This window comes from Pseudophryne corroboree, chromosome 8, assembly GCF_028390025.1.
Source record: "Pseudophryne corroboree isolate aPseCor3 chromosome 8, aPseCor3.hap2, whole genome shotgun sequence".
Classification (NCBI taxonomy): domain Eukaryota; kingdom Metazoa; phylum Chordata; class Amphibia; order Anura; family Myobatrachidae; genus Pseudophryne; species Pseudophryne corroboree.
Window position 1 is genome coordinate 488,262,723 of NC_086451.1, and position 144,179 is coordinate 488,406,901.

General features: G+C 54.1%; 1 protein-coding gene across 2 annotated transcripts; it reads left to right on the forward strand.

Annotated features, from left to right (window-relative positions):
* The first annotated feature begins 30,014 nt into the window (after positions 1–30,014).
* On the forward strand, positions 30,015–113,575 carry GPR4 (G protein-coupled receptor 4). 2 transcript variants are annotated; one of them, XM_063935769.1, is made up of 2 exons: positions 30,015–30,213; positions 112,376–113,575. In XM_063935769.1, exons 1-2 carry the CDS (start codon positions 30,139–30,141, stop codon positions 113,573–113,575), a joined length of 1,275 nt encoding a protein of 424 aa, XP_063791839.1. In that variant the 5' UTR covers positions 30,015–30,138. The 2 variants fall into 2 exon arrangements, with proteins under 2 accessions (XP_063791839.1, XP_063791840.1); XM_063935770.1 differs by lacking the exon at positions 30,015–30,213 and adding an exon at positions 32,909–32,976.
* Positions 113,576–144,179: the final 30,604 nt, after the last annotated feature.

Below are 144,179 nucleotides of genomic sequence, written 5' to 3' on the forward strand. Positions count from 1 at the left end.
TTTCACCGGGAGCAGTACCTACGAAGCTTCTTGGTGAGGTGAGAGGCCATCATGTCTACCTGAGGTACGCCCCATCAGCTTGTCACCACTGCGAACACCTCCGGGTGAAGGCCCCATTCTCCTGGATGGAGATTGTGTCTGCTGAGGAAGTCCGCTTCCCAGTTGTCCAATCCCGGCTGACAGCGCCACCGCGTGCTTTTCTGCCCGGAGGAGGATTCTTGTTACCTCTGTCATTGCCGCTCTGCTCTTCATTCTGTCCTGTCGGTTTATGTAGGACACTGCCGTCACATTGTCCGACTGAACCTGAATGGCCTGATCTTGCAGAAGATGTACCGCTTGTAGAAGGCCGTTGTATACAGCCCTTAGTTCCAGAATGTTTATCGGAAGGATGGATTCCAGACTTGACCACTTTCCTTGGAAAGTTTCCGCTTGGGTGACCACTCCCCAACCTCTGAGACTTGCATCCATGGTTAGAAGAATCCAATTCTGAATCCCGAACCTTCGGTCCTCGAGTAGGTGAGAAGTTTGCAGCCACCAGAGGAGTGAAACTCTGGCTTTCGGCGACAGGCGTATCCGCTGGTGCATGTGAAGATGTGATCCCGACCACTTGTCTAGGAGATCCAGTTGGAAGGACCTCGCATGGAATCTTCCGTACTGAAGAGCCTCATAGGAGGCTACCATCTTCCCCAGAAGGCGAATGCACTGATGAACCGATACCCGAGCTAGCTTCAGGACATCCCGTACCATTGATTGGATCACCAACGCTTTCTCTACCGGTAGAAACACCCTCTATCAATCCGTGTCGAGTATCATCCCCAGGAAGGGCAGTCTCCTTGACGGTTCCAAATGTGACTTTGGGAGGTTCAGGATCCACCCATGATCCTAGAGTAGTCGAGTTGAGAGAGCAATACTCTGCAACAACCTCTCCCTGGAAGACGCTTTTATCAGGAGATCGTCCAGATATGGAATTATGTTCACTCCTTGCCTGCGGAGGAGTAGCATCATCTCTGCCATGACCTTGGTGAACACTCTCGGTGCTGTGGAGAGGCCAAATGGCAGCCCTTGGAACTGATAGTGACAATCCAGCAGCGCAAATCTGAGATAAGCCTGGTGAGGCGGCCAGATCGGAATGTGAAGGTACGCATCTTTGATATCCAGGGATACCAGGAATTCCCCTTCCTCCAGACCTGAGATCACCGCTCTCAGAGATTCCATCTTGACTTTGAATTCCCTTAAGTAGGGGTTCAATGACTTTAGGTTTAAAATCGGCCTTACCGAACCATCCGGTTTCGGCACCACGAACAGGTTGGAATAATAACCCCTGTGGTATAGGTGAGGTGGAACTGGGACAATAACATCTGTTTTGACCAATTTTTGAATGGCTTCCTGTAGGATAGCACTTTCTGTCAACGAAACTGGTAAGCCTGATTTGAAGATTCTGTGAGGTGGGAGTTCCGGAAACTCCAGTCTGTAGCCCTGGGTAACATTGTCTGTCACCCATGGGTCCAGGCCTGATGACGGCCAGATGTGACTGAAATTTTTTAGTCTCGCTCCCACTTGCTCGATCACTAGGCTGGGAGGTCCACCGTCATGCTGAAGATTTTGAGGAAACAGAACTTGGTTTCTGTTCCTGAGAACCTGTTGATGCAGGTTTTTTGGACTTCCCCCGAGAAAGTGGAAGGGGACTTGGATTTTTTAAATTTTGCTGTCCGAAAGGACTGCAGTGTGGACGTAGGATAAGACTTCCTAGTCGGTGGAACTGCTGAGGGAAGAAAGGTTGACTTACCCGCAGTTGCCGTGGAAATCCATGCATCCAATGCGTCCCCAAATAGAGCCTGACCTGTGAAGGGTAGGTTCTCCACACTTTTCTTAGATTCTGCATCCGCAGTCCATTGGTGTAGCCAGAATCCTCTGCGTGCCGAGACCACCATTTAAGTAGCCCTTGCATTCAACATTCCAAAGTCTTTCATGGCCTCTACCATGAACCCAGCAGAATCCTGTATGTGACGGAAAAACAAATCAATGTCACACCTATCCATAGAATCTGAGTCCTCTAGTAATGTGTCTGACCAATTTACTATGGCTTTAGAAATCCACGCACAAGCAATAGTGGGCCATGCCTGTAGCAGTGTAAAGAGATTTGAGCGTAGTCTCAATCTTGCAGTCAGCCGGCTCCTTTAAGGCGGTTGAACCAGGGACAGGTAAAACCACCTTTTCTCTAACGTCCTAGTGGATGCTGGGGACTCCGTATGGACCATGGGGAATAGACGGGCTCCGCAGGAGACATGGGCACTTTAAGAAAGAATTTAGATTCTGGTGTGCTATGGCTCCTCCCTCTATGTCCCTCCTCCAGACCTCAGTTTGAATCTGTGCCCGGACGAGCTGGGTGCTGTTCAGTGAGATCTCCTGAGCTTGCTGTAAGAAAGTATTTTGTTAGGTTTTTTATTTTCAGGGAGCTCTGCTGGCAACAGACTCCCTGCATCGTGGGACAGAGGGGAGAGAAGCAGCCCTACTCTCTGAAGATAGGTCCTGCTTATTAGGCTACTGGACACCATTAGCTCCAGAGGGATCGTACACAGGATCTCACCCTCGTAGTCCGATCCCAGAGCCGCGGCGCTGTCCCCCTCGCAGAGCCGGAAGACAGAAGCCGGGTGAGCATAAGAAGCAAGAAGACTTCGAAATCGGCGGCAGAAGACTCCAGTCTTCACTGAGGTAGCGCACAGCACTGCAGCTGTGCGCCATTGCTCCCACACACACCTCACATACTCCGGTCACTGTAAGGGTGCAGGGCGCAGGGGGGGGCGCCCTGGGAAGAAATTGGGACCTCTTTGGCAAAAGTTTAGCATATATACAGTTGGGCACTGTATATATGTATGAGCCCCCGCCAAGAAAATGTATATTTAAGCGGGACAGAAGACCGCCGTCAAGGGGGCGGGGCTTCTTCCTCAGCACTCACCAGCGCCATGTTTTTCTCCACAGCACCGCTGAGAGGAAGCTCCCCAGCCTCTCCCCTGCAGATACACGGTAGAAGAGGGTAAAAAGAGAGGGGGGGGCACATAATTAGGCGCAAAAATCATTATAAACAGCAGCTACTGGGTTAACATTAAGTTACTGTGTTATTCCTGGGTTAATAGCGCTGGGGTGTGTGCTGGCACACTCTCTCTCTGTCTCTCCAAGGGGCCTTGTGGGGGAATTGTCTTCAGATGAGCATTCCCTGAGTGTGTGGTGTGTCGGTACGTGTGTGTCGACATGTCTGAGGTAAAAGGCTCCCCTAAGGAGGAGATGGAGCAAATATGTGTGTGAGGGGTGTCTCCGTCGACAACGCCGACACCTGTTTGGATATGTGTAATTAAGTGCTAAGGTGAATTTATTGCACAAAAGATTAGAGAACAGACGGGGAAACTACCCATGTCTGTCCCTATGTCGCAGAGACCTTCAGAGTCTCTCAAGGCTCACTATCCAAAATAATAAACACTGATATCGACACGGAGGTTGACTCCACTGTCGACTACGATAATGCAAAGTTACAGCAAAAATGGCAGGAAAGTATTCAATATATGATTATTGTAATAATAGATGATTTGCATATCACTGATGACTCATCTGTCCCTGACACAAGGGTACACATGTTTAAGGGGAAGAAAGCTGAGGTAAATTTCCCTCCGCTCATGATGATAAAGAGCGGGAATCTCCAGACAAGAAGCTGCAGCTTCCCACAAAGAATTCTCAGGGAGTATCCTTTCCCTAATGGGGCCAGGATACGATGGGAATCTTCCCCTAGGGTGTCACGTTTGCCCAGAGCCGGCCCTAACCAATATGATGCCCTAGGCAAGATTTTGGCTGGTGCCCCCCTAGCACCGCCGCTAGTTCCGCCTCTGACCCTATACCCCTTTCCCAGCACCATCACCCCCCACCCATAGCAGTTCTTTTTTTTTTTTCCTACCTACCCCCTGCAATTTAAATAAGAACAGTGTGCACATTCGGTGCACAGCCCAAAAAGGTATGTGTTTTTTCTGGCAAGGGGCATGGCCACACAATAGTACCCCCAATTCAAATTATGCCTCACAGTAGTGCAACTTTATTCACAATTTATCATGCGATAGTGTCCCTTATTCACATTACATCACACAGTAGTACCACTTTACCTTATATACGTTACTCCTCACAGTAGTGCCCCTCATTCACATAACATCATACTAAATTGTTCCTTATTCACATTACACCACACCATATTGCTCTTTATTCTCATTACACCACACCATATAGCTCCTTATTCACATTACACCACCCCATATTGTTCTTTATTCACATTAGACCACACAGTAGTGCCCTTTCTATACGTTACGCTACACAGTAGAGCACCTTATGCACATAATGCCACACATTGGCAATGCATTTATACACAATATCACACAGTAATGCCCCTTACACATATGACACCCATTATTAATGTCCTTATAAACATAATGCACCTTACACATTATGCCAACCTTTATTAATGCCCTTATACACATAATTTCCCTTACACATATGCCGCACATTGTTAATGCCCTTATAAACATAATGACACACATAATATCCCTTACACATATGCCGCACATTATTAGTGCCCTTCTACACATAATGACACACATAATGCCCCTTACACATATGTTACACATTATTAATGCCCTTATACACATAATGACACATATAGTTCCTGGCGTGAGTCAACTGGCAGTTCTGCTAATGTCGGATGCCTATTTTTTATGAAAATGCATCGTATTTGCATTGCTATGTGGCTAGGGTGCACAAGCAGCTTATGCTGATTAAAATGATATGTGGCATGCCTATATACTGTGTGCGACTGGCTGTATCTGCATACGAAATGGTACACACAGAATATAGGCATGCCGCATATCATTTTAATCAGCAGAAGCTGCTTGTGCCCCTAGGCATACCAGATGCCCTAGGCAATTGCCTAGTTTGCCTATACCTAGGGCCGGCTCTGCGTTTGCCCAAAAGGTAGCCCTGACGTAACAGCTATTCTCAGGGATCCTGCAGATAGCGTGCACATTCTGGTACACTACTCAGACCGGCGATTGTGTCGGCATGGGTTTATAGCGCTGTAGCAGCGTGGACAGGTACCTTATCAGCAGAGATTGAGACCCTAGTATGTATATATATATATATGTATATATATATAGATATATATATTAAAGATGCTGTCTTAAGATATATATATATAAAACATGCCCAAAAAGGCATTAGTCTACTGGGTTCTAGAGTCAACGCTATGTCGATTTCTGCTTGACGTGTCCTGTAGAATATGCATTGGACAGGTGATGCCGACTTAAGAGGCATATGGAAGGCTGAGGATTGTGTGGAGAAGGGTTCTCGGGCCTGGTCTCCACAGCTATAGCTGGTAATTCTGATCTTTTGCCTTATATTCCTGCACAGCCTAGGAAAGCACGACATTATCAAATGCAGCCTTTCGAATAAAGAAACAAGAAAGTCCGAGGTACGTCCTTTCTTGCCAAAGGCAGGGGCAGAGGAAAGAAGCTGCACAACACAGCTAGTTCCCAGGAACAGAAGTCCTCCCCGGCCTCTACAAAATCCACTGCATGTCGCTGGGGCTCCACAGGCGGAGCTAGGCCCGGTGGGGGCACGTCTTCGTCATTTCAGCCACAAGTGGGTTCACTCCCTGGGATCCCTGGGCAATAAATATTGTGTCTCAGGGATACAAGCTGGACTTTGAGGAGATGCCCCCTCACCGACGGCCCTGCCGGCTTCCCCCCCCCACGAGAGGGAAATAGTGTTAACTGCAATTCACAAATTGTATCTTCAACAGGTGGTGGTCAAGGTTCCCCTCCTTCAACAAGGAGGGGGTTATTATTCGACCATGTTGTAGTCCCGAAACCGGACCGTTCGGTCAGACCCATATTGAAATTAAGATCCCTGAACATATACCTGAAAGGGTTCAAGTTCAAGATGGAATCGCTAAGAGCGGTCATAGCAAGCCTGAAAGGGGGAGATTTTATGGTGTCTCTGGACATAAAGGATGCATACCTTCATGTCCCCGTTTATCCACCTCATCAGGCATACCTCAGATTTGCGGTACAGGATTGTCATTACCAATTTCAGACGTTGCCGTTTGGTCTCTCCACGGCCCCGAGAATCTTCACCAAGGTAATGGCGGAAATGATGGTGCTCCTGCGGAAGCAGGGTGTCACAATTATCCCGTACTGGGACGATCTCCTCATAAAAGCGAGATCAAGAGAGCAGTTGCTGAACAGCGTATCACTTTCTTTGGAAGTGTAACGGCAACACGGCTGGATTCTAAATATTCCAAAGTCGCAGTTGGTCGCAGTCCTAGGCATGATTCTAGACAAAAGGGTTTATCGCCCGATAGAGAGAGCTCAGGAGCTCATGACACTGGTCAGGAACCTATTAAAACCAAAACAGGTGTCAGTGCATCACTGCACTCAAGTCCTGGGAAGGATGGTGGCTTCATACGAGGCCATTCCCTTCGGCAGGTTCCATGCGAGGACCTTTCAATGGGACTTACTGGACAAGTGGTCCGGATCACATCTTCAGATGCATCAGTTAATCACCCTATCCCCCAGGGCCAGGGTGTCTCTTCTGTGGTGGCCGCAGAGTGCTCATCTTCTCGAGGGCTGCAGATTCGGCATTCAGGACTGGATCCTGGTGACCACGGATGCAAGCCTCCGAGGGTAGGGAGCAGTCACACAGGGAAAAAAGTTCCAAGCTCTGTGGGTAAGTCAGGAGACTTGCCTTCACATCAACATCCTGGAACTAAGGGTCGTATACAATGCCCTACGTCAAGCGGAGACCCTGCTTCGCGACCAACCGGTTCTGATTCAGTCAGAAGCCACCAGAATTCTTCGCTGGGCGGAGAATCACATAGGCGCACTGTCAGCAGTGTTCATCCCGGGAGTGGACAACTGGAAAGCAGACTTCCTCAGCAGGCACGACCTCCACCCGGGAGAGTGGGGACTTCATCAAGAAGTCTTCACGCAGACTGCAAGTCGGTGGGAACTGCCACAGGTGGATATGATGGCATCCCGCCTCAACAAAAAGCTACAGAGGTATTGCGCCAGGTCATGAGACCCTCAGGCGATAGCTGTGGACGCACTGGTGACACCGTGGGTGTTCCAGTCGGTCTATTTATTTCCTCCTCTTCCTCTCATACCCAAGGTGCTGAGGATAATAAGAAAAAGAGGAGTGAGAACAATCCTCATTGTTCCAGATTGGCCACGAAGGACCTGGTATCCAGATCTGCAATAAATGCTCACAGAGGACCTGTGGCCTCTTCCTCTAAGACAGGAACTGTTGCAACAGGGGCCCTGTCTGTTCCAAGACTTACCGCGGCTGCGTTTGACGGCATGGCAGTTGAACGCCGGATCCTAGCAGAAAAGGGCATTCTGGACGAGGTCATTCCTACGCGGATAAAGGCTAGGAAGGACGTGACAGCTAAACATTATCACCGTATATGGCGAAAATATGTTTCTTGGTGTGAGGCCAGGAATGCTCCTACAGAGGAATTCCAGCTGGGCCGTTTCCTTCACTTCCTACAGTCAGGAGTGAATTTGGGCCTAATATTGGGTTCCATTAAGGTCCAGATTTCGGCCCTATCCATTTTCTTTCGAAAAGAGTTGGCTTGTCTACCAGAAGTTCAGACGTTTGTAAGGGAGTGCTGCATATTCAGCCTCCTTTTGTGCCTCCAGTGGCACCTTGGGATCTTAACGTGGTGTTAAGTTTCCTGAAATCACACTGGTTTGAACCACTTAAAACGGTGGAGTTAAAATATCTCACGTGGAAAGTGGTCATGCTATTAGCCTTGGCTTTGGATAGGCGTGTCTCAGAATTAGCGGCTTTGTCACATAAAAGCCCCGATCTGGTTTTCCATATGGATAGAGCAGAATTGCGGACCCGTCCACAATTTCTGTCAAAAGTGGTGTCATCTTTTCATATGAACCAACCTATTGTGGTGCCTGTGGCTACTCGTGACTTGGAGGATTCCGAGTTACTGGATGTGGTCAGGGCTTTGAAGGTTTATGTAGCCAGAACGGCTAGAGTCAGGAAAACGGAGTCACTGTTTATCCTGTATGCATCCAACAAGCTGGGTGCTCCTGCTTCAAAGCAAACTATTGCTCGCTGGATCTGTAACACGATTCAGCAGGCTCATTCTGCGGCTGGATTGCCGCTGCCAAAATCAGTTAAAGCCCATTCCACTAGGAAGGTGGGCTCTTCTTGGGCGGCTGCCCGAGGGGTCTCGGCATTACAACTATGCCGAGCTGCTACTTGGTCAGGTTCAAACACTTTTGCAAAGTTCTACAAGTTTGATACCCTGGCTGAGGAGGACCTATTGTTTGCTCAATCGGTGCTGCAGAGTCATCCGCACTCTCCCGCCCGTTTGGGAGCTTTGGTATAATCCCCATGGTCCTTACGGAGTCCCCAGCATCCACTAGGACGTTAGAGAAAATAAGATTTTACTTACTGGTAAATCTATTTCTCGTAGTCCGTAGTGGATGCTGGGCGCCCGTCCCAAGTGCGGACTTTTTCTGCAATACTTATGTATAGTTATTGCTGCAATAAGGGCTATGTTATTGTTGCATCAGGGTTGAACTGATGCTCTGTTGTTGTTCATACTGTTGACTGGGTAAGTTTATCACAAGTTATACGGTGTGATTGGTGTGACTGGTATGAGTCTTGCCCTGGATTTCCAAAATCCTTTCCTTGTATTGTCAGCTCTTCCGGGCACAGTTTCTCTAACTGAGGTCTGGAGGAGGGACATAGAGGGAGGAGCCAGAGCACACCAGAATCTAAATTCTTTCTTAAAGTGCCCATGTCTCCTGCGGAGCCCGTCTATTCCCCATGGTCCTTACGGAGTCCCCAGCATCCACTACGGACTACGAGAAATAGATTTACCGGTAAGTAAAATCTTATTTTTAGACAACCTAGATACAGAAGCGTCTACTATAGGTAGGTTTTCCCATTTCTTCCTATCCTCTTCAGGGAAAGGAAAAGCAATGAGAATTCTTTTAGGGATCTGGATTTTTTCTCTGGGTTTTCCCAGGATTTTTCAAATTAAGAGTTCAGCTCTTTAGAAGCAGGGAAGGTGAGGGAGGACTTCTTATTTACTGTAAAATAAGATTCCTCATCCGGCTCAGATACCTTCTCAGTAATATGCAAAACATCCCTAATGGCTTCAGTCATCAACTGCACCCCCTTAGCAAGGGATGCCTCCCCCCCTGCATATCCCCATCACCGTCCCCTGTATCAGAGTCGGTATCAGTGTCAGCTTGCATTATTTGGGCAAGTGAACGTTTTTTAGGATATGTATGTGGGCTATTGGAGGAAGTGGTGGGAGCTGAATGCTGCAAACCCCCCACAGAGCTCCTCAAAAGCTGCGTCTCTTTCTCATTATATGTGACATCCTAGATGAAATCTGGGATATCATTCCCCTTAAAGAATCCACCCATGGGGGCTCGGATTCAGAAGGCTGAGAAAGTATATTGCAGCCCTGAGTACATAGAATAGACTCCTCAGGAGAAGATACACACTCTGCAGCAGAGGATACAGAGCCCTCAGACATGGTAATGTGGGATATACACACACACACACACACACACACACACACACACACACACACACACACACACAAATATCAGACACAGTTTCCCCCAGAGTACCATCAGAGAGTCACAGAGTACATACCTCCCAACTGTCCCGCTATTCGGACCCTGTCCCGCTGTCCCACCCGCGGGCAGCAGTGTCCAGCGGGTGGGGGGGCAGTTAGGGGAGGCTTTGATCACCCGCTGCTCTGCTCTGCAAAGCAGCCGGTGATCAATGAATACATGCTGTGCGCACGGCATGTATTCAGAGCTAGGAGGGGAGCGGGGGCTGCCCAGCTGCTGGGAGAGCGCTGGGCACGCCCCCAAAAGGAAAAAAAAACCGGGCCGTTTGGTGAGGCCACGCCCACTCGAGTGAGGCCGCACCCCTTTTTGGATCGCCGCGCGACTTCGACGCGCAAGAGTCCTGCTATCGACAAGCCAAAAGTTGGGAGGTATGAGAGTATAAGGAGCAGCCACACAGCCCCTGTACGCAGTTATTATGATAAAAGCCCGGCACTGACTGAATAACCTCAATAGATTACACAGTGAAATATAACACTCTCCGCCCCCCTGTCTATATAACACCCTGGTACCACAGTAACTGGAATCATGTGGAGGGACAGTGCTCTCTATCAGCGTGCTTCAGTGTTCTGCAGGGAGAAAATGGTGCTGTTGAGTGCTGGATCCGATCTGAGGAGAAGCCCCGCCCCCTAACATGGCGCGCAGCTTCCCGCACATTATATTTATACTGGCCTGAGGTTTTAATGCTAACAGCCCCTGTTAGCTACATTACCAGTGTTAGGGTGATCACGCTGGCCCAGGGTGCCCCTCAGCTGCAACTATAGTAAACTGTTGCTGAGCCTTCCTGGAGCGCAGTCTAACCGGGCCGCCGGCGTTGAACTCACCACTCTTCTTTCTTCTGGCTCTGTTATGGGGTGGCGACATGCTGCAGGAGTGAACGGTCGCCTCGTGGGCTTGCGATAATCACCCTCAGGAGCTCAGTGTCCTGTCAGCGGAGATAGAGAACCATTAACTTCTAGAGTTGGGTCCTACTCCCCCCCCTAAGTCCCACGAAGCAAAGAGGCTGTTACCTAGAGATGTGCACTTGAAATTTTTCGGGTTTTGTGTTTTGGTTTTGGGTTCGGTTCCGCGGCCGTGTTTTGGGTTCGACCGCGTTTTGGCAAAACCTCACCGAATTTTTTTTGTCGGATTCGGGTGTGTTTTGGATTCGGGTGTTTTTTTCAAAAAACACTCAAAAACAGCTTAAATCATAGAATTTGGGGGTCATTTTGATCCCAAAGTATTATTAACCTCAAAAACCATAATTTCCACTCATTTTCAGTCTATTCTGAATACCTCACACCTCACAATATTATTTTTAGTCCTAAAATTTGCACCGAGGTCGCTGGATGACTAAGCTAAGCGACCCTAGTGGCCGACACAAACACCTGGCCCATCTAGGAGTGGCACTGCAGTGTCACGCAGGATGGCCCTTCCAAAAAACACTCCCCAAACAGCACATGACGCAAAGAAAAAAAGAGGCGCAATGAGGTAGCTGTGTGAGTAAGATAAGCGACCCTAGTGGCCGACACAAACACCTGGCCCATCTAGGAGTGGCACTGCAGTGTCACGCAGGATGGCCCTTCCAAAAAACACTCCCCAAACAGCACATGACGCAAAGAAAAATGAAAGAAAAAAGAGGTGCAAGATGGACTTGTCCTTGGGCCCTCCCACCCACCCTTATGTTGTATAAACAGGACATGCACACTTTAACCAACCCATCATTTCAGTGACAGGGTCTGCCACACGACTGTGACTGAAATGACGGGTTGGTTTGGACCCCCACCGAAAAAGAAGCAATTAATCTCTCCTTGCACAAACTGGCTCTACAGAGGCAAGATGTCCACCTCATCATCATCCTCCGATATATCACCGTGTACATCCCGCTCCTCACAGATTATCAATTTGTCCCCACTGGAATCCACCATCTCAGCTCCCTGTGTACTTTGTGGAGGCAATTGCTGCTGGTCAATGTCTCCACGGAGGAATTGATTATAATTCATTTTAATGAACATCATCTTCTCCACATTTTCTGGAAGTAACCTCGTACGCCGATTGCTGACAAGGTGAGCGGCGGCACTAAACACTCTTTCGGAGTACACACTTGTGGGAGGGCAACTTAGGTAGAATAAAGCCAGTTTGTGCAAGGGCCTCCAAATTGCCTCTTTTTCCTGCCAGTATAAGTACGGACTGTCTGACGTGCCTACTTGGATGCGGTCACTCATATAATCCTCCACCATTCTTTCAATGGGGAGAGAATCATATGCAGTGACAGTAGACGACATGTCCGTAATCGTTGTCAGGTCCTTCAGTCCGGACCAGATGTCAGCATCAGCAGTCGCTCCAGACTGCCCTGCATCACCGCCAGCGGGTGGGCTCGGAATTCTGAGCCTTTTCCTCGCACCCCCAGTTGCGGGAGAATGTGAAGGAGGAGATGTTGACAGGTCGCGTTCCGCTTGACTTGACAATTTTGTCACCAGCAGGTCTTTGAACCCCAGCAGACTTGTGTCTGCCGGAAAGAGAGATCCAAGGTAGGTTTTAAATCTAGGATCGAGCACGGTGGCCAAAATGTAGTGCTCTGATTTCAACAGATTGACCACCCGTGAATCCTTGTTAAGCGAATTAAGGGCTCCATCCACAAGTCCCACATGCCTAGCGGAATCGCTCCCTTTTAGCTCCTCCTTCAATGCCTCCAGCTTCTTCTGCAAAAGCCTGATGAGGGGAATGACCTGACTCAGGCTGGCAGTGTCTGAACTGACTTCACGTGTGGCAAGTTCAAAAGGTTGCAGAACCTTGCACAACGTTGAAATCATTCTCCACTGCGCTTGAGACAGGTACATTCCACCTCCTATATCGTGCTCAATTGTATAGGCTTGAATGGCCTTTTGCTGCTCCTCCAACCTCTGAAGCATATATAGGGTTGAATTCCACCTCGTTACCACTTCTTGCTTCAGATGATGGCAGGGCAGGTTCAGTTGTTTTTGGTGGTGCTCCAGTCTTCTGTACGTGGTGCCTGTACGCCGAAAGTGTCCCGCAATTCTTCTGGCCACCGACAGCATCTCTTGCACGCCCCTGTCGTTTTTAAAAAAATTCTGCACCACCAAATTCAAGGTATGTGCAAAACATGGGACGTGCTGGAATTTGCCCATATTTAATGCACACACAATATTGCTGGCGTTGTCCGATGCCACAAATCCACAGGAGAGTCCAATTGGGGTAAGCCATTCCGCGATGATCTTCCTCAGTTGCCGTAAGAGGTTTTCAGCTGTGTGCGTATTCTGGAAACCGGTGATACAAAGCGTAGCCTGCCTAGGAAAGAGTTGGCGTTTGCGAGATGCTGCTACTGGTGCCGCCGCTGCTGTTCTTGCGGCGGGAGTCCATACATCTACCCAGTGGGCTGTCACAGTCATATAGTCCTGACCCTGCCCTGCTCCACTTGTCCACATGTCCGTGGTTAAGTGGACATTGGGTACAACTGCATTTTTTTAGGACACTGGTGAGTCTTTTTCTCACGTCCGTGTACATTCTCGGTATCGCCTGCCTAGAGAAGTGGAACCTAGATGGTATTTGGTAACGGGGGCACACTACCTCAAGAAATTGTCTAGTTCCCTGTGAACTAACGGCGGATACCGGACGCACGTCTAACACCAACATAGTTGTCAAGGCCTCAGTTATCCGCTTTGCAACAGGATGACTGCTGTGATATTTCATCTTCCTCGCAAAGGACCGTTGGACAGTCAATTGCTTGGTGGAAGTAGTAAAAGTGGGCTTACGACTTCCCCTCTGGGATGACCATCGACTCCCAGCAGCAGCGCCAGCAGCGCCAGCAGCAGTAGGCGTTACACGCAAGGATGCATCGGAGGAATCCCAGGCAGGAGAGGACTCGTCAGAATTGCCAGTGACATGGCCTGCAGGACTATTGGCATTCCTGGGGAAGGAGGAAATTGACACTGAGGGAGTTGGTGGGGTGGTTTGCGTGAGCTTGGTTACAAGAGGAAGGGATTTACTGGTCAGTGGACTGCTTCCGCTGTCGCCCAAAGTTTTTGAACTTGTCACTGACTTATTATGAATGCGCTGCAGGTGACGTATAAGGGAGGATGTTCCGAGGTGGTTAACGTCCTTACCCCTACTTATTACAGCTTGACAAAGGCAACACACGGCTTGACAAATGTTGTCCGCATTTCTGGTGAAATACTTCCACACCGAAGAGCTGATTTTTTTGGTATTTTCACCAGGCATGTCAATGGCCATATTCCTCCCACGGACAACAGGTGTCTCCCCGGGTGCCTGACTTAAACAAACCACCTCACCATCAGAATCCTCCTTGTGGATTTCCTCCCCAGCGCCAGCAACACCCATATCCTCCTCATCCTGGTGTACTTCAACACTGACATCTTCAATCTGACTATCAGGAACTGGACTGCGGGTGCTCCTTCCAGCACTTGCAGGGGGCGTGCAAATGGTGGAAGGCGCATGCTCTTCACTTCCAGTGTTGGTAAGGTCAGGCATCGCAACCGACACAATTGGACTCTCCTTGTGGATTTGGGATTTCGAAGAACGCACAGTTCTTTGCGGTGCTTTTGCCAGCTTGAGTCTTTTCATTTTTCTAGCGAGAGGCTGAGTGCTTCCATCCTCATGTGAAGCTGAACCACTAGCCATGAACATAGGCCAGGGTCTCAGCCGTTCCTTGCCACTCCGTGTGGTAAATGGCATATTGGCAAGTTTACGCTTCTCCTCCGACAATTTTATTTTAGATTTTGGAGTCCTTTTTTTACTGATATTTGGTGTTTTGGATTTTACATGCTCTGTACTATGACATTGGGCATCGGCCTTGGCAGACGACGTTGCTGGCATTTCATCGTCTCGGCCATGACTAGTGGCAGCAGCTTCAGCACGAGGTGGAAGTGGATCTTGATCTTTCCCTAATTTTGGAACCTCAACATTTTTGTTCTCCATATTTTAATAGGCACAACTAAAAGGCACCTCAGGTAAACAATGGAGATGGATGGATACTAGTATACTTATGGATGGACCAGCGACTGCCGACACAGAGGTAGCTACAGCCGTGGACTACCGTACTGTGTCTGCTGCTAATATAGACTGGATGATAATGAGATGAAATTAATATATATATATATATATATATATAATATCACTAGTACTGCAGCCGGACAGGTATATATATTTATTATGTAATGACTGATGACGGACCTGCTGGACACTGTCAGCTCAGCAGCACCGCAGACTGCTACAGTAAGCTACTATAGTAGTATGTATCAAGAAGAAAGAAAAAAAAAAAAAACACGGGTAGGTGGTATACAATTATGGATGGACCAGCGACTGCCGACACAGAGGTAGCTACAGCCGTGGACTACCGTACTGTGTCTGCTGCTAATATAGACTGGATGATAATGAGATGAAATTAATATATATATATATATAATATCACTAGTACTGCAGCCGGACAGGTAGATATATTTATTATGTAATGACTGATGACGGACCTGCTGGACACTGTCAGCTCAGCAGCACCGCAGACTGCTACAGTAAGCTACTATAGTAGTATGTATAAAGAAGAAAGAAAAAAAAAACCACGGGTAGGTGGTATACAATTATGGATGGACGAGCGACTGCCGACACAGAGGTAGCTACAGCCGTGGACTACCGTACTGTGTCTGCTGCTAATATAGACTGGATGATAATGAGATGAAATCAATATATATTATATCACACTAGTACTGCAGCCGGACAGGTAGATATATTTATTATGTAATGACTGATGACGGACCTGCTGGACACTGTCAGCTCAGCAGCACCGCAGACTGCTACAGTAAGCTACTATAGTAGTATGTATAAAGAAGAAAGAAAAAAAAAAAACCACGGGTAGGTGGTATACAATTATGGATGGACGAGCGACTGCCGACACAGAGGTAGCTACAGCCGTGGACTACCGTACTGTGTCTGCTGCTAATATAGACTGGATGATAATGAGATGAAATCAATATATATTATATCACACTAGTACTGCAGCCGGACAGGTAGATATATTTATTATGTAATGACTGATGACGGACCTGCTGGACACTGTCAGCTCAGCAGCACCGCAGACTGCTACAGTAAGCTACTATAGTAGTATGTATAAAGAAGAAAGAAAAAAAAAACCACGGGTAGGTGGTATACAATATTATATATATATTATATACAATTATATATATATATATATATATATATATATATTAAACTGGTGGTGATTATTAAACTGGTGGTCAGGTCACTGGTCACACTATCAGCAACTTGCAAGTAGTACTCCTAAGCAGACAATCACAATATATATTATACTGGTGGTCAGTGTGGTCACAATGGCAGTGTGGCACTCTGGCAGCAAAAGTGTGCACTGTACGTTATATGTACTCCTGAGTCCTGCTCTCAGACTCTAACTGCTCCCCACTGTCAGTGTCTCCCCCACAAGTCAGATAATATACAGTCACACTATCTATCACTTCAGCAAGTAACTAGTCTAGTACTCCTCCTAATGCTCCCCAAAATTACTACTGTGTCTCTCTCTACTGTCTCACTCTCTTCTCTATAAACGGAGAGGACGCCAGCCACGTCCTCTCCCTATGAATCTCAATGCACGTGTGAAAATGGCGGCGACGCGCGGCTCCTTATATAGAATCCGAGTCTCGCGATAGAATCCGAGCCTCGCGAGAATCCGACAGCGGGATGATGACGTTCGGGCGCGCTCGGGTTAACCGAGCAAGGCGGGAAGATCCGAGTCGCTCGGACCCGTGTAAAAAAACATGAAGTTCGGGCGGGTTCGGATTCCGAGGAACCGAACCCGCTCATCTCTACTGTTACCAGCACTCTTAGAAAAACAATAAAACTAGAAAAACTCCTAGGAGCTCCCCTAGCTGTGACCGGCTCCTCTGGGAACATTTTCTAAACTGAGTCAGCAGGGAGAAAATGGCGCTGGAAGCCGCTGGGTCCGCTCTGAGGAGAAGCTCCGCCCTTTGAACATGGCGCGTCTTCCTGCACGTTCAATTCTTTATACTGGCCTGAGGTATGGCTGGCAGCGTTAGCGGGGTCCCTGACAGCCTTGAGTGACCAGTGTAGGGTGTCTGCGCTGGCTCAGGGCGCCCCTCATAGCGCCGCACTGTGTACCGCTGAGCTCTCTGGGGCGCAGTTAGTACTGCACTCCTACCCTGTTGCAGCCATTCACACTGGCTTCCCGCTTGTCGGGTCGCCGGTGACTCACTCGCCACCGGAATCTTCTGGCTCTGTTAGGGGGTGGCGGCATGCTGCGGGAGGGAGCGGTCGCCTCGTGGGCTTGCGATCATCACCCTCAGGAGCTCAGTGTCCTGTCAGCGGAGATAGTGGCCATTAATCTCTCTGTTACCAGCAGCCTCCATGTGCCTAACTCTAATAAAAAACAACAAAAGTAGAAAACTCCTAGGAGCTCCCCTAGCTGTGACTGGCTGCTCCAGGCACATTTTCTAAACTGAGTCTGGTAGGAGGGGCATAGAGGGAGGAGCCAGCCCACACTATTAATCTCTTAAAGTGCCAATGGCTCCTAGTAAACCCGTCTATACCCCATGGTACTAATGTGGACCCCCCGGCGTCCTCTAGGACGTAAGAGAAATATCATTTCTTTGTGCACTGTGACCCCAGGGTGTATATAACATCATCACTGCATGTTCCTGTGACCCCAGGTTGTATATAAGATAATTACTTTGTGCACTGTGACCCCAGGGTGTATATAATATATAATTACTGTGTGCACTGTGACCCCAGGGTGTATATAATAAGAATTTACTCACCGGTAATTCTATTTCTCGTAGTCCGTAGTGGATGCTGGGTACTCCGTAAGGACCATGGGGAATAGACGGGCTCCGCAGGAGACTGGGCACTCTTTAAAGAAAGATTAGGCACTACATCTGGTGTGCACTGGCTCCTCCCTCTATGCCCCTCCTCCAGACCTCAGTTAGGGAAACTGTGCCCGGAAGAGCTGACATTACTAGGAAAGGATTTGGAATCCAGGGTAAGACTCATACCAGCCACACCAATCACACCGTACAACTTGTGATAACTATACCCAGTTAACAGTATGAACAACAGCTGAGCCTCATTCAACAGATGGCTCAGAACCATAACCCTATAGTTAAGCAATAACTATATACAAGTATTGCAGAAGTCAGCACTTGGGACGGGCTCCCAGCATCCACTACGGACTACGAGAAATAGAATTACCGGTGAGTAAAATCTTATTTTCTCTGACGTCATAGTGGATGCTGGGTACTCCGTAAGGACCATGGGGATTATACCAAAGCTCCCAAACGGGCGGGATAGTGCGGATGACTCTGCAGCACCGAATGAGCAAACTCCAGGTCCTCCTCAGCCAGGGTATCAAACTTGTAGAATTTTGCAAACGTGTTTGATTCCGACCAGGTAGCAGCTCTGCAAAGTTGTAAAGCCGAGACCCCTCGGGCAGCCGCCCAAGAAGAGCCCACCTTCCTCGTGGAATGGGCTTTTACTGATTTAGGATGCGGCAGTCCAGCCGCAGAATGTGCAAGTTGAATCGTGCTACAGATCCAGCGAGCAATAGACTGCTTAGAAGCAGGAGCACCCAGCTTGATGGGTGCATGCAGGATAAATAGCGAGTTAGTTTTTCTGACTCTAGCCGTCCTGGAAACATAGATTTTCAGGGCCGGACTACGTCCAGCAACTTGGAAGCCTCCAAGTCCCGAGTAGCCGCAGGCACCACAATAGGTTGGTTCAAATGAAACGATGATACCACCTTAGGGAGAAATTGGGGACGAGTCCTCAATTCTGCCCTGTCCATATGGAAGATCAGATAGGGGCTTTTACATGACAAAGCCGCCAATTCTGACCCCCGACTAGCCGAAGCCAAGGCCAAAAGCATGACCACTTTCCACGTGAGATATTTAAACTCCACGGTCTGAAGTGGCTCAAACCAATGTGATTTTAGGAAATCCAACACTACGTTGAGATCCCAAGGTGCCACTGGAGGCACAAAAGGGGGCTGAATATGCAGCACTCCCTTAACAAACGTCTGAACTTCAGGCAGTGAAGCCAGTTCTTTTTGAAAGAAAATAGACAGGGCCGAAATCTGGACTTTTATGGATCCCAATTTTAGGCCCATAGTCACTCCTGACTGTAGGAAGTGCAGAAATCGACCCAGCTGAAATTCCTCTGTTGGGGCCTTCATAGCCTCACACCAAGCAACATATTTTCGCCATATGCGGTGATAATGTTTTGCTGTCACATCCTTCCTAGCTTTTATCAGCGTAGGAATGACTTCAATCGGAATGCCCTTTTCCATCAGGATCCGGCGTTCAACCGCCATGCCGTCAAACGCAGCCGCGGTAAGTCTTGGAACAGACAGGGCCCCTGCTATAGCAGGTCCTGTCGGAGCGGCAGAGGCCAAGGGTCCTCTGAGATCATTTCTTGTAGTTCCGGGTACCAAGTTCTTCTTGGCCAATCCGGAACGATGAGTATAGTTCTTACTCCTCTCTTTCTTATTATCCTCAGTACCTTTGGTATGAGAGGAAGAGGAGGGAACACATAAACCGACTGGTACACCCACGGTGTCACTAGAGCGTCCACAGCTATCGCCTGAGGGTCCCTTGACCTGGCGCAATATCTTTTTAGCTTTTTGTTGAGGCGGGACGCCATCATGTCCACCTGTGGCCTTTCCCAACGATTTACAATCAGCTGGAAGACTTCTGGATGAAGTCCCCACTCTCCCGGGTGGAGGTCGTGCCTGCTGAGGAAGTCTGCTTCCCAGTTGTCCACTCCCGGAATGAACACTGCTGACAGTGCTATCACGTGATTCTCCGCCCATCGGAGAATCCTTGTGGCTTCTGCCATTGCCATCCTGCTTCTTGTGCCGCCCTGTCGGTTTACATGGGCGACCGCCGTGATGTTGTCTGACTGAATCAACACCGGCTGGTTTTGAAGCAGGGGTTTTGCTTGACTTAGGGCATTGTAAATGGCCCTTAGTTCCAGAATATTTATGTGTAGGGAAGTCTCCTGACTCGACCATTGTCCTTGGAAGTTTCTTCCCTGAGTGACTGCCCCCCAACCTCGGAGGCTTGCATCCGTGGTCACCAGGACCCAGTCCTGAATGCCGAATCTGCGGCCCTCGAGAAGATGAGCACTCTGCAGCCACCACAGCAGAGACACCCTGGCCCTCGGGGACAGGGTGATCAACCGATGCATCTGAAGATGCGATCCGGACCACTTGTCTAACAGATCCCACTGAAAGATCCTTGCATGGAACCTGCCGAAGGGAATTGCTTCGTAAGAAGCTACCATCTTTCCCAGGACTCGCGTGCAGTGATGCACCGACACCTGGTTTGGTTTCAGGAGGTCTCTGACCAGAGATGACAACTCCTTGGCCTTCTCCTCCGGGAGAAACACCTTCTTCTGTTCTGTGTCCAGAATCATACCCAAGAACAGCAGACGCGTCGTAGGAACCAGCTGCGACTTTGGGATATTCAGAATCCAGCCGTGCTGTTGTAGCACTTCCTGAGATAGTGCTACTCCGACCAACAACTGCTCCTTGGACCTCGCCTTTATAAGGAGATCGTCCAAGTACGGGATAATTATAACTCCCTTCTTTCGAAGGAGTATCAACATTTCGGCCATTACCTTGGTAAATACCCTCGGTGCCTTGGACAGACCAAACGGCAACGTCTGGAATTGGTAATGGCAGTCCTGTACCACAAATCGGAGGTACTCCTGGTGAGGTGGGTAAATGGGGACATGTAGGTAAGCATCCTTGATGTCCAGTGATACCATATAATCCCCCTCTTCCAGGCTTGCAATAACCGCCCTGAGCGATTCCATTTTGAACTTGAACTTCCTTATATAAGTGTTCAAGGATTTCAAATTTAGAATGGGTCTCACCGAACCGTCTGGTTTCGGTACCACAAACATTGTGGAATAGTAACCCCGTCCTGTTGAAGGAGGGGAACTTTGATTACCACCTGCTGGAGGTACAGCTTGTGAATTGCCGCCAGTACTACCTCCCTTTCCTTGGGAGTAGCTGGCAAGGCTGATTTGAGGTAACGGCGAGGGGGAGACGCCTCGAACTCCAGCTTGTATCCCTGAGATACCACTTGTAGAACCCAGAGATCCACCTGTGAGCGAACCCACTGGTCGCTGAAGTTCCGGAGACGGGCCCCCACCGCACCTGGCTCCACCTGTGGAGCCCCAGCGTCATGCGGTGAACTTAGTGGAAGCAGGGGAGGATTTTTGTTCCTGGGAACTGGCTGTCTGGTGCAGCTTTTTCCCTCTCCCCCTGCCTCTGGGCAGAAAGGACGCGCCTCTGACCCGCTTGCCTTTCTGAGGCCGGAAGGACTGTACTTGATAATACGGTGCTTTCTTAGGCTGTGAGGGAACCTGAGGTAAAAAAGTCGACTTCCCAGCTGTTGCTGTGGATACGAGGTCCGAGAGACCGTCCCCAAACAATTTCTCACCCTTATAAGGCAAAACCTCCATGTGCCTTTTAGAATCAGCATCACCTGTCCACTGCCGAGTCCATAACACTCTCCTGGCAGAAATGGACATTGCATTAATTCTAGATGCCAGCCGGCAAATGTCCCTCTGTGCATCCCTCATATATAAGACTACGTCTTTAATATGCTCTATGGTTAGCAATATAGTGTCCCTGTCAAGGGAATCAATGTTATCAGACAGGGAATCAGACCACGCTGCTGCAGCACTGCACATCCATGCTGAAGCAATAGCAGGTCTCAGTATAGTACCTGAGTGTGTATACACAGACTTCAGGATGGCCTCCTGCTTTCTATCTGCAGGCTCCTTTAAGGCGGCCGTATCCTGAGACGGCAGTGCCACCTTCTTTGATAAGCGTGTGAGCGCCTTGTCCACCCTAGGGGATGTCTCCCAGCATAACCTATCCGTTGGCGGGAAAGGGTACGCCATCAGTAACTTCTTAGGAATTACAAGTTTTTTATCAGGGGAACACCACGCTTCTTCACACAATTCATTTAACTCATCAGATGGGGGAAAAGTCACTGGCTGCTTTTTCTCCCCAAACATAATACCCTTTTTTGTGGTAACCGGGTTATTGTCAGAAATGTGCAACACATTTTTCATTGCCGTAATCATGCATCGGATGGCCCTTGTGGACTGTACATTTGTCTCATCCTCGTCGACACTGGAGTCAGACTCCGTGTCGACATCTGTGTCTGCCATCTGAGGTAGCGGGCGTTTTTGAGCCCCTGATGGCCTCTGAGATGCCTGGGCAGGCGCGGGCTGAGATGCCGGCTGTCCCAAAGCTGCGTCATCGAACCTTTTATGCAAGGAAGAAAGGTGGGTGGGCGCTAGTTTAATGGCTATATGACACCTAGAATATAAATACTGTTTTACTGGTTGCAGCTTCCCAAAGTTGAGGTGCTGATCCTCAACCAAAAAGGTTACAGAACAAAGAAATACTCAGAGAAGCGCCACCATTAAACAGCATTAGTAAAATGTATTATTAAAAAATATATAGGAACTATCACAATTCAGTGAATAAACCGAATATCCTGTTATGTAGTTAACTCATATATTATGTATCAAACTATAGTTACAAAGATGGTAACAATGTATAAGCACATAGTAGAGACTCCCTGGGAGAAATATAACCACCTGTATCCTAGTGGAAACTGCAGCATTTATAATTGACTGATGATTTTTCTATTAAGCTCCATGCATGGGCTAATAAGTCATATTTCTTTCAGGGTCCATCCACGTTTTGACGATGTAAATGTGGTATAATTATAAATTGACCACCATTTAGTGGAAAGCTTAAATGCTCACAGTTGTATTTTTGTGTCCTCCTTCACCCTTTCTGCAGGCTGCACCCCATTTCTCCCATATAATATATATATATTTTTTTCATCTAGTATCTTTTTGTCTAGATTTTTTCATCAAGTTTTTTAAAAAACATTGTAGGTAGGAGCTATATGCTTCTCATGAATGGTTATATATATTATTCAATTACTTTGGGTATTGTTATGATTTCAGAGAAATATGTTATATCAATATCCCGTGAGTGTTATTTGAAATGTTAGGATATGATCCAATACATGTATGACATGTTTTATATGTCGGTGTGTGTATATACATATAATGTTAAGGATAGATATAATAATATCTCTCTCACTCTGCTATGTCTTCTCTTTAATTATATGGTGATCATAAGATCTTTTTAGGATTAATTACTTCAAAAGCATGGTAATGATATGGCTATTAGACACCTATTACTATTTTAATTGTTGGTATATATAACTCTTAATTATTATATATATATATATATATATATATATATATATTTATTTATTTATTTTTAAATAGATATTTATTAATTATTTGTAGAGTCTCTCTGATTTCTTAAAATAGAATGAAAGGTAAATTAACAAGTGATTAGATATAGATGGATATTTATTTGCCTTCCAATATAAGCAAAAGTTTGTTGGTCGTATCCAGCAGACACAGTTTCCAACTAATTAGTTGATTGACATCTGATATCTGCTGCAGCAATCAGAGAACTCTGGGGTATAAAAATGCCCAACACTATGGAGGCGGTACTTCTGATGAAACAGCCCCTGTTTTGAGGCTGAGAAACGCGTCAAGCATCCGCCCGACGTCTTTATCCGGTATCCTGTTATTATCAAACATTCAACACACAAGGAGTGTGTCCAGCGGCTCCCGCAAACGGAAACACGAGCGCACGGCTTTTGAAGTGAATACTGCAGGGGAGAGCCTGGGGAGCGTCCTTCCAGCGGAGCTGTGAAGAGAAAATGGCGCTGGCTGTGCTGAGGAAGATAGCCCCGCCCCTTCAGCGGCGGGCTTCTCCCGCTTTTTTAATAATAATTATGGCGGGGGATTAGGCACATAGAGTTTAGAACTGTATTATGTGCATTTTGCCACTTAAGGTATACTAATTGCAGCCCAGGCCCCCCCCCCCCCCCCCAGCGCCCTGCACCCACCAGTGACCGGAGTGTGTGGTGTGCTGTGGGAGCAATGGCGCACAGCTGCAGTGCTGTGCGCTACCTTATTGAAGACCGGAGTCTTCAGCCGCCGATTTTCTCCGGAATCTTCCGTCTTCTGGCTCTGCAAGGGGGACGGCGGCGCGGCTCCGGGAACGGACGACCGAGGACTGGGCCTGTGTTCGATCCCTGTGGAGCTAATGGTGTCCAGTAACCTTAGAAGCACAAGCTAGCTGCAAGCAGGTAGGTTCGCTTCTCTCCCCTCAGTCCCACGTAGCAGTGAGTCTGTTGCCAGCAGATCTCACTGAAAATAAAAAACCTAACAAACACTTTCTTTTCTAGAAGCTCAGGTGTCAGATTGTGTTTTGACTGTGTCCCCGGAGGGGGCGCTAGTGGGTCAGTGGAGGTGGATGGGAGAAAACGAGGAGGCTGGATAACGTTTCTGCGCATGAGCGCAATGATATTTATTTAGCAGATGATTCACAGAACGGCAGCAGAAATAATAATAACAAATGCAAATGTCAATCACACAGCGTAATAGCTGAAAGTCTATGGCAACAGAATGAATGATGACTGGAGAAATGATAACCGGTAAGATGATAAACAGATGAAATGATAACTTTGTAAAGATGATTCTGGTATGGAAACCAGTGCAGGTTAAAACATGAAACTTGGCAGTGATGATGTTAAATGGCAAACCTGGTAGCAGAGGCAGGAGTCTGACTAAGTCCACAGTGCAGGTGGTGAAGCACTGACAGCAAGCAAGCTGTATCACAGGTGGAAGAATGGAACACACCTGGAGTCAGTCTCTACTGCAAGGCTGAAGCACACAAGATGATGATGGGTGTGAAGCCTGTTGGTGAATGCAGGTATTGCTGGGACTTGAAGTTCCACGGAGCTGTGTAAATAACCAGGAGTACAAGTCTTAGGTAGAGAGCCAGGAACACGGAGGAAACAGGAACAGATCCTTTCACATGGGTCGCAGGAGTGACACAAAGTCCAGGATGCCTGCAGACTGATCCTGCAGTCTCTTATATACCCCTTGGTTCACAGACATTGGTGGAGTGAGGGAAAGTGGGTGCGGCCAAGCACCGGATTGGCCGCTGTATGCTGACTGTTGGAAACTGTCATGGCGGCGCCCATGCCGCGGCCTAGCGGGAACGCGGCGTGCTACACGCCCGCTGTCACAGGAGCGCTCCCAGGCCCATGATGGCGTCCGATGGCAGGGACGTGGACGACAGCTGACCGCAGGGACCCAGGACGGAGTCCGCAGCGGCGGACAGATGTCAGCTTGGTGAGTCGATTCCTGACAGTACCCCCCCCTTTAAGGGTGGGCACCGAACACCCACGTGGCTTGGAAGGATGAGTGTTATGGAAGACACGGACCAACCTTGGAGCATGGACATCCATCGAATTTACCCAACTTCTCTCCTCTGGGCCATAACCGGACCAATCGACCAGGTACTGGAGACGTCCATACCGGCAACGGGAGTCCAGAATTTTGCCAATCTCGAATTCCACGCCCCGCTGAGTTCAAATTTTGGGGCCAACTGGAAGAGCACTCTGAAAACGGTTCAGGACTAAAGGTCTGAGGAGAGAAACATGAAAAGCATTAGGTATTCGAAGAGAAGGTGGTAACTTCAGTTTGTAGGCCACAGGGTTAATGACTTTTTCGACAGGAAAGGGACCAATGAAACGTGGTGCAAATTTCATAGACGGGACCCTAAGACGGAGGTTACGGGTCGACAGCCAAACCTTGTCCCCAGGTTTCAGGCTAGGAACCGCGCGTCTTTTGCGGTCAGCAAAGTATTTATACCGGCTGGAGGCCTTCTTGAGAGAAATGTGAATCTTCTTCCAGATTGAAGAAAACTGAGTCAATGCAGTAGTGGCAGCAGGAACGTCCATATGAGGGAGTTCTTGGAAGTCTGGAACACGAGGATGCTGCCCATATACCGCAAAGAATGGTGTTGTCCCAGTGGCAGTGTGGTAGCGGAAGTTGTGGGCAAACTCGGCCCATGGGAGCAGATCGAACCAGTCATCCTGAGAAGATGAAACATACAATCTTAAAAACGTCTCTAGTTCTTGATTTACCCTCTCTGTCTGCCCATTCGTCTGAGGATGGTAAGATGACGAAAACTTCAGCTTGACTTGCATGGCAGAACAGAGAGCCCTCCAAAACCTTGCTACAAACTGTACACCTCGGTCGGATATTATTTCTGAGGGTAGACCGTGTAAGCGGAAAATCTCCCGTAGGAAGATTTGGGCAAGTTTTGGGGCAGAAGGGAGACCCTGGAGAGGAACAAAATGGGCCATCTTGGTAAATCTGTCCACTACGACCCAGATGGTATTGTATCCTTGGGAAGGAGGAAGGTCGGTGATAAAATCCATGGACAGGTGTGACCAGGGACGACTAGGAACAGATAATGGTTGTAACTGACCTGCTGGAGACTGACGAGGAGTCTTGTGCTGCACACACTTAGGACAGGATGCCACGAAATCCTTGATGTCAGCCTTCATCTTTGGCCACCAGTATGTCTCAGAGAGAAACTTGAAGGTCTTCAGGACACCAGGATGACCGGTGAACTTGGATTGATGGGCCCAAGATAGCAACTTAGGGCGGAGTTCTGGGGAAACAAAAGTCTTACCAGGAGGAGGAGCTGGGGAGACTTGAGATGCAGCGAATACCACTGGACTCAGGATGGAATGTGGAACTGAGTCAGGCGTTTCCTCTTCGGATTCCATAGATCGGGATAAAGCGTCAGCTTTAACATTCTGCGAACCTGGGCGGAAATGAAGCTTAAAGTTAAAACGTGAGAAAAACATAGCCCACCTGGACTGGCGAGGATTAAGGCACTGGGCTGCCTTTAAATATAGCAGGTTTTTATGATCCGTATAGATGTTGAACGGATGTTTGGCCCCTTCTAGGAGATACCTCCATTCCTCGAGGGCCAGCTTGATCGCCAGTAGTTCTTGATCTCCAACGGAGTAGTTAGCTTCTGCAGGAAGGAATTTACGAGAATAAAATCCACAGGGGTGGATTTTCCCATCGGTTCCCTTCTGGGAGAGAACAGCTCCAACTCCAACTGTGGAGGCATCCACCTCTAACTCGAACGGTCTGTTTACATCTGGCTGAGACAGAACTGGAGCAGACATAAAGGCCAGCTTGATCTTCTGGAAAGCTGCTAAAGCTTCTTCTGACCAGTTGGAATGATTTGCCCCTTTCCGAGTCAGGTTGGTAATAGGAGCGATGAGAGTGGAGAATCCCCGAATAAATTTCCTATAGTAGTTGGCAAATCCCAGGAACCGCTGAATAGACTTGAGAGAATTTGGGATGGACCAATTGGCAATGGCTTCCAACTTTGTCGGGTCCATCTGGAGATCCGATCCGGAAATTATATAACCCAGGAAGGGTATAGAGGGAACTTCAAAGGTGCATTTGGATAGTTTACCGTAGAGCCGGTTCTCACGAAGACGTCGGAGGACTTCACGGACTTGTAGACGATGAGATGGAAGGTCTTGGGAGAAGATGAGGATATCATCCAGATAAACAACGAGGTACTTATACAGAACGTCACGGAAGATTTCGTTCACAAAGTGTTGGAACACTGCTGGAGCATTACTCAACCCGAATGGCATTACCAGGTACTCGTAATGGCCATCTCGAGTGTTAAAGGCTGTCTTCCATTCGTCACCACTCCGGATTCTGATGAGATTGTAGGCACCGCGGAGATCTAACTTGGTGAAGATGCGGGCTCCTTTAACTCTGTCGAATAATTCGGTAATGAGTGGTAATGGATAACTATTTTTAATGGTAATGTCATTGAGACCTCGGTAGTCAATGCATGGACGCAGTCCTCCATCCTTCTTTTTGACAAAGAAGAAGCCTGCACCAGCGGGTGATGATGAAGGACGGATAAATCCCTTCTGTAGGTTCTCCCTGATATAATCGCTCATCGCCTCAGTTTCAGGAACAGACAACGGGTAGGTGCGCCCCCTAGGTGGCTTCTTGCCAGGAAGGAGATCGATGGGACAATCCCATTCCCTATGGGGCGGCAGGACATCTGCGGCCTTCTCACTAAAGACATCAGAGAAATCTTGATAAGCCGCAGGTAGACTTGACTGTGTCTTTACTTCAGTAGACTTTATGGGACAGATTTGGGCTAAACAGGACTGATGGCAATGTGAACCCCATGAGGTAAGCTGTAACGTTGACCAGTCAAACTGTGGATTATGTAGCTGGAGCCAGGGCATGCCCAAGACGATCTCCTGGGTGGCTTGAGGAATGACTAAGAACTTAATCAGTTCAGAGTGTAGGAATCCAACTCCCAAGACCACTGGTACAGTTTGATGAGAAATATTCCCCTTGGAGATTCGACTACCATCCACGGCGGTAATATAAACTGGACAGGAAAGTTCACAAATAGGCAAGCAAAATTTATTTACCGCAGCTTGGGTGATGAAGTTTCCTGCAGCTCCACAGTCCACTAATGCTGATGCGGACTGGAGCCCAACTGAAGTCTCTAATGTCACAGGAAGGATAAGGTCTTGATTAGAAGGAGCTTGTCTAGAAGATCCCAACTTGACTCCTCCTTTACAAGTCAGGATCTGGCGTTTCCCGAACGCACTGTGCAGGAGTTAATCTGGTGGCCTGCAGCCGCACAATACAGACAAAGTCTCTCACGAATTCTTCTTGCCCGCTCTTCAGGAGTTAGGCGGGACCTATTTACTTGCATAGGCTCGTCAGAAGAGGGAGACTGGAACTGTACGGAGGGTATCATCCTTGATCTGCGTGGCTCACTCCGAGCGCGTTCATTATTGCGTTCGCGGATGCGAGAGTCCAACTTGATGCACAAGGAAATTAATTCAGACAATTGTACAGGAAGGTCGCGGGTCGCCAGTTCGTCTTTGATCCGGTCAGAAAGTCCATGCCAGAAAGCTGCTACCAGGGCCTGATTGTTCCACTGAATCTCTGCGGCCAACGTCTGGAACTGAATGACATATTGTCCCATACTACGGGTACCTTGACGAAGTTGGATCAGGTCAGCAGAAGCTGATGTTGCACGACCAGGCTCGTCAAAGATCCGTCTGAAGGTTGACACGAATTCTGTGTAGTTGTTAATCAGAGGGTCAGCACGTTCCCACAGAGGAGACACCCAGCTCAGAGCAGATCCAGAAAGTAAGGAGATGATGTAGGCAACCTTGGATCTTGGCGTGGGGAAATTATGTGACAACAACTCAAACTGGATTTCACATTGGTTGAGAAACCCGCGACATAACTTTGGACTGCCATCATACTTGCTTGGCACGGGCAGGTGCAGACGTGACACTGGAGCTGATGCAGCCGGCGTAGAGGAACTCACAGTACTGGCAGGTGCTGGAGTAACAGGAACTGCAGAAGTGTGTACACTAGGCAGGGATTGCTGTAGTGTATCTATCCGGGAGGACATCCCTTGCAGGAACTGGAACATCTGCTGCTGCGCAGCCTCTTGACCATCCAGACGGGAGACCAGATTTTGCAAGGCCTCTGACCCCACACTCCGTCCACCATCCGAGTCCATCGATCCTGGACTTACTGTCAGATTGTGTTTTGACTGTGTCCCCGGAGGGGGCGCTAGTGGGTCAGTGGAGGTGGATGGGAGAAAACGAGGAGGCTGGATAACGTTTCTGCGCATGAGCGCAATGATATTTATTTAGCAGATGATTCACAGAACGGCAGCAGAAATAATAATAATAATAAATGCAAATGTCAATCACACAGCGTAATAGCTGAAAGTCTTATGGCAACGGAATGAATGATGACTGAGAAATGATAACCGGTAAGATGATAAACAGATGAAATGATAACTTTGTAAAGATGATTCTGGTATGGAAACCAGTGCAGGTTAAAACATGAAACTTGGCAGTGATGATGTTAAATGGCAAACCTGGTAGCAGAGGCAGGAGTCTGACTAAGTCCACAGTGCAGGTGGTGAAGCACTGACAGCAGCAAGCTGTATCACAGGTGGAGGAATGGAACACACCTGGAGTCAGTCTCTACTGCAAGGCTGAAGCACACAAGATGATGATGGGTGTGAAGCCTGTTGATGAATGCAGGTATTGCTGGGACTTGAAGTTCCACGGAGCTGTGTAAATAACCAGGAGTACAAGTCTTAGGTAGAGAGCCAGGAACACGGAGGAAACAGGAACAGATCCTTTCACATGGGTCGCAGGAGTGACACAAAGTCCAGGATGCCTGCAGACTGATCCTGCAGTCTCTTATATACCCCTTGGTGCACAGGCATTGGTGGAGTGAGGGAAAGTGGGTGCGGCCAAGCACCGGATTGGCCGCTGTATGCTGACTGTTGGAAACTGTCATGGCGGCGCCCATGCCGCGGCCTAGCGGGAACGCGGCGTGCTACACGCCCGCTGTCACAGGAGCGCTCCCAGGCCCATGATGGCGTCCGATGGCAGGGACGTGGACGACAGCTGACCGCAGGGACCCAGGACGGAGTCCGCAGCGGCGGACAGATGTCAGCTTGGTGAGTCGATTCCTGACATCAGGAGAGCCCCTAGTGTGCAACCAGCTCGAGCCGGGCACAGATTCTAACTGAGGTCTGGAGGAGGGGCATAGAGGGAGGAGCCAGTGCACACCAGATGTAGTACCTAATCTTTCTTTAAAGAGTGCCCAGTCTCCTGCGGAGCTCGTCTATTCCCCATGGTCCTTACGGAGTACCCAGCATCCACTAGGACGTCAGAGAAAATATAATTACTGTGTGCAGTGTGTGACCCCAGGGTGTATATAATATAATTACTTTGTGCACTGTGACCCCAGGGTGTATATAATACAATTACTGTGTGCAGTGTGTGACCCCAGGGTGTATATAATATAATTACTGTGTGCAGTGTGTGACCCCAGGGTATATATACTATAATTACTGTGTGCAGTGTGTGACCCCAGGGTGTATATAATATAAGTACTTTGTGGACTGTGACCCCAGGGTGTATATAACATCATCACTGCATGTTCCTGTGACCCCAGGTTGTATATAAGATAATTACTTTGTGCACTGTGACCCCAGGGTGTATATAATATAATTACTTTGTACACTGTGACCCCAGGGTGTATATAATATAATTACTGTGTGCACTGTGACCCCAGGGTGTATATAATATAATTACTGTGTGCAGTGTGTGTCCCCAGGGTGTATATAATATAATTACTGTGTGCACTGTGACCCCAGGATGTATATAATATAATTACTGTGTGCAGTGTGTGACCCCAGGGTGTATATAATATAATTACTTTGTGCACTGTGACCCCAGGGTGTATATAACATCATCACTGCATGTTCCTGTGACCCCAGGTTGTATATAAGATAATTACTTTGTGCACTGTGACCCCAGGGTGTATATAATATAATTACTTTGTACACTGTGACCCCAGGGTGTATATAATATAATTACTGTGTGCACTGTGACCCCAGGGTGTATATAATATAATTACTGTGTGCAGTGTGTGACCCCAGGGTGTATATAATAGAATTACTGTGTGCAGTGTGTGACCCCAGGGTGTATATAATATAATTACTTTGTGCACTGTGACCCCAGGGTGTATATAATATAATTACTGTGTGCAGTGTGTGACCCCAGGGTGTATATAATATAATTACTGTGTGCAGTGTGTGACCCCAGGGTATATATAATATAATTACTGTGTGCAGTGTGTGACCCCAGGGTGTATATAATATAAGTACTTTGTGGACTGTGACCCCAGGGTGTATATAACATCATCACTGCATGTTCCTGTGACCCCAGGTTGTATATAAGATAATTGCTTTGTGCACTGTGACCCCAGGGTGTATATAATATAATTACTTTGTACACTGTGACCCCAGGTTGTATATAATATAATTACTGTGTGCACTGTGACCCCAGGGTGTATATAATATAATTACTGTGTGCAGTGTGTGTCCCCAGGGTGTATATAATATAATTACTGTGTGCACTGTGACCCCAGGATGTATATAATATAATTACTGTGTGCAGTGTGTGACCCCAGGGTGTATATAATATAATTACTTTGTGCACTGTGACCCCAGGGTGTATATAATATATGTACTTTGTGCACTGTGACCCCAGGGTGTATATAATATAATTACTGTGTGCAGTGTGTGACCCCAGGGTGTATATAATATAATTATTTTGTGCACTGTGACCCCAGGGTGTATATAAGTACTTTGTGCACTATGACCCCAGGTTGTATATAATTTAATTACTGTGTGCAGTGTGTGACCCCAGGGTGTATATAATATAATTACTGTGTGCAGTGTGTGACCCCAGGGTGTATATAATATAATTACTGTGTGCAGTGTGTGACCCCAGGGTGTATTTAATATAATTACTGTGTGCACTGTGACCCCAGGATGTATATAATATAATTACTGTGTGCAGTGTGTGACCCCAGGGTGTATATAATAGAATTACTGTGTGCAGTGTGTGACCCCACGGTGTATATAATATAAGTACTTTGTGCACTGTGACCCCAGGGTGTATATAATATAATGACTTTGTGCACTGTGACCCCAGGGTGTATATAATATAATGACTTTGTGCAATGTGACCCCAGGGTGTATATAATATAATTACTGTGTGCAGTGTGTGTCCCCAGGGTGTATATAATATAATTACTATGTGCACTGTGACCCCAGGGTGTATATAATATAATTACTGTGTGCAGTGTGTGACCCCAGGGTGTATATAATATAATTACTTTGTGCACTGTGACCCCAGGGTGTATATAATATAAGTACTTTGTGCACTATGACCCCAGGGTGTATAAAATATAATTACTGTGTGCAGTGTGTGACCCCAGGGTGTATATGATATAATTACTGTGTGCAGTGTGTGACCCCAGGGTGTATATAATATAATTACTTTGTGCACTGTGACCCCAGGGTGTATACAATATAATTACTGTGTGCAGTGTTTGACCCCAGGGTGTATATAACATTATTGCTCTGCAGCATGTGAGACTACAGAACGTCTTTGTGCTGTGCAGACCCCAGGCTGTGGGTAAGTAACTTTCTCTGTAGTAACACCTGAAACACTCTGCGCTGCTGTGTATTGCTCTGCAGCCTGTGCTCTGCTCTGCAGACAGTTAATGTGTAGCCCAGCCCCCGGGTCTCTGTGTCAGAGTGCTGCCTTCAGCACCGTGCACAGTCCTCTCCCAGCACCTCCTGCACACAGCTGCCCTTGCTCCTGCTGACCGGGGGACCCCTCTACTGCAGCTGCTGCTAACACAGGTGGGTCTGACCTCCAGCCCTGTCCTTATCACTGTGTTCTATGGCGCCAGCAGAGTCTGAGGCGCAGCACAGTGTGCAACTACAGTACTGATACTCTGCTGGCACTGCACTCTCATCCCTTACCCTGCACTCTCATCTCTTACCCTGCACTCTCATCCCTTACCCTGCACTCTCATCCCTTACCCTGCACTCTCTCATCTCTTACCCTGCACTCTCATCCCTTACCCTGCACTCTCTCATCTCTTACCCTGCACTCTCTCATCCCTTACCCTGCACTCTCATCTCTTACCCTGCACTCTCATCCCTTACCCTGCACTCTCTCATCTCTTACCCTGCACTCTCTCATCCCTTACCCTGCACTCTCATCCCTTACCCTGCACTCTCTCATCCCTTACCCTGCACTCTCTCATCCCTTACCCTGCACTCTCATCTCTTACCCTGCACTCTCATCCCTTACCCTGCACTCTCATCCCTTACCCTGCACTCTCATCTCTTACCCTGCACTCTCTCATCCCTTACCCTGCACTCTCATCTCTTACCCTGCACTCTCTCATCTCTTACCCTGCACTCTCATCTCTTACCCTGCACTCTCTCATCCCTTACCCTGCACTCTCATCTCTTACCCTGCACTCTCATCTCTTACCCTGCACTCTCATCCCTTACCCTGCACTCTCATCCCTTACCCTGCACTCTCTCATCTCTTACCCTGCACTCTCTCATCCCTTACCCTGCACTCTCATCTCTTACCCTGCACTCTCTCATCTCTTACCCTGCACTCTCTCATCCCTTACCCTGCACTCTCATCTCTTACCCTGCACTCTCATCCCTTACCCTGCACTCTCTCATCTCTTACCCTGCACTCTCTCATCCCTTACCCTGCACTCTCATCCCTTACCCTGCACTCTCATCCCTTACCCTGCACTCTCTCATCCCTTACCCTGCACTCTCATCCCTTACCCTGCACTCTCTCATCTCTTACCCTGCACTCTCTCATCCCTTACCCTGCACTCTCATCTCTTACCCTGCACTCTCATCCCTTACCCTGCACACTCTCATCTCTTACCCTGCACTCTCTCATCACTTACCCTGCACTCTCATCCCTTACCCTGCACTCTCATCCCTTACCCTGCACTCTCTCATCCCTTACCCTGCACTCTCTCATCTCTTACCCTGCACTCTCTCATCCCTTACCCTGCACTCTCATCCCTTACCCTGCACTCTCATCTCTTACCCTGCACTCTCTCATCTCTTACCCTGCACTTTCATCCCATACCCTGCACTCTCTCATACCTTACCCTGCACTCTCTCATCCCTTACCCTGCACTCTCATCCCATACCCTGCACTCTCATCTCTTACCCTGCACTCTCATCTCTTACCCTGCACTCTCTCATCCCTTACCCTGCACTCTCATCCCATACCCTGCACTCTCATCTCTTACCCTGCACTCTCTCATCCCTTACCCTGCACTCTCATCCCTTACCCTGCACTCTCTCATCCCTTACCCTGCACTCTCATCTCTTACCCTGCACTCTCTCATCTCTTACCCTGCACTCTCTCATCCCTTACCCTGCACTCTCATCCCTTACCCTGCACTCTCATCCCTTACCCTGCACTCTCATCTCTTACCCTGCACTCTCTCATCTCTTACCCTGCACTCTCTCATCCCTTACCCTGCACTCTCATCCCTTACCCTGCACTCTCATCTCTTACCCTGCACTCTCTCATCTCTTACCCTGCACTCTCTCATCCCTTACCCTGCACTTTCATCCCATACCCTGCACTCTCTCATACCTTACCCTGCACTCTCTCATCCCTTACCCTGCACTCTCATCCCATACCCTGCACTCTCATCTCTTACCCTGCACTCTCTCATCCCTTACCCTGCACTCTCATCCCTTACCCTGCACTCTCATCTCTTACCCTGCACTCTCTCATCTCTTACCCTGCACTCTCTCATCCCTTACCCTGCACTCTCATCCCTTACCCTGCACTCTCATCCCTTACCCTGCACTCTCATCTCTTACCCTGCACTCTCTCATCCCTTACCCTGCACTCTCATCCCTTACCCTGCACTCTCATCTCTTACTCTGCTCTCTCTCATCTCTTACCCTGCACTCTCTCATCTCTTACCCTGCACTCTCTCATCTCTTACCCTGCACTCTCATCTATTACCCTGCACTCTCTCATCCCTTACCCTGCACTCTCTCATCCCTTACCCTGCACTCTCCTCTCTTACCCTGCTCTCTCTCATCCCTTACCCTGCACACTCTCATCTCTTACCCTGCACACTCTCATCTCTTACCCTGCACACTCTCATCTCTTACCCTGCACACTCTCATCTCTTACCCTGCACTCTCATCTATTACCCTGCACTCTAATTGTTACTCTGCTCTCTCTCATCTCTTACCCTGCACTCTCTCGTCCCTTACCCTGCACTCTCATCCCATACCCTGCACTCTCATCCCATACCCTGCACTCTCATCTCTTACCCTGCTCTCTCTCATCTCTTACCCTGCACTCTCTCATCCCTTACCCTGCACTCTCTCATCTCTTACCCTGCACTCTCTCATCTCTTAACCTGCACTCTCTCCTCTTACCCTGCACTCTCTCCTCTTACCCTGCACTCTCTCATCCCTTACCCTGCACTCTCATCTCTTACCCTGCACTCTCTCATCTCTTACCCTGCACTCTCTCATCTCTTACCCTGCACTCTCATCTCTTACCCTGCACTCTCTCATCCCTTACCCTGCACTCTCTCATCCCTTACCCTGCACTCTCATCTCTTACCCTGAACTCTCTCATCCCTTACCCTGCACTCTCTCATCCCTTACCCTGCACTCTCATCTCTTACCCTGAACTCTCTCATCCCTTACCATGCACTCTCATCCCTTACCCTGCACTCTCTCATCTCTTACTCTGCACTCTCTCATCTCTTACTCTGCACTCTCTCATCTCTTACTCTGAACTCTCTCATCCCTTACCATGCACTCTCATCTCTTACCCTGCACTCTCTCATCTCTTACCCTGCACTCTCAGCTCTTACCCTGCACTCTCTCATCTCTGAGTCTGTACTGTCTTCTACCCTGCACTCTCATCTCTGACCCTGCACTCTCATCCCTTACCCTGCACTCTCTCATCCCTTACCCTGCACTCTCTCATCTCTTACTCTGCACTCTCTCATCTCTTACCCTGAACTCTCTCATCCCTTACCATGCACTCTCATCTCTTACCCTGCACTCTCTCATCTCTTACCCTGCACTCTCAGCTCTTACCCCGCACTCTCTCATCTCTGAGTCTGTACTGTCTTCTACCCTGCACTCTCATCTCTGAGTCTGCACTCTCATCCCTTACCCTGCACTCTCTCATCCCTTACCCTGCACTCTCTCATCTCTTACTCTGCACTCCCTCATCTCTTACCCTGAACTCTCTCATCCCTTACCATGCACTCTCATCTCTTACCCTGCACTCTCTCATCTCTTACCCTGCACTCTCAGCTCTTACCCCGCACTCTCTCATCTCTGAGTCTGTACTGTCTTCTACCCTGCACTCTCATCTCTGACCCTGCACTCTCATCTCTGACCCTGCACTCTCATCTCTGACCCTGCACTCTCATCTCTGACCCTGCGCTCTCCCAGCCTCCGCAGTCTTCCTCTCGCTGCCACATCTGATCCTGTACAAAGATAACATTTAAATAATGAATGAGATCTATTTCCTGGGATTGATACTCTATGAGCTCTGTCTATTGTTTCCTATTCCTCATGCCGGGTGTACGCCGTACAGTGATCTGACCGATCCTGATACCAGGGTACGCCGTACAGTGATCTGGTCGATCTTGATACCGGTGTACGCCGTACAGTGATCTGGCCGGTCCTGATACCGATGTACGCCGTACAGTGATCTGGCCGCCGTACAGTGATCTGGCCGATCCTGATACCAGTGTACGCCGTACAGTGATCTGGCCGATCCTGATACCGGTGTACGCCGTACAGTGATCTGCCCGATCCTGATACCGGTGTACGCCGTACAGTGATCTGGCCGATCCTGATACCGGTGTACGCCGTACAGTGATCTGGCCGATCCTGATACCGGTGTACGCCGTACAGTGATCTGGCCGATCCTGATACCGGTGTACGCCGTACAGTGATCTAGCCGATGCTGATACCGGTGTACGCCGTACAGTGATCTAGCCGATGCTGATACCAGTGTACGCCGTACAGTGATCTAGCAGATCCTGATACCAGTGTACGCCGTACAGTGATCTAGCCGATCCTGATACCAGTGTATGTGTGCGACTGATCCCAACCTATCGACTGCTCATACATGGTGAATTGTCCACCATAAGTGTTTACAAGTAGGAACGCCCAGAGCAGATATTCACCTTCTCCCCGCGCGGTAACCCTCTGATTCTGTGTGATACGTAGAACCTAATGATAAGCCCCAGAGGGCACAGTCTACACCCTGAGTCTGCGAGGAGAAATCCGCCCTCTGGGGCTCAGCGCGTGGGGTTCCTAACTCAGTCCTGATCGCTGGTGTGCGAATTGACAAGGCGGCTGATTATCGATTGACTGCGTATGTGTACGGATCGTAATGCGCAGGCGCGAGGCCAATCCTGCGTCTTTTTTTATCGCTAGGTGAACGCAGGTTGATTGCAGGAAGAGGGCGTTTGGGGGTGGTAACTGGGCGTTTTCTGGGAGTGTCAGGAATAACGCAGGAGTGCCCAAGCGTTGTCAGGGCGTGTGTGTGACGTCAGCGCCGGCCCCGATCAGCCTGTTCTATCGCGTTGTAAGTCCTGGGCTGCACACCCACTGCGCACACTGGAAACATCATTCGCTGGTGAGTGAGATGTGAACGGATTTGCAATGCTTTTTGCACGGCGTACACAGACTTGCGCGGGGCGGATTTCACTGTCTGGGCGGCGACTATCTGATCGCAGATCTCTGCAGAGTCACAGAGGAGCGATCAGGTGTGGATCAGGCCCTGAAGCGGGCGGCGCTGACGATGAGGCTGCGCAGTGTCTGGGGCTTAGCGTGCGGGGATGCTGCGCTAATTGGGTAAGTCCAGGCAGACAGCGCGTCACTGCGCACTCTTCATGTCTGAGCCTGCACCATTGTAAGCCCTGATCCTGCACTGTCTCATCTGTGTCCCTCATTCCTCTAATCCCGCACTCTGTCATGTCAGACACTACATTCTTATCTCTGATCCTGCACTGTCTCTGCATTCTTCTATACCGCACTCTGTCACCTCGGGTCATGCACTCTCTCATCCCCAGTCTGTCACTGTATGCAGTCTTTCATTTTACAGAAATTCACTGTCCCTGCACTCTTATCTCTGACCCGGCACTCTCTCATCTCTGACCCAGCACTCTCTCATCTCTGACCCTGATCTCTCTCATCTCTGACCCTGATCTCTCTCATCTCTGACCCGGCACTCTCTCATCTCTGACCCTGATCTCTCTCATCTCTGACCCGGAACTCTCTCATCTCTGACCCTGATCTCTCATCTCTGACCCTGATCTCTCATCTCTAACCCAGCACTCTCATCTCTGACCCAGCACTCTCTCATCTCATCTTTCTCATCTCTGACCCAGCACTCTCTCATCTCTGATCCAGCACTCTCTCATCTCTAACCTGGCACTCTCTCATCTCATCTTTCTCATCTCTGATCCTGCACTGTCTCTGCATTCTTCTATACCGCACTCTGTCACCTCGGGTCATGCACTCTCTCATCCCCAGTCTGTCACTGTATGCAGTCTTTCATTTTACAGAAATTCACTGTCCCTGCACTCTTATCTCTGACCCGGCACTCTCTCATCTCTGACCCAGCACTCTCTCATCTCTGACCCTGATCTCTCTCATCTCTGACCCGGCACTCTCTCATCTCTGACCCGGCACTCTCATCTCTGACCCTGATCTCTCTCATCTCTGACCCGGCACTCACTCATCTCTGACCCGGCACTCTCTCATCTCTAACCCAGCACTCTCTCATCTCTAACCCTGATCTCTCTCATCTCTAACCCAGCACTCTCATCTCTGACCCTGATCTCTCTCATCTCTGACCCAGCACTCCCTCATCTCTGACCCGGCACTCTCTCATCTCATCTCTCTCATCTCTAACCCAGCACTCTCTCATCTCTGACCCTGATCTCTCTCATCTCTAACCCAGCACTCTCTCATCCAGCACTCTCTCATCTCTGAACCAGCACTCTCTCATCTCTAACCTAGCACTCTCTCATCTCTGACCCAGCACTCTCTCATCTCTGAACCGGCACTCTCTCATCTCTGAACCGGCACTCTCTCATCTCTGACCCAGCACTCTCTTATCTCTGATCCAGCACTCTCTCATCTCTGATCCAGCACTCTCATCTCTGAACCAGCACTCTCTCATCTCTGACCCGGCACTCTCTCATCTCATCTTTCTCATCTCTGACCCAGCACTCTCTCATCTCTGATCCAGCACTCTCTCATCTCTAACCTGGCACTCTCTCATCTCTGACCCGACACTCTCTCATCTCATCTTTCTCATCTCTGATCCTGCACTGTCTCTGCATTCTTCTATACCGCACTCTGTCACCTCGGGTCATGCACTCTCTCATCCCCAGTCTGTCACTGTATGCAGTCTTTCATTTTACAGAAATTCACTGTCCCTGCACTCTCTCATCTCTGACCCAGCACTCTCTCATCTCTGACCCTGATCTCTCTCATCTCTGACCCGGCACTCTCTCATCTCTGACCCGGCACTCTCATCTCTGACCCTGATCTCTCTCATCTCTAACCCAGCACTCTCATCTCTGACCCTGATCTCTCTCATCTCTGACCCGGCACTCTCTCATCTCTGACCCGGCACTCTCTCATCTCTGACCCGGCACTCTCTCATCTCTAACCCAGCACTCTCTCATCTCTAACCCTGATCTCTCTCATCTCTAACCCAGCACTCTCATCTCTGACCCTGATCTCTCTCATCTCTGACCCAGCACTCCCTCATCTCTGACCCGGCACTCTATCATCTCATCTCTCTCATCTCTAACCCAGCACTCTCTCATCTCTGACCCTGATCTCTCTCATCTCTAACCCAGTACTCTCTCATCCAGCACTCTCTCATCTCTGAACCAGCACTCTCTCATCTCTAACCTAGCACTCTCTCATCTCTGACCCAGCACTCTCTCATCTCTGACCCAGCACTCTCTCATCTCTGAACCGGCACTCTCTCATCTCTGAACCGGCACTCTCTCATCTCTGACCCAGCACTCTCTCATCTCTGATCCAGCACTCTCTCATCTCTGATCCAGCACTCTCTCATCTCTGAACCAGCACTCTCTCATCTCTGACCCGGCACTCTCTCATCTCATCTTTCTCATCTCTGACCCAGCACTCTCTCATCTCTGATCCAGCACTCTCTCATCTCTGAACCAGCACTCTCTCATCTCTGACCCGGCACTCTCTCTTCTCATCTTTCTCATCTCTGACCCAGCACTCTCTCATCTCTGATCCAGCACTCTCTCATCTCTAACCTGGCACTCTCTCATCTCTGACCCGGCACTCTCTCATCTCATCTTTCTCATCTCTGATCCTGCACTGTCTCTGCATTCTTCTATACCGCACTCTGTCACCTCGGGTCATGCACTCTCTCATCCCCAGTCTGTCACTGTATGCAGTCTTTCATTTTACAGAAATTCACTGTCCCTGCACTCTTATCTCTGACCCGGCACTCTCTCATCTCTGACCCAGCACTCTCTCATCTCTGACCCTGATCTCTCTCATCTCTGACCCGGCACTCTCTCATCTCTGACCCGGCACTCTCTCATCTCTGACCCGGCACTCTCATCTCTGACCCTGATCTCTCTCATCTCTAACCCAGCACTCTCATCTCTGACCCTGATCTCTCTCATCTCTGACCCGGCACTCTCTCATCTCTAACCCAGCACTCTCTCATCTCTAACCCTGATCTCTCTCATCTCTAACCCTGATCTCTCTCATCTCTGACCCAGCACTCTCATCTCTGACCCTGATCTCTCTCATCTCTGACCCGGCACTCTCTCATCTCTGACCCGGCACTCTCTCATCTCTAACCCAGCACTCTCTCATCTCTAACCCTGATCTCTCTCATCTCTAACCCAGCACTCTCATCTCTGACCCTGATCTCTCTCATCTCTGACCCAGCACTCCCTCATCTCTGACCCGGCACTCTCTCATCTCATCTCTCTCATCTCTAACCCAGCACTCTCTCATCTCTGACCCTGATCTCTCATCTCTAACCCAGCACTCTCTCATCCAGCACTCTCTCATCTCTGAACCAGCACTCTCTCATCTCTAACCTAGCACTCTCTCATCTCTGACCCAGCACTCTCTCATCTCTGACCCAGCACTCTCTCATCTCTGAACCGGCACTCTCTCATCTCTGAACCGGCACTCTCTCATCTCTGATCCAGCACTCTCTCATCTCTGATCCAGCACTCTCTCATCTCTGAACCAGCACTCTCTCATCTCTGACCCGGCACTCTCTCATCTCATCTTTCTCATCTCTGACCCAGCACTCTCTAATCTCTGATCCAGCACTCTCTCATCTCTAACCTGGCACTCTCTCATCTCTGACCCGGCACTCTCTCATCTCATCTTTCTCATCTCTGATCCTGCACTGTCTCTGCATTCTTCTATACTGCACTCTGTCACCTCGGGTCATGCACTCTCTCATCCCCAGTCTGTCACTGTATGCAGTCTTTCATTTTACAGAAATTCACTGTCCCTGCACTCTTATCTCTGACCCGGCACTCTCTCATCTCTGACCCAGCACTCTCTCATCTCTGACCCTGATCTCTCTCATCTCTGACCCGGCACTCTCTCATCTCTGACCCGGCACTCTCATCTCTGACCCTGATCTCTCTCATCTCTAACCCAGCACTCTCATCTCTGACCCTGATCTCTCTCATCTCTGACCCGGCACTCTCTCATCTCTGACCCGGCACTCTCTCATCTCTGACCCGGCACTCTCTCATCTCTAACCCAGCACTCTCTCATCTCTGACCCGGCACGCTCATCTCTGACCCTGATCTCTCTCATCTCTGACCCGGCACTCTCTCATCTCTGACCCGGCACTCTCATCTCTGACCCTGATCTCTCTCATCTCTAACCCAGCACTCTCATCTCTGACCCTGATCTCTCTCATCTCTGACCCGGCACTCTCTCATCTCTGACCCGGCACTCTCTCATCTCTAACCCAGCACTCTCTCATCTCTAACCCAGCACTCTCTCATCTCTAACCCTGATCTCTCTCATCTCTAACCCTGATCTCTCTCATCTCTGACCCAGCACTCTCTCATCTCTGACCCTGATCTCTCTCATCTCTGACCCGGCACTCTCTCATCTCTAACCCAGCACTCTCTCATCTCTAACCCTGATCTCTCTCATCTCTAACCCAGCACTCTCTCATCTCTAACCCTGATCTCTCTCATCTCTAACCCAGCACTCTCATCTCTGACCCTGATCTCTCTCATCTCTGACCCAGCACTCCCTCATCTCTGACCCGGCACTCTCTCATCTCATCTCTCTCATCTCTAACCCAGCACTCTCTCATCTCTGACCCTGAGCTCTCTCATCTCTAACCCAGCACTCTCTCATCCAGCACTCTCTCATCTCTGAACCAGCACTCTCTCATCTCTAACCTAGCACTCTCTCATCTCTGACCCAGCACTCTCTCATCTCTGACCCAGCACTCTCTCATCTCTGAACCGGCACTCTCTCATCTCTGACCCGGCACTCTCTCATCTCTGATCCAGCACTCTCTCATCTCTGATCCAGCACTCTCTCATCTCTGATCCAGCACTCTCTCATCTCTGACCCTGATCTCTCTCATCTCTAACCCAGCACTCTCTCATCCAGCACTCTCTCATCTCTAACCTAGCACTCTCTCATCTCTGACCCAGCACTCTCTCATCTCTGACCCAACACTCTCTCATCTCTGAACCGGCACTCTCTCATCTCTGAACCGGCACTCTCTCATCTCTGACCCAGCACTCTCTCATCTCTGATCCAGCACTCTCTCATCTCTAATCCAGCACTCTCTCATCTCTGAACCAGCACTCTCTCATCTCTGACCCGGCACTCTCTCTTCTCATCTTTCTCATCTCTGACCCAGCACTCTCTCATCTCTGATCCAGCACTCTCTCATCTCTAACCTGGCACTCTCTCATCTCTGACCCGGCACTCTCTCATCTCATCTTTCTCATCTCTGATCCTGCACTGTCTCTGCATTCTTCTATACCGCACTCTGTCACCTCGGGTCATGCACTCTCTCATCCCCAGTCTGTCACTGTATGCAGTCTTTCATTTTACAGAAATTCACTGTCCCTGCACTCTTATCTCTGACCCGGCACTCTCTCATCTCTGACCCAGCACTCTCTCATCTCTGACCCTGATCTCTCTCATCTCTGACCCGGCACTCTCTCATCTCTGACCCGGCACTCTCATCTCTGACCCTGATCTCTCTCATCTCTAACCCAGCACTCTCATCTCTGACCCTGATCTCTCTCATCTCTGACCCGGCACTCTCTCATCTCTGACCCGGCACTCTCTCATCTCTGACCCGGCACTCTCTCATCTCTAACCCAGTACTCTCTCATCTCTAACCCTGATCTCTCTCATCTCTAACCCAGCACTCTCATCTCTGACCCTGATCTCTCTCATCTCTGACCCAGCACTCCCTCATCTCTGACCCGGCACTCTCTCATCTCATCTCTCTCATCTCTAACCCAGCACTCTCTCATCTCTGACCCTGATCTCTCTCATCTCTAACCCAGCACTCTCTCATCCAGCACTCTCTCATCTCTGAACCAGCACTCTCTCATCTCTAACCTAGCACTCTCTCATCTCTGACCAAGCACTCTCTCATCTCTGACCCAGCACTCTCTCATCTCTGATCCAGCACTCTCTCATCTCTGAACCAGCACTCTCTCATCTCTGACCCGGCACTCTCTCATCTCATCTTTCTCATCTCTGACCCAGCACTCTCTCATCTCTGATCCAGCACTCTCTCATCTCTAACCTGGCACTCTCTCATCTCATCTTTCTCATCTCTGATCCAGCACTCTCTCATCTGTAACCTGGCACTCTCTCATCTCTGACCTGGCACTCTCTCATCTCTGACCCAGCACTCTCATCTCTGACCCAGCACTCTCATCTCTGAGCCTGATCTCTCTCATCTCTGGCCCGGCACTCTCTCATCTCTGAACCGGCACTCTCTCATCTCTAACCCTCTCTCATCTCTGACCCAGCAGTCTCTCATCTCTGACCAGGCACTCTCTCATCTCTGACCCTGATCTCTCTCATCTCTGACCCTGATCTCTCTCATCTCTGACCCTGATCTCTCTCATCTCTGACCCGGCACTCTCTCATCTCTGACCCGGCACTCTCTCATCTCTGACCCTGATCTCTCTCATCTCTGATCCAGCACTCTCTCATCTCTGAACCAGCACTCTCTCATCTCTGACCCGGCACTCTCTCCTCTCATCTCTGAACCTGGCACTCTCTTATCTCTGACCCGGCACTCTCTCATCTCTGACCCTGATCTCTCTCATCTGTAACCCAGCACTCTCATCTCTGATCCGGCACTCTCTCATCTCTGACCTGGCACTCTCTCATCTCTGACCCGGCACTCTCTCATCTCTGACCCGGCACTCTCTCATCTCTGACCCAGCACTCTCATCTCTGACCCTGATCTCTCTCATCTCTGATCCAGCACTCTCTCATCTCTGAACCAGCACTCTCTCATCTCTAACCCAGCACTCTCTCATCTCTAACCCAGCACTCTCTCATCTCTAACCCAGCACTCTCATCTCTGACCCAGCACTCTCTCATCTCTAACCCAGCACTTTCTCATATCTGAACCTCTCAGCACTCTCTCATCTCTAACCTAGCACTCTTTCATCTCTGACCCAGCACTCTCTCATCTCTAACCTAGCACTCTTTCATCTTTGACCCAGCACTCTCTCATCTCTAACCTAGCACTCTCTCATCTCTGACCCAGCACTCTCTCATCTCATCTCTCTCATCTCTGACCCGGCACTCTCTCATCTCTGACCAGGCACTCTCTCATCTCTGTCCCAGCACTCTCTCATCTAATCTCTCTCATCTCTGACCCAGCACTCTCTCATCTCTGACCAGGCACTCTCATCTCTGACCCGGCACTCTCTCATCTCTGACCCTGATCTCTCTCATCTCTTACCCAGCACTCCCTCATCTCTGACCAGGCACTCTCTCATCTCTAACCCTGATCTCTCTCATCTCTAACCCAGCACTCTCATCTCTGACCCTGATCTCTCTCATCTCTGACCCAGCACTCCCTCATCTCTGACCCGGCACTCTCTCATCTCATCTCTCTCATCTCTAACCCAGCACTCTCTCATCTCTGACCCTGATCTCTCTCATCTCTAACCCAGCACTCTCTCATCCAGCACTCTCTCATCTCTGAACCAGCACTCTCTCATCTCTAACCTAGCACTCTCTCATCTCTGACCCAGCACTCTCTCATCTCTGAACCGGCACTCTCTCATCTCTGAACCGGCACTCTCTCATCTCTGACCCAGCACTCTCTTATCTCTGATCCAGCACTCTCTCATCTCTGATCCAGCACTCTCATCTCTGAACCAGCACTCTCTCATCTCTGACCCGGCACTCTCTCATCTCATCTTTCTCATCTCTGACCCAGCACTCTCTCATCTCTGATCCAGCACTCTCTCATCTCTAACCTGGCACTCTCTCATCTCTGACCCGACACTCTCTCATCTCATCTTTCTCATCTCTGATCCTGCACTGTCTCTGCATTCTTCTATACCGCACTCTGTCACCTCGGGTCATGCACTCTCTCATCCCCAGTCTGTCACTGTATGCAGTCTTTCATTTTACAGAAATTCACTGTCCCTGCACTCTTATCTCTGACCCGGCACTCTCTCATCTCTGACCCAGCACTCTCTCATCTCTGACCCTGATCTCTCTCATCTCTGACCCGGCACTCTCTCATCTCTGACCCGGCACTCTCATCTCTGACCCTGATCTCTCTCATCTCTAACCCAGCACTCTCATCTCTGACCCTGATCTCTCTCATCTCTGACCCGGCACTCTCTCATCTCTGACCCGGCACTCTCTCATCTCTGACCCGGCACTCTCTCATCTCTAACCCAGCACTCTCTCATCTCTAACCCTGATCTCTCTCATCTCTAACCCAGCACTCTCATCTCTGACCCTGATCTCTCTCATCTCTGACCCAGCACTCCCTCATCTCTGACCCGGCACTCTATCATCTCATCTCTCTCATCTCTAACCCAGCACTCTCTCATCTCTGACCCTGATCTCTCTCATCTCTAACCCAGTACTCTCTCATCCAGCACTCTCTCATCTCTGAACCAGCACGCTCTCATCTCTAACCTAGCACTCTCTCATCTCTGACCCAGCACTCTCTCATCTCTGACCCAGCACTCTCTCATCTCTCAGAACCGGCACTCTCTCATCTCTGAACCGGCACTCTCTCATCTCTGACCCAGCACTCTCTCATCTCTGATCCAGCACTCTCTCATCTCTGATCCAGCACTCTCTCATCTCTGAACCAGCACTCTCTCATCTCTGACCCGGCACTCTCTCATCTCATCTTTCTCATCTCTGACCCAGCACTCTCTCATCTCTGATCCAGCACTCTCTCATCTCTAACCTGGCACTCTCTCATCTCTGACCCGGCACTCTCTCATCTCATCTTTCTCATCTCTGATCCTGCACTGTCTCTGCATTCTTCTATACCGCACTCTGTCACCTCGGGTCATGCACTCTCTCATCCCCAGTCTGTCACTGTATGCAGTCTTTCATTTTACAGAAATTCACTGTCCCTGCACTCTTATCTCTGACCCGGCACTCTCTCATCTCTGACCCAGCACTCTCTCATCTCTGACCCTGATCTCTCTCATCTCTGACCCGGCACTCTCTCATCTCTGACCCGGCACTCTCATCTCTGACCCTGATCTCTCTCATCTCTAACCCAGCACTCTCATCTCTGACCCTGATCTCTCTCATCTCTGACCCGGCACTCTCTCATCTCTGACCCTGATCTCTCTCATCTCTGACCCAGCACTCTCTCATCTCTGACCCTGATCTCTCTCATCTCTGACCCGGCACTCTCTCATCTCTGACCCGGCACTCTCTCATCTCTGACCCGGCACTCTCTCATCTCTAACCCAGCACTCTCTCATCTCTAACCCTGATCTCTCTCATCTCTAACCCAGCACTCTCTCATCTCTAACCCTGATCTCTCTCATCTCTAACCCAGCACTCTCATCTCTGACCCTGATCTCTCTCATCTCTGACCCAGCACTCCCTCATCTCTGACCCGGCACTCTCTCATCTCATCTCTCTCATCTCTAACCCAGCACTCTCTCATCTCTGACCCTGAGCTCTCTCATCTCTAACCCAGCACTCTCTCATCCAGCACTCTCTCATCTCTGAACCAGCACTCTCTCATCTCTAACCTAGCACTCTCTCATCTCTGACCCAGCACTCTCTCATCTCTGAACCCGCACTCTCTCATCTCTGACCCGGCACTCTCTCATCTCTGATCCAGCACTCTCTCATCTCTGATCCAGCACTCTCTCATCTCTGATCCAGCACTCTCTCATCTCTGACCCTGATCTCTCTCATCTCTAACCCAGCACTCTCTCATCCAGCACTCTCTCATCTCTAACCTAGCACTCTCTCATCTCTGACCCAGCACTCTCTCATCTCTGACCCAACACTCTCTCATCTCTGAACCGGCACTCTCTCATCTCTGAACCGGCACTCTCTCATCTCTGACCCAGCACTCTCTCATCTTTGATCCAGCACTCTCTCATCTCTAATCCAGCACTCTCTCATCTCTGAACCAGCACTCTCTCATCTCTGACCCGGCACTCTCTCTTCTCATCTTTCTCATCTCTGACCCAGCACTCTCTCATCTCTGATCCAGCACTCTCTCATCTCTAACCTGGCACTCTCTCATCTCTGACCCGGCACTCTCTCATCTCATCTTTCTCATCTCTGATCCTGCACTGTCTCTGCATTCTTCTATACCGCACTCTGTCACCTCGGGTCATGCACTCTCTCATCCCCAGTCTGTCACTGTATGCAGTCTTTCATTTTACAGAAATTCACTGTCCCTGCACTCTTATCTCTGACCCGGCACTCTCTCATCTCTGACCCAGCACTCTCTCATCTCTGACCCTGATCTCTCTCATCTCTGACCCGGCACTCTCTCATCTCTGACCCGGCACTCTCATCTCTGACCCTGATCTCTCTCATCTCTAACCCAGCACTCTCATCTCTGACCCTGATCTCTCTCATCTCTGACCCGGCACTCTCTCATCTCTGACCCGGCACTCTCTCATCTCTGACCCGGCACTCTCTCATCTCTAACCCAGTACTCTCTCATCTCTAACCCTGATCTCTCTCATCTCTAACCCAGCACTCTCATCTCTGACCCTGATCTCTCTCATCTCTGACCCAGCACTCCCTCATCTCTGACCCGGCACTCTCTCATCTCATCTCTCTCATCTCTAACCCAGCACTCTCTCATCTCTGACCCTGATCTCTCTCATCTCTAACCCAGCACTCTCTCATCCAGCACTCTCTCATCTCTGAACCAGCACTCTCTCATCTCTAACCTAGCACTCTCTCATCTCTGACCAAGCACTCTCTCATCTCTGACCCAGCACTCTCTCATCTCTGATCCAGCACTCTCTCATCTCTGAACCAGCACTCTCTCATCTCTGACCCGGCACTCTCTCATCTCATCTTTCTCATCTCTGACCCAGCACTCTCTCATCTCTGATCCAGCACTCTCTCATCTCTGACCCTGATCTCTCTCATCTCTGACCCGGCACTCTCTCATCTCTGACCCGGCACTCTCATCTCTGACCCTGATCTCTCTCATCTCTAACCCAGCACTCTCATCTCTGACCCTGATCTCTCTCATCTCTGACCCGGCACTCTCTCATCTCTGACCCTGATCTCTCTCATCTCTGACCCAGCACTCTCTCATCTCTGACCCTGATCTCTCTCATCTCTGACCCGGCACTCTCTCATCTCTGACCCGGCACTCTCTCATCTCTGACCCGGCACTCTCTCATCTCTAACCCAGCACTCTCTCATCTCTAACCCTGATCTCTCTCATCTCTAACCCAGCACTCTCTCATCTCTAACCCTGATCTCTCTCATCTCTAACCTAGCATTCTCATCTCTGACCCTGATCTCTCTCATCTCTGACCCAGCACTCCCTCATCTCTGACCCGGCACTCTCTCATCTCATCTCTCTCATCTCTAACCCAGCACTCTCTCATCTCTGACCCTGAGCTCTCTCATCTCTAACCCAGCACTCTCTCATCCAGCACTCTCTCATCTCTGAACCAGCACTCTCTCATCTCTGACCCAGCACTCTCTCATCTCTGACCCAGCACTCTCTCATCTCTGAACCGGCACTCTCTCATCTCTGACCCGGCACTCTCTCATCTCTGATCCAGCACTCTCTCATCTCTGACCCAGCACTCTCTCATCTCTGATCCAGCACTCTCTCATCTCTGACCCTGATCTCTCTCATCTCTAACCCAGCACTCTCTCATCCAGCACTCTCTCATCTCTAACCTAGCACTCTCTCATCTCTGACCCAGCACTCTCTCATCTCTGACCCAACACTCTCTCATCTCTGAACCGGCACTCTCTCATCTCTGAACCGGCACTCTCTCATCTCTAACCTAGCACTCTCTCATCTCTGACCCAGCACTCTCTCATCTCTGACCCAGCACTCTCTCATCTCTGAACCCGCACTCTCTCATCTCTGACCCGGCACTCTCTCATCTCTGATCCAGCACTCTCTCATCTCTGATCCAGCACTCTCTCATCTCTGATCCAGCACTCTCTCATCTCTGATCCAGCACTCTCTCATCTCTGACCCTGATCTCTCTCATCTCTAACCCAGCACTCTCTCATCCAGCACTCTCTCATCTCTAACCTAGCACTCTCTCATCTCTGACCCAGCACTCTCTCATCTCTGACCCAACACTCTCTCATCTCTGAACCGGCACTCTCTCATCTCTGAACCGGCACTCTCTCATCTCTGACCCAGCACTCTCTCATCTCTGATCCAGCACTCTCTCATCTCTAATCCAGCACTCTCTCATCTCTGAACCAGCACTCTCTCATCTCTGACCCGGCACTCTCTCTTCTCATCTTTCTCATCTCTGACCCAGCACTCTCTCATCTCTGATCCAGCACTCTCTCATCTCTAACCTGGCACTCTCTCATCTCTGACCCGGCACTCTCTCATCTCATCTTTCTCATCTCTGATCCTGCACTGTCTCTGCATTCTTCTATACCGCACTCTGTCACCTCGGGTCATGCACTCTCTCATCCCCAGTCTGTCACTGTATGCAGTCTTTCATTTTACAGAAATTCACTGTCCCTGCACTCTTATCTCTGACCCGGCACTCTCTCATCTCTGACCCAGCACTCTCTCATCTCTGACCCTGATCTCTCTCATCTCTGACCCGGCACTCTCTCATCTCTGACCCGGCACTCTCATCTCTGACCCTGATCTCTCTCATCTCTAACCCAGCACTCTCATCTCTGACCTGATCTCTCTCATCTCTGACCCGGCACTCTCTCATCTCTGACCCGGCACTCTCTCATCTCTGACCCGGCACTCTCTCATCTCTAACCCAGTACTCTCTCATCTCTAACCCTGATCTCTCTCATCTCTAACCCAGCACTCTCATCTCTGACCCTGATCTCTCTCATCTCTGACCCAGCACTCCCTCATCTCTGACCCGGCACTCTCTCATCTCATCTCTCTCATCTCTAACCCAGCACTCTCTCATCTCTGACCCTGATCTCTCTCATCTCTAACCCAGCACTCTCTCATCCAGCACTCTCTCATCTCTGAACCAGCACTCTCTCATCTCTAACCTAGCACTCTCTCATCTCTGACCAAGCACTCTCTCATCTCTGACCCAGCACTCTCTCATCTCTGATCCAGCACTCTCTCATCTCTGAACCAGCACTCTCTCATCTCTGACCCGGCACTCTCTCATCTCATCTTTCTCATCTCTGACCCAGCACTCTCTCATCTCTGATCCAGCACTCTCTCATCTCTAACCTGGCACTCTCTCATCTCATCTTTCTCATCTCTGATCCAGCACTCTCTCATCTGTAACCTGGCACTCTCTCATCTCTGACCTGGCACTCTCTCATCTCTGACCCGGCACTCTCTCATCTCTGACCCGGCACTCTCTCATCTCTAACCCAGCACTCTCTCATCTCTAACCCTGATCTCTCTCATCTCTAACCCAGCACTCTCATCTCTGACCCTGATCTCTCTCATCTCTGACCCAGCACTCCCTCATCTCTGACCCGGCACTCTATCATCTCATCTCTCTCATCTCTAACCCAGCACTCTCTCATCTCTGACCCTGATCTCTCTCATCTCTAACCCAGTACTCTCTCATCCAGCACTCTCTCATCTCTGAACCAGCACTCTCTCATCTCTAACCTAGCACTCTCTCATCTCTGACCCAGCACTCTCTCATCTCTGACCCAGCACTCTCTCATCTCTGAACCGGCACTCTCTCATCTCTGAACCGGCACTCTCTCATCTCTGAACCGGCACTCTCTCATCTCTGACCCAGCACTCTCTCATCTCTGATCCAGCACTCTCTCATCTCTGATCCAGCACTCTCTCATCTCTGAACCAGCACTCTCTCATCTCTGACTCGGCACTCTCTCATCTCATCTTTCTCATCTCTGACCCAGCACTCTCTCATCTCTGATCCAGCACTCTCTCATCTCTAACCTGGCACTCTCTCATCTCTGACCCGGCACTCTCTCATCTCATCTTTCTCATCTCTGATCCTGCACTGTCTCTGCATTCTTCTATACTGCACTCTGTCACCTCGGGTCATGCACTCTCTCATCCCCAGTCTGTCACTGTATGCAGTCTTTCATTTTACAGAAATTCACTGTCCCTGCACTCTTATCTCTGACCCGGCACTCTCTCATCTCTGACCCAGCACTCTCTCATCTCTGACCCTGATCTCTCTCATCTCTGACCCGGCACTCTCTCATCTCTGACCCGGCACTCTCATCTCTGACCCTGATCTCTCTCATCTCTAACCCAGCACTCTCATCTCTGACCCTGATCTCTCTCATCTCTGACCCGGCACTCTCTCATCTCTGACCCTGATCTCTCTCATCTCTGACCCAGCACTCTCTCATCTCTGACCCTGATCTCTCTCATCTCTGACCCGGCACTCTCTCATCTCTGACCCTGATCTCTCTCATCTCTGACCCGGCACTCTCTCATCTCTGACCCGGCACTCTCTCATCTCTGACCCGGCACTCTCTCATCTCTAACCCAGCACTCTCTCATCTCTAACCCTGATCTCTCTCATCTCTAACCCAGCACTCTCTCATCTCTAACCCTGATCTCTCTCATCTCTAACCCAGCATTCTCATCTCTGACCCTGATCTCTCTCATCTCTGACCCAGCACTCCCTCATCTCTGACCCGGCACTCTCTCATCTCTGACCCTGAGCTCTCTCATCTCTAACCCAGCACTCTCTCATCCAGCACTCTCTCATCTCTGAACCAGCACTCTCTCATCTCTAACCCAGCACTCTCTCATCTCTGACCCTGAGCTCTCTCATCTCTAACCCAGCACTCTCTCATCCAGCACTCTCTCATCTCTGAACCAGCACTCTCTCATCTCTGACCCAGCACTCTCTCATCTCTGACCCAGCACTCTCTCATCTCTGACCCAGCACTCTCTCATCTCTGAACCGGCACTCTCTCATCTCTGACCCGGCACTCTCTAATCTCTGATCCAGCACTCTCTCATCTCTGATCCAGCACTCTCTCATCTCTGATCCCACACTCTCTCATCTCTGACCCTGATCTCTCTCATCTCTAACCCAGCACTCTCTCATCCAGCACTCTCTCATCTCTAACCTAGCACTCTCTCATCTCTGACCCAGCACTCTCTCATCTCTGACCCAACACTCTCTCATCTCTGAACCGGCACTCTCTCATCTCTGAACCGGCACTCTCTCATCTCTGACCCAGCACTCTCTCATCTCTGATCCAGCACTCTCTCATCTCTAATCCAGCACTCTCTCATCTCTGAACCAGCACTCTCTCATCTCTGACCCGGCACTCTCTCTTCTCATCTTTCTCATCTCTGACCCAGCACTCTCTCATCTCTGATCCAGCACTCTCTCATCTCTAACCTGGCACTCTCTCATCTCTGACCCGGCACTCTCTCATCTCATCTTTCTCATCTCTGATCCTGCACTGTCTCTGCATTCTTCTATACCGCACTCTGTCACCTCGGGTCATGCACTCTCTCATCCCCAGTCTGTCACTGTATGCAGTCTTTCATTTTACAGAAATTCACTGTCCCTGCACTCTTATCTCTGACCCGGCACTCTCTCATCTCTGACCCAGCACTCTCTCATCTCTGACGCTGATCTCTCTCATCTCTGACCCAGCACTCTCTCATCTCTGACCCTGATCTCTCTCATCTCTGACCCGGCACTCTCTCATCTCTGACCCGGCACTCTCATCTCTGACCCTGATCTCTCTCATCTCTAACCCAGCACTCTCATCTCTGACCCTGATCTCTCTCATCTCTGACCCGGCACTCTCTCATCTCTGACCCGGCACTCTCTCATCTCTGACCCGGCACTCTCTCATCTCTAACCCAGTACTCTCTCATCTCTAACCCTGATCTCTCTCATCTCTAACCCAGCACTCTCATCTCTGACCCTGATCTCTCTCATCTCTGACCCAGCACTCCCTCATCTCTGACCCGGCACTCTCTCATCTCATCTCTCTCATCTCTAACCCAGCACTCTCTCATCTCTGACCCTGATCTCTCTCATCTCTAACCCAGCACTCTCTCATCCAGCACTCTCTCATCTCTGAACCAGCACTCTCTCATCTCTAACCTAGCACTCTCTCATCTCTGACCAAGCACTCTCTCATCTCTGACCCAGCACTCTCTCATCTCTGATCCAGCACTCTCTCATCTCTGAACCAGCACTCTCTCATCTCTGACCCGGCACTCTCTCATCTCATCTTTCTCATCTCTGACCCAGCACTCTCTCATCTCTGATCCAGCACTCTCTCATCTCTAACCTGGCACTCTCTCATCTCATCTTTCTCATCTCTGATCCAGCACTCTCTCATCTGTAACCTGGCACTCTCTCATCTCTGACCTGGCACTCTCTCATCTCTGACCCAGCACTCTCATCTCTGACCCAGCACTCTCATCTCTGAGCCTGATCTCTCTCATCTCTGACCCGGCACTCTTTCATCTCTGAACCGGCACTCTCTCATCTCTAACCCAGCACTCTCTCATCTCTGACCCAGCAGTCTCTCATCTCTGACCAGGCACTCTCTCATCTCTGACCCTGATCACTCACATCTCTGACCCTGATCTCTCTCATCTCTGACCCGGCACTCTCTCATCTCTGACCCGGCACTCTCTCATCTCTGACCCTGATCTCTCTCATCTCTGATCCAGCACTCTCTCATCTCTGAACCAGCACTCTCTCATCTCTGACCCGGCACTCTCTCATCTCTAACCCAGCACTCTCTCATCTCTGACCCAGCACTCTCTCATCTCTGACCCTGATCTCTCTCATCTCTGAACCAGCACTCTCTCATCTCTGAACCGGCACTCTCTCATCTCTGAACCGGCACTCTCTCATCTCTGAACCGGCACTCTCTCATCTCTGACCCGGCATTCTCTCATCTCTGACCCGGCACTCTCTCATCTCTGACCCAGCACTCTCTCATCTCTGACCCAGCACTCTCTCATCTCTGACCCTGATCTCTCTCATCTCTGATCCAGCACTCTCTCATCTCTGAACCAGCACTCTCTCATCTCTGAACCGGCACTCTCTCATCTCTGACCCGGCACTCTCTCCTCTCATCTCTGAACCTGGCACTCTCTTATCTCTGACCCGGCACTCTCTCCTCTCATCTCTGAACCTGGCACTCTCTTATCTCTGACCCGGCACTCTCTCATCTCTGACCCTGATCTCTCTCATCTGTAACCCAGCACTCTCATCTCTGATCCGGCACTCTCTCATCTCTGACCTGGCACTCTCTCATCTCTGACCCGGCACTCTCTCATTTCTGACCCGGCACTCTCTCATCTCTGACCCAGCACTCTCATCTCTGACCCTGATCTCTCTCATCTCTGATCCAGCACTCTCTCATCTCTGAACCAGCACTCTCTCATCTCTAACCCAGCACTCTCTCATCTCTAACCCAGCACTCTCTCATCTCTAACCCAGCACTCTCATCTCTGACCCAGCACTCTCTCATCTCTAACCCAGCACTCTCTCATATCTGAACCTCTCAGCACTCTCTCATCTCTAACCTAGCACTCTTTCATCTCTGACCCAGCACTCTCTCATCTCTAACCTAGCACTCTTTCATCTCTGACCCAGCACTCTCTCATCTCTAACCTAGCACTCTCTCATCTCTGACCCGGCACTCTCTCATCTCTTACCAGGCACTCTCTCATCTCTGACCAGGCACTCTCATCTCTAACCTAGCACTCTCTCATCTCTGACCCAGCACTCTCTCATCTAATCTCTCTCATCTCTGACCCAGCACTCTCTCATCTCTGACCAGGCACTCTCATCTCTGATCCGGCAGTCTCTCATCTCTGACCCAGCACTCTCTCATCTCTGACCCAGCACTCTCTCATCTCTGACCCTGATCTCTCTCATCTCTGACCCTGATCTCTCATCTCTGACCCAGCACTCTCTCATCTCTGACCCAGCACTCTCTCATCTCTGACCAGGCTCTCTGACCCAGCACTCTCTCATCTCTGACCAGGCACTCTCTCATCTCTGACCCGGCACTCTCTCATCTCTGACCCAGCACTCTCTCATCTCTGACCCAGCACTCTCTCATCTCTGACCCTGATCTCTCATCTCTGACCCAGCACTCTCTCATCTCTGACCCAGCACTCTCTCATCTCTGACTCAGCACTCCCTCATCTCTGACCCAGCACTCTCTCATCTCTGACCAGGCACTCTCTCATCTCTGACCCAGCACTCTCTCATCTCTGACCCTGATCTCTCTCATCTCTGACCCTGATCTCTCTCATCTCTGACCCTGATCTCTCATCTCTGACCCAGCACTGTCTCATCTCTGACCCAGCACTCTCTCATCTCTGACCCAGCACTCCCTCATCTCTGACCCAGCACTCTCTCATCTCTGACACTGATCTCTCTCATCTCTGACCCTGATCTCTCTCATCTCTGACCCAGCACTCTCTCATCTCTGACCCGGCACTCTCTCATCTCTAACCCTGATCTCTCTCATCTCTGACCCGGCACTCTCTCATCTCTGACCCGGCACTCTCTCATCTCTAACCCTGATCTCTCTCATCTCTGACCCGGCACTCTCTCATCTCTGACCCGGCACTCTCTCATCTCTGACCCTGATCTCTCTCATCTCTGACCCAGCACTCTCTCATCTCTGACCCTGATCTCTCTCATCTCTGACCCTGATCTCTCTCATCTCTGACCCTGATCTCTCTCATCTCTGACCCAGCACTCTCTCATCTCTGACCCAGCACTCTCTCATCTCTGAACCGGCACTCTCTCATCTCTAACCCTGATCTCTCTCATCTCTGACCCGGCACTCTCTCATCTCTGACCCAGCACTCTCTCATCTCTGACCCAGCACTCTCTCTTCTCTGACCCAGCACTCCCTCATCTCTGACCCAGCACTCTCTCATCTCTAACCCAGCACTCTCTCTTCTCTGACCCTGATCTCTCTCATTTCTGACCCAGCACTCTCTCATTTCTGACCCAGCACTCTCTCTTCTCTGACCCTGATCTCTCTCATTTCTGACCCAGCACTCTCTCATTTCTGACCCAGCACCCTCTCATTCTGTCCTCCCTGATCTCTCTCATCATCACACCACACTGCTCTGTCTCTTTCATATCAGACCTTCCTCTCACTATCCGTCGCTCTCGCACAGCGTCTCGCTTCCTAATCGCTCCTAGTATGTAAATATTTATATGCAAAGTAGACAGCGCATTAATCACTTACACTGACCCCCCCCCCCCTCCCCCCCCCCCGTAACCTGCCTCTGTCTCTCTCCCATGACCAATCTTAATGATCTGTCACAGCGAGAGACACTAAGGGCAACAGTCTCATTTACTGAAGTGTCTAGACAACGTAACCGAGACCACAAGTGAGCTGACACCAGCAGTCTAACAGCCTGTCTCATCCAGCTTACTCTCTCCCAGGACTGTCACATGCCGCCCTCTCTCTACCCCCACCCAGGACTGTCACATGCTGCCCTCTCTCTACCCCCACCCAGGACTGTCACATGCAGCCCTCTCTCTACTCTTCTCTACCCCCACCCAGGACTGTCACATGCCGCCCTCTCTCTACCCCCACCCAGGACTGTCACATGCTGCCCTCTCTCTACCCCCACCCAGGACTGTCACATGCAGCCCTCTCTCTACTCTTCTCTACCCCCACCCAGGACTGTCACATGCCGCCCTCTCTCTACCCCCACCCAGGACTGTCACATGCCGCCCTCTCTCTACCTCCACCCAGGACTGTCACATGCAGCCCTCTCTCTACCCCCACCCAGGACTGTCACATGCCGCCCTCTCTCTACCCCCACCCAGGACTGTCACATGCCGCCCTCTCTCTACCCCAACCCAGGACTGTCACATGCCGCCCTCTCTCTACCCCAACCCAGGACTGTCACATGCAGCCCTCTCTCTACCCCAACCCAGGACTGTCACATGCAGCCCTCTCTCTACCCCCACCCAGGACTGTCACATGCAGCCCTCTCTCTACCCCCACCCAGGACTGTCACATGCCGCCCTCTCTCTACCTCCACCCAGGACTGTCACATGCAGCCCTCTCTCTACCCCCACCCAGGACTGTCAAATGGCGCCCTCTCTCTACCTCCACCCAGGACTGTCACATGCAGCCCTCTCTCTACCCCCACCCAGGACTGTCACATGCCGCCCTCTCTCTACCCCCACCCAGGACTGTCACATGCAGCCCTCTCTCTACCCCCACCCAGGACTGTCACATGCCGCCCTCTCTCTACCTCCACCCAGGACTGTCACATGCCGCCCTCTCTCTACCCCAACCCAGGACTGTCACATGCCGCCCTCTCTCTACCCCAACCCAGGACTGTCACATGCAGCCCTCTCTCTACCCCAACCCAGGACTGTCACATGCAGCCCTCGCTCTACCCCCACCCAGGACTGTCACATGCAGCCCTCTCTCTACCCGCACCCAGGACTGTCACATGCCGCCCTCTCTCTACCTCCACCCAGGACTGTCACATGCAGCCCTCTCTCTACCCCCACCCAGGACTGTCACATGCCGCCCTCTCTCTACCTCCACCCAGGACTGTCACATGCAGCCCTCTCTCTACCCCCACCCAGGACTGTCACATGCCGCCCTCTCTCTACCCCCACCCAGGACTGTCACATGCAGCCCTCTCTCTACCCCCACCCAGGACTGTCACATGCCGCCCTCTCTCTACCTCCACCCAGGACTGTCACATGCAGCCCTCTCTCTACCCCCACCCAGGACTGTCACATGCCGCCCTCTCTCTAGCCCCACCCAGGACTGTCACATGCCGCCCTCTCTCTACCCCAACCCAGGACTGTCACATGCCGCCCTCTCTCTACCCCAACCCAGGACTGTCACATGCAGCCCTCTCTCTACCCCCACCCAGGACTGTCACATGCAGCCCTCTCTCTACCCCCACCCAGGACTGTCACATGCAGCCCTCTCTCTACCCGCACCCAGGACTGTCACATGCTGCCCTCTCTCTACCCCCACCCAGGACTGTCACATGCAGCCCTCTCTCTACCCCCACCCAGGACTGTCACATGCAGCCCTCTCTCTACCCCCACCCAGGACTGTCACATGCAGCCCTCTCTCTACCCCCACCCAGGACTGTCACATGCAGCCCTCTCTCTACCCGCACCCAGGACTGTCACATGCTGCCCTCTCTCTACCCCCACCCAGGACTGTCACATGCCGCCCTCTCTCTACCCCCACCCAGGACTGTCACATGCCGCCCTCTCTCTACCCCAACCCAGGACTGTCACATGCAGCCCTCTCTCTACCCCAACCCAGGACTGTCACATGCAGCCCTCTCTCTACCCCCACCCAGGACTGTCACATGCAGCCCTCTCTCTACCCCCACCCAGGACTGTCACATGCCGCCCTCTCTCTACCCCCACCCAGGACTGTCACATGCAGCCCTCTCTCTACCCCAACCCAGGACTATCACATGCAGCCCTCTCTCTACCCCCACCCAGGACTGTCACATGCAGCCCTCTCTCTACCCCCCACCCAGGACTGTCACATGCCGCACTCTCTCTACCCCCACCCAGGACTGTCACATGCAGCCCTCTCTCTACCCCAACCCAGGACTGTCACATGCAGCCCTCTCTCTACCCCAACCCAGGACTGTCACATGCCGCACTCTCTCTACCCCCACCCAGGACTGTCACATGCAGCCCTCTCTACCCCAACCCAGGACTGTCACATGCCGCCCTCTTTCTACTCTTCTGTACCCCCACCCAGGACTGTCACATGCCGCCCTCTCTCTACTCTTCTGTACCCCCACCCAGGACAGTCACATGCCACCCTCTCTCTACTCTTCTGTACCCCCTCCCAGGACTGTCACATGCCGCCCTCTCTCTACTTTTCTCTACCCCCACCCAGGACTGTCACATGCAGCCCTCTCTCTACCCCCACCCAGGACTGTCACATGCAGCCCTCTCTCTACCCGCACCCAGGACTGTCACATGCCGCCCTCTCTCTACCCCCTCCCAGGACTGTCACATGCAGCCCTCTCTCTACCCCCACCCAGGACTGTCACATGCCGCCCTCTCTCTACCCCCACCCAGGACTGTCACATGCAGCCCTCTCTCTACCCCAACCCAGGACTGTCACATGCAGCCCTGTCTCTACCCCCACCCAGGACTGTCACATGCCGCCCTCTCTCTACCCCCACCCAGGACTGTCACATGCAGCCCTCTCTCTACCCCCACCCAGGACTGTCACATGCAGCCCTCTCTCTACCCCCACCCAGGACTGTCACATGCAGCCCTCTCTCTACCCCCACCCAGGACTGTCACATGCAGCCCTCTCTCTACCCCCACCCAGGACTGTCACATGCCGACCTCTCTCTACCCCCACCCAGGACTGTCACATGCAGCCCTCTCTCTACCCCCACCCAGGACTGTCACATGCCGCCCTCTCTCTACCCCCACCCAGGACTGTCACATGCAGCCCTCTCCCTACCCCAACCCAGGACTGTCACATGCAGCCCTCTCTCTACCCCCACCCAGGACTGTCACATGCCGCCCTCTCTCTACCCCCACCCAGGACTGTCACATGCAGCCCTCTCTCTACCCCCACCCAGGACTGTCACATGCAGCCCTCTCTCTACCCCCACCCAGGACTGTCACATGCAGCCCTCTCTACCCTTACCCAGGACTGTCACATGCAGCCCTCTCTCTACCCCCACCCAGGACTGTCACATGCCGCCCTCTCTCTACCCCCAGCCAGGACTGTCACATGCCGCCCTCTCTCTACTCTTCTGTACCCCCACCCAGGACTGTCACATGCCGCCCTCTCTCTACTCTTCTGTACCCCCACCCAGGACTGTTACATGCCACCCTCTCTATACTCTTCTGTACCCCCACCCAGGACTGTCACATGCCGCCCTCTCTCTACTCTTCTGTACCCCCACCCAGGACTGTCACAAGCCACCCTCTCTCTACTTTTCTGTACCCCCACCCAGGACTGTCACATGCCGCCCTCTCTCTACTCTTCTGTACCCCCACCCAGGACTGTCACATGCCACCCTCTCTCTACTCTTCTGTACCCCCACCCAGGACTGTCACATGCCGCCCTCTCTCTACTCTTCTGTACCCCCACCCAGGACTGTCACATGCCGCCCTCTTTCTACTCTTCTGTACCCCCACCCAGGACTGTCACATGCCGCCCTTTCTCTACTCTTCTGTACCCCCACCCAGGACAGTCACATGCCACCCTCTCTCTACTCTTCTGTACATCCTCCCAGGACTGTCACATGCCGCCCTCTCTCTACTCTGCTGTACCCCCACCCAGGACTGTCACATGCCACCCTCTCTCTACTCTTCTGTACCCCCACCCAGGACTGTCACATGCAGCCCTCTCTCTACCCCCACCCAGGACTGTCACATGCAGCCCTCTCTCTACCCCCACCCAGGACTGTCACATGCCGCCCTCTCTCTACCCCCACCCAGGACTGTCACATGCCGCCCTCTCTCTACTCTTCTGTACCCCCACCCAGGACTGTCACATGCCGCCCTCTCTCTACTCTTCTGTACCCCCACCCAGGACTGTCACATGCCACCCTCTCTCTACTCTTCTCTACCCCCACCCAGGACTGTCACATGCCGCCCTCTCTCTACTGTTCTGTACCCCCACCCAGGACTGTCACATGCCACCCTCTCTCTACTCTTCTGTACCCCCACCCAGGACTGTCACATGCCGCCCTCTCTCTACTCTTTTGTACCCCCACCCAGGACTGTCACATGCCGCCCTCTCTCTACTCTTCTGTACCCCCACCCAGGACTGTCACATGCCGCCCTCTCTCTACTCTTCTGTACCCCCACCCAGGACAGTCACATGCCACCGTCTCTCTACTCTTCTGTACCCCCTCCCAGGACTGTCACATGCCGCCCTCTCTCTACTTTTCTCTACCCCCACCCAGGACTGTCACATGCAGCCCTCTCTCTACCCCCACCCAGGACTGTCACATGCAGCCCTCTCTCTACCCGCACCCAGGACTGTCACATGCCGCCCTCTCTCTACCCCCACCCAGGACTGTCACATGCAGCCCTCTCTCTACCCCCACCCAGGACTGTCACATGCCGCCCTCTCTCTACCCCCACCCAGGACTGTCACATGCAGCCCTCTCTCTACCCGAACCCAGGACTGTCACATGCAGCCCTCTCTCTACCCCCACCCAGGACTGTCACATGCCGCCCTCTCTCTACCCCCACCCAGGACTGTCACATGCAGCCCTCTTTCTACCCCCACCCAGGACTGTCACATGCCGCCCTCTCTCTACCCCCACCCAGGACTGTCACATGCAGCCCTCTCTCTACCCCCACCCAGGACTGTCACATGCCGCCCTCTCTCTACCCCCACCCAGGACTGTCACATGCAGCCCTCTCCCTACCCCAACCCAGGACTGTCACATGCAGCCCTCTCTCTACCCCCACCCAGGACTGTCACATGCCGCCCTCTCTCTACCCCCACCCAGGACTGTCACATGCAGCCCTCTCTCTACCCCCACCCAGGACTGTCACATGCAGCCCTCTCTCTACCCCCACCCAGGACTGTCACATGCAGCCCTCTCTACCCTTACCCAGGACTGTCACATGCAGCCCTCTCTCTACCCCCACCCAGGACTGTCACATGCCGCCCTCTCTCTACCCCCAGCCAGGACTGTCACATGCCGCCCTCTCTCTACTCTTCTGTACCCCCACCCAGGACTGTCACATGCCGCCCTCTCTCTACTCTTCTGTACCCCCACCCAGGACTGTCACATGCCACCCTCTCTATACTCTTCTGTACCCCCACCCAGGACTGTCACATGCCGCCCTCTCTCTACTCTTCTGTACCCCCACCCAGGACTGTCACATGCCACCCTCTGTCTACTCTTCTGTACCCCCACCCAGGACTGTCACATGCCGCCCTCTCTCTACTCTTCTGTACCCCCACCCAGGACTGTCACATGCCACCCTCTCTCTACTCTTCTGTACCCCCACCCAGGACTGTCACATGCCGCCCTCTCTCTACTCTTCTGTACCCCCACCCAGGACTGTCACATGCCGCCCTCTTTCTACTCTTCTGTACCCCCACCCAGGACTGTCACATGCCGCCCTTTCTCTACTCTTCTGTACCCCCACCCAGGACAGTCACATGCCACCCTCTCTCTACTCTTCTGTACCCCCTCCCAGGACTGTCACATGCCGCCCTCTCTCTACTCTTCTGTACCCCCACCCAGGACTGTCACATGCCGCCCTCTCTCTACTCTTCTGTACCCCCACCCAGGACTGTCACATGCCGCCCTCTTTCTACTCTTCTGTACCCCCACCCAGGACTGTCACATGCCGCCCTTTCTCTACTCTTCTGTACCCCCACCCAGGACAGTCACATGCCACCCTCTCTCTACTCTTCTGTACCCCCTCCCAGGACTGTCACATGCCGCCCTCTCTCTACTCTTCTGTACCCCCACCCAGGACTGTCACATGCCGCCCTCTCTCTACTCTGCTGTACCCCCACCCAGGACTGTCACATGCCACCCTCTCTCTACTCTTCTGTACCCCCACCCAGGACTGTCACATGCAGCCCTCTCTCTACTCCCTCCCAGGACTGTCACATGCAGCCCTCTCTCTACCCCCACCCAGGACTGTCACATGCCGCCCTCTCTCTACCCCCACCCAGGACTGTCACATGCCGCCCTCTCTCTACTCTTCTGTACCCCCACCCAGGACTGTCACATGCCGCCCTCTCTCTACTCTTCTGTACCCCCACCCAGGACTGTCACATGCTGCCCTCTCCCTACTCTTCTGTACCCCCACCCAGGACTGTCACATGCCACCCTCTCTCTACTCTTCTGTATCCCCACCCAGGACTGTCACATGCCGCCCTCTCTCTACTCTTCTGTACCCCCACCCGGGACTGTCACATGCCGCCCTCTCTCTACTCTTCTGTACCCCCACCCAGGACTGTCACATGCAGCCCTCTCTCTACTCTTCTCTACCCCTACCCAGTACTGTCACATGCCACCCTCTCTCTACTCTTCTGTACCCCCACCTAGGACTGTCACATGCCACCCTCTCTCTACACTTCTGTACCCCCACCCAGGACTGTCACATGCCGCCCTCTCTCTACTCTTCTGTACCCCCACCCAGGATTGTCACATGCCGCCCTCTTTCTACTCTTCTGTACCCCCACCCAGGACTGTCACATGCCGCCCTCTCTCTACTCTTCTGTACCCCCACCCAGGACTGTCACATGCCGCCCTCTCTCTACTCTTCTGTACCCCCACCCAGGACTGTCACATGCCGACCTCTCTCTGCTCTTCAGTACCCCCACCCAGGATTGTCACATGCCGCCCTCTCTCTACCCTTCTGTACCCCCACCCAGGACTGTCACATGCCGCCCTCTCTCTACTCTTCTGTACCCCCACCCAGGACTATCACATTCCGCCCTCTCTCTACTCTTCTGTACCCCCACCCAGGACTGTCACATGCCGCCCTCTCTCTACCCCCACCCAGGACTGTCACATGCCGCCCTCTCTCTACTCTTCTCTACCCCCACCCAGGACTGTCACATGCCGCCCTCTCTCTACTCTTCTGTACCCCCACCCAGGACTGTCACATGCCGACCTCTCTCTGCTCTTCAGTACCCCCACACAGGATTGTCACATGCCGCCCTCTCTTTACTCTTCTGTACCCCCACCCAGGACTGTCACATGCCGCCCTCTCTCTACTCTTCTGTACCCCCACCCAGGACTGTCACATGCCGCCCTCTCTCTACTCTTCTGTACCCCCACCCGGGACTGTCACATGCCGCCCTCTCTCTACTCTTCTGTACCCCCACCCAGGACTGTCACATGCCGCCCTCTCTCTACTCTTCTGTACCCCCACCCAGGACTGTCACATGCCGCCCTCTCTCTACTCTTCTGTACCCCCACCCAGGACTGTCACATGCCACCCTCTCTATACTCTTCTGTACCCCCACCAAGGACTGTCACATGCCGCCCTCTCTCTACTCTTCTGTACCCCCACCCAGGACTGTCACATGCCACCCTCTCTCTACTTTTCTGTACCCCCACCCAGGACTGTCACATGCCGCCCTCTCTCTACTCTTCTGTACCCCCACCCAGGACTGTCACATGCCACCCTCTCTCTACTCTTCTGTACCCCCACCCAGGACTGTCACATGCCGCCCTCTCTCTACTCTTCTGTACCCCCACCCAGGACTGTCACATGCCGCCCTCTTTCTACTCTTCTGTACCCCCACCCAGGACTGTCACATGCCGCCCTTTCTCTACTCTTCTGTACCCCCACCCAGGACAGTCACATGCCACCCTCTCTCTACTCTTCTGTACCCCCTCCCAGGACTGTCACATGCCGCCCTCTCTCTACTCTGCTGTGCCCCCACCCAGGACTGTCACATGCCACCCTCTCTCTACTCTTCTGTACCCCCACCCAGGACTGTCACATGCAGCCCTCTCTCTACCCCCACCCAGGACTGTCACATGCAGCCCTCTCTCTACCCCCACCCAGGACTGTCACATGCCGCCCTCTCTCTACCCCCACCCAGGACTGTCACATGCCGCCCTCTCTCTACTCTTCTGTACCCCCACCCAGGACTGTCACATGCCGCCCTCTCTCTACTCTTCTGTACCCCCACCCAGGACTGTCACATGCCACCCTCTCTCTACTCTTCTCTACCCCCACCCAGGACTGTCACATGCCGCCCTCTCTCTACTGTTCTGTACCCCCACCCAGGACTGTCACATGCCGCCCTCTCTCTACTCTTCTGTACCCCCACCCAGGACTGTCACATTCCGCCCTCTCTCTACTCTTCTGTACCCCCACCCAGGACTGTCACATGCCGCCCTCTCTCTACTCTTCTGTACCCCCACCCAGGACTGTCACATGCCACCCTCTCTCTACTCTTCTGTACCCCCACCCAGGACTGTCACATGCCGCCCTCTCTCTACTCTTCTGTACCCCCACCCAGGACTGTCACATGCCGCCCTCTCTCTACTCTTCTGTACCCCCACCCAGGACTGTCACATGCCGCCCTCTCTCTACTCTTCTGTACCCCCACCTAGGACTGTCACACGCCGCCCTCTCTCTACTCTTCTGTACCCCTACCCGGGACTGTCACATGCCGACCTCTCTCTGCTCTTCAGTACCCCCACCCAGGATTGTCACATGCCGCCCTCTCTCTACCCTTCTGTACCCCCACCCAGGACTGTCACATGCCGCCCTCTCTCTACTCTTCTGTACCCCCACCCAGGACTGTCACATTCCGCCCTCTCTCTACTCTTCTGTACCCCCACCAAGGACTGTCACATGCCGCCCTCTCTCTACCCCCACCCAGGACTGTCACATGCCGCCCTCTCTCTACTCTTCTCTACCCCCACCCAGGACTGTCACATGCCGCCCTCTCTCTACTCTTCTGTACCCCCACCCAGGACTGTCACATGCCGACCTCTCTCTGCTCTACAGTACCCCCACCCAGGATTGTCACATGCCGCCCTCTCTCTACTCTTCTGTACCCCCACCCAGGACTGTCACATGCCGCCCTCTCTCTACTCTTCTGTACCCCCACCCAGGACTGTCACATGCCGCCCTCTCTCTACTCTTCTGTACCCCCACCCGGGACTGTCACATGCCACCCTCTCTCTTCTCTTCTGTACCCCCACCCAGGACTGTCACATGCTGCCCTCTCTCTGCTCTTCAGTACCCCCACCCAGGATTGTCACATGCCGCCCTCTCTCTACCCTTCTGTACCCCCACCCAGGACTGTCACATGCCGCCCTCTCTCTACTCTTCTGTACCCCCACCCAGGACTGTCACATGCCGACCTCTCTCTGCTCTTCAGTACCCCCACCCAGGATTGTCACATGCCGCCCTCTCTCTACCCTTCTGTACCCCCTCCCAGGACTGTCACATGCCGCCCTCTCTCTACTCTTCTGTACCCCCACCCAGGACTGTCATAAGCAGCCCTCTCTCTACTCTTCTCTACCCCCACCCAGGACTGTCACATGCCGCCCTCTCTCTACCCCCACCCAGGACTGTCACATGCCGCCCTCTCTCTACTCTTCTCTACCCCCACCCAGGACTGTCACATGCCGCCCTCTCTCTACTCTTCTGTACCCCCACCCAGGACTGTCACATGCTACCCTCTCTCTACTCTTCTGCACCCCCACCCAGGACTGTCACATGCCACCCTCTCTCTACTCTTCTGTACCCCCACCCAGGACTGTCACATGCCGCCCTCTCTCTACTCTTCTGTACCCCCACCCAGGACTGTCACATGCCGCCCTCTCTCTACTCTTCTGTACCCCCACCCAGGACTGTCACATGCCGCCCTCTCTCTTCTCTTCTGTACCCCCACCCAGGACTGTCACATGCCGCCCTCTCTCTACTCTTCTGTACCCCCACCCAGGACTGTCACATTCCGCCCTCTCTCTACTCTTCTGTACCCCCACCCAGGACTGTCACATGCCGCCCTCTCTCTACCCCCACCCAGGACTGTCACATTCCGCCCTCTCTCTACTCTTCTGTACCCCCACCCAGGACTGTCACATGCCGCCCTCTCTCTACCCCCACCCAGGACTGTCACATGCCGCCCTCTCTCTTCTCTTCTGTACCCCCACCCAGGACTGTCACATGCCGCCCTCTCTCTACTCTTCTGTACCCCCACCCAGGACTGTCACATGCCGCCCTCTCTCTACTCTTCTGTACCCCCACCCAGGACTGTCACATGCCACCCTCTCTATACTCTTCTGTACCCCCACCCAGGACTGTCACATGCCGCCCTCTCTCTACTCTTCTGTACCCCCACCCAGGACTGTCACATGCCACCCTCTCTCTACTTTTCTGTACCCCCACCCAGGACTGTCACATGCCGCCCTCTCTCTACTCTTCTGTACCCCCACCCAGGACTGTCACATGCCACCCTCTCTCTACTCTTCTGTACCCCCACCCAGGACTGTCACATGCCGCCCTCTCTCTACTCTTCTGTACCCCCACCCAGGACTGTCACATGCCGCCCTCTTTCTACTCTTCTGTACCCCCACCCAGGACTGTCACATGCCGCCCTTTCTCTACTCTTCTGTACCCCCACCCAGGACTGTCACATGCCACCCTCTCTCTACTCTTCTGTACCCCCACCCAGGACTGTCACATGCAGCCCTCTCTCTACCCCCACCCAGGACTGTCACATGCAGCCCTCTCTCTACCCCCACCCAGGACTGTCACATGCCGCCCTCTCTCTACCCCCACCCAGGACTGTCACATGCCGCCCTCTCTCTACTCTTCTGTACCCCCACCCAGGACTGTCACATGCCACCCTCTCTCTACTCTTCTCTACCCCCACCCAGGACTGTCACATGCCGCCCTCTCTCTACTGTTCTGTACCCCCACCCAGGACTGTCACATGCCACCCTCTCTCTACTCTTCTGTACCCCCACCCAGGACTGTCACATGCCGCCCTCTCTCTACTCTTCTGTACCCCCACCCAGGACTGTCACATGCCGCCCTCTCTCTACTCTTCTGTACCCCCACCCAGGACTGTCACATGCCGCCCTCTTTCTACTCTTCTGTACCCCCACCCAGGACTGTCACATGCCACCCTCTCTCTACTCTTCTGTACCCCCACCCAGGACTGTCACATGCAGCCCTCTCTCTACCCCCACCCAGGACTGCCACATGCAGCCCTCTCTCTACCCCCACCCAGGACTGTCACATGCCGCCCTCTCTCTACCCCCACCCAGGACTGTCACATGCCGCCCTCTCTCTACTCTTCTGTACCCCCACCCAGGACTGTCACATGCCACCCTCTCTCTACTCTTCTCTACCCCCACCCTGGACTGTCACATGCCGCCCTCTCTCTACTGTTCTGTACCCCCACCCAGGACTGTCACATGCCACCCTCTCTCTACTCTTCTGTACCCCCACCCAGGACTGTCACATGCCGCCCTCTCTCTACTCTTTTGTACCCCCACCCAGGACTGTCACATGCCGCCCTCTCTCTACTCTTCTGTACCCCCACCCAGGACTGTCACATTCCGCCCTCTCTCTGCTCTTCAGTACCCCCACCCAGGATTGTCACATGCCGCCCTCTCTCTACCCTTCTGTACCCCCACCCAGGACTGTCACATGCCGCCCTCTCTCTACTCTTCTGTACCCCCACCCAGGACTGTCACATTCCGCCCTCTCTCTACTCTTCTGTACCCCCACCAAGGACTGTCACATGCCGCCCTCTCTCTACCCCCACCCAGGACTGTCACATGCCGCCCTCTCTCTACTCTTCTCTACCCCCACCCAGGACTGTCACATGCCACACTCTCTCTACTTTTCTGTACCCCCACCCAGGACTGTCACATGCCGCCCTCTCTCTACTCTTCTGTACCCCCACCCAGGACTGTCACATGCCACCCTCTCTCTACTCTTCTGTACCCCCACCCAGGACTGTCACATGCAGCCCTTTCTCTACCCCCACCCAGGACTGTCACATGCCGCCCTCTTTCTACTCTTCTGTACCCCCACCCAGGACTGTCACATGCCGCCCTTTCTCTACTCTTCTGTACCCCCACCCAGGACAGTCACATGCCACCCTCTCTCTACTCTTCTGTACCCCCTCCCAGGACTGTCACATGCCGCCCTCTCTCTACTCTGCTGTACCCCCACCCAGGACTGTCACATGCCACCCTCTCTCTACTCTTCTGTACCCCCACCCAGGACTGTCACATGCAGCCCTCTCTCTACCCCCACCCAGGACTGTCACATGCAGCCCTCTCTCTACCCCCACCCTGGACTGTCACATGCCGCCCTCTCTCTACCCCCACCCAGGACTGTCACATGCCGCCCTCTCTCTACTCTTCTGTACCCCCACCCAGGACTGTCACATGCCGCCCTCTCTCTACTCTTCTGTACCCCCACCCAGGACTGTCACATGCCACCCTCTCTCTACTCTTCTCTACCCCCACCCAGGACTGTCACATGCCGCCCTCTCTCTACTGTTCTGTACCCCCACCCAGGACTGTCACATGCCACCCTCTCTCTACTCTTCTGTACCCCCACCCAGGACTGTCACATGCCGCCCTCTCTCTACTCTTTTGTACCCCCACCCAGGACTGTCACATGCCGCCCTCTCTCTACTCTTCTGTACCCCCACCCAGGACTGTCACATTCCGCCCTCTCTCTACTCTTCTGTACCCCCACCCAGGACTGTCACATGCCGCCCTCTCTCTACTCTTCTGTACCCCCACCCAGGACTGTCACATGCCACCCTCTCTCTACTCTTCTGTACCCCCACCCAGGACTGTCACATGCCGCCCTCTCTCTACTCTTCTGTACCCCCACCCAGGACTGTCACATGCTGCCCTCTCTCTACTCTTCTTTACCCCCACCCAGGACTGTCACATGCCGCCCTCTCTCTACTCTTCTGTACCCCCACCTAGGACTGTCACACGCCGCCCTCTCTTTACTCTTCTGTACCCCTACCCGGGACTGTCACATGCCGACCTCTCACTGCTCTTCAGTACCCCCACCCAGGATTGTCACATGCCGCCCTCTCTCTACCCTTCTGTACCCCCACCCAGGACTGTCACATGCCGCCCTCTCTCTACTCTTCTGTACCCCCACCCAGGACTGTCACATTCCGCCCTCTCTCTACTCTTCTGTACCCCCACCAAGGACTGTCACATGCCACCCTCTCTCTACCCCCACCCAGGACTGTCACATGCCGCCCTCTCTCTACTCTTCTCTACCCCCACCCAGGACTGTCACATGCCGCCCTCTCTCTACTCTTCTGTACCCCCACCCAGGACTGTCACATGCCGACCTCTCTCTGCTCTACAGTACCCCCACCCAGGATTGTCACATGCCGCCCTCTCTCTACTCTTCTGTACCCCCACCCAGGACTGTCACATGCCGCCCTCTCTCTACTCTTCTGTACCCCCACCCAGGACTGTCACATGCCGCCCTCTCTCTACTCTTCTGTACCCCCACCCGGGACTGTCACATGCCACCCTCTCTCTTCTCTTCTGTACCCCCACCCAGGACTGTCACATGCTGCCCTCTCTCTGCTCTTCAGTACCCCCACCCAGGATTGTCACATGCCGCCCTCTCTCTACCCTTCTGTACCCCCACCCAGGACTGTCACATGCCGCCCTCTCTCTACTCTTCTGTACCCCCACCCAGGACTGTCACATGCCGACCTCTCTCTGCTCTTCAGTACCCCCACCCAGGATTGTCACATGCCGCCCTCTCTCTACCCTTCTGTACCCCCACCCAGGACTGTCACATGCCGCCCTCTCTCTACTCTTCTGTACCCCCACCCAGGACTGTCATATGCAGCCCTCTCTCTACTCTTCTCTACCCCCACCCAGGACTGTCACATGCCGCCCTCTCTCTACCCCCACCCAGGACTGTCACATGCCGCCCTCTCTCTACTCTTCTCTACCCCCACCCAGGACTGTCACATGCCGCCCTCTCTCTACTCTTCTGTACCCCCACCCAGGACTGTCACATGCCACCCTCTCTCTACTCTTCTGCACCCCCACCCAGGACTGTCACATGCCACCCTCTCTCTACTCTTCTGTACCCCCACCCAGGACTGTCACATGCCGCCCTCTCTCTACTCTTCTGTACCCCCACCCAGGACTGTCACATGCCGCCCTCTCTCTACTCTTCTGTACCCCCACCCAGGACTGTCACATGCCGCCCTCTCTCTTCTCTTCTGTACCCCCACCCAGGACTGTCACATGCCGCCCTCTCTCTACTCTTCTGTACCCCCACCCAGGACTGTCACATTCCGCCCTCTCTCTACTCTTCTGTACCCCCACCCAGGACTGTCACATGCCGCCCTCTCTCTACCCCCACCCAGGACTGTCACATGCCGCCCTCTCTCTACTCTTCTCTACCCCCACCCAGGACTGTCACATGCCGCCCTCTCTCTACTCTTCTGTACCCCCACCCAGGACTGTCACATGCCGACCTCTCTCTGCTCTTCAGTACCCCCACCCAGGATTGTCACATGCCGCCCTCTCTCTACTCTTCTGTACCCCCACCCAGGACTGTCACATGCCGCCCTCTCTCTACTCTTCTGTACCCCCAGCCGGGACTGTCACATGCCGCCCTCTCTCTACTCTTCTGTACCCCCACCCAGGACTGTCACATGCCGCCCTCTCTCTACTCTTCTGTACCCCCACCCAGGACTGTCACATGCCGCCCTCTCTCTACTCTTCTGTACCCCCACCCAGGACTGTCACATGCCGCCCTCTCTCTACTCTTCTGTACCCCCACCCAGGACTGTCACATGCCGCCCTCTCTCTACTCTTCTGTACCCCCACCCGGGACTGTCACATTCCACCCTCTCTCTTCTCTTCTGTACCCCCACCCAGGACTGTCACATGCTGCCCTCTCTCTGCTCTTCAGTACCCCCACCCAGGATTGTCACATGCCGCCCTCTCTCTACCCTTCTGTACCCCCACCCAGGACTGTCACATGCCGCCCTCTCTCTACTCTTCTGTACCCCCACCCAGGACTGTCACATGCCGACCTCTCTCTGCTCTTCAGTACCCCCACCCAGGATTGTCACATGCCGCCCTCTCTCTACCCTTCTGTACCCCCACCCAGGACTGTCGCATGCCGCCCTCTCTCTACTCTTCTGTACCCCCACCCAGGACTGTCATATGCAGCCCTCTCTCTACTCTTCTCTACCCCCACCCAGGACTGTCACATGCCGCCCTCTCTCTACCCCCACCCAGGACTGTCACATGCCGCCCTCTCTCTACTCTTCTCTACCCCCACCCAGGACTGTCACATGCCGCCCTCTCTCTACTCTTCTGTACCCCCACCCAGGACTGTCACATGCCGCCCTCTCTCTACTCTTCTGTACCCCCACCCAGGACTGTCACATGCCGCCCTCTCTCTACTCTTCTGTACCCCCACCCAGGACTGTCACATGCCGCCCTCTCTCTTCTCTTCTGTACCCCCACCCAGGACTGTCACATGCCGCCCTCTCTCTACTCTTCTGTACCCCCACCCAGGACTGTCACATTCCGCCCTCTCTCTACTCTTCTGTACCCCCACCCAGGACTGTCACATGCCGCCCTCTCTCTACTCTTCTGTACCCCCACCCAGGACTGTCACATGCCGCCCTCTTTCTACTCTTCTGTACCCCCACCCAGGACTGTCACATGCCGCCCTTTCTCTACTCTTCTGTACCCCCACCCAGGACAGTCACATGCCACCCTCTCTCTACTCTTCTGTACCCCCTCCCAGGACTGTCACATGCCGCCCTCTCTCTACTCTGCTGTACCCCCACCCAGGACTGTCACATGCCACCCTCTCTCTACTCTTCTGTACCCCCACCCAGGACTGTCACATGCCACCCTCTCTCTACTCTTCTCTACCCCCACCCAGGACTGTCACATGCAGCCCTCTCTCTACCCCCACCCAGGACTGTCACATGCAGCCCTCTCTCTACCCCCACCCAGGACTGTCACATGCCGCCCTCTCTCTACCCCCACCCAGGACTGTCACATGCCGCCCTCTCTCTACTCTTCTGTACCCCCACCCAGGACTGTCACATGCCGCCCTCTCTCTACTCTTCTGTACCCCCACCCAGGACTGTCACATGCCACCCTCTCTCTACTCTTCTCTACCCCCACCCAGGACTGTCACATGCCGCCCTCTCTCTACTGTTCTGTACACCCACCCAGGACTGTCACATGCCACCCTCTCTCTACTCTTCTGTACCCCCACCCAGGACTGTCACATGCCGCCCTCTCTCTACTCTTTTGTACCCCCACCCAGGACTGTCACATGCCGCCCTCTCTCTACTCTTCTGTACCCCCACCCAGGACTGTCACATGCCGCCCTCTCTCTACTCTTCTGTACCCCCACCCAGGACAGTCACATGCCACCCTCTCTCTACTCTTCTGTACCCCCTCCCAGGACTGTCACATGCCGCCCTCTCTCTACTTTTCTCTACCCCCACCCAGGACTGTCACATGCAGCCCTCTCTCTACCCCCACCCAGGACTGTCACATGCAGCCCTCTCTCTACCCGCACCCAGGACTGTCACATGCCGCCCTCTCTCTACCCCCACCCAGGACTGTCACATGCAGCCCTCTCTCTACCCCCACCCAGGACTGTCACATGCCGCCCTCTCTCTACCCCCACCCAGGACTGTCACATGCAGCCCTCTCTCTACCCCCACCCAGGACTGTCACATGCAGCCCTCTCTCTACCCCCACCCAGGACTGTCACATGCCGCCCTCTCTCTACCCCCACCCAGGACTGTCACATGCAGCCCTCTCTCTACCCCCACCCAGGACTGTCACATGCCGCCCTCTCTCTACCCCCACCCAGGACTGTCACATGCAGCCCTCTCCCTACCCCAACCCAGGACTGTCACATGCAGCCCTCTCTCTACCCCCACCCAGGACTGTCACATGCCGCCCTCTCTCTACCCCCACCCAGGACTGTCACGTGCAGCCCTCTCTCTACCCCCACCCAGGACTGTCACATGCAGCCCTCTCTCTACCCCCACCCAGGACTGTCACATGCAGCCCTCTCTACCCTTACCCAGGACTGTCACATGCAGCCCTCTCTCTACCCCCACCCAGGACTGTCACATGCCGCCCTCTCTCTACCCCCAGCCAGGACTGTCACATGCCGCCCTCTCTCTACTCTTCTGTACCCCCACCCAGGACTGTCACATGCCGCCCTCTCTCTACTCTTCTGTACCCCCACCCAGGACTGTCACATGCCACCCTCTCTATACTCTTCTGTACCCCCACCCAGGACTGTCACATGCCGCCCTCTCTCTACTCTTCTGTACCCCCACCCAGGACTGTCACATGCCACCCTCTCTCTACTCTTCTGTACCCCCACCCAGGACTGTCACATGCCGCCCTCTCTCTACTCTTCTGTACCCCCACCCAGGACTGTCACATGCCGCCCTCTCTCTACTCTTCTGTACCCCCACCCAGGACTGTCACATGCTGCCCTCTGTCTACTCTTCTGTACCCCCACCCAGGACTGTCACATGCCGCCCTCTCTCTACTCTTCTGTACCCCCACCCAGGACTGTCACATGCCGCCCTTTCTCTACTCTTCTGTACCCCCACCCAGGACAGTCACATGCCACCCTCTCTCTACTCTTCTGTACCCCCTCCCAGGACTGTCACATGCCGCCCTCTCTCTACTCTGCTGTACCCCCACCCAGGACTGTCACATGCCACCCTCTCTCTACTCTTCTGTACCCCCACCCAGGACTGTCACATGCAGCCCTCTCTCTACCCCCACCCAGGACTGTCACATGCAGCCCTCTCTCTACCCCCACCCAGGACTGTCACATGCCGCCCTCTCTCTACCCCCACCCAGGACTGTCACATGCCGCCCTCTCTCTACTCTTCTGTACCCCCACCCAGGACTGTCACATGCCGCCCTCTCTCTACTCTTCTGTACCCCCACCCAGGACTGTCACATGCCACCCTCTCTCTACTCTTCTCTACCCCCACCCAGGACTGTCACATGCCGCCCTCTCTCTACTGTTCTGTACCCCCACCCAGGACTGTCACATGCCACCCTCTCTCTACTCTTCTGTACCCCCACCCAGGACTGTCACATGCCGCCCTCTCTCTACTCTTTTGTACCCCCACCCAGGACTGTCACATGCCGCCCTCTCTCTACTCTTCTGTACCCCCACCCAGGACTGTCACATTCCGCCCTCTCTCTACTCTTCTGTACCCCCACCCAGGACTGTCACATGCCGCCCTCTCTCTACTCTTCTGTACCCCCACCCAGGACTGTCACATGCCACTTTCTCTCTACTCTTCTGTACCCCCACCCAGGACTGTCACATGCCGCCCTCTCTCTACTCTTCTGTACCCCCACCCAGGACTGTCACATGCCGCCCTCTCTCTACTCTTCTGTACCCCCACCCAGGACTGTCACATGCCGCCCTCTCTCTACTCTTCTGTACCCCCACCTAGGACTGTCACACGCCGCCCTCTCTCTACTCTTCTGTACCCCTACCCGGGACTGTCACATGCCGACCTCTCTCTGCTCTTCAGTACCCCCACCCAGGATTGTCACATGCCGCCCTCTCTCTACCCTTCTGTACCCCCACCCAGGACTGTCACATGCCGCCCTCTCTCTACTCTTCTGTACCCCCACCCAGGACTGTCACATTCCGCCCTCTCTCTACTCTTCTGTACCCCCACCAAGGACTGTCACATGCCGCCCTCTCTCTACCCCCACCCAGGACTGTCACATGCCGCCCTCTCTCTTCTCTTCTCTACCCCCACCCAGGACTGTCACATGCCGCCCTCTCTCTACTCTTCTGTACCCCCACCCAGGACTGTCACATGCCGACCTCTCTCTGCTCTTCAGTACCCCCACCCAGGATTGTCACATGCCGCCCTCTCTCTACTCTTCTGTACCCCCACCCAGGACTGTCACATGCCGCCCTCTCTCTACTCTTCTGTACCCCCAGCCAGGACTGTCACATGCCGCCCTCTCTCTACTCTTCTGTACCCCCACCCGGGACTGTCACATGCCACCCTCTCTCTTCTCTTCTGTACCCCCACCCAGGACTGTCACATGCTGCCCTCTCTCTGCTCTTCAGTACCCCCACCCAGGATTGTCACATGCCGCCCTCTCTCTACCCTTCTGTACCCCCACCCAGGACTGTCACATGCCGCCCTCTCTCTACTCTTCTGTACCCCCACCCAGGACTGTCACATGCCGACCTCTCTCTGCTCTTCAGTACCCCCACCCAGGATTGTCACATGCCGCCCTCTCTCTACCCTTCTGTACCCCCACCCAGGACTGTCACATGCCGCCCTCTCTCTACTCTTCTGTACCCCCACCCAGGACTGTCATATGCAGCCCTCTCTCTACTCTTCTCTACCCCCACCCAGGACTGTCACATGCCGCCCTCTCTCTACCCCCACCCAGGACTGTCACATGCCGCCCTCTCTCTACTCTTCTCTACCCCCACCCAGGACTGTCACATGCCGCCCTCTCTCTACTCTTCTGTACCCCCACCCAGGACTGTCACATGCCACCCTCTCTCTACTCTTCTGCACCCCCACCCAGGACTGTCACATGCCACCCTCTCTCTACTCTTCTGTACCCCCACCCAGGACTGTCACATGCCGCCCTCTCTCTACTCTTCTGTACCCCCACCCAGGACTGTCACATGCCGCCCTCTCTCTACTCTTCTGTACCCCCACCCAGGACTGTCACATGCCGCCCTCTCTCTTCTCTTCTGTACCCCCACCCAGGACTGTCACATGCCGCCCTCTCTCTACTCTTCTGTACCCCCACCCAGGACTGTCACATGCTGCCCTCTCTCTATCCCCACCCAGGACTGTCACATGCCACCCTCTCTCTACCCCCACCCAGGACTGTCACATGCCACCCTATCTCTACCCTTATGTACCCCCATCCAGGACAGTCACATGCCTCCCTCTCTCTACTCTTCTGTACCCCCACCCAGGACTGTCACATGCCACCCTCTCTCTACTCTTCTGTACCCCCACCCAGGACAGTCACATGCCGCCCTCTCTCTACTCTTCTGTACCCCCACCCAGGATTGTCACATGCCACCCTCTCTCTACTCTTCTGTACCCCCACCCAGGACTGTCACATGCCACCCTCTCTCTACTCTTCTGTACCCCCACCCAGGACTGTCACATGCCACCCTCTCTCCACTCTTCTGTACCCCCACCCAGGACTGTCACATGCCGCCCTCTCTCTACTCTTCTGTACCCCCGCCCAGGACTGTCACATGCCACCCTCTCTCTACTCTTCTGTACCCCCACCCAGGACTGTCACATGCCGCCCTCTCTCTACTCTTCTGTACCCCCACCCAGGACTGTCACATGCCGCCCTCTCTCTACTCTTCTGTACCCCCACCCAGGACTGTCACATGCCGCCCTCTCTCTTCTCTTCTGTACCCCCACCCAGGACTGTCACATGCCGCCCTCTCTCTACTCTTCTGTACCCCCACCCAGGACTGTCACATGCTGCCCTCTCTCTATCCCCACCCAGGACTGTCACATGCCACCCTCTCTCTACCCCCACCCAGGACTGTCACATGCCACCCTATCTCTACCCTTATGTACCCCCATCCAGGACAGTCACATGCCTCCCTCTCTCTACTCTTCTGTACCCCCACCCAGGACTGTCACATGCCACCCTCTCTCTACTCTTCTGTACCCCCACCCAGGACAGTCACATGCCGCCCTCTCTCTACTCTTCTGTACCCCCACCCAGGATTGTCACATGCCACCCTCTCTCTACTCTTCTGTACCCCCACCCAGGACTGTCACATGCCACCCTCTCTCTACTCTTCTGTACCCCCACCCAGGACTGTCACATGCCACCCTCTCTCCACTCTTCTGTACCCCCACCCAGGACTGTCACATGCCGCCCTCTCTCTACTCTTCTGTACCCCCGCCCAGGACTGTCACATGCCACCCTCTCTCTACTCTTCTGTACCCCCACCCAGGACAGTCACATGCCTCCCTCTCTCTACTCTTCTGTACCCCCACTCAGGACTGTCACATGCCGCCCTCTCTCTACTCTTCTGTACCCCCACCCAGGACTGTCACATGCCGCCCTCTCTCTACTCTTCTGTACCCCCACCCAGGACTGTCACATGCCGCCCTCTCTCTACTCTTCTCTACCTCCACTCAGGACTGTCACATTTCACCCTCTCTCTACTCTTCTGTACCCCCACCCAGGACTGTCACATGCCGCCCTCTCTATACCCTTCTGTACCCCCACCCAGGACTGTCACATGTCACTCTCTCTCTCTACTCTTCTGTACCCCCACCCAGGACTGTCACATGCCGCCCTCTCTCTACTCTTCTCTACCCCCGCCCAGGACTGTCACATGCCGCCCTCTCTCTACTCTTCTGTACCCCCTCCCAGGACTGTCACATGCCGCCCTCTCTCTACTCTTCTCTACCCCCACCCAGGACTGTCACATGCCGCCCTCTCTCTACTCTTCTCTATCCCCACCCAGGACTGTCACATGCCGCCCTCTCTCTACTCTTTTGTACCCCCACCCAGGACTGTCACATGCCGCCCTCTCTCTACTCTTCTGTACCCCCACCCAGGACTGTCACATTCCGCCCTCTCTCTACTCTTCTCTACCCCCACCCAGGACTGTCACATGCCGCCCTCTCTCTACTCTTCTGTACCCCCACCTAGGACTGTCACATGCCGCCCTCTCTCTACTATTCTGTACCCCCACCCAGGACTGTCACATGCCGCCCTCTCTCTACTCTTCTGTACCCCCACCCAGGACTGTCACATGCCGCCCTCTCTCTACTATTCTGTACCCCCACGCAGGACTGTCACATGCCGACCTCTCTCTGCTCTTCAGTACCCCCACCCAGGATTGTCACATGCCGACCTCTCTCTACCCTTCTGTACCCCCACCCAGGACTGTCACATGCCGCCCTCTCTCTACTCTTCTGTACCCCCACCCAGGACTGTCACATGCCACCCTCTCTCTACTCTTCTGTACCCCTACCCAGGACTGTCACATGCCGCCCTCTCTCTACTCTTCTGTACCCCCACCCAGGATTGTCACATGCCCACCTCTCTCTACCCTTCTGTACCCCCACCCAGGACTGTCACATGCCGCCCTCTCTCTACTCTTTTCTACCCCCACCCAGGACTGTCACATGCCGCCCTCTCTCTACCCCCACCCAGGACTGTCACATGCCGCCCTCTCTCTACTCTTCTGTACCCCCACCCAGGACTGTCACATGCAGCCCTCTCTCTACCCCCACCCAGGACTGTCACATGCAGCCCTCTCTCTACCCCCACCCAGGACTGTCACATGCCGCCCTCTCTCTACCCCCACCCAGGACTGTCACATGCCGCCCTCTCTCTACTCTTCTGTACCCCCACCCAGGACTGTCACATGCCGCCCTCTCTCTACTCTTCTGTACCCCACCCAGGACTGTCACATGCCGCCCTCTCTCTACTCTTCTGTACCCCCACCCATTACTGTCACATGCCACCCTTTCTCTACTCTTCTGTACCCCCACCCAGGACTGTCACATTCCGCCCTCTCTCTACTCTTCTGTACCCCCACCCAGGACTATCACATGCCGCCCTCTCTCTACTCTTCTGTACCCCCACCCAGGACTGTCACATGCCACCCTCTCTCTACCCCCACCCAGGACTGTCACATGCCGCCCTCTCTCTACTCTTTTGTACCCCCACCCAGGACTGTCACATGCCACCCTCTCTCTACTCTTCTGTACCCCCACCCAGGACTGTCACATGCCACCCTCTCTCTACTCTTCTGTACCCCCACCCAGGACTGTCACATGCCTCCCTCTCTCTACTCTTCTGTACCCCCACCCAGGATTGTCACATGCCACCCTCTCTCTACTCTTCTGTACCCCCACCCAGGACTATCACATGCCACCCTCTTTCTACTCTTCTGTACCCCCACCCAGGACTGTCACATGCCGCCCTCTCTCTACTCTTCTGTACCCCCACCCAGGACTATCACATGCCACCCTCTTTCTACTCTTCTGTACCCCCACCCAGGACTGTCACATGCCGCCCTCTCTCTACCCTTCTGTACCCACACCCAGGACTGTCACATGCCACCCTCTCTCTACCCTTCTGTACCCCCACCCAGGACAGTCACATGCCACCCTCTCTCTACTCTTCAGTACCCCCACCCAGGACTGTCACATGCCACCCTCTCTCTACTCTTCTGTACCCCCACCCAGGACTGTCACATGCCGACCTCTCTCTGCTCTACAGTACCCCCACCCAGGATTGTCACATGCCGCCCTCTCTCTACTCTTCTGTACCCCCACCCAGGACTGTCACATGCCGCCCTCTCTCTACCCCCACCCAGGACTGTCACATGCCGCCCTCTCTCTACTCTTCTCTACCCCCACCCAGGACTGTCACATGCCGCCCTCTCTCTACTCTTCTGTACCCCCACCCAGGACTGTCACATGCCGACCTCTCTCTGCTCTACAGTACCCCCACCCAGGATTGTCACATGCCGCCCTCTCTCTACTCTTCTGTACCCCCACCCAGGACTGTCACATGCCGCCCTCTCTCTACTCTTCTGTACCCCCACCCAGGACTGTCACATGCCGCCCTCTCTCTACTCTTCTGTACCCCCACCCGGGACTGTCACATGCCACCCTCTCTCTTCTCTTCTGTACCCCCACCCAGGACTGTCACATGCTGCCCTCTCTCTGCTCTTCAGTACCCCCACCCAGGATTGTCACATGCCGCCCTCTCTCTACCCTTCTGTACCCCCACCCAGGACTGTCACATGCCGCCCTCTCTCTACTCTTCTGTACCCCCACCCAGGACTGTCACATGCCGACCTCTCTCTGCTCTTCAGTACCCCCACCCAGGATTGTCACATGCCGCCCTCTCTCTACCCTTCTGTACCCCCACCCAGGACTGTCACATGCCGCCCTCTCTCTACTCTTCTGTACCCCCACCCAGGACTGTCATATGCAGCCCTCTCTCTACTCTTCTCTACCCCCACCCAGGACTGTCACATGCCGCCCTCTCTCTACCCCCACCCAGGACTGTCACATGCCGCCCTCTCTCTACTCTTCTCTACCCCCACCCAGGACTGTCACATGCCGCCCTCTCTCTACTCTTCTGTACCCCCACCCAGGACTGTCACATGCCACCCTCTCTCTACTCTTCTGCACCCCCACCCAGGACTGTCACATGCCACCCTCTCTCTACTCTTCTGTACCCCCACCCAGGACTGTCACATGCCGCCCTCTCTCTACTCTTCTGTACCCCCACCCAGGACTGTCACATGCCGCCCTCTCTCTACTCTTCTGTACCCCCACCCAGGACTGTCACATGCCGCCCTCTCTCTTCTCTTCTGTACCCCCACCCAGGACTGTCACATGCCGCCCTCTCTCTACTCTTCTGTACCCCCACCCAGGACTGTCACATTCCGCCCTCTCTCTACTCTTCTGTACCCCCACCCAGGACTGTCACATGCCGCCCTCTCTCTACCCCCACCCAGGACTGTCACATGCCGCCCTCTCTCTACTCTTCTCTACCCCCACCCAGGACTGTCACATGCCGCCCTCTCTCTACTCTTCTGTACCCCCACCCAGGACTGTCACATGCCGACCTCTCTCTGCTCTTCAGTACCCCCACCCAGGATTGTCACATGCCGCCCTCTCTCTACTCTTCTGTACCCCCACCCAGGACTGTCACATGCCGCCCTCTCTCTACTCTTCTGTACCCCCACCCGGGACTGTCACATGCCGCCCTCTCTCTACTCTTCTGTACCCCCACCCAGGACTGTCACATGCCGCCCTCTCTCTACTCTTCTGTACCCCCACCCAGGACTGTCACATGCCGCCCTCTCTCTACTCTTCTGTACCCCCACCCAGGACTGTCACATGCCACCCTCTCTATACTCTTCTGTACCCCCACCCAGGACTGTCACATGCCGCCCTCTCTCTACTCTTCTGTACCCCCACCCAGGACTGTCACATGCCACCCTCTCTCTACTTTTCTGTACCCCCACCCAGGACTGTCACATGCCGCCCTCTCTCTACTCTTCTGTACCCCCACCCAGGACTGTCACATGCCACCCTCTCTCTACTCTTCTGTACCCCCACCCAGGACTGTCACATGCCGCCCTCTCTCTACTCTTCTGTACCCCCACCCAGGACTGTCACATGCCGCCCTTTCTCTACTCTTCTGTACCCCCACCCAGGACTGTCACATGCCACCCTCTCTCTACTCTTCTGTACCCCCACCCAGGACTGTCACATGCAGCCCTCTCTCTACCCCCACCCAGGACTGTCACATGCAGCCCTCTCTCTACCCCCACCCAGGACTGTCACATGCCGCCCTCTCTCTACCCCCACCCAGGACTGTCACATGCCGCCCTCTCTCTACTCTTCTGTACCCCCACCCAGGACTGTCACATGCCGCCCTCTCTCTACTCTTCTGTACCCCCACCCAGGACTGTCACATGCCACCCTCTCTCTACTCTTCTCTACCCCCACCCAGGACTGTCACATGCCGCCCTCTCTCTACTGTTCTGTACCCCCACCCAGGACTGTCACATGCCACCCTCTCTCTACTCTTCTGTACCCCCACCCAGGACTGTCACATGCCGCCCTCTCTCTACTCTTTTGTACCCCCACCCAGGACTGTCACATGCCGCCCTCTCTCTACTCTTCTGTACCCCCACCCAGGACTGTCACATTCCGCCCTCTCTCTACTCTTCTGTACCCCCACCCAGGACTGTCACATGCCGCCCTCTCTCTACTCTTCTGTACCCCCACCCAGGACTGTCACATGCCACCCTCTCTCTACTCTTCTGTACCCCCACCCAGGACTGTCACATGCCGCCCTCTCTCTACTCTTCTGTACCCCCACCCAGGACTGTCACATGCCGCCCTCTCTCTACTCTTCTGTACCCCCACCCAGGACTGTCACATGCCGCCCTCTCTCTACTCTTCTGTACCCCCACCCAGGACTGTCACATTCCGCCCTCTCTCTACTCTTCTGTACCCCCACCAAGGACTGTCACATGCCGCCCTCTCTCTACCCCCACCCAGGACTGTCACATGCCGCCCTCTCTCTACTCTTCTCTACCCCCACCCAGGACTGTCACATGCCGCCCTCTCTCTACTCTTCTGTACCCCCACCCAGGACTGTCACATGCCGACCTCTCTCTGCTCTACAGTACCCCCACCCAGGATTGTCACATGCCGCCCTCTCTCTACTCTTCTGTACCCCCACCCAGGACTGTCACATGCCGCCCTCTCTCTACTCTTCTGTACCCCCACCCAGGACTGTCACATGCCGCCCTCTCTCTACTCTTCTGTACCCCCACCCGGGACTGTCACATGCCACCCTCTCTCTTCTCTTCTGTACCCCCACCCAGGACTGTCACATGCTGCCCTCTCTCTGCTCTTCAGTACCCCCACCCAGGATTGTCACATGCCGCCCTCTCTCTACCCTTCTGTACCCCCACCCAGGACTGTCACATGCCGCCCTCTCTCTACTCTTCTGTACCCCCACCCAGGACTGTCACATGCCGACCTCTCTCTGCTCTTCAGTACCCCCACCCAGGATTGTCACATGCCGCCCTCTCTCTACCCTTCTGTACCCCCACCCAGGACTGTCACATGCCGCCCTCTCTCTACTCTTCTGTACCCCCACCCAGGACTGTCATATGCAGCCCTCTCTCTACTCTTCTCTACCCCCACCCAGGACTGTCACATGCCGCCCTCTCTCTACCCCCACCCAGGACTGTCACATGCCGCCCTCTCTCTACTCTTCTCTACCCCCACCCAGGACTGTCACATGCCGCCCTCTCTCTACTCTTCTGTACCCCCACCCAGGACTGTCACATGCCACCCTCTCTCTACTCTTCTGCACCCCCACCCAGGACTGTCACATGCCACCCTCTCTCTACTCTTCTGTACCCCCACCCAGGACTGTCACATGCCGCCCTCTCTCTACTCTTCTGTACCCCCACCCAGGACTGTCACATGCCGCCCTCTCTCTACTCTTCTGTACCCCCACCCAGGACTGTCACATGCCGCCCTCTCTCTTCTCTTCTGTACCCCCACCCAGGACTGTCACATGCCGCCCTCTCTCTACTCTTCTGTACCCCCACCCAGGACTGTCACATTCCGCCCTCTCTCTACTCTTCTGTACCCCCACCCAGGACTGTCACATGCCGCCCTCTCTCTACTCTTCTGTACCCCCACCCAGGACTGTCACATGCCGCCCTCTTTCTACTCTTCTGTACCCCCACCCAGGACTGTCACATGCCGCCCTTTCTCTACTCTTCTGTACCCCCACCCAGGACAGTCACATGCCACCCTCTCTCTACTCTTCTGTACCCCCTCCCAGGACTGTCACATGCCGCCCTCTCTCTACTCTGCTGTACCCCCACCCAGGACTGTCACATGCCACCCTCTCTCTACTCTTCTGTACCCCCACCCAGGACTGTCACATGCCACCCTCTCTCTACTCTTCTCTACCCCCACCCAGGACTGTCACATGCAGCCCTCTCTCTACCCCCACCCAGGACTGTCACATGCAGCCCTCTCTCTACCCCCACCCAGGACTGTCACATGCCGCCCTCTCTCTACCCCCACCCAGGACTGTCACATGCCGCCCTCTCTCTACTCTTCTGTACCCCCACCCAGGACTGTCACATGCCGCCCTCTCTCTACTCTTCTGTACCCCCACCCAGGACTGTCACATGCCACCCTCTCTCTACTCTTCTCTACCCCCACCCAGGACTGTCACATGCCGCCCTCTCTCTACTGTTCTGTACACCCACCCAGGACTGTCACATGCCACCCTCTCTCTACTCTTCTGTACCCCCACCCAGGACTGTCACATGCCGCCCTCTCTCTACTCTTTTGTACCCCCACCCAGGACTGTCACATGCCGCCCTCTCTCTACTCTTCTGTACCCCCACCCAGGACTGTCACATGCCGCCCTCTCTCTACTCTTCTGTACCCCCACCCAGGACAGTCACATGCCACCCTCTCTCTACTCTTCTGTACCCCCTCCCAGGACTGTCACATGCCGCCCTCTCTCTACTTTTCTCTACCCCCACCCAGGACTGTCACATGCAGCCCTCTCTCTACCCCCACCCAGGACTGTCACATGCAGCCCTCTCTCTACCCGCACCCAGGACTGTCACATGCCGCCCTCTCTCTACCCCCACCCAGGACTGTCACATGCAGCCCTCTCTCTACCCCCACCCAGGACTGTCACATGCCGCCCTCTCTCTACCCCCACCCAGGACTGTCACATGCAGCCCTCTCTCTACCCCCACCCAGGACTGTCACATGCAGCCCTCTCTCTACCCCCACCCAGGACTGTCACATGCCGCCCTCTCTCTACCCCCACCCAGGACTGTCACATGCAGCCCTCTCTCTACCCCCACCCAGGACTGTCACATGCCGTCCTCTCTCTACCCCCACCCAGGACTGTCACATGCAGCCCTCTCCCTACCCCAACCCAGGACTGTCACATGCAGCCCTCTCTCTACCCCCACCCAGGACTGTCACATGCCGCCCTCTCTCTACCCCCACCCAGGACTGTCACGTGCAGCCCTCTCTCTACCCCCACCCAGGACTGTCACATGCAGCCCTCTCTCTACCCCCACCCAGGACTGTCACATGCAGCCCTCTCTACCCTTACCCAGGACTGTCACATGCAGCCCTCTCTCTACCCCCACCCAGGACTGTCACATGCCGCCCTCTCTCTACCCCCAGCCAGGACTGTCACATGCCGCCCTCTCTCTACTCTTCTGTACCCCCACCCAGGACTGTCACATGCCGCCCTCTCTCTACTCTTCTGTACCCCCACCCAGGACTGTCACATGCCGCCCTCTCTCTACTCTTCTGTACCCCCACCCAGGACTGTCACATGCCACCCTCTCTATACTCTTCTGTACCCCCACCCAGGACTGTCACATGCCGCCCTCTCTCTACTCTTCTGTACCCCCACCCAGGACTGTCACATGCCACCCTCTCTCTACTCTTCTGTACCCCCACCCAGGACTGTCACATGCCGCCCTCTCTCTACTCTTCTGTACCCCCACCCAGGACTGTCACATGCCGCCCTCTCTCTACTCTTCTGTACCCCCACCCAGGACTGTCACATGCCGCCCTCTGTCTACTCTTCTGTACCCCCACCCAGGACTGTCACATGCCGCCCTCTCTCTACTCTTCTGTACCCCCACCCAGGACTGTCACATGCCGCCCTTTCTCTACTCTTCTGTACCCCCACCCAGGACAGTCACATGCCACCCTCTCTCTACTCTTCTGTACCCCCTCCCAGGACTGTCACATGCCGCCCTCTCTCTACTCTGCTGTACCCCCACCCAGGACTGTCACATGCCACCCTCTCTCTACTCTTCTGTACCCCCACCCAGGACTGTCACATGCAGCCCTCTCTCTACCCCCACCCAGGACTGTCACATGCAGCCCTCTCTCTACCCCCACCCAGGACTGTCACATGCCGCCCTCTCTCTACCCCCACCCAGGACTGTCACATGCCGCCCTCTCTCTACTCTTCTGTACCCCCACCCAGGACTGTCACATGCCGCCCTCTCTCTACTCTTCTGTACCCCCACCCAGGACTGTCACATGCCACCCTCTCTCTACTCTTCTCTACCCCCACCCAGGACTGTCACATGCCGCCCTCTCTCTACTGTTCTGTACCCCCACCCAGGACTGTCACATGCCACCCTCTCTCTACTCTTTTGTACCCCCACACAGGACTGTCACATGCCGCCCTCTCTACTCTTCTGTACCCCCACCCAGGACTGTCACATTCCGCCCTCTCTCTACTCTTCTGTACCCCCACCCAGGACTGTCACATGCCGCCCTCTCTCTACTCTTCTGTACCCCCACCCAGGACTGTCACATGCCACCCTCTCTCTACTCTTCTGTACCCCCACCCAGGACTGTCACATGCCGCCCTCTCTCTACTCTTCTGTACCCCCACCCAGGACTGTCACATGCCGCCCTCTCTCTACTCTTCTGTACCCCCACCCAGGACTGTCACATGCCACCCTCTCTCTACTCTTCTGCACCCCCACCCAGGACTGTCACATGCCACCCTCTCTCTACTCTTCTGTACCCCCACCCAGGACTGTCACATGCCGCCCTCTCTCTACTCTTCTGTACCCCCACCCAGGACTGTCACATGCCGCCCTCTCTCTACTCTTCTGTACCCCCACCCAGGACTGTCACATGCCGCCCTCTCTCTTCTCTTCTGTACCCCCACCCAGGACTGTCACATGCCGCCCTCTCTCTACTCTTCTGTACCCCCACCCAGGACTGTCACATTCCGCCCTCTCTCTACTCTTCTGTACCCCCACCCAGGACTGTCACATGCCGCCCTCTCTCTACTCTTCTGTACCCCCACCCAGGACTGTCACATGCCGCCCTCTTTCTACTCTTCTGTACCCCCACCCAGGACTGTCACATGCCGCCCTTTCTCTACTCTTCTGTACCCCCACCCAGGACAGTCACATGCCACCCTCTCTCTACTCTTCTGTACCCCCTCCCAGGACTGTCACATGCCGCCCTCTCTCTACTCTGCTGTACCCCCACCCAGGACTGTCACATGCCACCCTCTCTCTACTCTTCTGTACCCCCACCCAGGACTGTCACATGCCACCCTCTCTCTACTCTTCTCTACCCCCACCCAGGACTGTCACATGCAGCCCTCTCTCTACCCCCACCCAGGACTGTCACATGCAGCCCTCTCTCTACCCCCACCCAGGACTGTCACATGCCGCCCTCTCTCTACCCCCACCCAGGACTGTCACATGCCGCCCTCTCTCTACTCTTCTGTACCCCCACCCAGGACTGTCACATGCCGCCCTCTCTCTACTCTTCTGTACCCCCACCCAGGACTGTCACATGCCACCCTCTCTCTACTCTTCTCTACCCCCACCCAGGACTGTCACATGCCGCCCTCTCTCTACTGTTCTGTACACCCACCCAGGACTGTCACATGCCACCCTCTCTCTACTCTTCTGTACCCCCACCCAGGACTGTCACATGCCGCCCTCTCTCTACTCTTTTGTACCCCCACCCAGGACTGTCACATGCCGCCCTCTCTCTACTCTTCTGTACCCCCACCCAGGACTGTCACATGCCGCCCTCTCTCTACTCTTCTGTACCCCCACCCAGGACAGTCACATGCCACCCTCTCTCTACTCTTCTGTACCCCCTCCCAGGACTGTCACATGCCGCCCTCTCTCTACTTTTCTCTACCCCCACCCAGGACTGTCACATGCAGCCCTCTCTCTACCCCCACCCAGGACTGTCACATGCAGCCCTCTCTCTACCCGCACCCAGGACTGTCACATGCCGCCCTCTCTCTACCCCCACCCAGGACTGTCACATGCAGCCCTCTCTCTACCCCCACCCAGGACTGTCACATGCCGCCCTCTCTCTACCCCCACCCAGGACTGTCACATGCAGCCCTCTCTCTACCCCCACCCAGGACTGTCACATGCAGCCCTCTCTCTACCCCCACCCAGGACTGTCACATGCCGCCCTCTCTCTACCCCCACCCAGGACTGTCACATGCAGCCCTCTCTCTACCCCCACCCAGGACTGTCACATGCCGTCCTCTCTCTACCCCCACCCAGGACTGTCACATGCAGCCCTCTCCCTACCCCAACCCAGGACTGTCACATGCAGCCCTCTCTCTACCCCCACCCAGGACTGTCACATGCCGCCCTCTCTCTACCCCCACCCAGGACTGTCACGTGCAGCCCTCTCTCTACCCCCACCCAGGACTGTCACATGCAGCCCTCTCTCTACCCCCACCCAGGACTGTCACATGCAGCCCTCTCTACCCTTACCCAGGACTGTCACATGCAGCCCTCTCTCTACCCCCACCCAGGACTGTCACATGCCGCCCTCTCTCTACCCCCAGCCAGGACTGTCACATGCCGCCCTCTCTCTACTCTTCTGTACCCCCACCCAGGACTGTCACATGCCGCCCTCTCTCTACTCTTCTGTACCCCCACCCAGGACTGTCACATGCCACCCTCTCTATACTCTTCTGTACCCCCACCCAGGACTGTCACATGCCGCCCTCTCTCTACTCTTCTGTACCCCCACCCAGGACTGTCACATGCCACCCTCTCTCTACTCTTCTGTACCCCCACCCAGGACTGTCACATGCCGCCCTCTCTCTACTCTTCTGTACCCCCACCCAGGACTGTCACATGCCGCCCTCTCTCTACTCTTCTGTACCCCCACCCAGGACTGTCACATGCTGCCCTCTGTCTACTCTTCTGTACCCCCACCCAGGACTGTCACATGCCGCCCTCTCTCTACTCTTCTGTACCCCCACCCAGGACTGTCACATGCCGCCCTTTCTCTACTCTTCTGTACCCCCACCCAGGACAGTCACATGCCACCCTCTCTCTACTCTTCTGTACCCCCTCCCAGGACTGTCACATGCCGCCCTCTCTCTACTCTGCTGTACCCCCACCCAGGACTGTCACATGCCACCCTCTCTCTACTCTTCTGTACCCCCACCCAGGACTGTCACATGCAGCCCTCTCTCTACCCCCACCCAGGACTGTCACATGCAGCCCTCTCTCTACCCCCACCCAGGACTGTCACATGCCGCCCTCTCTCTTCCCCCACCCAGGACTGTCACATGCCGCCCTCTCTCTACTCTTCTGTACCCCCACCCAGGACTGTCACATGCCGCCCTCTCTCTACTCTTCTGTACCCCCACCCAGGACTGTCACATGCCACCCTCTCTCTACTCTTCTCTACCCCCACCCAGGACTGTCACATGCCGCCCTCTCTCTACTGTTCTGTACCCCCACCCAGGACTGTCACATGCCACCCTCTCTCTACTCTTCTGTACCCCCACCCAGGACTGTCACATGCCGCCCTCTCTCTACTCTTTTGTACCCCCACCCAGGACTGTCACATGCCGCCCTCTCTCTACTCTTCTGTACCCCCACCCAGGACTGTCACATTCCGCCCTCTCTCTACTCTTCTGTACCCCCACCCAGGACTGTCACATGCCGCCCTCTCTCTACTCTTCTGTACCCCCACCCAGGACTGTCACATGCCACCCTCTCTCTACTCTTCTGTACCCCCACCCAGGACTGTCACATGCCGCCCTCTCTCTACTCTTCTGTACCCCCACCCAGGACTGTCACATGCCGCCCTCTCTCTACTCTTCTGTACCCCCACCCAGGACTGTCACATGCCGCCCTCTCTCTACTCTTCTGTACCCCCACCTAGGACTGTCACACGCCGCCCTCTCTCTACTCTTCTGTACCCCTACCCGGGACTGTCACATGCCGACCTCTCTCTGCTCTTCAGTACCCCCACCCAGGATTGTCACATGCCGCCCTCTCTCTACCCTTCTGTACCCCCACCCAGGACTGTCACATGCCGCCCTCTCTCTACTCTTCTGTACCCCCACCCAGGACTGTCACATTCCGCCCTCTCTCTACTCTTCTGTACCCCCACCAAGGACTGTCACATGCCGCCCTCTCTCTACCCCCACCCAGGACTGTCACATGCCGCCCTCTCTCTACTCTTCTCTACCCCCACCCAGGACTGTCACATTCCGCCCTCTCTCTACTCTTCTGTACCCCCACCAAGGACTGTCACATGCCGCCCTCTCTCTACCCCCACCCAGGACTGTCACATGCCGCCCTCTCTCTACTCTTCTCTACCCCCACCCAGGACTGTCACATGCCGCCCTCTCTCTACTCTTCTGTACCCCCACCCAGGACTGTCATATGCAGCCCTCTCTCTACTCTTCTCTACCCCCACCCAGGACAGTCACATGCCGCCCTCTCTCTACCCCCACCCAGGACTGTCACATGCCGCCCTCTCTCTACTCTTCTCTACCCCCTCCCAGGACTGTCACATGCCGCCCTCTCTCTACTCTTCTGTACCCCCACCCAGGACTGTCACATGCCACCCTCTCTCTACTCTTCTGCACCCCCACCCAGGACTGTCACATGCCACCCTCTCTCTACTCTTCTGTACCCCCACCCAGGACTGTCACATGCCGCCCTCTCTCTACTCTTCTGTACCCCCACCCAGGACTGTCACATGCCGCCCTCTCTCTACTCTTCTGTACCCCCACCCAGGACTGTCACATGCCGCCCTCTCTCTTCTCTTCTGTACCCCCACCCAGGACTGTCACATGCCGCCCTCTCTCTACTCTTCTGTACCCCCACCCAGGACTGTCACATGCTGCCCTCTCTCTATCCCCACCCAGGACTGTCACATGCCACCCTCTCTCTACCCCCACCCAGGACTGTCACATGCCACCCTATCTCTACCCTTATGTACCCCCATCCAGGACAGTCACATGCCTCCCTCTCTCTACTCTTCTGTACCCCCACCCAGGACTGTCACATGCCACCCTCTCTCTACTCTTCTGTACCCCCACCCAGGACAGTCACATGCCGCCCTATCTCTACTCTTCTGTACCCCCACCCAGGATTGTCACATGCCACCCTCTCTCTACTCTTCTGTACCCCCACCCAGGACTGTCACATGCCACCCTCTCTCTACTCTTCTGTACCCCCACCCAGGACTGTCACATGCCACCCTCTCTCCACTCTTCTGTACCCCCACCCAGGACTGTCACATGCCGCCCTCTCTCTACTCTTCTGTACCCCCGCCCAGGACTGTCACATGCCACCCTCTCTCTACTCTTCTGTACCCCCACCCAGGACAGTCACATGCCTCCCTCTCTCTACTCTTCTGTACCCCCACTCAGGACTGTCACATGCCGCCCTCTCTCTACTCTTCTGTACCCCCACCCAGGACTGTCACATGCCGCCCTCTCTCTACTCTTCTGTACCCCCACCCAGGACTGTCACATGCCGCCCTCTCTCTACTCTTCTCTACCTCCACTCAGGACTGTCACATTTCACCCTCTCTCTACTCTTCTGTACCCCCACCCAGGACTGTCACATGCCGCCCTCTCTATACCCTTCTGTACCCCCACCCAGGACTGTCACATGTCACTCTCTCTCTCTACTCTTCTGTACCCCCACCCAGGACTGTCACATGCCGCCCTCTCTCTACTCTTCTCTACCCCCGCCCAGGACTGTCACATGCCGCCCTCTCTCTACTCTTCTGTACCCCCTCCCAGGACTGTCACATGCCGCCCTCTCTCTACTCTTCTCTACCCCCACCCAGGACTGTCACATGCCGCCCTCTCTCTACTCTTCTCTATCCCCACCCAGGACTGTCACATGCCGCCCTCTCTCTACTCTTTTGTACCCCCACCCAGGACTGTCACATGCCGCCCTCTCTCTACTCTTCTGTACCCCCACCCAGGACTGTCACATTCCGCCCTCTCTCTACTCTTCTGTACCCCCACCTAGGACTGTCACATGCCGCCCTCTCTCTACTCTTTTGTACCCCCACCCAGGACTGTCACATGCCGCCCTCTCTCTACTCTTCTCTACCCCCACCCAGGACTGTCACATGCCGCCCTCTCTCTACTCTTCTGTACCCCCACCTAGGACTGTCACATGCCGCCCTCTCTCTACTATTCTGTACCCCCACCCAGGACTGTCACATGCCGCCCTCTCTCTACTCTTCTGTACCCCCACCCAGGACTGTCACATGCCGCCCTCTCTCTACTATTCTGTACCCCCACGCAGGACTGTCACATGCCGACCTCTCTCTGCTCTTCAGTACCCCCACCCAGGATTGTCACATGCCGACCTCTCTCTACCCTTCTGTACCCCCACCCAGGACTGTCACATGCCGCCCTCTCTCTACTCTTCTGTACCCCCACCCAGGACTGTCACATGCCACCCTCTCTCTACTCTTCTGTACCCCTACCCAGGACTGTCACATGCCGCCCTCTCTCTACTCTTCTGTACCCCCACCCAGGATTGTCACATGCCCACCTCTCTCTACCCTTCTGTACCCCCACCCAGGACTGTCACATGCCGCCCTCTCTCTACTCTTTTCTACCCCCACCCAGGACTGTCACATGCCGCCCTCTCTCTACCCCCACCCAGGACTGTCACATGCCGCCCTCTCTCTACTCTTCTGTACCCCCACCCAGGACTGTCACATGCAGCCCTCTCTCTACCCCCACCCAGGACTGTCACATGCAGCCCTCTCTCTACCCCCACCCAGGACTGTCACATGCCGCCCTCTCTCTACCCCCACCCAGGACTGTCACATGCCGCCCTCTCTCTACTCTTCTGTACCCCCACCCAGGACTGTCACATGCCGCCCTCTCTCTACTCTTCTGTACCCCACCCAGGACTGTCACATGCCGCCCTCTCTCTACTCTTCTGTACCCCCACCCAGGACTGTCACATGCCACCCTTTCTCTACTCTTCTGTACCCCCACCCAGGACTGTCACATTCCGCCCTCTCTCTACTCTTCTGTACCCCCACCCAGGACTATCACATGCCGCCCTCTCTCTACTCTTCTGTACCCCCACCCAGGACTGTCACATGCCACCCTCTCTCTACCCCCACCCAGGACTGTCACATGCCGCCCTCTCTCTACTCTTTTGTACCCCCACCCAGGACTGTCACATGCCACCCTCTCTCTACTCTTCTGTACCCCCACCCAGGACTGTCACATGCCACCCTCTCTCTACTCTTCTGTACCCCCACCCAGGACTGTCACATGCCTCCCTCTCTCTACTCTTCTGTACCCCCACCCAGGATTGTCACATGCCACCCTCTCTCTACTCTTCTGTACCCCCACCCAGGACTGTCACATGCCGCCCTCTCTCTACTCTTCTGTACCCCCACCCAGGACTATCACATGCCACCCTCTTTCTACTCTTCTGTACCCCCACCCAGGACTGTCACATGCCGCCCTCTCTCTACCCTTCTGTACCCACACCCAGGACTGTCACATGCCACCCTCTCTCTACCCTTCTGTACCCCCACCCAGGACAGTCACATGCCACCCTCTCTCTACTCTTCAGTACCCCCACCCAGGACTGTCACATGCCACCCTCTCTCTACTCTTCTGTACCCCCACCCAGGACTGTCACATGCCACCCTCTCTCTACCCCCACCCAGGACTGTCACATGCAGCCCTCTCTCTACCCCCACCCAGGACTGTCACATGCCGCCCTCTCTCTACCCCCACCCAGGACTGTCACATGCCGCCCTCTCTCTACTCTTCTGTACCCCCACCCAGGACTGTCACATGCCGCCCTCTCTCTACTCTTCTGTACCCCCATCCAGGACTGTCACATGCCGCCCTCTCTCTACTCTTCTGTACCCCCACCCAGGACTGTCACATGCCACCCTCTCTCTACTCTTCTCTACCCCCACCCAGGACTGTCACATGCCGCCCTCTCTCTACTCTTCTGTACCCCCACCCAGGACTGTCACATGCTGCCCTCTCTCTACTCTTCTGTACCCCCACCCAGGACTGTCACATTCCGCCCTCTCTCTACTCTTCTGTACCCCCACCCAGGACTATCACATGCCGCCCTCTCTCTACTCTTCTGTACCCCCACCCAGGACTGTCGCATGCCACCCTCTCTCTACTCTTCTGTACCCCCACCCAGGACTGTCACATGCCGCCCTCTCTCTACTCTTCTGTACCCCCACCCAGGACTGTCACATGCCACCCTCTCTCTACTCTTCTCTACCCCCACCCAGGACTGTCACATGCCACCCTCTCTCTACTCTTCTGTACCCCCACCCAGGACTGTCACATGCCGCCCTCTCTCTACTCTTCTGTACCCCCACCCAGGACTGTCACATGCCACCCTCTCTCTACCCCCACCCAGGACTGTCACATGCAGCCCTCTCTCTACCCCCACCCAGGACTGTCACATGCCGCCCTCTCTCTACCCCCACCCAGGACTGTCACATGCCGCCCTCTCTCTACTCTTCTGTACCCCCACCCAGGACTGTCACATGCCGCCCTCTCTCTACTCTTCTGTACCCCCATCCAGGACTGTCACATGCCGCCCTCTCTCTACTCTTCTGTACCCCCACCCAGGACTGTCACATGCCACCCTCTCTCTACTCTTCTCTACCCCCACCCAGGACTGTCACATGCCGCCCTCTCTCTACTCTTCTGTACCCCCACCCAGGACTGTCACATGCTGCCCTCTCTCTACTCTTCTGTACCCCCACCCAGGACTGTCACATTCCGCCCTCTCTCTACTCTTCTGTACCCCCACCCAGGACTATCACATGCCGCCCTCTCTCTACTCTTCTGTACCCCCACCCAGGACTGTCACATGCCACCCTCTCTCTACTCTTCTGTACCCCCACCCAGGACTGTCACATGCCGCCCTCTCTCTACTCTTCTGTACCCCCACCTAGGACTGTCACATGCCGCCCTCTCTCTACTCTTCTGTACCCCCACCCAGGACTGTCACATGCCGCCCTCTCTCTACTCTTCTGTACCCCTACCCGGGACTGTCACATGCCGACCTCTCTCTGCTCTTCAGTACCCCCACCCAGGATTGTCACATGCCGCCCTCTCTCTACCCTTCTGTACCCCCACCCAGGACTGTCACATGCCGCCCTCTCTCTACTCTTCTGTACCACCACCCAGGACTGTCACATGCCGCCCTCTCTCTACTCTTCTGTACCCCCACCCAGGACTGTCACATGCCGCCCTCTTTCTACTCTTCTGTACCCCCACCCAGGACTGTCACATGCCGCCCTCTCTCTACTCTTCTGTACCCCTACCCGGGACTGTCACATGCCGACCTCTCTCTGCTCTTCAGTACCCCCACCCAGGTTTGTCACATGCCGCCCTCTCTCTACCCTTCTGTACCCCCACCCAGGACTGTCACATGCCGCCCTCTCTCTACTCTTCTGTACCACCACCCAGGACTGTCACATGCCGCCCTCTCTCTACTCTTCTGTACCCCCACCCAGGACTGTCACATGCCGCCCTCTCTCTACTCTTCTCTACCCCCACCCAGGACTGTCACTTGCCGCCCTCTCTCTACTCTTCCCTACCCCCACCCAGGACTGTCACATGCCGCCCTCTCTCTACTCTTCTGTACCCCCACCCAGGACTGTCACATGCCGCCCTCTCTCTACTCTTCTCTACCCCCACCCAGGACTGTCACATGCCACCCTCTCTCTACTCTTCTGTACCCCCACCCAGGACTGTCACATGCCGTCCTCTCTCTACTCTTCTGTACCCCCACCCAGGACTGTCACATGCCACCCTCTCTCTACTCTTCTCTACCCCCACCCAGGACAGTCACATGCCACCCTCCCTCTACTCTTCTGTACCCCCACCCAGGACTGTCACATGCCGCCCTCTCTCTACTCTTCTGTACCCCCACCCAGGACTGTCACATGCCGCCCTCTCTCTACTCTTCTGTAACCCCATCCTGGACTGTCACATGCTGCCCTCTCTCTACTCTTCTGCACCCCCACCCAGGACTGTCACATGCCGCCCTCTCTCTACTCTTCTGTACCCCCACCCAGGACTGTCACATGCCGCCCTCTCTCTACTCTTCTGTAACCCCATCCAGGACTGTCACATGCTGCCCTCTCTCTACTCTTCTGCACCCCCACCCAGGACTGTCACATGCCGCCCTCTCTCTTCTCTTCTGTACCCCCACCCAGGACTGTCCTATGCCGCCCTCTCTCTACTCTTCTGTACCCCCACCCAGGACTATCACATGCCGCCCTCTCTCTACTCTTCTGTACCCCCACCCAGGACTGTCACATGCCACCCTCTCTCTACTCTTCTGTACCCCCACCCAGGACTGTCACATGCCGCCCTCTCTCTACTCTTCTCTACCCCCACCCAGGACTGTCACATGACGCCCTCTCTCTACTCTTCTGTACCCCCACCCAGGACAGTCACATGCCGCCCTCTCTCTACTCTTCTCTACCCCCACTCAGGACTGTCACATGACGCCCTCTCTCTACTCTTCTGTACCCCCACCCAGGACTGTCACATGCCGCCCTCTCTCTACTCTTCTCTACCCTCACCCAGGACTGTCACATGCCGCCCTCTCTCTACTCTTCTGTACCCCCACCCAGGACTATCACATGCCGCCCTCTCTCTACTCTTCTGTACCCCCACCAAGGACTGTCACATGCCACCCTCTCTCTACTCTTCTGTACCCCCACCCAGGACTGTCACATGACGCCCTCTCTCTAATCTTCTGTACCCCCACCTAGGACTGTCACATGCCGCCCTCTCTCTACTCTTCTCTACCCCCACCCAGGACTGTCACATGACGCACTCTCTCTACTCTTCTGTACCCCCACCTAGGACTGTCACATGCCGCCCTCCCTCTACTCTTCTGTACCCCCACCCAGGACTGTCACATGCCACCCTCTCTCTACTCTTCTCTACCCCCACCCAGGACTGTCACATGCCACCCTCTCTCTACTCTTCTGTACCCCCACCCAGGACTGTCACATGCCGCCCTCTCTCTACTCTTCTGTACCCCCACCCAGGACTGTCACATGCCGCCCTCTCTCTACTCTTCTGTAAACCCATCCAGGACTGTCACATGCTGCCCTCTCTCTACTCTTCTGCACCCCCACCCAGGACTGTCACATGCCGCCCTCTCTCTACTCTTCTGTACCCCCACCCAGGACTATCACATGCCGCCCTCTCTCTACTCTTCTCTACCCCCACCCAGGACTGTCACATGCCGCCCTCTCTCTACTCTTCTGTACCCCCACCCAGGACTGTCACATGCCGCCCTCTCTCTACTCTTCTCTACCCCCACCCAGGACTGTCACATGCCGCCCTCTCTCTACTCTTCGGTACCCCCACCCAGGACTGTCACATGCCGTCCTCTCTCTACTCTTCTGTACCCCCACCCAGGACTGTCACATGCCACCCTCTATCTACTCTTCTCTACCCCCACCCAGGACTGTCACATGCCACCCTCTCTCTACTCTTCTGTACCCCCACCCAGGACTGTCACATGCCGCCCTCTCTCTACTCTTCTGTACCCCCACCCAGGACTATCACATGCCGCCCTCTCTCTACTCTTCTCTTCCCCCACCCAGGACTGTCACATGCTGCTCTCTCTCTACTCTTCTGTACCCCCACCCAGGACTGTCACATGCCGCCCTCTCTCTACTCTTCTCTACCCCCACCCAGGACTGTCACATGCCGCCCTCTCTCTTCTCTTCTGTACCCCCACCCTGGACTGTCACATGCCGCCCTCTCTCTACTCTTCTCTACCCCCACCCAGGACTGTCACATGCTACCCTCTCTCTACTCTACCCCCACCCAGGACTGTCACATTTCACCCTCTCTCGGCTCTTCTGTACCCCCACCCAGGACTGTCACATGCCGCCCTCTCTCTACTCTTCTCTACCCCCACCCGGGACTGTCACATGCCGCCCTCTCTCTACTCTTCTGTACCCCCACCCATGACGGTCACATGCCGCCCTCTCTCTACTCTTCTCTACCCCCACCCAGGACTGTCACATGCCGCCCTCTGTCTACTCTTCTGTACCCCCACCCAGGACTGTCACATGCCACCCTCTCTCTACTCTTCTGTACCCCCACCCAGGACTGTCGCATGCCGCCCTCTCTCTACTCTTCTGTACCCCCACCCAGGACTGTCACATGCCGCCCTCTCTCTACTCTTCTCTACCCCCACCCGGGACTGTCACATGCCGCCCTCTCTCTACTCTCCTGTACCCCCACCCAGGACTGTCACATGCCACCCTCTCTCTACTCTTCTCTACCCCCACCCAGGACTGTCACATGCCGCCCTCTCTCTACTCTTCTCTACCCCCACCCAGGACTGTCACATGCCGCCCTCTCTCTACTCTTCTCTACCCCCACTCAGGACTGTCACATGCCGCCCTCTCTCTACTCTTCTGTACCCCCACCCAGGACTATCACATGCCGCCCTCTCTCTACTCTTCTGTACCCCCACCCAGGACTGTCACATGCCGCCCTCTCTCTACTCTTCTCTACCCCCACCCGGGACTGTCACATGCCGCCCTCTCTCTACTCTTCTGTACCCCCACCCAGGACTGTCACATGCCACCCTCTCTCTACTCTTCTCTACCCCCACCCAGGACTGTCACATGCCGCCCTCTCTCTACTCTTCTGTACCCCCACCCAGGACTGTCACATGCCGCCCTCTCTCTACTCTTCTGTACCCCCACCCAGGACTGTCACATGCCGCCCTCTCTCTACTCTTCTGTACCCCCACCCAGGACTGTCACATGCCGCCCTCTCTGTACTCTTCTGTACCCCCACCCAGGACTGTCACATGCCGCCCTCTCTCTACTCTTCTGTACCCCCACCCAGGACAGTCACATGCCGCCCTCTCTCTACTCTTCTGTACTCCCACCCAGGACTGTCACATGCCGCCCTCTCTCTACTCTTCTGTACCCCCACTCAGGACTGTCACATGCCGCCCTCTCTCTACTCTTCTGTACCCCCACCCAGGACTGTCACATGCCACCCTCTCTCTACTCTTCTGTACCCCCACCCAGGACTGTCACATGCCGCCCTCTCTCTACTCTTCTGTACCCTCACCCAGGACTGTCACATGCCGCCCTCTCTCTACTGATCTGTACCCCCACCCAGGACTATCACATGCCGCCCTCTCTCTACTGATCTGTACCCCCACCCAGGACTGTCACATGCCGCCCTCTCTCTACTCTTCTGTACCCCCACCCAGGACTGTCACATGCCGCCCTCTCTCTACTCTTCCCTACCCCCACCCAGGACTGTCACATGCCACCCTCTCTCTTCTCTTCTGTACCCCCACCCAGGACTGTCACATGCCGCCCTCTCTCTACTCTTCTCTACCCCCACCCAGGACTGTCACATGCCACCCTCTCTCTACTCTTCTGTACCCCCACCCAGGACTGTCACATGCCACCCTCTCTCTACCCCCACCCAGGACTGTCACATGCCACCCTCTCTCTACTCTTCTGTACCCCCACCCAGTACTGTCACATGCCGCCCTCTCTCTACTCTTCTGTACCCCCACCCAGGACTGTCACATTCCGCCCTCTCTCTACTCTTCTGTACCACCACCCAGGACTGTCACATGCACACCCTCTCTCTACTCTTCTCTACCCCCACCCAGGACTGTCACATGCCACCCTCTCTCTACACTTCTGTACCCCCACCCAGGACTGTCACATTCCGCCCTCTCTCTACTCTTCTGTACCACCACCCAGGACTGTCACATGCCACCCTCTCTCTACTCTTCTCTACCCCCACCCAGGACTGTCACATGCCACCCTCTCTCTACTCTTCTGTACCCCCACCCAGGACTGTCACATGCCACCCTCTCTCTACTCTTCTGTACCCCCACCCAGGACTGTCACATGCCGCCCTCTCTCTACTCTTCTGTACCCCCACCCAGGACTGTCACATGCCGCCCTCTCTCTTCTCTTCTGTACCCCCACCCAGGACTGTCACATGCCGCCCTCTCTCTACTCTTCTCTACCCCCACCCAGGACTGTCACATGCCACCCTCTCTCTACTCTTCTGTACCCCCACCCAGGACTGTCACATGCCACCCTCTCTCTACCCCCACCCAGGACTGTCACATGCCACCCTCTCTCTACTCTTCTGTACCCCCACCCAGGACTGTCACATGCCGCCCTCTCTCTACCCCCACCCAGGACTGTCACATGCCACCCTCTCTCTACTCTTCTGTACCCCCACCCAGGACTGTCACATGCCGCCCTCTCTCTACTCTTCTGTACCCCCACCCAGGACTGTCACATGCCGCCCTCTCTCTTCTCTTCTGTACCCCCACCCAGGACTGTCACATGCCACCCTCTCTCTACTCTTCTGTACCCCCACCCAGGACTGTCACATGCCACTCTCTCTCTCCCCCCACCCAGGACTGTCACATGCCACCCTCTCTCTACTCTTCTGTACCCCCACCCAGGACTGTCACATGCCACCCTCTCTCTACCCCCACCCAGGACTGTCACATGCCACCCTCTCTCTACTCTTCTCTACCCCCACCCAGGACTGTCACATGCCACCCTCTCTCTACTCTTCTGTACCCCCACCCAGGACTGTCACATGCCACCCTCTCTCTACTCTTCTGTACCCCCACCCAGGACTGTCACATGCCGCCCTCTCTCTACTCTTCTGTACCCCCACCAAGGACTGTCACATGCCGCCCTCTCTCTACTCTTCTGTACCCCCACCCAGGACTGTCACAAGCCACGCTCTCTCTACTCTTCTGTACCCCCACCCAGGACTGTCACATGCCACCCTCTCTCTACTCTTCTGTACCCCCACCCAGGACTGTCACATGCCGCCCTCTCTCTACTCTTCTGTACCCCCACCCAGGACTGTCACATGCCGCCCTCTCTCTACTCTTCTGTACCCCCACCCAGGACTGTCACATGCCGCCCTCTCTCTACTCTTCTGTACCTCCTCCCAGGACAGTCACATGCCGCCCTCTCTCGGCTCTTCTGTACCCCCACCCAGGACTGTCACATGCTGCTCTCTCTCTACTCTTCTGTACCCCCACCCAGGACTGTCACATGCCGCCCTCTCTCTACTCTTCTGTACCCCCACCCAGGACTGTCACATGCCGCCCTGTCTCTACTCTTCTGTACCCCCACCCAGGACTGTCACATGCCGCCCTCTCTCTACTCTTCTGTACCCCCACCCAGGACTGTCACATGCTGCCCTCTCTCTATCCCCACCCAGGACTGTCACATGCCACCCTCTCTCTACCCCCACCCAGTACTGTCACATGCCACCCTCTCTCTACTCTTCTCTACCCCCACCCAGGACAGTCACATTTCACCCTCTCTCTGCTCTTCTGTACCCCCACCCAGGACAGTCACATGCCGCCCTCTCTCTACTCTTCTGTACCCCCACCCAGGACTGTCACATGCCACCCTCTCTCTACTCTTCTGTACCCCCACCCAGGACTGTCACATGCCGCTTTCTCTCTACTCTTCTGTACCCCCACCCAGGACTGTCACATGCCGCCCTCTCTCTACTCTTCTGTACCCCCACCCAGGACTGTCACATGCCGCCCTCTCTCTACTCTTCTGTACCCCCACCCAGGACTGTCACATGCCGCCCTCTCTCTACTCTTCTGTACCCTCTTCTCTTCTGTACCCCCACCCAGGACTGTCACATGCCACCCTCTCTCTACTCTTCTCTACCCCCACCCAGGACTGTCACATTTCACCCTCTCTCTGCTCTTCTGTACCCCCACCCAGGACAGTCACATGCCGCCCTCTCTCTACTCTTCTGTACCCCCACCCAGGACTGTCACATGCCACCCTCTCTCTACTCTTCTGTACCCCCACCCAGGACTGTCACATGCTGCCCTCTCTCTACTCTTCTGTACCCCCACCCAGGACTGTCACATGCCACCCTCTCTCTTCTCTTCTGTACCCCCACCCAGGACTGTCACATGCCGCCCTCTCTCTACTCTTCTGTACCCCCACCCAGGACTGTCACATGCCACCCTCTCTCTTCTCTTCTGTACCCCCACCCAGGACTGTCACATGCCGCCCTCTCTCTACTCTTCTGTACCCCCACCCAGGATTGTCACATGCCGCCCTCTCTCTACTCTTCTGTACCCCCACCCAGGACTGTCACATGCCGCCCTCTCTCTACTCTTCTGTACCCCCACCCAGGACTGTCACATGCCGCCCTCTCTCTACTCTTCTGTACCCCCACCCAGGACTGTCACATGCTGCCCTCTCTCTACTCTTCTGTACCCCCACCCAGGACTGTCACATGCCGCCCTCTCTCTACTCTTCTGTACCTCCTCCCAGGACTGTCACATGCCGCCCTCTCTCTACTCTTTTGTACCCCCACCCAGGACTGTCACATGCCGCCCTCTCTCTACTCTTCTGTACCCCCACCCAGGACTGTCACATGCCGCCCTCTCTCTACTCTTCTGTACCCCCACCCAGGACTGTCACATGCCGCCCTCTCTCTACTCTTCTGTACCCCCACCTAGGACTGTCACATGCCACCCTCTCTCTACTCTTCTCTACCCCTACCCAGTACTGTCACATGCCGCCCTCTCTCTACTCTTCTGTACCCCCACCCAGGATTGTCACATGCCGCCCTCTCTCTTCTCTTCTGTACCCCCACCCAGGACTGTCACTTGCCGCCGTATCTCTGCTGAGCATGTTACAGCGCTTTGTATGTCAGGGGCTAGAGGTAGGGGTACAGCGCTCTGTATGTCAGTGGCTAGAGGTAGCAGTACAGCACTCTGTATGTTAGTGGCTAGAGGTAGGGTTACAGCGCTCTGTATGTCAGGAGCTAGAGGTAGGGGTGCAGCGCTCTTTATGTCAGGGGCTAGAGGTAGCTGTACAGCGCTCTGTATGTGAGTGGCTAGAGGTAGCAGTAAAGCGCTCTGTATGTCAGTGGGTAGAGGTAGCAGTACAGCGCTCTGTATGTCAGTGGCTAGAGGTAGCAGTACAGCGCTCTGTATGTCAGGGGCTAGAGGTAGGGGTACAGCGCTCTGTATGTCAGGGGCTAGAGGTAGGGTTACAGCGCCCTGTATGTCAGTGGGTAGAGGTAGCACTACAGCGCTCTGTATGTCAATGGCTAGAGGTAGCAGTACAGCGCTCTGTATGTCAGGGGCTAGAGGTAGGAGTACAGCGCTCTGTATGTCAATGGCTAGAGGTAGCAGTACAGCGCTCTGTATGTCAGGGGCTAGAGGTAGGAGTACAGCGCTCTGTATGTTAGGGGCTAGAGGTAGCAGTAGAGCGCTCTGTATGTCAGGGGCTAGAGGTAGCAGTACAGCGCTCTGTATGTCAGTGGCTAGAGGTAGCAGTACAGCGCTCTGTATGTCAGTGGCTAGAGGTAGGAGTACAGCGCTCTGTATGTCAGTGGCTAGAGGTAGCGGTACAGCGCTCTGTATGTCAGGGGCTAGAGGTAGGGGTACAGCGCCCTGTATGTCAGGGGCTAGAGGTAGCGGTACAGCGCTCTGTATGTCAGGGGCTAGAGATAGCAGTACAGCGCGCTGTATGTCAGGGGCTAGAGGTATGGGTACAGCGCTCTGTATGTCACGGGCTAGATGTAGCAGTACAGCGCTCTGTATGTCAGGGACTAGAGGTAGGGGTACAGCGCTTTGTATGTCAGGGGCTAGAGGTAGGGGTACAGCGCTCTCTATGTCAGGTGCTAGAGGTAGGGGTACAGCACTCTGTATGTCAGTGGCTAGAGGTAGGGGTACAGCGCTCTGTATGTCAGTGGCTAGAGGTAGGGGTACAGCGCTCTGTATGTCAGGGGCTAGAGGTAGGGGTACAGCACTCTGTATGTCAGTGGCTAGAGGTAGGGGTACAGCGCTCTGTATGTCCGTGGCTAGAGGTAGCAGTACAGCGCTCTGTATGTCAGGTGCTAGAGGTATGGGTACAGCGCTCTGTATGTTACGGGCTAGAGGTATCAGTACAGCGCTCTGTATGTCACGGGCTAGAGGTAGCGGTACAGCGCTCTGTATGTCAGGGGCTAGAGATAGCAGTACAGCGCTCTGCATGTCAGGGGCTAGAGGCATGGGTACAGCGCTCTGTATGTCACGGGCTAGAGGTAGCAGTACAGCGCTCTGTATGTCAGGGGCTGGAGGTAGGGGTACAGCGCTCTGTATGTCAGGGGCTGGAGGTAGGGGTATAGTGCTCTGTATGTCAGGGGCTAGAGGTAGGGGTACAGCGCTCTGTATGTCAGGGGCTAGAGGTAGGGGTACAGCGCTCTGTATGTCAGTGGCTAGAGGTAGCAGTACAGCGCTCTGTATGTCAGGGGCTAGAGGTAGGGGTACAGCGCTCTGTATGTCAGTGGCTAGAGGTAGCATTACAGCGCTCTGTATGTCAGGGGCTAGAGGTATGGGTACAGCGCTCTGTATGTCACGGGCTAGAGGTAGCAGTACAGCGCTCTGTATGTCAGGGGCTAGAGGTAGGGGTACAGCGCTCTGTATGTCAGGGGCTAGAGGTAGCAGTACAGCGCTCTGTATGTCAGGGGCTGGAGGTAGGGGTACAGCGCTCTCTATGTCAGGGGCTAGAAGTAGGGGTACAGCGCTCTGTATGTCAGGGGCTAGAGGTAGGGGTACAGCGCTCTGTATGTCAGGGGCTAGAGGTAGGAGTACAGCGCTCTGTATGTCAGTGGCTAGAGGTAGCATTACAGCGCTCTGTATGTCAGGTGCTAGAGGTAGCAGTACAGCGCTCTGTATGTCTGTGGCTAGAGGTAGGGGTACAGCGCTCTGTATGTCAGGGGCTAGTGGTAGCGGTACAACGCTCTGTATGTCAGGTGCTAGAGGTAGGGGTACAGCGCTCTGTATGTCACGGGCTAGAGGTAGCAGTACAGCGCTCTGTATGTCAGCGGCTGGAGGTAGGGGTACAGCGCTCTGTATGTCAGGGGCTGCAGGTAGGGGTACAGTGCTCTGTATGTCAGGGGCTAGAGGTAGGGGTACAGCTCTCTGTATGTCAGGGGCTAGAGGTAGGGGTACAGCGCTCTGTATGTCAGTGGCTAGAGGTAGCATTACAGCGCTCTGTATGTCACGGGCTAGAGGTAGCAGTACAGCGCTCTGTATGTCAGGTGCTAGAGGTAGGTTTACAGCGCTCTGTATGTCAGGGGCTAGATGTAGGGGTACAGCGCTCTGTATGTCAGTGGCTAGAGGTATCAGTACAGCGCTCTGTATGTCACGGGCTAGAGGTAGCAGTACAGCGCTCTGTATGTCAGGCGCTAGAGGTAGCAGTACAGTGCTCTGTATGTCAGGGGCTAGAGGTAGCAGGACAGCGCTCTGTATGTCAGGGGCTAGAGGTAGCAGTACAGCCCTCTGTCGGTGGCTAGAGGTAGGAGTACAGCGCTCTGTATGTCACGGGCTAGAGGTATCAGTGTAGCGCTCTGTATGTCAGGGGCTAGAGGTAGCAGTACAGCGCTCTGTATGTCACGGGCTAGAGGTAGGGGTACAGCGCTCTGTATGTCAGGGGCTAGAGGTAGCAGTACAGCGCTCTGTATGTCAGGAGATAGAGGTAGGGGTACAGCGCTCTGTATGTCAATGGCTAGAGGTAGGGGTACAGCGCTCTGTATGTCAGTGGTTAGAGGTAGCAGTACAGCGCTCTGTATGTCAGTGGCTAGAGGTAGCAGTAAAGCGCTCTGTATGTCAGTGGCTAGAGGTAGGAGTACAGCGCTCTGTATGTCAGTGGCTAAAGGTAGGCGTACAGCGCTCTGTATGTCAGGGGCTAGAGGTAGGGGTACAGCGCTCTGTATGTCAGTGGCTAGAGGTAGAGGTACAGGGCTCTGTATGTCAGTGGCTAGAGGTAGCAGTACAGCGCTCTGTATGTCAGTGGCTAGAGGTAGCAGTACAGCACTCTGTATGTTATTGGCTAGAGGTAGCAGTATAGCGCTCTGTATGTCACGGGCTAGAGGTAACAGTACAGCGCTCTGTATGTCAGTGGCTAGAGGTAGCAGTACAGCGCTCTGTCAGTGGCTAGAGGTAGCAGTACAGCACTCTGTATGTCAGTGGCTACAGGTAGCAGTACAGCGCTCTGTATGTCAGTGGCTAGAGGTAGGGGTACAGCGCTCTGTATGTCAGGGGCTAGAGGTAGCAGTACAGTGCTCTGTATGTCAGTGGCTAGAGGTAGGAGTACAGCGCTCTGTATGTCAGGGTCTATAGGTAGCAGTACAGCGCTCTGTATGTGAGTGGCTAGAGGTAGCAGTACAGCGCTCTGTATGTCACGGGCTTGAGGTAGCAGTACAGCGCTCTGTATGTCAGTGGCTAGAGGTAGGGGTACAGCGCTCTGTATGTCAGGGGCTAGAGGTAGGGGTACAGCGCTCTGTATGTCAGTGGCTAGAGGTAGCAGTACAGCGCTCTGTATTTCAGTGGCTAGAGGTAGCAGTACAGCGCTCTGTATGTCACGGGCTAGAGGTAGCAGTACAGCGCTCTGTATGTCAGTGGCTAGAGGTAGCAGTACAGCGCTCTGTATGTCAGTGGCTAGAGGTAGCAGTACAGCGCTCTGTATGTCAGGGGCTAGAGGTAGGGGTACAGCGCTCTGTATGTCAGGGGCTAGAGGTAGGGGTACAGCGCTCTGTATGTCAGGGGCTAGAGGTAGGGGTACAGCGCTCTGTATGTCAGTGGCTAGAGGTAGCAGTACAGCGCTCTGTATGTCAGTGGCTAGAGGTAGCAGTACAGCGCCCTGTATGTCAGGGGTAGAGGTAGCAGTACAGCGCTCTGTATGTCAGGGGCTAGAGGTAGCAGTACAGCGCTCTGTATGTCAGGGGTAGAGGTAGCAGTACAGCGCTCTGTATGTCAGGGGCTAGAGGTAGCAGTACAGCGCTCTGTATGTCAGGGGTAGAGGTAGCAGTACAGCGCTCTGTATGTCAGGGGCTAGAGGTAGCAGTACAGCGCTCTGTATGTCAGGGACCAGAGGTAGCAGTACAGCGCTCTGTATGTCAGAGGCTAGAGGTAGCAGTACAGTGCTCTGTATGTCAGTGTCTAGAGGTAGCAGTACAGCGCTCTGTATGTCAAGGGCTAGAGGTAGGAGTACAGCGCTCTATATGTCAGGGGCTAGAGGTAGCGGTACAGCGCTCTGTATGTCAGGGGCTAGAGGTAGCAGTACAGCGCTCTGTCAGTGGCTAGAGGTAGCAGTACAACGCTCTGTATGTCAGGGGCTAGAGGTAGCAGTACAGCGCTCTGTATGTCAGGGGCTAGAGGTAGCAGTACAGCGCTCTGTATGTCAGGGGCTAGAGGTAGCAGTACAGCGCTCTGTATGTCAGGGGCTAGAGGTAGCAGTACAGCGCTCTGTATGTCACGGGCTAGAGGTAGGGTTACAGCGCTCTGTATGTCAGTGGCTAGAGGTAGCAGTACAGCGCTCTGTATGTCAGTGGCTAGAGGTAGGAGTATAGCGCTCTGTATGTCAGGGGCTAGAGGTAGGGGTACAGCGCTCTGTATGTCAGTGGCTAGATTTAGGGGTACAGCGCTCTGTATGTCAGTGGCTAGAGGTAGCAGTACAGCGCTCTGTATGTCAGTGGCTAGAGGTAGCAGTACAGCGCTCTGTATGTCAGGGGCTAGAGGTAGGGGTACAGCGCTCTGTATGTCAGGGGCTAGAGGTAGGGGTACAGCGCTCTGTATGTCAGGGGATAGAGATAGGGGTACAGCGCTCTGTATGTCTGTGGCTAGAGGTAGCAGTACAGCGCTCTGTATGTCAGTGGCTAGAGGTAGCAGTACAGCGCTCTGTCAGTGGCTAGAGGTAGCAGTACAGCACTCTGTATGTCAGGGGCTAGAGGTAGCAGTACAGCGCTCTGTATGTCAGGGGCTAGAGGTAGCAGTACAGCGCTCTGTATGTCACGGGCTAGAGGTAGCAGTACAGCGCTCTGTTTGTCAGGGGCTAGAGGTAGCAGTACAGTGCTCTGTATGTCAGTGGCTAGAGGTAGCAGTACAGCGCTCTGTATGTCACGGGCTGGAGGTAGGGTTACAGCGCTCTGTATGTCAGTGGCTAGAGGTAGCAGTACAGTGCTCTGTATGTCAGTGGCTAGAGGTAGGAGTACAGCGCTCTGTATGTCAGGGGCCAGAGGTAGGGGTACAGCGCTCTGTATGTCAGTGGCTAGAGGTAGGGGTACAGCGCTCTGTATGTCAGGGGCTAGAGGTAGGGGTACAGCGCTCTGTATGTCAGGGGCTAGAGGTAGGGGTACAGCGCTCTGTATGTCAGTGGCTAAAGGTAGCAGTACAGCGCTCAGTATGTCAGTGGCTAGAGGTAGCAGTACAGCGCTCTGTCAGTGGCTAGAGGTAGGAGTACAGTGCTCTGTATGTCAGTGGCTAGAGGTAGCAGTACAGCGCTCTGTATGTCACGGGCTAGAGGTAGGGTTACAGCGCTCTGTATGTCACGGGCTAGAGGTAGCAGTACAGCGCTCTGTTTGTCAGGGGCTAGAGGTAGCAGTACAGTGCTCTGTATGTCAGTGGCTAGAGGTAGCAGTACAGCGCTCTGTATGTCACGGGCTGGAGGTAGGGTTACAGCGCTCTGTATGTCAGTGGCTAGAGGTAGCAGTACAGTGCTCTGTATGTCAGTGGCTAGAGGTAGGAGTACAGCGCTCTGTATGTCAGGGGCTAGAGGTAGGGGTACAGCGCTCTGTCAGTGGCTAGAGGTAGCAGTACAGCGCTCTGTATGTCAGTGGCTAGAGGTAGCAGTACAGCGCTCTGTATGTCACGGGCTAGAGGTAGGGTTACAGCGCTCTGTATGTCAGTGGCTAGAGGTAGCAGTACAGCGCTCTGTATGTCAGTGGCTAGAGGTAGGAGTATAGCGCTCTGTATGTCAGGGGCTAGAGGTAGGGGTACAGCGCTCTGTATGTCAGTGGCTAGATTTAGGGGTACAGCGCTCTGTATGTCAGTGGCTAGAGGTAGCAGTACAGCGCTCTGTATGTCAGTGGCTAGAGGTAGCAGTACAGCGCTCTGTATGTCAGGGGCTAGAGGTAGGGGTACAGCGCTCTGTATGTCTGGGGCTAGAGGTAGGGGTACAGCGCTCTGTATGTCAGGGGATAGAGATAGGGGTACAGCGCTCTGTATGTCAGTGGCTAGAGGTAGCAGTACAGCGCTCTGTATGTCAGTGGCTAGAGGTAGCAGTACAGCGCTCTGTCAGTGGCTAGAGGTAGCAGTACAGCGCTCTGTATGTCAGGGGCTAGAGGTAGCAGTACAGCGCTCTGTATGTCAGGGGCTAGAGGTAGCAGTACAGCACTCTATGTCACGGGCTAGAGGTAGCAGTACAGCGCTCTGTTTGTCAGGGGCTAGAGGTAGCAGTACAGTGCTCTGTATGTCTGGCTAGAGGTAGCAGTACAGCGCTCTGTATGTCACGGGCTAGAGGTAGGGTTACAGCGCTCTGTATGTCAGTGGCTAGGGGTAGCAGTACAGTGCTCTGTATGTCAGTGGCTAGAGGTAGGAGTACAGCGCTCTGTATGTCAGGGGCCAGAGGTAGGGGTACAGCGCTCTGTATGTCAGTGGCTAGAGGTAGGGGTACAGCGCTCTGTATGTCAGGCCAGGGGCTAGAGGTAGGGGTACAGCGCTCTGTATGTCAGGGGCTAGACGTAGGGGTACAGCGCTCTGTATGTCAGTGGCTAAAGGTAGCAGTACAGCGCTCAGTATGTCAGTGGCTAGAGGTAGCAGTACAGCGCTCTGTCAGTGGCTAGAGGTAGGAGTACAGTGCTCTGTATGTCAGTGGCTAGAGGTAGCAGTACAGCGCTCTGTATGTCAGGGGCTAGCGGTAGGGGTACAGCGCTCTGTCAGTGGCTAGAGGTAGCAGTACAGCGCTCTGTATGTCATAGACTAGAGGTAGGGATACAGCGCTCTGTATGTCAGGGGCTAGAGGTAGCAGTACAGCGCTCTGTATGTCAGGGGCTAGAGGTAGCAGTACAGCGCTCTGTCAGTGGCTAGAGGTAGCAGTACAGCGCTCTGTATGTCAGGGGCTAAAGGTACAGCGCTCTGTATGTCAGTGACTAGAGGTAGCAGTACAGCGCTCTGTATGTCAGGGGCTAGAAGTAGAGGTACAGCACTCTGTCAGTGGCTAGAGGTAGCAGTACAGCGCTCTGTATGTCGGGCTAAAGGTACAGCGCTCTGTATGTCAGTGGCTAGAGGTAGCAGTACAGCGCTCTGTATGTCAGGGGCTAGAGGTAGGGGTACAGGGCTCTGTATGTCAGTGGCTAGAGGTAGCAGTACAGCGCTCTGTATGTCTGTGGCTAGAGGTAGCAGTACAGCGCTCTGTCAGTGGCTAGAGGTAGCAGTACAGCGCTCTGTATGTCAGTGGCTAGAGGTAGCAGTACAACGCTCTGTATGTCAGTGGCTAGAGGTAGCAGTACAGCGCTCTGTATGTCAGGGGCTAGAGGTAGCAGTACAGCGCTCTGTATGTCACAGGCTAGAGGTAGGGGTACAGCGCTCTGTATGTCAGTGGCTAGAGGTAGCAGTACAGCGCTCTGTATGTCAGGGGCTAGAGGTAGCAGTACAGCGCTCTGTCAGTGGCTAGAGGTAGCAGTACAGCGCTCTGTATGTCAGTGGCTAGAGGTAGCAGTACAGCGCTCTGTATGTCAGGGGCTAGAGGTAGCAGTACAGCGCTCTGTCAGTGGCTAGAGGTAGCAGTACAGCGCTGTGTATGTCAGTGGCTAGAGGTAGCAGTACAGCGCTCTGTATGTCAGTGGCTAGAGGTAGCAGTACAGCGCCCTGTATGTCTGTGGCTAGAGGTAGCAGTACAGCGCCCTGTATGTCAGTGGGTAGAGGTAGCAGTACAGCGCCCTGTATGTCTGTGGCTAGAGGTAGCAGTACAGCGCTCTGTATGTCTGTGGCTAGAGGTAGCAGTACAGCGCTCTGTATGTCAGTGGCTAGAGGTAGCAGTACAGCGCCCTGTATGTCAGTGGGTAGAGGTAGCAGTACAGCGCTCTGTATGTCTGTGGCTAGAGGTACCAGTACAGCGCTCTGTATGTCAGGGGCTAGAAGTAGCAGTACAGCGCTCTGTATGTCAGTGGGTAGAGGTAGCAGTACAGCGCTCTGTATGTCAGTGGGTAGAGGTAGCAGTACAGCGCTCTGTATGTCAGTGGCTGGAGGTAGGAGTACAGCGGTCTGTATGTCAGTGGCTAGAGGTAGCAGTACAGCGCCCTGTATGTCAGTGGGTAGAGGTAGCAGTACAGCGCTCTGTATGTCTGTGGCTAGAGGTAGCATTACAGCGCTCTGTATGTCAGGGGCTAGAGGTAGCAGTACAGCGCTCTGTATGTCGGGCTAGAGGTAGGGGTACAGGGCTCTGTTTGTCAGTGGCTAGAGGTAGCAGTACAGCGCTCTGTATGTCTGTGGCTAGAGGTAGCAGTACAGCGCTCTGTCAGTGGCTAGAGGTAGCAGTACAGCGCTCTGTATGTCAGTGGCTAGAGGTAGCAGTACAGCGCTCTGTATGTCTGTGGCTACAGGTAGCAGTACAGCGCCCTGTATGTTAGAGGCTAGAGGTACAGCGCTGTGTATTGCGCAGGTTGCTATGTCTATGAAAACGCCTCTTTCCCTCCCCGCAGACGCTGCTGTTCCTGCATTGTGGCATAGAGGAGTCATGCGCCAGAATGTGTCGCCATCCTGAGCACCTGCGCAGCTCTCAGCCCCCCACCTGGGGGGAGAGGAAGAGGACGGAGCAGAGAGGGGAGAGACCAGCCATGTCTAACGTCACCCCGGATGCCTGCAACGTGGACTCAGACCTGGACGGCATCCTGCCGCCGTCACTATACGCCGTGGTTTTTGTGGTGGGGCTTCCAGCCAACCTCCTGGCACTTTGGGCAGCCTGGCTCCAGGTGCGGAAAGGAAAAGAACTTGGAGTCTACCTCCTGAACCTCAGCCTCTCCGACCTCCTCCTCATCTGCGCACTACCACCGTGGACAGACTACTATTTACGGAGGGACGTTTGGGGTTACGGCCCCGGGGCCTGTCGCCTCTTTGGCTTCATCTTCTACACCAATCTGTATGTGGGCGCTGCCTTCCTGTCCTGCGTGTCCGCTGACCGCTACTTAGCTGTGGCACACCCGCTGCGATTCCCAGGCGCCAGGCCCATCCGCTCTGCTGCTGCAGTCTCCGCCTTGGTGTGGGTGCTAGAACTGGCAGCGAATGCCCCTCCCTTGTTCAGAGACGCCATCACCCAGGACCGCTACAACCACACCTTCTGCTACGAGAGCTACCCGCTTTCTGGAAAAGGAGATGCCCTCGCTAACGTGGGGAGGGTGCTAGCTGGATTCTTATTGCCCTGGGGCATAATGCTTCTGTGTTATGCTGGCTTGCTGCGAGCTCTACGGGGGAGCGCGTCCTGCGAGCGGAGAGAGAAGAGGAGGGTGCGTCGCCTGGCGCTGGGGCTCCCCTGCGTGGCACTCCTCTGTTATGGGCCTTACCATGCCCTCTTGCTCCTGCGCAGTCTGGTGTTCCTGGTGGGAGGGGGCTCAGCAGCAGCGGGGGAAAGCTGTGCGCTGGAGGAGAGGCTATTCCCAGCTTACCACGCGTCGCTAGCCATGGCCACTCTGAACTGCCTGGCAGATCCTGCCCTGTACTGCCTGGCATGCCCAGGTGCCCGAGGGGAAGTGGCCAAAGCAATAGGTCGGGTGGTGGCATGGGCAATGGGGAAGGACAGAGCAGGGTGGCGGGGTGGGATGAGTGACGGCAGAGGGATCGCGGGGCATGGAGAAGAAGTGGGTATGGTGGAGATGGGTGAGAGGGGGGGCAGTTTTATAGTATGAGGGGGGGGGGGGGGGGGGCAGATAGTTTTTGTTGTTGCAGATAATAAATGAATCTGATATCTTCCAATACAACGTGTCTGTTATTACAGGAGTAGTGTCACTTATCACTGTGTGAGCTAGGTGCCGTACACGGCGCGATGTGCTGCAGGTAGAACAATACGCTCTGCAGACCTGGCTGCCATCTGTGTGCTGAGTCAGACACATCAGAGGCTGGCGGGGGTAATCGAGTTACACAGGAACAGCAGAGGGGGGGGGGGGGGGGTACGCAGCTGTTACTGACGGAGGAGGGGGCAGCAGCGGGTACACGCAGGAACAGCAGAGGGGAGAAGTGTGGGGTACACAGCTGTTACTGATGGAGGGGGCAGCAGCGGGCACACGCAGGAACAGCAGAGGGGAGAAGTGTGGGGTACGCAGCTGGTACTGATGGAGGAGGCTGCAGTGGGCACACGCAGGAACAGCAGAGGGGAGAAGTGTGGGGTACGCAGCTGGTACTGATGGAGGGGGCAGCAGCGGGCACACGCAGGAACAGCAGAGGGGAGAAGTGTGGGGTACGCAGCTGGTACTGATGGATGGGGCAGCAGCGGGCACACGCAGGAACAGCAGAGGGGAGAAGTGTGGGGTACGCAGCTGGTACTGATGGAGGGGGCAGCAGCGGGCACACGCAGGAACAGCAGAGGGGAGAAGTGTGGGGTACGCAGCTGGTACTGATGGATGGGGCAGCAGCGGGCACACGCAGGAACAGCAGAGGGGAGAAGTGTGGGGTACGCAGCTGGTACTGATGGAGGGGGCTGCAGTGGGCACACGCAGGAACAGCAGAGGGGAGAAGTGTGGGGTACGCAGCTGGTACTGATGGAGGGGGCTGCAGCGGGCACACACAGGAACAGCAGAGGGGAGAAGTGTGGGGTACGCAGCTGTTACTGACGGAGGAGGGGGCAGCAGCGGGCACACACAGGAACAGCAGAGGGGAGAAGTGTGGGGTACGCAGCTGTTACTGATGGAGGGGGCTGCAGCGGGCACACACAGGAACAGCAGAGGGGAGAAGTGTGGGGTACGCAGCTGGTACTGATGGATGGGGCAGCAGCGGGCACACGCAGGAACAGCAGAGGGGAGAAGTGTGGGGTACGCAGCTGGTACTGATGGAGGGGGCTGCAGCGGGCACACGCAGGTCCCACGTTTCCTAATGTGACCTGGCACTCCTGTGTTCCATCCTGTTCTCCTCACCAGACCGACACCGCCCCATCCCAAGCCCTCCGGTACGGTTTTACCAGAGTCTCAGGTGCAGCGCAGGACGGCGACATTAACCCCTGAGACACACACAAGCGGCGCATGCGTTACACAGAGTACGCACAAAGTGCTGGTGCGACCGGGACAGGGGGTATCAGAAATGGGGCGGAAAAGTGGTGACTGGGAGGTGGCCAGAGCACGCGGGTGTTATAGGAGTATCGCAGCGATAGTGATTGGGGGCCTCATTCAGACTCATTTCAAAAGCAAAATCTTTCTCTAATGGGCAAAACCATGGCCCTCATTCCGTTGATGAGTTGATCGCTCGCAAGGCGAATTTAGCAGAGTTGCTCACGCTAAGCCTACGCCTACTGGGAGTGTATCTTAGCTTCTTAAAATTGCGACCGATGTATTCGCAATATTGCGATTACACACCTCGTAGCAGTTTCAGAGTAGCTTCAGACTTACTCGGCATCTGCGATCAGTTCAGTGCTTGTCGTTCCTGGTTGACGTCATAAACACACCCAGCGTTCGCCCAGACACTCCTCCGTTTCTCCGGCCACTCCTGCGTTTTTTCCGGAAACGGTAGCGTTTTTATCCACACGCCCCGAAAACGCCGTGTTTCCGCCCAGTAACACCCATTTCCTGTCAATCACACTACGATCGCCGGAGCGAAGAAAAAGCCGTGAGTAAAAATACTATCTTCATTGTAAAATTACTTGGCGCAGTCGCAGTGCGAATATTGCGCATGCGTACTAAGCGGAATTTCACTGCGATGCGATGAAAATTACCGAGCGAACGACTCGGAATGAGGGCCCATGTGCACTGCAGGGGGGGCAGATGTAACATGTGCAGAGAGAGTTAGATTTGGGTGGGTTATATTGTTTCTGTGCAGGGTAAATACTGGCTGCTTTATTTTTACACTGCAATTTAGATTTCAGATTGAACTCACCTCACCCAAATCTAACTCTCTCTGCACATGTTACATCTGCCCCCACTGCACTGCACATGGGCCCTCATTCCGAGTTGTTCGCTCGGAGTTTTTCATCGCATCGCAGTGAGAATTCTCTTAGTGCGCATGCGCAATGTTCGCACTGCGACTGCGCCAAGTAACTTTACTATGAAGAAAGTAAGTTTACTCACGGCTTTTTCATCGCTCCGACGTTCGCATTGTGATTGACAGGAAATGGGTGTTACTGGGCGGATGCACGGCGTTTTAGGGGCGTGTGGCTGGAAACGCTACCGTTTCCGGAAAAAACGCAGGAGTGGCCGGAGAAACGGCGGGAGTGCCTGGGCGAACGCTGGGTGTGTTTATGACGTCAGCCAGGAACGAAAAGCACTGAACTGATCGCACAGGCAGAGTAAGTCTGAAGCTACTCAGAAACTGCTAAGTAGTTAGTAATCGCAATATTGCGCCTACGTCGGTCGCAATTTTAAGAAGCTAAGATTCACTCCCAGTAGGCGGCGGCTTAGCGTGTGTAACTCTGCTACATTCGCCTTGCGAGCGAACAACTCGGAATGAGGGCCATGGTTTTGCACATTAGAGAAAGATTTTGCGTGTTTGATCCATGCTGAATCCGGCCCTAGAAGTGTGTATGGGACACAGACAAGCAGACCGCATGTTGGCCCTCATTCCGAGTTGTTCGCTCGCTAGCTGCTTTTAGCAGCATTGCACACGCTAAGCCGCCGCCTACTGGGTGTGAATCGTAGCTTATCAAAATTGCGAACGAAAGGTTCTCTAAATTTCGAATAGAAATTACTTTGCTCGAGACTTACTCCTTCAGTGCGATCAGTTCAGTGCTTGTCGTTCCTGGTTTGACGTCACAAACACACCCAGCGTTCGCCCAGACACTCCTCCGTTTCTCCAGCCACTCCCGCGTTTTTCCCAGAAACGGTAGCGTTTTTTCGCACACACCCATAAAACGGCCAGTTTCCGCCCAGAAACACCCACTTTCTGTCAATCACATTACGATCACCAGAACGAAGAAAAAACCTCGTAATGCCGTGAGTAAAATACCTAACTGCATAGCAAATTTACTTGGCGCAGTCGCACTGCGGACATTGCGTTTGCGCAGTTTGCGGAAAATCCCTGCGATGCGAAGAAAATTACCGAGCGAACAACTCGGAATGACCCCCGTTATACTGACACATGGCTTATGGGGGTCTGAGTGGGTACTGGGTAGGAGGAGACAGGGAAATAAGATAAATGGAAAACATGGCGTGTGGAAGCGGAGATATTATCGCAGTGTTCTGTCTGATGTTACAGTCCCATCGTGTCCTGCATCTCCCGATGTGACATTGGACGGTGGACGCTCTGTCTGCGTGAGAAGCGACCATTCAGGAATTGTGCTGGATACGTTCTCAGGCTTCTACGCCATAGACGGGCCGCTGACTGTAATAAGCTCTTCAGATGGTAGAAATCGGTTTCCGATGTTTGTAATAATTTATCCGGTTACATGATAGTGACATTATATTTTATGATGTCAGAAAGTTTCACTCTGCGGTTGTACATCATCAACGAGAGCGGTGCCAGCCTGGGGTGAGGGCGCAGGCAGCACTCTCACCCCAGAACTGCCTCTCGCCCATTACCATTCCGCCTGCTCCCAGCACAATGTGCTCCTTCCGCTGTCCCTGTCCTGACCTCCCCTCCTCTGTCACCGGACCTCTCGTTGTGTAATCCCTGCAATGCTGTGATCCCAGCTGTGCAGTGTCTGCAGTCCCTGGGAATGGCGTGCCCCTGCCACAACCCTGGGATCTCCCGCGCTCTCTACCGCTCTGTGTAGGGGATATTCACTTAGTCCTAGTTGCACAAGAAACATACTTGTGCACAAAAAGCAAAAACTTCTGACCGTATCTGCTATTTTATTCTTTGTTGCGATGCCGCAAAGCGAATTCATGTTTCCAAATCTGATTTTCCTCAGAGGCTCTGGGGCAGATTTGAAACCAGCGAGGTGCTTAAATCCCTCAGCGACATAGAGTAGATCTATGTAGATGAAGACAGAGCTATTCTGGTGCACAAAATATATTTACTAAAAAACCTGCAGCGTTCCCAACATCTCGATTAACCTGCAAAGTCCCCAGCATCTCCTGACTAACCTGCAGAGTCCCCAGCATCTCCTGACCTGCAGAGTCCCCGGCATCTCCTGACTAACCTGTAGAGTTCCCGGCATCTCCTGACTAACCTGCTGAGTACCCGTCATCTCCTGACTAACCTGGTGATTCTCCAGCATCTCCTGACTAACCTGTAAAGTCCAAAGCACCTCCTGACTAACCTGCAAAATCCCCAGCATCTCCTGACTAACCTGCAGAGTCCCCGGCATCTCCTGACTAACCTGCAGAGTCCCCAGCACCTCCTGGCTAACCTGCAGAGTCCCCGGCATCTCTTGACTAACCTGCAGAGTCACCAGCATCTCCTGACTAACCTGCAGAGTCCCCAGCATCTCCTGACTAACATTCTGCCAGATGGGACAGGTGGGAGAGCGTGTTCTGCAGACGGACATGTGGGAGAGAGTATTCTGCGGACGGTGCAGGTGGGAGAGAGTATTCTGCGGACGGTGCAGGTGGGAGCGAGCCTTTATAACAGGACAGGTTGAAGACAGCGTTCTGTTGGATTGGACAGGTGGGAGAGCGTTCTGCTGGACGGGACAGATGGGAGCGAGCGTTCTGCCAGACGGGACAGGTTGAAGAGAGCATTCTGCTGGACGGGACAGGTTGGAGAGCGTTCTGCCGGAAGGGACTGGTGGGAGCGAGCCTTCAGAACGGGACAGGTGGGAGAGAGCCTTCAGAACAGGAAAAGTGGGAGAGCGTTCTGCTGGACGGGACAGGTGGGAGCGAGCCTTCATAACAGGACAGGTGGGAACGAGCTTTCTGCCCGATGGGACAGGTTGAAGAGAGCATTCTGCTGGATGGGACAGGTGGGAGAGCGTTCTGCCGGAAGGGATTGGTGGTAGCGAGCCTTCGGAACAGGACAGGTGGGAGAGCGTTCTGCCGGGACAGGTGGGAGCGAGCCTTTAGAACAGGACAGGTGGGAGAGCGTTCTGCCGGAAGGGACAGGTGGGAGAGAGCCTTTAGAATGGGACAGGTGGGAGAGCGTTCTGCCAGAAGGGACAGGTGGGAGAGAGCCTTTAGAACAGGACAGGTGGGAGAGCGTTCTGCCAGAAGGGACAGGTGGGAGAGAGCCTTTAGAACAGGACAGGTGGGAGAGCGTTCTGCCAGAAGGGACAGGTGGGAGAGAGCCTTTAGAACGGGACAGGTGGAAGAGCGTTCTGCCAGAAGGGACTGGTGGGAGAGATCCTTTAGAACGGGACAGGTGGGAGAGCGTTCTACAAGAAGGGACAGGTGGGAGAGAGCCTTAAGAACGGGACAGGTGGGAGAGCGTTCTGCCAGAAGGGACAGGTGGGAGAGAGCCTTTAGAACAGGACAGGTGGGAGAGCGTTCTGCCAGAAGGGACTGGTGGGAGAGATCCTTTAGAACAGGACAGGTGGGAGAGCGTTCTGCCGGAAGGGATTGGTGGTAGCGAGCCTTCGGAACAGGACAGGTGGGAGAGCGTTCTGCCGGGACAGGTGGGAGCGAGCCTTTAGAACAGGACAGGTGGGAGAGCGTTCTGCCGGAAGGGACAGGTGGGAGAGAGCCTTTAGAATGGGACAGGTGGGAGAGCGTTCTGCCAGAAGGGACAGGTGGGAGAGAGCCTTTAGAACAGGTCAGGTGGGAGAGCGTTCTGCCAGAAGGGACAGGTGGGAGAGAGCCTTTAGAACAGGACAGGTGGGAGAGCGTTCTGCCAGAAGGGACAGGTGGGAGAGAGCCTTTAGAACGGGACAGGTGGAAGAGCATTCTGCCAGAAGGGACTGGTGGGAGAGATCCTTTAGAACGGGACAGGTGGGAGAGCGTTCTACAAGAAGGGACAGGTGGGAGAGAGCCTTAAGAACGGGACAGGTGGGAGAGCGTTCTGCCAGAAGGGACTGGTGGGAGCGAGCCTTTAGAACAGGACAGGTGGGAGAGCGTTCTGCCGGAAGGGACTGGTAGGAACGAGCCTTTAGAACAGGACAGGTGGGAGAGCGTTCTGCCGGAAGGGACAGGTGGGAGAGAGCCTTTAGAACAGGACAGGTGGGAGAGCGTTCTGCCAGAAGGGACAGGTGGGAGAGAGCCTTTAGAACGGGACAGGTGGGAGAGCGTTCTGCCAGAAGGGACAGGTGGGAGAGAGCCTTTAGAACGGGACAGGTGGGAGAGCGTTCTGCCAGAAGGGACAGGTGGGAGAGAGCCTTGAGAACAGGACAGGTGGGAGAGCGTTCTGCCAGAAGGGACAGGTGGGAGCGAGCCTTTAGAACGGGACAGGTGGGAGAGCGTTCTGCCAGAAGGGACAGGTGGGAGAGAGCCTTTAGAACGGGACAAGTGGGAGAGCGTTCTGCCAGAAGGGACAGGTGGGAGAGAGCCTTTAGAACAGGACAGGTGGGAGAGCGTTCTGCCAGAAGGGACAGGTGGGAGAGAGCCTTTAGACCGGGACAGGTGGAAGAGCGTTCTGCCAGAAGGGACTGGTGGGAGAGATCCTTTAGAACGGGACAGGTGGGAGAGTGTTCTACAAGAAGGGACAGGTGGGAGAGAGCCTTAAGAACGGGACAGGTGGGAGAGCGTTCTGCCAGAAGGGACTGGTGGGAGAGAGCCTTTAGAACAGGACAGGTGGGAGAGCGTTCTGCCAGAAGGGACTGGTGGGAGCGAGCCTTTAGAACAGGACAGGTGGGAGAGCGTTCTGCCGGAAGGGACTGGTGGGAACGAGCCTTTAGAACAGGACAGGTGGGAGAGCGTTCTGCCGGAAGGGACAGGTGGGAGAGAGCCTTTAGAACAGGACAGGTGGGAGAGCGTTCTGCCAGAAGGGACAGGTGGGAGAGAGCCTTTAGAACAGGACAGGTGGGAGAGCGTTCTGCCAGAAGGGACAGGTGGGAGAGATCCTTTAGAACGGGACAGGTGGGAGAGTGTTCTACAGGAAGGGACAGGTGCGAGAGAGCCTTAAGAACGGGACAGGTGGGAGAGCGTTCTGCCAGAAGGGACTGGTGGGAGAGAGCCTTTAGAACAGGACAGGTGGGAGAGCGTTCTGCCAGAAGGGACAGGTGGGAGAGAGCCTTTAGAACGGGACAGGTGGGAGAGCGTTCTGCCAGAAGGGACAGGTGGGAGAGAGCCTTTAGAACGGGACAGGTGGGAGAGCGTTCGGCCAGAAGGGACAGGTGGGAGAGAGCCTTTAGAACGGGACAGGTGGGAGAGCGTTCAGCCAGAAGGGACAGGTGGGAGAGAGCCTTTAGAACAGGACAGGTGGGAGAGCGTTCTGCCAGAAGGGACAGGTGGGAGCGATCCTTTAGAACGGGACAGGTGGGAGAGCGTTCTGCCAGAAGGGACAGGTGGGAGAGAGCCTTTAGAACGGGACAGGTGGGAGAGCGTTCTGCCAGAAGGGACAGGTGGGAGAGAGCCTTTAGAACGGGACAGGTGGGAGAGCGTTCTGCCAGAAGGGACAGGTGGGAGAGAGCCTTTAGAACGGGACAGGTGGGAGAGCGTTCTGCCAGAAGGGACAGGTGGGAGCGAGCCTTTAGAACGGGACAGGTGGGAGAGCGTTCTGCCAGAAGGGACTGGTGGGAGAGAGCCTTTAGAACAGGACAGGTGGGAGAGCGTTCTGCCAGAAGGGACAGGTGGGAGCGAGCCTTTAGAACGGGACAGGTGGGAGAGCGTTCTGCCAGAAGGGACTGGTGGGAGAGAGCCTTTAGAACAGGACAGGTGGGAGAGCGTTCTGCCAGAAGGGACTGGTGGGAGCGAGCCTTTAGAACAGGACAGGTGGGAGAGCGTTCTGCCGGGACAGGTGGGAGAGAGCCTTTAGAACAGGACAGGTGGGAGAGCGTTCTGCCAGAAGGGACAGGTGGGAGAGAGCCTTTAGAACGGGACAGGTGGAAGAGCGTTCTGCCAGAAGGGACTGGTGGGAGAGATCCTTTAGAACGGGACAGGAGGGAGAGCGTTCTGCCAGAAGGGACTGGTAGGAACGAGCCTTTAGAACAGGACAGGTGGGAGAGCGTTCTGCCAGAAGGGACTGGTAGGAACGAGCCTTTAGAACAGGACAGGTGGGAGAGCGTTCTGCCAGAAGGGACAGGTGGGAGAGAGCCTTTAGAACAGGACAGGTGGGAGAGCGTTCTGCCAGAAGGGACAGGTGGGAGAGAGCCTTTAGAACGGGACAGGTGGGAGAGCGTTCTGCCAGAAGGGACAGATGGGAGAGAGCCTTTAGAACGGGACAGGTGGGAGAGCGTTCTGCCAGAAGGGACAGGTGGGAGAGATCCTTTAGAACAGGACAGGTGGGAGAGCGTTCTGCCGGAAGGGATTGGTGGTAGCGAGCCTTCGGAACAGGACAGGTGGGAGAGCGTTCTGCCGGGACAGGTGGGAGCGAGCCTTTAGAACAGGACAGGTGGGAGAGCGTTCTGCCGGAAGGGACAGGTGGGAGAGAGCCTTTAGAATGGGACAGGTGGGAGAGCGTTCTGCCAGAAGGGACAGGTGGGAGAGAGCCTTTAGAACAGGTCAGGTGGGAGAGTGTTCTGCCAGAAGGGACAGGTGGGAGAGAGCCTTTAGAACAGGACAGGTGGGAGAGCGTTCTGCCAGAAGGGACAGGTGGGAGAGAGCCTTTAGAACGGGACAGGTGGAAGAGCGTTCTGCCAGAAGGGACTGGTGGGAGAGATCCTTTAGAACGGGACAGGAGGGAGAGCGTTCTACAAGAAGGGACAGGTGGGAGAGAGCCTTTACAACAGGACAGGTGGGAGAGCGTTCTGCCAGAAGGGACAGGTGGGAGAGAGCCTTTAGAACAGGACAGGTGGGAGAGCGTTCTGCCAGAAGGGACAGGTGGGAGAGAGCCTTTAGAACGGGACAGGTGGAAGAGCGTTCTGCCAGAAGGGACTGGTGGGAGAGATCCTTTAGAACGGGACAGGAGGGAGAGCGTTCTACAAGAAGGGACAGGTGGGAGAGAGCCTTAAGAACGGGACAGGTGGGAGAGCGTTCTGCCAGAAGGGACTGGTAGGAACGAGCCTTTAGAACAGGACAGGTGGGAGAGCGTTCTGCCAGAAGGGACTGGTAGGAACGAGCCTTTAGAACAGGACAGGTGGGAGAGCGTTCTGCCGGAAGGGACAGGTGGGAGAGAGCCTTTAGAACAGGACAGGTGGGAGAGCGTTCTGCCAGAAGGGACTGGTAGGAACGAGCCTTTAGAACAGGACAGGTGGGAGAGCGTTCTGCCGGAAGGGACAGGTGGGAGAGAGCCTTTAGAACAGGACAGGTGGGAGAGCGTTCTGCCGGAAGGGACAGGTGGGAGAGAGCCTTTAGAACGGGACAGGTGGGAGAGCGTTCTGCCAGAAGGGACAGATGGGAGAGAGCCTTTAGAACGGGACAGGTGGGAGAGCGTTCTGCCAGAAGGGACAGGTGGGAGATAGCCTTTAGAACGGGACAGGTGGGAGAGCGTTCTGCCAGAAGGGACAGGTGGGAGAGAGCCTTTAGAACGGGACAGGTGGGAGAGCGTTCTGCCAGAAGGGACAGGTGGGAGAGAGCCTTTAGAACGGGACAGGTGGGAGAGCGTTCTGCCAGAAGGGACTGGTGGGAGAGATCCTTTAGAACGGGACAGGTGGGAGAGCGTTCTGCCAGAAGGGACTGGTGGGAGAGAGCCTTTTGAACAGGACAGGTGGGAGAGCGTTCTGCCAGAAGGGACTGGTGGGAGCGAGCCTTTAGAACAGGACAGGTGGGAGAGCATTCTGCCGGAAGGGACTGGTGGGAACGAGCCTTTAGAACAGGACAGGTGGGAGAGCGTTCTGCCGGAAGGGACAGGTGGGAGAGAGCCTTTAGAACAGGGCAGGTGGGAGAGCGTTCTGCCAGAAGGGACAGGTGGGAGAGAGCCTTTAGAACAGGACAGGTGGGAGAGCGTTCTGCCAGAAGGGACAGGTGGGAGAGAGCCTTTAGAACGGGACAGGTGGAAGAGCGTTCTGCCAGAAGGGACTGGTGGGAGAGATCCTTTAGAACGGGACAGGTGGGAGAGTGTTCTACAAGAAGGGACAGGTGGGAGAGACTCTTAAGAACGGGACAGGTGGGAGAGCGTTCTGCCAGAAGGGACTGGTGGGAGAGAGCCTTTAGAACAGGACAGGTGGGAGAGCGTTCTGCCAGAAGGGACTGGTGGGAGCGAGCCTTTAGAACAGGACAGGTGGGAGAGCGTTCTGCCGGAAGGGACAGGTGGGAGCGAGCCTTTAGAACAGGACAGGTGGGAGAGCGTTCTGCCGGAAGGGACTGGTGGGAGCGAGCCTTTAGAACAGGACAGGTGGGAGAGCGTTCTGCCAGAAGGGACAGGTGGGAGCGAGCCTTTAGAACAGGACAGGTGGGAGAGCGTTCTGCCAGAAGGGACAGGTGGGAGAGAGCCTTTAGAACAGGATAGGTGGGAGAGCGTTCTGTCAGAAGGGACTGGTGGGAGCGAGCCTTTAGAACAGGACAGGTGGGAGAGCGTTCTGCCAGAAGGGACTGGTGGGAGAAATCCTTTAGAACAGGACAGGTGGGAGAGCGTTCTGCCAGAAGGGACAGGTGGGAGAGAGCCTTTAGAACGGGACAGGTGGGAGAGCGTTATGCCAGAAGGGACTGGTGGGAGCGAGCCTTTAGAACGGGACAGGTGGGAGAGCGTTATGCCAGAAGGGACAGGTGGGAGAGATCCTTTAGAACGGGACAGGTGGGAGAGCGTTCTGCCAGAAGGGACTGGTGGGAGCGAGCCTTTAGAACGGGACAGGTGGGAGAGCGTTATGCCAGAAGGGACAGGTGGGAGAGATCCTTTAGAACGGGACAGGTGGGAGAGCGTTCTGCCGGAAGGGACAGGTGGGAGAGAGCCTTTAGAACAGGACAGGTGGGAGAGCGTTCTGCCAGAAGGGACAGGTGGGAGCGAGCCTTTAGAACAGGACAGGTGGGAGAGCGTTCTGCCAGAAGGGACAGGTGGGAGCGAGCCTTTAGAACGGGACAGGTGGGAGAGCGTTCTGCCAGAAGGGACAGGTGGGAGAGAGCCTTTAGAACAGGACAGGTGGGAGAGCGTTCTGCCAGAAGGGACAGGTGGGAGCGAGCCTTTAGAACGGGACAGGTGGGAGAGCGTTCTGCCAGAAGGGACAAGTGGGAGCGAGCCTTTAGAACAGGACAGGTGGGAGAGCGTTCTGCCAGAAGGGACAGGTGGGAGAGAGCCTTTAGAACAGGACAGGTGGGAGAGCGAGTGTTCTCTCTTCGTGTGAGTGGAAGTGAAGTCTCATTGCACTAGTTATGTAGTAGTTAGCTATTGCTGCTCCCGGCCGGTATCACTACAGTAGATTAGTAACTCTCTGCTGCCTCTGTGATACTTATCTGTCATAAATCCGCACAATAAGTGAATATTAATTAGTCGGCCCCTTAAGGTAGGTTGTCTTACAGAGCTCTCTATTCAGTAGAGGTGCCATTACTGCCAGTCATATCGCGGAGTCACAGACACGGGTGTATGCGTACCATTGTTATGGGTGAGGCGTGTGTGGCACTGCCAGCTGGAGTCAGGGCAGAGAGGGGTAACACAAGCTCTCTGAGTAAGTGGATGGTAGACAGAGAAAGGCTCCATAAAGGACTCCAGGGAGAGATGTATCAAAGCTTGGAGATAGATAAAGTACCAGCCAATCGGCTCCTAACTGCCATGTTAACGCTGTGTTTGTAAAATGACAGTAGGGTGCTGATTAGTTATTATTAGGTTTGGGGAAGAAGTGGGTGTTGAGAAAGCCGTTGGAGGTTTTGTAGAGAGGTGGAGAATCTGAGGGGGAGAGGTAGGAATTCCAGAGATAGGGGGTCATTCTGACCCGTTCGCTCGCTGCTTTTTCTTGCAGCCGAGCGAACGGGTCCCTACTGCGCATGCGCCGTAGTGCACCGCCGCATGACAGACGGCCGAAGGCCGTAGCAGAGTTGCAATCGCCTCTGCCTGATTGACAGGCAGAGGCGGTCGCTGGACAGTAGGGGGCGGAACGGCGGCGTTTGGCCGCTGTTTCGTGGGCGTGGTCCGACCAACGCAGGCATGGCCGGACCGAACTGGGACGGGCCGCAGCGGCTGCGTGACGTCACACGCAGCCTCTGCAAGCCGGGGAGTGATGAGTAGCTCCCGGCCAGCACGCTAAAGCTGCGGTGGTCGGTAGCTACTCTTGAAGTGCAAAGGCATCGCCGCTGTGTGATGCCTGTGCACTTCTGTGGGGGGGCGGCACTGACATGCGGGGCGGGCTAGCCCTGTGCTGGGCGTCCCCCCACATGTCAGGGAAGAAGATCGTAGCTGTGCTAAATTCAGCCCAGCTACGATCATCTCGGAATGACCCCCAGAGGGAGCAACACGTGAGAGATCTTGGAGGCAGGAATGGGGGAAAGTAATCATTGAATGAATTTGTGGTCGGGCAGAAGTGTAAAGGGAGATATAGGGCCTAATTCAGACCTGATCACATCAGCAAGATTGTTCTCTAATGGGCAAAACCAGGTGCACTGCAGGGGGGGCAGATGTAACATGTGCAGAGAGAGTTAGATTTGGGTGGGTTGTGATCACACTAAAATCTAAATTGCAGTGTAAAATAAAGCAGCCAGTATTTACCCTGCACAGAAACACTATAACCCACCCAAATCTAACTCTCTCTGCACATGTTACATCTGCCACACCTGCAGTGCACATGTTACATCTGACCCACGACCCACCTGCAGTGTACACGTTACATCTGACCCACCTGCAGTGTACATGTTACATCTGACCCACCTGCAGTGCACACGTTACATCTGACCCACCTGCAGTGCACACGTTACATCTGACCCACCTGCAGTGCACATGTTACATCTGACCCACCTGCAGTGCACGTTACATCTGACCCACCTGCAGTGCACGTTACATCTGACCCACCTGCAGTGCACATGTTACATCTGACCCACCTGCAGTGCACATGTTACATCTGACCCACCTGCAGTGCACATGTTACATCTGACCCACCTGCAGTGCACACGTTACATCTGACCCACCTGCAGTGCAGAATGGTTTTACCCATTAGAGAACGATTTTGCTGCTGTGATCAGTTCTGAATTAGGCCCGAAGACATGTGAATGGGAGAGGAATGGGTGAGAGCTTTGTAAGTGTGAGAAGCTTGGGAGGAAAGAAAGTCAGTGAGGGGGTTATAGACAATACGCTGAAGGAGTTTGGAGGCAAAAGGGAGGAGAGAGACAGGTCGGTAGCTGGAGAGACAGGTCGGTAGCTGGAGAGACAGGTCAGTAGCTCTGGAGAGAGATGGGTCGGTAGCTGGAGATGGGTCGGTAGCTGGAGAGACGGGTCGGTAGCTGGAGAGACGGGTCGGTAGCTGGAGGGTAGACGGGTCGGTAGCTGGAGAGAAATGGGTTGATAGTTGGAGAGAGATGGGTCGGTAGCTGGAGGGAGACGGGTCGGTAGTTGGTGGGAAACGGATCGGTAGCTGGAGGGAGACGGGTCGGTAGTTGGAGAGAGACAGGTCGGTAGCTGGAGACAGACGGGTTGGTAGTTGGAGAGAGATGGGTCGGTAGCTGGAGAGAGACAGGTCGGTAGCTGGAGAGAGATGGGTCGGTAGCTTGAGAGAGATGGGTCGGTAGCTGGAGAGAGATGGGTCGGTAGCTGGAGAGAGACAGGTCGGTAGCTTGAGAGAGACGGGTTGGTAGCTGGAGAGAAAGAGATGGGTCGGTAGCTGGAGAGAGACGGGTTGGTAGCTGGAGAGAAAGAGATGGGTTGGTAGCTGGAGACAGACGGGTCGGTAGCTGGAGAGAGATGGGTCGGTAGCTGGAGAGAAACGGGTCGGTAGCTGGAGAGACGGGTCGGTAGTTGGAGAGAGATGGGTCGGTAGCTGGAGAGAGACAGGTCGGTAGCTGGAGACAGATGGGTCGGTAGCTGGAGACAGACGGGTCGGTAGCTTGAGAGAGATGGGTTGGTAGCTGGAGAGAAAGAGATGGATCGGTAGCTGGAGGGAGACGGGTCGGTAGCTGGAGAGAGATGGGTCGGTAGCTGGAGAGAGACAGGTCGGTAGCTGGAGAGACGGGTCGGTAGTTGGAGAGAGATGGGTCGGTAGCTGAAGAGAGACAGGTCGGTAGCTGGAGACAGACGGGTTGGTAGTTGGAGAGAGATGGGTCGGTAGTTGGAGAGAGACAGGTCGGTAGCTGGAGAGAGATGGGTCGGTAGCTTGAGAGAGATGGGTCGGTAGCTGGAGAGACAGAGATGGATCGGTAGCTGGAGGGAGACGGGTAGGTAGCTGGAGGGAGACGGGTCGGTAGCTGGAGGGAGACGGGTCGGTAGCTGGAGAGAGATGGGTCGGTAGCTGGAGAGACACAGGTCGGTAGCTGGAGAGAGATGGGTCGGTAGCTGGAGAGACGGGTCGGTAGTTGGAGAGAGATGGGTCGGTAGCTGGAGGGAGACGGGTCGGTAGCTGGAGAGAGATGGGTCGGTAGCTGGAGAGAGACAGGTCGGTAGCTGGAGAGGCGGGAAGGTAGTTGGAGAGAGATGGGTCGGTAGCTGGAGACAGACGGGTCGGTAGCTGGAGACAGATGGGTCGGTAGCTGGAGACAGACGGGTCGGTAGCTGGAGACAGATGGGTCGGTAGCTGGAGACAGATGGGTCGGTAGCTGGAGACAGACGGGTCGGTAGCTGGAGACAGATGGGTCGGTAGCTGGAGACAGACGGGTCGGTAGCTGGAGACAGATGGGTCGGTAGCTGGAGAGACGGGTCGGTAGTTGGAGAGAGATGGGTTGGTAGCTGGAGAGAGACAGGTCGGTAGCTGGAGACAGATGGGTCGGTAGCTGGAGACAGACGGGTTGGTAGCTGGAGAGAGATGGGTCGGTAGCTGGAGACAGACGGGTCGGTAGCTGGAGACAGACGGGTTGGTAGCTGGAGACAGATGGGTCGGTAGCTGGAGACAGATGGGTCGGTAGCTGGAGAGAGATGGGTCGGTAGCTGGAGACAGACGGGTCGGTAGCTGGAGACAGACGGGTTGGTAGTTGGAGAGAGATGGGTCGGTAGCTGGAGAGAGACAGGTCGGTAGCTGGAGAGAGATGGGTCGGTAGCTTGAGAGAGATGGGTCGGTAGCTGGAGAGAGATGGGTCGGTAGCTGGAGAGAGACAGGTCGGTAGCTGGAGAGAGATGGGTCGGTAGCTTGAGAGAGACGGGTCGGTAGCTGGAGAGAGATGGGTCGGTAGCTGGAGAGAAACGGGTCGGTAGCTGGAGAGACGGGTCGGTAGTTGGAGAGAGATGGGTCGGTAGCTGGAGAGAGACAGGTCGGTAGCTGGAGACAGATGGGTCGGTAGCTGGAGACAGACGGGTCGGTAGCTTGAGAGAGATGGGTTGGTAGCTGGAGAGAAAGAGATGGATCGGTAGCTGGAGGGAGACGGGTCGGTAGCTGGAGAGAGATGGGTCGGTAGCTGGAGAGAGACAGGTCGGTAGCTGGAGAGACGGGTCGGTAGTTGGAGAGAGATGGGTCGGTAGCTGGAGAGAGACAGGTCGGTAGCTGGAGACAGATGGGTCGGTAGCTGGAGACAGACGGGTTGGTAGTTGGAGAGAGATGGGTCGGTAGTTGGAGAGAGACGGGTTGGTAGCTGGAGAGACAGAGATGGATCGGTAGCTGGAGGGAGACGGGTAGGTAGCTGGAGGGAGACGGGTCGGTAGCTGGAGGGAGACGGGTCGGTAGCTGGAGAGAGATGGGTCGGTAGCTGGAGAGACACAGGTCGGTAGCTGGAGAGAGATGGGTCGGTAGCTGGAGAGACGGGTCGGTAGTTGGAGAGAGATGGGTCGGTAGCTGGAGACAGACGGGTTGGTAGCTGGAGAGAGACGGGTCGGTAGCTGGAGGGAGACGGGTCGGTAGCTGGAGGGAGACGGGTCGGAAGCTGGAGACAGACGGGTCGGTAGCTGGAGACAGATGGGTCGGTAGCTGGAGACAGACGGGTCGGTAGCTGGAGACAGATGGGTCGGTAGCTGGAGACAGATGGGTCGGTAGCTGGAGACAGACGGGTCGGTAGCTGGAGACAGATGGGTCGGTAGCTGGAGACAGACGGGTCGGTAGCTGGAGACAGATGGGTCGGTAGCTGGAGAGACGGGTCGGTAGTTGGAGAGAGATGGGTTGGTAGCTGGAGAGAGACAGGTCGGTAGCTGGAGACAGATGGGTCGGTAGCTGGAGACAGACGGGTTGGTAGTTGGAGAGAGACAGGTCGGTAGCTGGAGACAGATGGGTTGGTAGCTGGAGAGAGATGGGTCGGTAGCTGGAGAGAGATGGGTCGGTAGCTGGAGACAGACGGGTCGGTAGCTGGAGACAGACGGGTCGGTAGCTGGAGACAGATGGGTCGGTAGTTGGAGAGAGATGGGTCGGTAGCTGGAGAGAGACGGGTCGGTAGCTGGAGACAGACGGGTTGGTAGCTGGAGACAGATGGGTCGGTAGTTGGAGAGAGATGGGTCGGTAGCTGGAGACAGACGGGTCGGTAGCTGGAGAGAGACGGGTCGGTAGCTGGAGAGAGACGGGTCGGTAGCTGGAGACAGACGGGTTGGTAGCTGGAGAGAGATGGGTTGGTAGCTGGAGACAGACGGGTTGGTAGCTGGAGACAGACGGGTCGGTAGCTGGAGAGACAGAGATGGGTCGGTAGCTGGAGACAGACGGGTCGGTAGCTGGAGACAGACGGGTCGGTAGCTGGAGACAGACGGGTCGGTAGCTGGAGAGAGATGGGTCGGTAGCTGGAGAGAAACGGGTCGGTAGCTGGAGAGACGGGTCGGTAGTTGGAGAGAGATGGGTCGGTAGCTGGAGAGAGACAGGTCGGTAGCTGGAGACAGATGGGTCGGTAGCTGGAGACAGATGGGTCGGTAGCTGGAGACAGACGGGTCGGTAGCTGGAGACAGACGGGTCGGTAGCTGGAGAGAGTTGGGTCGGTAGCTGGAGAGAAACGGGTCGGTAGCTGGAGAGACGGGTCGGTAGTTGGAGAGAGATGGGTCGGTAGCTGGAGAGAGACAGGTCGGTAGCTGGAGACAGACGGGTCGGTAGCTGGAGACAGACGGGTCGGTAGCTGGAGACAGACGGGTCGGTAGCTGGAGAGAGATGGGTTGGTAGCTGGAGACAGACAGGTCGGTAGCTGGAGACAGACGGGTCGGTAGCTGGAGAGAGATGGGTCGGTAGCTGGAGAGAAACGGGTCGGTAGCTGGAGAGACGGGTCGGTAGTTGGAGAGAGATGGGTCGGTAGCTGGAGAGAGACAGGTCGGTAGCTGGAGACAGACGGGTCGGTAGCTGGAGAGAGATGGGTCGGTAGCTGGAGAGAGATGGGTCGGTAGCTGGAGACAGATGGGTCGGTAGCTGGAGACAGACGGGTCGGTAGCTGGAGACAGACGGGTCGGTAGCTGGAGAGAGATGGGTCGGTAGCTGGAGAGAGATGGGTCGGTAGCTGGAGACAGATGGGTCGGTAGCTGGAGACAGACGGGTCGGTAGCTGGAGAGAGACAGGTCGGTAGCTGGAGGGAGACGGGTCGGTAGCTGGAGGGAGACGGGTCGGTAGCTGGAGAGAGACGGGTCGGTAGCTGGAGACAGACGGGTCGGTAGCTTGAGAGAGATGGGTCGGTAGCTGGAGAGAGATGGGTCGGTAGCTGGAGAGAGACAGGTCGGTAGCTGGAGAGAGATGGGTCGGTAGCTTGAGAGAGACGGGTCGGTAGCTGGAGAGAGATGGGTCGGTAGCTGGAGACAGACGGGTCGGTAGCTGGAGGGAGACGGGTCGGTAGCTGGAGAGAGACGGGTCGGTAGCTGGAGACAGACGGGTCGGTAGCTTGAGAGAGATGGGTCGGTAGCTGGAGAGAGATGGGTCGGTAGCTGGAGAGAGACGGGTCGGTAGCTGGAGAGAGATGGGTCGGTAGCTTGAGAGAGACGGGTCGGTAGCTGGAGAGAGACGGGTCGGTAGCTGGAGACAGACGGGTCGGTAGCTGGAGAGAGACTGGTCGGTAGCTGGAGAGACGGGTCGGTAGCTGGAGACAGACGGGTCGGTAGCTGGAGACAGACAGGTCGGTAGCTGGAGACAGACGGGTCGGTAGCTGGAGACAGATGGGTCGGTAGCTGGAGACAGACGGGTCGGTAGCTGGAGACAGACGGGTCGGTAGCTGGAGAGAGACGGGTCGGTAGCTGGAGACAGACGGGTCGGTAGCTGGAGACAGACGGGTCGGTAGCTGGAGACAGACGGGTCGGTAGCTGGAGACAGATGGGTCGGTAGCTGGAGACAGATGGGTCGGTAGTTGGAGAGAGATGGGTCGGTAGCTGGAGAGAGACGGGTCGGTAGCTGGAGACAGACGGGTCGGTAGCTGGAGACAGACGGGTCGGTAGCTGGAGACAGATGGGTCGGTAGCTGGAGACAGATGGGTCGGTAGCTGGAGAGAGACGGGTCGGTAGCTGGAGACAGACGGGTCGGTAGCTGGAGACAGACGGGTCGGTAGCTGGAGACAGACGGGTCGGTAGCTGGAGAGAGACAGGTCGGTAGCTGGAGAGAGACGGGTCGGTAGCTGGAGACAGATGGGTCGGTAGCTGGAGACAGATGGGTCGGTAGCTGGAGAGAGACGGGTCGGTAGCTGGAGACAGATGGGTCGGTAGCTGGAGACAGATGGGTCGGTAGCTGGAGACAGATGGGTCGGTAGCTGGAGACAGACGGGTCGGTAGCTGGAGAGAGATGGGTCGGTAGCTGGAGACAGACGGGTTGGTAGCTGGAGACAGACAGGTTGGTAGTTGGAGAGAGACGGGTCGGTAGCTGGAGACAGACGGGTCGGTAGCTGGAGAGAGACAGGTCGGTAGCTGGAGACAGACGGGTCGGTAGCTGGAGACAGACGGGTCGGTAGCTGGAGAGAGACGGGTCGGTAGCTGGAGACAGACGGGTCGGTAGCTGGAGACAGACGGGTCGGTAGTTGGAGAGAGATGGGTCGGTAGCTGGAGAGAGACGGGTCGGTAGCTGGAGAGAGACGGGTCGGTAGCTGGAGAGAGACGGGTCGGTAGCTGGAGGGAGACGGGTCGGTAGCTGGAGACAGACGGGTCGGTAGCTGGAGACAGACGGGTCGGTAGCTGGAGACAGACGGGTCGGTAGCTGGAGACAGACGGGTTGGTGCCTGTGTGTGCGCTATATATATATATAACAGCTAATCGATAGTAACAGCGTGGCCGGGGGAGGGGGATGGGCACTGCACTGGACGTCAGTGAATAAAGGGGGCAGCCCTGGTGGGTGTGGGGTCACTAGCACACCTGCTCACACGCTGGTGTTTCTGAGTATTATATGAGAGGAGAGCGATAAGAGCGTTTGTGGTAATTATTAGTAATTGGGTGACTGGTCTGGACCAGGACGCGGCTGATTGGTGGCGACAGGATGACATGCGGTTACTGGCGGTCACACTGGACAGGACTGGTCGGAATGTGACACAGGTGTGCCTGGAATTCTGTACATAGGGATCTCAGAGAAGAGGGACGGTGACTCCCCGGGGTGACAGTATGCAGAGGCCAATCTGTGGCTACAATAACACATTGTACAGACTATAAACTGTTACTGATTAATACCCAGGACCGGCCGGATCGCCACGTATTGCCACAACAAACACACCAGCCATAAACCACGCTGCAGCGAGCTAAAGGGTATACGTCCTATCACATGCCAGATAATGGTGGTAATACAAACAGCACATAGCACGCACATTACACAGTGTTGCCCGTGAGGGAGGGAGGGCACACATGTCACACAGAGGGCAGTCGTGTTACTCCCAGGTTACTGCAGCGTGGTATAAGCCGTAACCGCACCGGAACGCTCGTTGCTCCCACTGCCCACAGACAGGAACAGCAGAAGAAGGACATTCACTGAGAACTTATCCCACTTCTGCAAGCTACTGCCCTCTGTTATCAGCTCTCTGCTCAGGAATGTGGCACAAGATGCCGTCTGTAATATACACAGGAAATCTCCACTCACCCCGCCAGACACTCAACGCAAATATCTGCACTTTACAGACGATGTGTTTATGTAAATGTTATTAGTAGAGATGTGCGCCGGTTCATTTTTGTTGGTTTTTGTCGTTCAGTTTTGGACGTCGGCCATGACTGGTTTTGGTTTTGGATTTTCTTTCACAAATTTATTTTAAAAAATAGGATTTTAATACCTACCGGTAAATCCTTTTCTCTTAGTCCGTAGAGGATGCTGGGGACTCCAAAAGGACCATGGGGTATAGACGGGATCCGCAGGAGACATGGGCACACTATAAGACTTTGAATGGGTGTGAACTGGCTCCTCCCTCTATGCCCCTCCTCTAGACTTCAGTTAGAGAACTGTGCCCAGGGAGACGGACATTTTGAGGAAAGAATTTATTCTTTAAACACGGTGAGTGTCATACCAGCTCACACCTCGAACATGCCGCAGAACGTGGCATTCAATAGAACACCAGCTGATGGCATGGAAAAAACATACAGCAATATGCTGACCGAAACTGTAACACAACCGGTGTGTAAACACGACCAATAATAGCATACCGCATGCCATGGCATGAACAACGTCAGCAACAGACTGACTGAAAAGAAACACCACAAGAGTGTAACCACCAATAGCTGCAGATACAATACGCACTGGGACGGGTGCCCAGCATCCTCTACGGACTAAGAGAAAAGGATTTACCGGTAGGTATTAAAATCCTATTTTCTCAAATGTCCTAGAGGATGCTGGGGACTCCGTAAAAACCATGGGGTCTATACCAAAGCTCCAGACCGGGCGGGAGAGTGCGGACGGCTCTGCAGCACCGATTGAGCAAACATGAGGTCCTCATCAGCCAGGGTATCAAACTTGTAGAACTTAGAAAAAGTGTTTGAACCCGACCACGTAGCTGCTCGGCAAAGTTGAACCGCCGAGACTCCTCGGGCAGCCCAAGAAGAGCCCACCTTCCTGGTAGAATGGGCGTTCACTGACTTCGGTAACGGCAATCCAGCCGTAGAATGAGCATGCCGAATCGTATCACAGATCCAGCGTGCAATAGTCTGCTTAGAAGCAGGGCCCCCAATTTTGTTCGGAGCATACAGGATAAACAGAGCCTCTGTTTCCCCAATCTGAGCCGTTCTGGCGACACAAATATTCAAAGCTCTGACTACATCGAGAGACTTCGAATCAGCCAAGGCTTAAGTAGCCACAGGCACCACAATAGGCTGGTTCCTGTGAAACGCAGAAACCACTTTTGGCAGAAATTTTCACGGAGTTCTCAATTCCGCTCTATCCACATGGAAGATCAAATAGGGGCTCCTGTGAGACAAAGCCGCTAATTCCGACACCCGCCTTGTGGACGCCAAGGCCAATAGCATGACCACTTTCCAAGTGAGAAATTTTAACTCTCGTAAAGGTTCCAACCAGCGTGACATAAGAAACTGCAACACCACGTTAAGGTCCCATGGTGCCACTGGGGGTACAAATGGATGTTGGATGTGCAGCACCCCTTTCACGAAAGCCTGAACTTCTGGAAAGGCGGCCAATTCTTTTTGAAAGAAAATTGATAAGTCCGAAATCTGCACTTTTTTTTTTAATAAAGTAATTTTTATTCAGTAGTCTGGAGAATAAGGTACAGACATTGCAGAGCATCGTCATATCACAAAAAGTAAATCAATGAACTCGAATCAGAACCTCATTTTTGAGAGAAGTTTACAGCAGTGGAATAACAGGCCATGTCCATGAGGGAATATACAAAGATTTCCCATTGTTCGGACCATTTGGGTCTGCAAGATCCGTAACCAAATATATAAATCCCCATTAACTTTTATATTTTCGCCCTTAAACTAACCAATAAGAAAAACAAAAAACAGAGCAGAACAGAACAAAAGAACAGAAAAAAAAAAGAAAAAAAGCCTAGATAGAAGCAAAGTGAGAAGGAATCATCTGATTCAGGACCACATTAGTCATGCATATAAGTAGGCGAACACGCAGGGCTCAACCGCCAAGCATCTCAAATATACATCATTAAACATTAAATTTTTGATATGTTAGCATTTCAGTGCCCACTATAGTTGAGGGACCAGGTGAGAATGGGGGGAGTCCAGCCATGGAGACCAGACCTTTTCAAATTTGGCTGATGCGTTTTGTTTCATATATATATATCTTTCCTTAATTATTGTATCATTAACTAAGGTCTTGAGCGCAGAAACCAAAGGGCCTCCAGGGGCCATCCATAGCCTTGCAATGCAAACCTTAGCCAAGGCACATACACTGCGAGCATAAAGACCCATCGAAACAGACAGAGAAGTAGAGCATCCCATCCCCAGAATACAGAATTGTGGGGTAAGCAGTCCGCCAGTCACTCCCGTACTCTCCAGAATTGACCTGACCCCTAACCAGAACACCCTCAACCTCGGGCAATGCCACACTAGATGCCAAAATGTTCCCATCTCCCCCCCGCACTTAGGACAGAGGCCAGATCCGCCCATCCCAAAAGTAGCCAGCCTAGCTGGAGTCATATATGTTCTGTGTAAAATGAAGAATTGAATTTGCTGATATCTGAGAGATTTGGTAACTTTGGCAGGGTATTCCAGAGCAAGGGCCCAGTCCTCCTCAGTTATTAGACCTATATCCTCCTCCCATTTTCCACGGAGACGTGTCAAGGGGCCGCATGGAGCTTGGTAAGAAGATATCCATACGCAAGGGAGACCATCTTAGCTCGACCCAAAGTAGCCACAAAGGTCTTGATGGGAAATGGGAGGATTCGTGGGGGGGGACTCAGCAAACTGGGACTGGAGGGCATGACGAAGCTGGAGGTATCTGAAAAAGTAGGAATTGGGTAAGTCAAACTCTTCTCTCAATTGTTGAAAGGATTTGAGATTATTATCTAGGTAGAGTTGAGAAATAGAAACCACCGATCTAGGGGCCCATACCTCCCGCCCCTCAAGCGCATGTAATTCAGGGAGCCAGTCAGAGTACCAAAGGGGGTATCTGGGTCCAGGCCGTCGTACCTCAAGAGGTCTCTCAGGGCCCGCCATATCTTTAAGGCCTGGAAAATAATAGGGGGAAGAAACCGAGCTATGCTCCCACTCAGCAGCACCTGCACAGGAGAGAGGTGAGGAAAGTAACAGTGAATAAATTCACAATGTAAAGAATTAGCCCCAGAATCCTGCGCCCACGCACTAATATGAGTCAGCTGAGCAGCGTAATAATATATCTGAAAATTAGGCAGAGCCAGGCCACCGTCAGAGCGCTGCCTGGTAAGGGTATTTAGCTGTATCCTAGGCCGTTTGTTAGCCCATATCAGTGAGGATAAAACGCTATTTAATTTCCTAAAGAATATTGGATAAATATATACCGGGGACTGGAGAATAATGTATAAAAGTTTGGGCAGTATGATCATTTTAATGAGATTAACCCTGCCAGACACCGTCAGTGGAAGCTTACACCAAGTTTTGGATTTGCCCATGACCCACTGCATGGTCGGGTCCATGTTCAGAGGGACAAAATCAGAAGGGTCGTTAGTTATTTGGATTCCGAGGTATTTAAATTGTATCGTCCAACATAATGGCAGGGGGATTTTGGGAACAGTAGGAGGGGGGCCTATGACTGGCATAATGTATGATTTAGACCAGTTAATTCTAAGACCCGAATGATCTCCAAAGCTCTCTATCACACACAGCAGAACGGGCATTGACTTGGTGTAATCCTGCAAAAACAACAACATGTCATCGGCGTAGAGAGCTATTCTATCCTCACGTGAACCTGTACAGATTCCCACAATATCTGGGTGCGATCTTATCAAACAGGCCAGGGGCTCGATTGCCAAGGCAAACAGTGTGGGGGATAGGGGGCAGCCCTGCCTAGTACCACGGGACAATTGAAAAGAGGGGGATACATAGCCATTTACCAAGATCCTGGCACTCGGATGTTGATACAGTAATTTAGTCCATCTGATAAAGTTGGGTCCAAAGCCCATACAAGCCATCACCTCCCATAAATAAGCCCATTCAATGCTGTCAAAGGCCTTGGCCGCGTCTAACGAGACCACAGTCGAGTCAGAAGGGGAGTCATGTGGGAGTTGTAAAATGGTATATAGTCTACGTAGGTTAATAGACGTGGACTTCCCTGGCATGAAGCCAGTCTGGTCCGGGTGAATGAGGGAGGTGATCACTGTGTTAAGCCGTACTGCCAAAATGTTTGCCAGGACCTTAGCATCGGTGGGAATCAGGGATATCGGCCTATAGGAGTCTGGAGACCCAGGGTCCTTACCGGGCTTTGGAATCACTATTATAACTGCCTCTGACATAGAGGGGGGAAGTTCGTTATTGGCAAATATATCTAAGTATAGGGCATGGAGCCTGGGCCCAAAAAAATGATATGATTTTTGTATACCTCGGAGGGAATTCCGTCACACCCCGGAGCCTTGCCATTAGGGGACATACCAATGGCCGCAGTCACCTCCTCGAGCGTCAAAGGCGCCTCCAGCAGCTCACAGGCCTCAGAGGAGAGTGCGGGCAGCGGAATACCCCCCAGGTAATATGAGAGATCTAGAGTAGAGCACGTCAATTGTGAGCTATAAACCTCAGAGTAATAAGATCGGAATAACTGCGCAATGTCCGGCGTGGTGTCAACAAAGGAGCCATCCCCATCGGACATTTGGGTGATCGTAGTCCCAGGACGATCATAATGTATCAGACGGGCCAGGAGGCCCCCCGTCCTATCAGCCTGCATATAAATATTAGTAGCCTTAAAAAGGAGGGATCGAGAGTTTTTATCAGACAGGTGGGCTAACCAAGCCGACTGAGCCACTAGCCAGCGTGCCCTTGTCGCGGGGGCACCATCAGATAAATATTGGGACTCCAGTTCCCTAGCGTCACTTTCAAGGGCCTGTTCTCTCTCCCTTGAGGACATTTTATGAGCCGCTATGCGTCCAATATATGTACCTCTCAAAAACGCCTTAAATGAATCCCAAACTATCGTACCCGGGGCAGACCCTACATTGTCGCTAAAGTAACCCCCCCACTGAGTCTCCAGGTCACTGCAGTCACCCAGCTGGGTCAGCCAAGAGGGGTGCAGCTTCCAATAAGAGTGCCCCCTCTGACTTCCCACAGCAAGAGTCATCAACAGAGGGGAGTGGTCAGAGACCCCTCGAGCCTCGTAGTGGATGTCAATGATCCCGGGGACGAGGGCGGGGGACACCAGCATCAGGTCAATCCTGGAGAAGGAGCCATGAGTGCTGGAAAAACAGGAGAACTGACGGGCCGCAGGGTGACGAAGCCTCCACACATCTACCCACTGCAAACTATCCAAGAAATCAGCAAACTTGGTAGGACCACCACCCGCCAGCGCAACATTCGGGGAATGCCATCGGTCCAAGGATAAATCTAGGATGTTATTAAAATCGCCCAGGCATATCACTGGGGTGGTAGGAGACGGAGCAATGAAAGAGGCAGCCTGCTGCAGCACAGCATATGAAAAAGGAGGGGGGACATACACCGCTAAAATGTAATAGGGCTGGGAACTCAGTTTACATTCCAGAAATACAAATCTTCCATACGGATCAGTTTTGATCGATAGTAACTCAAATTGCACTGATTTTTTAATCAGAACCGAGACACCCCTAGAAAAGGAAGAATGAGAGGCATGGTAAGCCCATCCCACCCAGGCCCGTCGTAAAGACAGTATCCTATGTCCTTCCAAGTGAGTCTCACTGAGGCATGCAATATCCGGGTCATATTTCTTAATCATATTTAGAACCAAAGATCGTTTGATTTTGTTATTCAGACCTCGGACATTCCATGCCAGAAATTTCAGGTTAATCATGACCCCAATGTAGGCTCTATGTGCCACCCGGATAGACATCTCCCAAAATATAACTGAGAATCAACATTATTAACAACAGCAGCACATGACGTATACAAGCCCCGCGTTGTAAGCCATAGCATCTAAAATATTAAACATCCTTGCTTCAGAAAATACATAGATAAGAAAAATAACAAACTAAAGAAAGAAAACCAAAAACAGCAAAAGGAGCCGCAACTAGCAGCTTCCCAATTATCCCTCCCCTCCCCGTACACCACCCCGAACACCGGCATACTTATATCCCAAACAATCAACCCAAACTACCAAGTGCTAAGAATTCCTAGATTCTCAACTAAACCTCTAACCCTCTCTAACCAACACCACTTGGACGTAAAAGTCTTGAGCCACCAATGCAAAGGAGGGGGGCTCCCCGATCAATGATCGTTCCCTCCGGTAGTCTAGGCCCCAGCTTCTTCAACGCAGGAGGTCAGTCCGGAGCCAGCTGCCGAGCACCCGGCGCAAATCTGTCCAGCCATTGGGCCGCCTCTCTAGGGGAATTAAAAAACTTGGTCTCCCCATCCGCCACAACCCGGAGCCTTGAAGGAAACAGCATGGAATATGAGATGTTGAGGTCCCGCAGACGCCGTTTAATAGGCATAAACTGAGCTCGGTCCTTCTGGACGTCTACGGCAAAGTCCGGGAAGGCTGACACCTTGACTCTATTACGGACCAACGGGCCCTTCGTACGACCTAGGCGGAGAACCGAGTCACGGTCCTTATAATGCAGGAATTTGGCGATGAAGGTGCGAGGAGGGGCACCAGGAGGTAGCGGCCGAGATGGTATCCTATGTGCACGCTCCACCGTGAATTGGGCCGTAAAGGACTCAGCGCCATACATCTCTTTAAGCCAAGATTCGAGGAAGTCCTCCGGCTGCGAGCCGTCTTCTCTTTCAGGCAGGCCTACAAATCTTACATTGTTTTTGCGCAGCCGACCCTTCATGTCTAAAAGCTTGGTCTGGAGGGAGGAAACCTGCTGGGTCACCGTGGATACGGATTGCTTCAGGGGGCCACACATATCTTCCAGGTTGGAGACCCGTGTCTCCGCCTCACCCACTCTCTCTCGGATACGTTGAACATCTTGTCGGAGTAAGGAGAGGTCACACTGCACCTTTTCCATCTTATCGGAGAGACGCTGTTCACTGCCAGCTAAAGCCTCCAGCACCTGTTGAATAGACGGCGCCTCCGCTGCCGCTGGGGAATTGGCAGCAGACGCAGAGGGGGAGTTCGAGTGTGTCAGAGAGGCTCCCTGAGGAGGAGCCGATGACACCATGGGATTGGGTTGCCTGGCATATCTTTCTAGTTTGGCCGCGGCCGGACTCTGGCCGCCCTTAACCATATTGGACAGGAGCAGTCACACCCACCCCAGGGTAGGGTTACAGTATAGAAGTGTAATTAGAAGGCGGCAGCAGCAAGGTTGTATAAAATCAGTGGCGGGAAACAACCGTGCCCGGTCTTTAGGTCAAAATATCAATGGATAGGAAGTACAGGCTTGTGTAAAAGTAACAATAAGGACGGGAATATTGAGGAGGAAATATCCTGCAGCAAATTCCGGGAGGCAAAGGTAGGATATTGGTGTGTAGTACACTGTAGGATATTAGTGCAGTACAGCAGTGTAGTCAGTTCCAATCTATATACAGCTCCTGTGTGGTAGAATGGGAGAGCTGTGCAGTGGGAGTAGCTGACTCTGCTTTCCAACAATATGTTTATGTAGCATAGATATTGAGAAATTGAGAATGGGTGAGAGCAACATGCAGTAAGGTCTCAGAGAGCAGAAACAGTTCACAGGACACAGGAGAATCTTATCAGGCAGCTCTTCAGATGTCCAGGCGTGGGTAGCAGCCTATATAGTCTGCTTCTAAAATGGCCGCAGTGCCCTTCCCCTTCTCCAGGAGTACCTGCTTTTCCACCGATTATCAGGGCCCCAGGCCACAGCCCGACAGGTAGAGGAGAGGCTACCTTCTCTTCTCAATCTTCCCGCGGCGTCTGGCGGCAGCAGCAGCCCGCCGCTTGAGCTCCGGGCGTCCCGCGGCCGAGGGCGCCGAAATCGAGGCCGGGGATCCGGAGGAGGTGCAGGCCGCAGGGCCGGAGGTCAGTTATTGCCGCTCCACGGATCCCGGAGACTGCGGAGAAGGGTGCCCGCCGGTGCCCAGCAGTATGGGGTGGAGAATTCGGCCGGGTAGAGACACCAGAGGGAGTCAGGATGGGTTTCAGGAGTTTGGTAGCCGGGGAGCTCCCGAGACCTGCTGCCTACTCCTCAGCCGTCGTGGCCACGCCCCCCGAAATCTGCACTTTAATGGAGCCTAACTTTAGGCCCGCATCCACACCTGCTTGCAAAAAAATAGAGAAAACGACCCAGCTGAAATTCTTCCGTAGGAGCCTTCTTGGATTCACACCAAGACACATACTTCCTCCAAATACGGTGGTAAAGCTTCGCCATTACTCCTTTCCTAGCCTGAAGCAATGTGGGAATGACTTCACCGGAAATACCCTTTCGGGCTAGGATATGGCGTTCAACCGTCATGCTGTCAAACGCAGCAGCCGCAGTAAGTCTTGATACACGCCCGGTCCTTGCTGTAACAGGTCCCCTCGTAGAGGAAGAGGCCAGGGATCTTCTATGAGTAAGTCTTGAAGATCTGGATACCAAGCCCTCCTTGGCTAGACCGGAACAATTAGGATCGCCTGAACCTTTGTTCTTCTTATGTTTATCACCTTCGGAAAGAGTGAAAGTGGAGGGAACACATAGACCGACTGAAACACCCAAGGTGTCACGAGGGCGTCCACTGCTATAGCTTGAGTGTCCCTTGACCTGGAACAATATCCCTGAAGTTTCTTGTTGAGGCGAGACGCCATCATGTCTAATTGAGGAATTCCCCAAAGACTTGTCACTTCTGTGAAAACTTCTTGATGAAGCCCCCCCTCTCCTGGATAGAGATTGTGTCTGCTAAGGAAGTCTATTTCTCCATTGTCTACACCCAGAATGAAGACCGCTAATAGAGCGTTTACATGCCTTTCCGCCCAGCGGAAAACTTTTGCGGCTTCTGCCATTGCCGCTTTGCTCCTCGTTCCGCCCTAGCGGCTTACTTACGCCACTGCTGTTAAGTCATCCTACAGAATTAAGACGGGCAGATCGCGAAGATGTTCGTTGTAAATAGCTCTTAATTCAAAAATGCTTATTGCAGACAAGCTTCCCGGCTTGACCTTTTCCTCTGGAAATTCTTCCCCTGGAAAGACTGCTCCCAGCCTCGGAGACCTGCATCCATTGACACCAGGATCTAATCCTGGATCCCGAACCTTCGTCCCTCTAGGAGGTGAGAACTGTGCAGCCACCACAGGAGAGATATCCTGATCCTGGAAAATAGGATTATTTTCCGGTGCATGTGCAGGTGAGACCCGGACCACATGTCCAACTGGTCCCGCAAAAACCACTCCGGCATTTGACCTGCTCACGAATGGCCTCGTAGGCCGCAACCATCTTCTTCATCAACGAAACGTATTGATGGGTTTACACTGTTGCAAATCTGATCCGACTCTGGATCCTCAGATCTCTTTCCACAGGAAAAAACAACTCTCAGCAGTTCAGTATCTAATCTTATTCCCACCTCCGACATCTGCGTCGTTGGGATCAACAGCGATTCTCTGTTGAAGAACTGTCAGAGTGAAACAACGATTTGTACCACTTGGTTTCTTGACCTCGCCGTAGTCCGGAGAGCGTCCCAGTACAGAATAATAATGGCTCTTACTATTGAAGGAAAACCATCATACTGCCATCACTCCGGTGAAATGGCAATGACAATCCTGAATAGCAAAACCAGGTAAGCTTAATGCGGATGAAACCGCATTTAAACCCTCTTTCTTCTTTTACAGGTTGGAGATCCCTGCCCTGAGAGATTCCATCTTGTAGTTCAACTTCTTAAGTAGAAATCTTTTTGGGATTGTTCTGACCGAGCTGTCCGGGCTCAGAAGCACGAAAAGCTTGAATAACAGCGAACTTGAAAAGGCTGCAGACCTCTTACCTTCTCACCTTCCTCTACCTGCAAAGAAGGGGAAAAACCGGCATCCAACCGGTCAGTGGCGTAACTAGAAATTTTTCTCCCCCAAGCCAACAAATTCTTCGGCGCCCCCCCTCCCCCCCCCTCATGCTCCATAATTGGGAGCAAGAAAGGGATAAATATGCGCGTCAAAAAAGTGGCGTGGTTTCGTTGGAATGGGCGTGGTTTCGCATAAAGGGGCGTGGCATTGCAGGAAAAGACTACCTTATACCCCAGTTTTGCAACCTGCACGCCCAGACGTTGGCCACCACAGGAAAGAAAAATAATCCTGATTCATGCCCCTTACATTATTTGTCATTTTTCCTCCTTATAGTAATGCCCAGTATACATTATGCCACATACTGCAAAGGCCCTCAGACATTATGCCACACACAATAATGCACATGACACAATATGCACACACCATAATGCCCCCGACACATTATGCCACACAACGTAATGCCTGTGACACATTATGACAGGAATCGCAATGCCCGTTATACATTATACTACACACTGCAATGC

Excerpts from the sequence above, each read along its gene's own strand:
- GPR4 (XM_063935769.1), top strand. The coding sequence starts at position 30,139 with ATGGCAGGGACGTGGACGACAGCTGACCGCAGGGACCCAGGACGGAGT. Across the intron at positions 30,214-112,375 it reads GGCGGACAGATGTCAGCTTG|ACGCTGCTGTTCCTGCATTG; the intron begins GTGAGTCGATTC and ends CCCTCCCCGCAG.